The 144,179-nt window shown below is 44.4% G+C and overlaps 4 protein-coding genes and 1 pseudogene across 5 annotated transcripts in view; 1 reads left to right on the top strand and 4 right to left on the bottom strand.

Annotated features, from left to right (window-relative positions):
• The window catches only part of LOC139554787 (sodium-coupled neutral amino acid transporter 3-like), a 67,993-nt gene extending 67,235 nt beyond the window's left edge, over positions 1 to 758 (bottom strand). The window contains exon 1 of the mRNA XM_071367939.1: positions 482 to 758. The gene's annotated coding sequence lies outside the window, so the exon portion shown is untranslated. The remainder of the gene's footprint in view (positions 1 to 481) is intronic.
• A 29,855-nt stretch (positions 759 to 30,613) lies between these two features.
• Positions 30,614 to 44,245, bottom strand: LOC139554766 (RNA-binding protein 5-like). Of its 2 annotated transcripts, XM_071367899.1 has the most exons (25): positions 44,100 to 44,227; positions 43,819 to 43,843; positions 42,941 to 43,106; positions 40,640 to 40,798; positions 40,347 to 40,416; positions 39,854 to 39,927; positions 38,958 to 39,041; positions 38,570 to 38,630; positions 38,136 to 38,198; positions 37,844 to 38,004; positions 37,524 to 37,621; positions 37,335 to 37,422; positions 37,182 to 37,253; positions 37,019 to 37,082; positions 36,185 to 36,276; positions 35,961 to 36,069; positions 34,587 to 34,678; positions 34,272 to 34,454; positions 33,913 to 34,053; positions 33,710 to 33,787; positions 33,408 to 33,596; positions 33,192 to 33,266; positions 32,952 to 33,055; positions 32,087 to 32,216; positions 30,614 to 31,701 (listed from the first exon to the last, which is right to left on the bottom strand). In XM_071367899.1, the coding sequence occupies exons 2-25, from the start codon at positions 43,824 to 43,826 to the stop codon at positions 31,576 to 31,578; spliced, it is 2,487 nt and encodes an 828-aa protein (XP_071224000.1). In that variant the 5' UTR covers positions 43,827 to 43,843; positions 44,100 to 44,227; the 3' UTR covers positions 30,614 to 31,575. The 2 variants fall into 2 exon arrangements, with proteins under 2 accessions (XP_071224000.1, XP_071223992.1); XM_071367891.1 differs by lacking the exon at positions 43,819 to 43,843 and having other exon boundaries at positions 44,100 to 44,245.
• Positions 44,246 to 44,453: 208 nt separating this feature from the next.
• Positions 44,454 to 46,896, bottom strand: LOC139554782 (probable protein BRICK1). The gene is made up of 3 exons (XM_071367925.1): positions 46,598 to 46,896; positions 45,801 to 45,883; positions 44,454 to 45,686 (listed from the first exon to the last, which is right to left on the bottom strand). The coding sequence occupies exons 1-3, from the start codon at positions 46,854 to 46,856 to the stop codon at positions 45,660 to 45,662; spliced, it is 369 nt and encodes a 122-aa protein (XP_071224026.1). The 5' UTR covers positions 46,857 to 46,896; the 3' UTR covers positions 44,454 to 45,659.
• A 2,584-nt stretch (positions 46,897 to 49,480) lies between these two features.
• Positions 49,481 to 50,832, bottom strand: gpx1a (glutathione peroxidase 1a). Its single transcript, XM_071367912.1, has 2 exons — positions 50,536 to 50,832; positions 49,481 to 50,225 (listed from the first exon to the last, which is right to left on the bottom strand). The coding sequence occupies exons 1-2, from the start codon at positions 50,770 to 50,772 to the stop codon at positions 49,878 to 49,880; spliced, it is 585 nt and encodes a 194-aa protein (XP_071224013.1). The 5' UTR covers positions 50,773 to 50,832; the 3' UTR covers positions 49,481 to 49,877.
• Positions 50,833 to 54,408: 3,576 nt separating this feature from the next.
• Positions 54,409 to 137,454, top strand: LOC139554763 (guanine nucleotide-binding protein G(s) subunit alpha-like; annotated as a pseudogene).
• Positions 137,455 to 144,179: the final 6,725 nt, after the last annotated feature.

Here is a 144,179-nt window from a genome sequence, read left to right as displayed (position 1 = left end):
GGAGTGCACAAGATATTGTGAAGGTGGCAAAATCAAATGGAAATGTGGTTTTTATGTAGTCTTCAAGGCACCAAGGTCTGGACGAGTAAGACAACGAAACGAACTGACAGTTGTCTCCTTCTAAGAAGGCACATGTTGGTGACATTTGCGCGTCGCGCCATAAGCCTATTAAATATTTGTGAGAAAAAAAACTAAACTAAGGGATAAGAAATAAGGCATATTAAATCGTATATGGCATATGAAGGCATTGCTCATTCATGTGAATAAGGAATGGTTATTTTTCTTTTTCATTGTCTTCACCAACGTGTTGTCAGTACGCGTCAATTGGGTTTCATAAATGGAATAGATTCTCGAGCTTCAGTTTTGAATGAACTATGTATTCAAATGTGGAACAATCAATCAAAACATTCGACAATTCAGTGATCAATGAATCGTGTTTCTTTACACAGAGGCAAGCGTTGAAATACTGTTAAAATCTTACCAGTTGAGTCGAGTGCCACGCTGGGAATTAATTCCGTGTTTAATTATATATTTTACACCTCTTTACTCTCAACGCTATCCTCTTCTTTTCTTGACTCCTCGGTCTCTTCTCTTTTTTATCTCTAAGATAATCACGCGCACTCAATTATCTATTGTAGTTTGTAGTAAAACAAAAATGTTCATTGAGAGATGAACCGCATTTGTAAATGGACTATAGCTGAGCTGTCAGGCTTGTTTTAAGTTCCGCCTCCCCTGTCGGTGCCTGCTATCTATTCTATTCGTTCAAGGTTCCCACTCTCTGTGCGCGTGGTGAGGAAATAATCGGAAACGCACGGTGGGTTACTTTCATGTCCTTAGTTTTTACTGCCTGTAATGTACCGTAGCGAATTCGGTGGGTAGCCCAGATCCGGACTCGTCAAGCAAACACATTAACCGTTACGCCAAGATGTCCAAACCTTTTGATGAGATCACCAGGTGTTGGGTTAAGGTAGCTACAATACAAACCATACGATATGCATGCAGCAATGCCATGTAGGCTCATGTACACTCAGTTGAAACATTTTGGCAGGTGGCAGGCTATTGGAACACCTCTCAGAACCTTATCCTACATGTGTTAATCAAGCATCATGCCCTGTCTATTTACATCAGGGCCCCTCATGATGAGTTCAGATTGTTTTGTGACCCACACCACCATCAGAGTTGCCCATCACTGATTTACATCATGAAATGTTATAGAGCTGGGTGGAGAGCAATATCTAGCAAATTGACATTCTTACGCTTCATGCAAGGCACTTGTACTTGGACATGCACGCCTAGTCGCCTACTATATCCATATTTGCCAGAGTCCCATCAAAGAGCCTAATTGGTTACCGTACCATACAGTGCCATACTGAGATTTGTCACCAAGATCTCTGTTGTGAAGATGCCGTGTCTCTGGAATGGGAAGTGGAGGATCAGATACCTCATGGTGAGAAATGAGAGAAACACAAGGCTCGAGAGCCTTTAGACTGCCAGAGGGGGAGAGGTCAATGTGTGGGCGGACAGATGAATAGACCGACTGTGCGACACTTCACAAATTAATTGTTTTAATTTAATGGTTCTGCACCAGGCTTGGTTGAGTTATACTGCCACACATGCACTTGTAGTTTTTTTGGGGTTTCCACCCCTGAAGAAATCTGGTGTGTGTGTGTGTGTGTGTGTGTGTGTGTGTGTGTGTGTGTGTGTGTGTGTGTGTGTGTGTGTGTGTGTGTGTGTGTGTGTGTGTGTGTGTGTGTGTGTGTGTGTGTGTGTGTGTGTGTGTGTGTCCATGCCCGTGTTGAGAATGGCTGGTAGGGGGGTTACATAGACCCCAGAGCTGTCCAGACAAAGACTTATGACTTTGATGTGGTGTTGATGTGCTTTTAATGAGTGATTTTATAATTAGATAAAATAATCCCCGCTGGGTATTTGTTTCAGAACTCAGATAATTCGCTTGTGGTGTTTGAGCTCTATTTTACTGAGGGGGAAACTATTATGAGCAATGTAATAGCACTTCTAATTATTGAGAAATGAAAACAAGTGAACTTGTCAGTTTATTTCCTGGATACATTGTCTGCTTGAAATAAGTAAATAATTATCCAGTATGACCGTTTGATACATAAAGTACTGCTGGGTTTTTACCAAAACAGTGTCTTGCCCACTGAGTTTGGCCTCTTTCTCCATCCTTCAGTGGGATCCAGTTTTCCGTTCCCAGATCGTGGATCATTGGTGGTGCCATGAGGCAAAATATATCTTATCCAATACCCATTCATTGACTGACTTGTCTGAGAAACAGATAAATTGATACAGAAGTGTCAATGATAGGAATGGAAGAAGTTTCTGTGGTATTTCTTATTGGTTATTGACCAAACAACCAACCCTTTGACCTACATCTAAATCAAGCTAGTAGGAAGGTGTGGTGGGGAGGTGTGAAGGGGAGGTATGGTGAGGAGGTATGGTGAGGAGGTTGGAGGTCAAAGCTCCTGGGCCATCTATATGGACCACTTGGATCTTGTTCATTATTGAACAGGAAAAATGATTCTTCCTGTAATGTGACAGACTGGTTGTCCTCAACATGTCTCAGTAGTGCATGCAGGGCCAAAGTCGCCCCATGAAAGGGAATGCTTCTGTCTGGATCACTACGCACAGCTCACCACGCCACACAGCTCACTACGTGACACAGACACACAGCTCAAAACGCCACACAGACACACAACTCACTACGCCACACAGACACACAACTCACTACGCCACACAGCTCACACACCACACATACAGCTCACTACGCCACACAGCTCACCATGCCACACAGAAACACAGCTCTCTACGCCACAGACCACTACGCCACAGACCACTACGCCACACAGAAACACAGCTCTCTACGCCACAGACCAGTACACCACACAGAAACACAGCTCACTACGCCACACAGACCACTACACCACACAGAAACACAGCTCTCTACGCCACAGACCAGTACACCACACAGAAACACAGCTCACTACGCCACAGACCAGTACACCACACAGAAACACAGCTCACTACGCCACACAGACCACTACACCACACAGAAACACAGCTCTCTACGCCACACAGACCACTACGCCACACAGACCACTACACCACACAGAAACACAGCTCACTACGCCACACAGACCACTACGCCACACAGACACACAGCTCACTACGCCACACAGACCACTACACCACACAGACCAGTACACCACACACTCACAACTCACTATGCCACAGACAACTACGCCACACAGACACACAGCTCACAACGCCACACAGACACACAGCTCACTATGCCAGACATCTCACTATGCCACACAGACACAAAGCTCACTACGCCACACAGCTCAGTACGCCACACAGACAGACAGCTCACTATGCCACACATCTCACTACGCCACGCAGACACACAGCTCACTATGCCACACATACACACAGCACACTACGCCACACAGCTCACAACGCCATACAGACACACAGCTCACTACTCCACAGACCAATACGCCACAAGACACATAGCTCACTAAGCCACACAGACCACTACTCCACACAGACACACAGCTTACTATGCCACACAGACACACAACTCACTGTGCAATACAGAAACACAGCTTACAGCTCACTACACCACAAAGACACACAGCTAACAGCTCACTACGCCACACAGCTCACAACACCACAAAGACACCCAGCTCACTATGCCACACAGAAACACAGCTCACTACGCCACACAGACCACTACACCACACACTCACAACTCACTATGCCACAGACAACTACGCCACACAGACACACAGCTCACTATGACACACAGACCGCTGCACCACACAGACCAGTACACCACACAGACACACAGCTCACAACGCCACACAGACACACAGCTCACTATGCCAGACATCTCACTATGCCACACAGACACAAAGCTCACTACGCCACACAGCTCAGTACGCCACACAGACAGACAGCTCACTATGCCACACATCTCACTACGCCACGCAGACACACAGCTCACTATGCCACACATACACACAGCACACTACGCCACACAGCTCACAACGCCATACAGACACACAGCTCACTACTCCACAGACCAATACGCCACAAGACACATAGCTCACTAAGCCACACAGACCACTACTCCACACAGACACACAGCTTACTTTGCCACACAGACACACAACTCACTGTGCAATACAGAAACACAGCTTACAGCTCACTACACCACAAAGACACACAGCTAACAGCTCACTACGCCACACAGCTCACAACACCACAAAGACACCCAGCTCACTATGCCACACAGACACACAGCTCACTACGCCACACAGACACACAGCTCACTACGCCACACAGACACACAGCTCACTACTCCACACAGACACACAGCTCACTACACCACACAGACCACTACGCCATACAGACTCACAGCTCACTACACCACACAGCTCACTACGCCACACAGACACACAGCTCACTACGCCACACAGACACACAGCTCACTACGCCACACAGACACACAGCTCACTACACCACACAGACCACTACGCCACACAGACTCACAGCTCACTACGCCACACAGACACACAGCTCACTACGCCACACAGACACACAGCTCACTACGCCACACAGACTCACAGTTCACTACGCCACACAGACATACAGCTCATTACGCCACACAGACTCACAGCTCACTTTGCCACACAGACACACAGCTCACTCTGCCACACAGACAACTATGCCACACAGACACACAGCTCACTATGACACACAGACCGCTGCTCCACACAGACACACAGCTCATCAAGCCACACAGAGAACTACACCATAGAGACACACAGCTCACTATGCCACACAGACCAGTACGCCACACAGAGTCAGAAAATAGAATCCAGCTGGTCATGTCTGTTGAGACAAATATCATTTATTTCATATTTGATGAAAACAGGGAATGAAGATGATTTGTTCTTCAACAGTACTTTGAAATATGTAGACCTACTTCCTCTTCTCTCCTTGGCCTCACATCCTGGTCTCATAGACTAGACGTAACATAGTAAACATACATCTGGAACAATCAAAGTGGTATGATAAGTTGATATGGTTAAATATGACAGATGGTTACATAAGGCAAAAACAAAAGTAAGGTAGTTGGTCGGCCATATAACTTGAACGTCTAGCAACCCAAACGTTACAAGTTTGAATCTCATCACGGACAACTTTAGCATTTTAGCTAATTCTCAACTTTTCAACTACTTTTTGGCTACTTTACAACTGCTTAGTATGTTTGCTAACCCTTCCCCTGACTTTAACCTTTTTAGTCAACCCTTCCCCTAACCTTAACCCCTAACCCTAACCCCTAGCCTAGCTAACGTTAGCCAGCTAGCTAGAATTCGTAACATATATGTTTCGCAAATTCTTAACATATTGTAGCTTTTGCCAATTTGTAACATATTGTATGTTTTGCAAATAATACCAGTTGTAATTAGTAACATATCATACGAAATGATGGACATCCACAAATTAATACATACCATACGAAACGTAACATATCATACTAAACCTAAATCATACTAATCAGATGTATATGCAGAATAATACGAAATGCTCTGAGACCATGTTGCACCGGCTTCATGATTAGGTCATTTAGGGTGGCTCATGTTCACTACCTTTAATGACCTGCCCGCCCCGTTTGACGACCCCCTCTTTGTCAGTGAGGCTGGTCACCCCGGAGACAGACTTTTTATTATGTGAGGCCCTCGGGGCCCAGCCACCCAGGGGGCGGTACTAAAGGAGCTTTACAGGCAGCTGTGTCAATCCACAACAACAACAGCATCAACAGCCCACTGACATTCACAACCAGCTTAGAGTTATACCCCAGACCTTTCTGGGAAAATGATGAAAAACAAACAGTTTAATATCCAAGATTGTTTTCCCTGCAGTCAAGCCAACTGTGCTGCAGGAAAGGTGTGAGAATACTTGATATTAAAATATGAATTAATTACATATACTGGATAGCAGCAATACACTGACTGTGCACTGAAGGCCTACGCTATTGGTCTTACCTCCATGGTCAAGGGGTCAGTTCTGTGCCAGAAGTATATGTTCTATTACAGGATCTTTGAACTCATTCTAATTCCAAAGAGAATGACTCACAATTGAAGAACTGTTCTCTGTTCTGCTTACCTTGACTACTTTGCAGATTCTGTGTTGCTTATGGCGTTGCAATGCTCCGGATGATAGCATGCCATAGCTCTCTGTTGTTCATGACAGCTGGTTCTGTAGGTCCTCTGTTCTGAGACCAGTGTATAGGCAGATGTTGTCCATGTAGGTTTCAAGTGTTCTTCCAGGAGGTCTTGAATGCCCATGACAGGGACCCCACAGCATGAGACTGGTGGAAGCTATTTCAGGATCCCAGAAACAGTGATTCAACAGTAAAACATCAGCAATTCAAATCAAATCCAAATTTATTTGTCACATACACATGGTTAGCAGATGTTAATGCGAGTGTAGCGAATTGTCTAGTTCCGACAATGCAGTAATAACCAACAAGTAATCTAACCTAACAATTCCACAACTACAACCTTATACACACAAGTGTAAAGGGATAAAGAATATGTACATAAAGATATATGAATGAGTGATGGTACAGAACGGCATAGGCAAGATGCAGTAGATGGTATAGAGTACAGTATATATATATGAGATGAGTAATGTAGGGTATGTAAACATAAAGTGGCATAGTTTAAAGTGGCTAGTGATACATGTATTACATAAAGATGGCAAGATGCAGTAGATGATATAGAGTACAGTATATACATATACATATGAGATGAGTAATGTAGGGTATGTAAACATTATATTAAGTGGCATTGTTTAAAGTGGCTAGTGATATATTTTTACATAATTTCCATCAATTCCCATTATTAAAGTGGCTGGAGTTGATTAAGTCAATTAAGAGCACATTTAAGATTTTGTTTAAAATTATTAAAGATTAAATTGAATTTTAACTTTAAATTGAGTATTGAGTATTGGTAAGGAATATATATCACACTTCTGTGTTGTTGCATATTACACCAATGGTAAATAAATCTTCCTCTCTTTACACAGAGTGGAAGATAATGTAACGGAATCGATTCAACCTCCAAATAAGGTTCCTGTGAAGAGTCATTGCGTTTTTTCAGCCAATGTACATAGAGGTGGATTGTGAACGCAACTGTTCCGCAAGTCCATCTCCCTACGTCACCCTACATTGTGAAACTGTTCTTTCATCTCATAATGACTGGTTTAATTTGCTCACTACGTCATGTTTGTTCTGTACCTAGAAGGCTGAACTGAAGAATACTGTAGATGCATAACTAACTGGGTCAGCTAGGCACCATGGTTTCCCCAATGATGACCCCATGAACTTTTGGCCGCTGTCTCATCCTGACTATTGTAAACAATATGAATGTGTTGAAAATTACTCTGTTAAAGGAATGTGGCACCTGAATCTCATTATGACCCACAATGTCACACAGTGCAGGGCCCAGAAACGTGAGGCACTTCCTGTCGATACCAGCCAATCCCAGTCGTTCACAGGTTTCCAACCCAAGGCCACATCGCCCCCCCAGAGCTAAACAATCTTATCACGCTCAGCTCATGTGTTACTTTATTCACAAATCAGTCTACCGGTAGCCTATGTGGAATGTATTTCAGACAGGATTTTTGTAAATCTTTGTTGGATTTATGCTGTCTGTAAGTTCCCATCAAATAATGTAACCTATGTTGTAGCTAGTAGATACTGCCAGACAAGCAGTACAAAAGAACACTACTGCTTAGACTGCCTGTCTGCCCTACTGCTATTTGAAAGTATGTAATCTTCATATACACTGAGTGTACAAAACATTAGGATCACCTTCCTAAAATTGAGTTGCACCCCCGTTTGACCTCAGAACAGCCTCAATTCGTCAGGGCATGGACTCTACAAGGTGTCGAAAGCATTCCACAGGAATGCTGGCCCATGTTGCCTCCAATGCTTCCCAAAGTTGTATCAAGTTGGCTGGATGTCCTTTGGGTGGTGGATCATTCTTGATACAGACAGGAAACTGTTGAGTGTGAAATACCCAGCAGCGTTGCAGTTCTTGACACATTAGTACATTGTACATTTACGTCATTTAGCAGACGCTCTTATCCAGAGCGACTTACAAATTGGAAAGTTCATACATATTCATCCTGGTCCCCCCTTGGGGAATGAACCCACAACCCTGGCGTTGCAAGCGCCATGCTCTACCAACTGAGCCACACGGGACCACACTCAAGCCGGTGCACCTTTACCATACCCCGTTCAAAGGCACTCAAATCTTTTGTCTTTCCCATTCACCCTCTGAATGGCACACATACACAATCCATGTTTCAATTGCCTCAAGGCTTAACGATCCTTCTTTCACCTGTCTTCTACAGTACATCTAATCTACGTAATAGCCTTATTTTAAAATGCATGAAATATTTTTTTTTTACTCATCAATCTACACACAATACCCCATAATGACAAAGTCGAAAACAGGTTTTTAGAATTTTTGCAAATGTATTAAAATAAAAAAACAGAAATACCTCATTTACATAAATATTCAGGCCCTTTGCTATGAGACTCGAAATTGAGCTCAGGTGCATCCTGTTTCCATCAATCATCCTTGAGATGTTTCTACAATTTGATTGAAGTCCACCTGTGGTAAATTCAATTGATTGGACATGATTTGGAAAGGAACACACCCGTCTATATAAGGTCCGACAGTTGACAGTGCATGTCAAGGCAAAAACCAAGCCATGAGGTCGAAGGAATTCTCCATAGAGCTCCGAGACAGAACTGTGTTGAGACACAGATCTGGGGAAGGGTACCAAAAAATGTCTGCAGCATTGAGGTTCCCCAAGAACATAGTGGCTTCCATAATTTTTTAATTGAAGAGGTATGGAACCACCAAGACTGTTCCTAGAGCTGGCCGCCCGGCCAAACTGAGCCATTGGGGGAGAAGGGCCTTGGTCAGGGAGGTCACTCTGAGACAGCTCCAGAGTTCTTCTGTGGAGATGGAAGAACCTACCAGAAGGACAACCATCTCTGCAGCACTCCACCAATCATGTATTTATGTTAGAGTGGCCAGACAGAGCCACTCCTCAGTAAAAGGCACATGACAGTCCGCTTGGAGTTTGCCAAAAGGCACCTAAAGGACTCTCAGACCATTAGATACAAGATTCTCTGGTCTGATGAAACCAAGATTGAACTCTTTGTCCTCAACGCCAAGCGTCACGTCTGGCGGAAACCTGGCACCATCCCTACGGTGAAGCATGGTGGTGGCAGCATCATGTGGTGGGGATGTTTTTCAGTGGCAGGGACTGGGAGACTAGTCAGGATCAAGGGAAAGATGAACAGAGCAAAGTACAATGAGATCCTTGATGAAAATCTGCTCCAGAGCGCTCAGGACCTCAGACTGGGGTGAAGGTTCACCTTCCAACAGGACCTCGACCCTAAGCACACAGCCAAGACAACGCAGGAGTGGCTTCGGGACAAGTCGTAGAAGTCTCTGAATGTCATTGAGTGGCTCAGCCAGAGCCTGGACTTGAACCTGATCGAACATCTCTGGAGAGACCTGAAAACAGCTGTACAGCGATACTCCCCATCCAGAGCCCAAATCAAATCAAATGTTATTGGTCACATATACAGTGGGGAGAACAAGTATTTGATACACTGCCGATTTTGCAGGTTTTCCTACTTACAAAGCATGTAGAGGTCTGTCATTTTAATCATAGGTACACTTAAACTGTGAGAGACAGAATCTAAAACAAAAATCCAGAAAATCACATTGTATGATTTTTAAGTAATTAATTTGTCGGAGGCCGAGCAATTGCCGTACCAGGCAGTGATGCAACCAGTCAGGATGCTCTCGATGTTGCAGCTGTAGAACCTTTTGAGGATCTCAGGACTCATGCCAAATCTTTTTAGATTCCTGAGGGGTAATAGGCTTTGTTGTGCCCTCTTAACGACTGTCTTGGTGTGTTTGGACCATTCTAGTTTGTTGGTGATGTGGACACCAAGGAACTTGAAGCTCTCAACATGCTCCACTACAGCCCCGTCGATGAGAACTGGGGCGTGCTCGGTCCTCCTTTTCATGTAGTCCACAATCATCTCCTTAGTCTTGGTTACGTTGAGGGATAGGTTGTTATTCTGGTACTACCCGGACAGGTCTCTGTCCTCCTCCCTATAGGCTGTCTCGTCATTGTCGGTGATCAGGCCTACCACTGTTGTGTCGTCTGCAAACTTAGTGATGGTGTTGGAGTCGTGCCTGTGCTTCCACGACGGGGCTGGTTTTCTTTTTGTAATCCGTGATTGACTGTAGACCCTGCCACATATGCCTCGTGTTTTAGCCGTTGAATTGCGACTCTACTTTGTCTCTATACTGAGGCATTGCTTGTTTGATTGCCTTGCGGAGGGAATAGCTACACTGTTTGTATTCGGTCATGTTTCCAGTCGCATTGCCATGAGTCAGTGTATATGTCAATGTTGTTGTCTGAGGCTTCCCAGAACATATCCCAGTCCACGTGATCGAAGCAATCTAGAAGCGAGAAATCCAATTGGTCAGACCAGCGTTGGATAGACCTGAGCACCTGCATTTGCTGCTTTAGTTTCTGTCTATAGGCTGGGAGTAACAAAATGGAGTCATGGTCAGATTTGCCAAAGGGAGGGCGGGGGAGGGCTTTGTATGCATCGCGGAAGTTAGAGTAGCATTGGTCCAGAATGCTACCAGATCGTGTTGCGCATTCGATATGCTGATAGAATTTAGGAAGCCTTGTTTTCAGATTAGCTTTGTTAAAATCCCCAGCTACAATAAATTCAGTCTCAGGATATATGGTTTCCAGTTTACATAGAGTCCAGTGAAGTTCTTTCAGGGCCGTCAAGGTATCTGCTTGGGTGGGGGGGGGGGGGGGGGGGATATACACGGCTGTGACTATAATCAAAGAGAATTCTCTTGGTAGATAATGCATTTGATTGTAAGGAATTCTAGGTCAGGTGAACAAAAGGATTTGAGTTCCTGTATGTTGTTATGATTACACCATGAGTCGTTAATCATAACGCATACACCCAAACAGAGATGTTTGTTTCTGTCGGTGAGATGCATGAAGAAACCGGGTGGCTGTACCGACTCTGACAACATATCCCGAGTGAGCCATATTTCCGTGAAACAGAGAATGTTACAATATCTGATGTCTCTCTGGAAGGAAACTCGTGCCCTAATTTCGTCCACCTTGATGTCTAGAGATTGAACATTGGCGAGTAATATGCTCGGAAGCGGTGAATGGTGTGCTCGCCTTCTAAGTCTGACCAGTAGGCCGCTCCGCCCGCCTCTCCTGCGGTGACCACGTTGTTTTGGGTCGGCTTCTGGGATAAGATTCCCAGAGGCGCATGTCCAGGGTGGAGGTATGAACAAAGGATCTGCTTCGGGAAAGTCGTATTCCTGGTCGTAATGTTTGTAAATTGACAACGCTTTTATATCCAGTTGTTCTTCCTGGCTGTATGTAATAACACTTGAGATTTTCCTGGCTAACAATATAAGAAATAAACATTTAAAAAACTATTTACTGCATAGTCTCCTAAGTACCAGAAGCGAGGCAACCATCTCTGTCTGTGCCATTGTGTATTGAGAGGATCTGCAGAGAAGAATGGGAGACACTTCCCAAATACATGTGTGCCAAGCTTGTAGCATCATACCCAAGAATACTCAAGACTGTAATCGCTGCCAAAGGTGCTTAAACAAAGTACTGAGTAAAAGGTCTTGCAAAAATTTCTAAAAACCTGTTTTTGCTTTGTCATTATTGTGTGTAGATTGATGAGAGAAAAAAATATATGTTTTATCCATTTTAGAATAAGGTTGTAACATAACACAATTTGCATTTGGAATACTTTCCAAATGCACTGTATGCTTGATGTAATGTCCATAGAAATGCTGCCATATCGTAGCCTGAAAAGCTGAAAAAAGACCACCACTACTTATACGGTCTATCTGCCTGCTCCTTATGTTTTCTGAATCTAAATCTGATGTCATCTAAATTGGCTACAACATGTTGATCATGTCATTTATAGTACAGTTTGTACAACATGTTGATCATGTCATTTATAGTACAGTTTGTACAACATGTTGATCATGTCATTTATAGTACAGTTTGTACAACATGTTGATCATGTCATTTATAGTACAGTTTGTACAACATGTTGATCATGTCATTTATAGTACAGTTTGTACAACATGTTGAGCATGTCATTTATAGTACAGTTTGTACAACATGTTGAGCATGTCATTTATAGTACAGTTTGTACAACATGTTGAGCATGTCATTTATAGTACAGTTTGTACAACATGTTGAGCATGTCATTTATAGTACAGTTTGTACAACATGTTGAGCATGCTGTTTATAGTTACAGCAGACAAAGACGTTTGTACAACATGCCTGTCACCGTAAAGTAGAGGCGTCCAGAGAATCCTGTCACACAGCCACTCTGAAATAAGGTCAACATTGAGACACAGCTTCCAACAGTATTTTTTTAAGTGATTTAACAACCAACAATTGTTTGCCTTTCTTTAATTCCAATAACTAGTGACTAATCCACTGGGTCACTCTGGTTTACAGGGTACACTTTGTACCAAATAATCAAATAAACAATTTGTGTAGAAATTAAGTACAGGAAATAACTTGCGTAGTATTTATTAACTGTTTGGATCTTACTATGTTGATTTTGTCAGCAATGCAAATCGACTGATTGGGGTAATGATTTCAGCCAATATATTATAGCGGTTTATTACATATTCATAAACTATCTATAAACTTAGAAATAACATTTTTTAACTACTAATAAACCCCTTTATGAATGCTTTTTAAGTATACCTTAATTAATGTAAAGTGTTAGCTTGATTCAATTTGACAGTTGACTTCTTGACCTGCCGCCAGATTAAATGTCTGAGTCTCTGACTCCAATGTAAGTGTAACCATGCGGCATCCCCATGGTTATGTCTTAATTGAGACTTGACAAATCATCCTGCATGCTTTAATCGTAGTAATATGAGTAATGACTTATTTGCCGTCTCTCTGTGTACCCTTTGATCTCATGCTGCCAAACATACCCTCGTAAAACTGATTATCCTACCAATCCTTGACTTCGGCGATGTCATTTACAAAATAGCCTCCAACACTCTATTCCACAAACTGGATGTAGTCCATCACAGTGCCATCCGTTTTGTCACCAAAGCCCCATATACTACCCACTACTGCGACCTTTATGCTATCGTTGGCTGGTCCTCGCTACATATTTGTCGCCAAACCCACTGACTCCAGGCCATCTATAAGTCTTTGCTAGGTGAAGCTCTGCCTTATCTCAGCTCACTGGTCACCATAGTAGCACGCGCTCCAACAGGTATATTTCACTGGTCATCCCCAAAGCCAACACCTCCTTTGGCCGCCTTTCCTTCCAGTTTTCTGTTGCCAATGACTGGAACGAATTGCAAAAATCACTGAAGTTGGAGACTTATATCTCCCTCACAAACTTTAAGCATCAGCTGTCAGAGCAGCTTATCGATCGCTGCAGCTGTACACACCCCATCTGTAAATAGCCCATCCAACCAACCACCTACCTCATCCCATATTTGTTTTTGTTTTTTCTGCTCTTTTGCACACCAGTATTTCTACTTGCACATCCTCATCTGCACATCTATCACTCCAGTGTTAATTGCTAAATTGTAGTTACTTTGCCACTATGGCCTATTTATTGCCTTAACTCCTTACTTAATTTGCAAACACTGTATACAGATTTTTCGATTGTGTTATTGACTGTACGTTTGTTTATCCCATGTGTAACTCTGCGTTGTTGTTTTTGTCGCACTGCTTTGCTTTATCTTGGCCAGGTCGCAGTTGTAAATGAGAACTTGTTCTCAACTGGCCTACCTGGTTAAATAACGGTGAAATAAATAAAAATAAATAAAATAAAAACTGGTGATAGACAATGCTGCGAACATGAATGCTGCTTGGTCTAAAGTTGAGGAGTCCTACCCTCACATCACACCTATTGGCTGTGCTGCTCATGCATTTAATCTGTACCTCAAGGACATCATGGCACTGAAAAATATGGACACACTCTACAAGAGAGCCAAGGAAATGGTTAGGTATGTGAAGGGTCATCAAGTTATAGCAGCAATCTACCTCACCAAGCAAAGTGAGAAGACTAAGAGCACCATATTGAAGCTGCCCAGCAACACCTGTTGGGGTGGTGTTGTCATCATGTTTGACAGTCTCCTGGAGGGGAAGGAGTCTCTCCAAGAAATGGCCATATCACAGTCTGCCGATATGGACAGCCCCATCAAGAGGATCCTCCTGGATGATGTATTTTGGGAGAGAGTGGTAAGCAGCCTGGAACCTAAACCTATGCAAGGATTGTGGGAGACAATGCCATCCTGTCTGATGTTCAGACTCTGCTTGCAGATGTAAGAGAAGAAATCCGTACTGCCCTGCCCACTTCACTGTTGCTCCAAGCGGAGGAAACTGCAGTTCAGAAATACATCAAAAAGGGTGAAGACTTCTGCCTGAAGCCCATACACGCCGCAGCGTACATGTTGGACCCCAAGTATGCTGGCAAGAGCATCCTGTCTGGTGCAGAGATCAACAAGGCCTATGGTGTCATCACTACCATGTCTCGCCACCTTGGCCTGGATGAGGGCAAGGTTCCTGGCAGTCTGGTGAAGTACACTTCCAAGCAAGGGCTTTGGGATCGAGATGCAATATGGCAGTCGTGACAATATATCTCATCAGCCACCTGGTGGAAGGGACTTTGTGGATCTGAGGCTCTTTCCCCTGTTGCCTCCATCATCCTCCAAATCCCACCAACATCAGCCGCCTCAGAGCGCAACTGGTCCTTGTTTGGGAACACACACACCAAAGCACAAAACAGGCTGACCAATACAAGGGTTGAAAAATTGGTGGCCTGACAACGAACCATCCTCAACAAGGTTGGAAAGTGACAGTGAAGATGAGGCCTCAGAGTCTGATGTTCAAGAGGTGGTCATTGAGGAGGTCCAGGGAGAAGACATGGAAGCCTGAGAGGAAGACAACCAAAGCTTTAGTTTCTAGACTATCATTTTATAGATCTATGTTGAAAAGGTTTTTTGGAGATGCGATGGATCATTGGGGATCATTCAATATTCGCTTTTTTTTGTTGTTCAATGAAATCATCCCATGTGAAGAGTCAACTCATTTAATTAAAGTTCAATTCATAACTAAATCGTTTTTTTACATTTCTATTGGAAGGATTTAATCATTTGGTAAATATGCATATATTTCCATTAATTCACATATATTGCCATTAATTCCCATATATTCCCGTTAATTCCCACGGAAAGTGTCCACCTCTGAATATTCCCCAAAATGTGCAACCTTAGTTTTTACCATGTTTTGATGCTATAACCACAGTGTTAATTTACATTGTTAACAAACATTGGAGCAAAACAAGGTTATATTTTGAGTTCTGATAGGGTACGACAGTTGAACTAAGCTCAGGAGGCATAAGTTGTATCCTTCAAGAATCAATGGGTATGTATTACTCATTTATAAGTCCAAAGACGGACGTAGCATGTAATTTTTCTGTCCAACTGTCTGTTTTCTTCTAATACCTCTCTCCCCATCTAAAACACAAACACTGACCTTGATCTCAGAAACCCACAGAGCAATGATCTCTTTCAACGTTCGCTTCAAAGGATACAGAAGAGCAAAGTCAACAGAAGTTCTCAACTTCCAACTCAACTAACAAACAAGAGGCTCCCCAAACATGAACCGTGACTTGTCACATTATCGTGTGTCCCAGGGTTTGACCAAATAAAAAGTGTTTACAAAAGTTTCAAAAGTTCATTTATTTATTTATTAAGCAACAGTGGTGTCACAGAGTATGTTTAGAGTTTGGTTAAATGCTGTCAATTCAATTGGTTTGTGTACAAACTAATTGTTTGTTAGTCCGCTAATATGAACTCTTTCTTTTGATGCCTTTATTGAAGGGGTTGATTGTTGATTAGCTAACAATGGTATGGTCCAAGTGAGGACCATACTGAGAGGATATTTAAACCCTGTTATTCCTCTGGCAGGGAGACAGAGGACAGGTTCCTACATGCCTCGACTATAAGACCATGGTACTTGCCTACGGAGCAGCAAGAGGAACTGCCCCTCCCTAACTATGCTCAAACCCTACATCCGTGCACTCCGTTCTGCCATCTCTGGTCTTTTGGTCCTCCCACCCCTACTGGAGGGCAGCTCCCGCTCAGACCAGTCCAAGCTCTTCTCTGTTCTGGCACCCCAATGGTGGAAGTCCCCGCCCATCTTCCAAAACAAAAAAATCTGAAACCCTCCCTCTTCAAAGAGTTACTTAAATCATTCTACAGCCCAAAACCCCCACCCCCCCACCCCCCCACCCACCCACGTCAAACACAACGTGTCTGCACAGCAGACAGAGTAAACAGCCGAGTAGCCTACTGTCTCTGGTGCTTACACGGACAGCACTCTCCAAGGTGCTGATTAATTCAAAACATTTTAGACATCTCAGGGATTAGGAACCTCCCCAGGCGCCGAAGATGTCGATGTCGATTATGGCAGCCCCCTGCACCTCTCTGATTCAGAGGGGTTGGGTTAAATGAGGAAGACACATTTCAGTTGAATACATTCAGTAGGACAACTGACTAGGTATCAACCCCCTCCCCTTTCCCTAAATTACACAAGTCCGAATTTCTTATTGCCTAATTTTCTAGACATCAATGTACAGCAACATTTTTAAACGACACTGCAGAACACCTGCCATATGCATAATCACACATACTCAGCTGTGGGGCTTACAAGACCTGAATTTCATGTAATTTTCAAGACATCAACGTAGCAGTAGAACAAATATAACAATATCGGAATATAACTTAAAATAAAATAAATCAATGTAGGCTACAGCAAAACACAATAGAATATATAGGCCTCCTGCCTATATGATAATATGAAGCACATAATCAGATTACCTTCACAGTACTGAACAAGTTTGTAAAGAAAAAAAAATCCTACCTTAGTTTTCTTCAAGCCATGAGCGGGCATGTGGCTGTGACGTTTAGCCTCCTACCTCCCTTTGCAATCTGGCTGTAGTGTCTATTTTTTCAGTTAAGAGTATGCCTACAAGACGACCTAAATGCCTTTAATGCTCGCTTGGAGGCAAGCAACACTGAAGCATGCATGAGAGCACCAGCTGTTCTGGATGACAGTGTGATAAAGCTCTCGGTAGCCGATGTGAACAAAACCTTTAAACAGGTCAACATTCACAAAGCCGCTGGGCCAGACGGATTACCAGGGCGTGTACTCCAAGTATGTTCGAACCAACTGTCAAGTTTCTTCACTGACATTTTCAACCTCTCCCTGACCGAGTCTGTAATACCTACATGTTTCAAGCAGACCACCATAGTCCCTGTGCCCAAGAAAGCGAAGGTAACCTGCTTAAATGATTACCGCCCCGTGGCACTCACGTCAGTAGCCATGAAGTGCTTTGAAAGGCTTGTCATGGCACACATCAACAGCATCCTCCCGGACACTCTAGACCCACTCTAATTCGCATACCGCCCAACAGATCCACAGATGATGCAATCTCAATCGCACTCCACAATGCCCTTTCTCACCTGGACAAAAGGAAAACCTATGTGAGAATGCTGTTCATAGACTACAACTCAGCGTTCAACACCATAGTGCCCACGAAGCATATCACTAAGGACTCTGGGACTAAATACTTCCCTTTGCAACTGGATCCTGGACTTCCTGACAGGCCGCCCCCAGGTGGTATGAGTAGGCAACAACACGTCTGCCACACTAATCCTTAACAGTGGAGCCCCTCAGGGGTGTGTATTTAAGTCCCCTCCTGTATTCCCTGTTCACCCACGACTGAGTGGCCAAACACGACTCCAACATCATCATTAAGTTTGCTAACGACACAACAGTGGTAGGCCTGATCACCGACGGCCTATAGGGAGGAGCTCAGAGAACTGGCAGTGTGGTGTCAGGATAACAACCTCTCCCTCAATGTGAGCAAGGAGCTGATCGTGGACAACAGAAAAAGGCGGACAGAACAGGCCCCATTAACATCGATGGGGCTGAAGTGGAGCGGGTCAAAAGTTTAAAGTTCCTTGGTGTCCATATCACCAACGAACTATCATGATCCAAACATACCAAGACAGTCGTGAAGAGGGCACGACAAAACCTTTTCCCTCTCAGGAGACTGAAAAGATTCAAGAGACTCTAAAGGTTCTACAGCTGCACCATCGAGAGCATCCTGACCAGTTGCATTACCGCCTGGTATGGCAACTGCTCGCCATCTGACTGTAAGGTGCTACAGAGGGTAGTGCGTACGGCCCAGTACATCACTGGGGCCAAGCTTCCTATAAAATAGGTGGTGTCAGAGGAAAGCCCATAAAATTGTCAGAGACTCCAGTCACCCAAATTATAGACTGTTTTCTCTGCGACCGCACGGCAAGCGGTACCGGAGCGCCAAGTCTAGGACCAAAAGGCTCCTCAACAGCTTCTACCCCCAAGCCATTAGACTGCTGAACAATTAATAAAATCGTCACTGGACAATTTACACTGCCCCCTCCTTTTGTACACTGCTGCTACTCACTGTTTATTATCTATGCATAGTCACTTCACCCCACCTACATGTAAAAATGACCTCAACTAACCTGTACCCCTGCACACTGACTTGGTACTGGTGCCCCCTGTATATAGCACCATTATTGTTATTCTCTCTCTTGAACTGCACTGTTGGTTAAGGGCTTGTAAGTAAGCATTTCACGGTCAAATCTACACTTGTTGTATTCGGCGCATGTGACAAATACAGTTTGATTTGATCTATAACCTGGGTGTCCTCTTTAGCCTTGTCTACAAGGCTTGCTTCCACCAAATGCGTCTTGGTTAGGTCATGTTCAAAAACCTTTTTTCTGAGGGCTCTTTGTTATTGTTGTTTTTTTTACGTCAGATGCATAGGATGTTCATTTACTGTACAGTCGTGGCCAAAAGTTTTGAGAATGACACAAATCTTAATTTTCACAAAGTCTGCTGCCTCGGTGTCTTTAGATATTTTTGTCAGATGTTACTATGGAATACTGACGTATAATTACAAGCATTTCATAAGTGCCAAAGGCTTTTATTGACAATTACATGAAGTTGATGCAAAGAGTCAATATTTGTAGTGTTGACCTTTCTTTTTCAAGACCTCTGCATTCCGCCCAGGCATGCTGTCAATTAACTTCTGGGCCACATCCTGACTGATGGCAGCCCATTCTTGCATAATCAATGCTTGGAGTTTGTCAGAATGTGTGGGTTTTTGTTTGTCCACCCGCCTCTTGAGGATTGACCACAAGTTCTCAATGGGATTAAGGTCTGGAGAGTTTCCTGGCCATGGACCCAAAATATCGATGTTTTGTTCCCCGAGCCACTTAGTTATCACTTTTGCCTTATGGCAAGGTGCTCCATCATGCTGGAAAAGGCATTGTTCGTCACCAAACTGTTCCTGGATGGTTGGGAGAAGTTGCTCTCGGAGGATGACATTTTTTGTATTTCGCTATCCCCAAAATATTTTGGAATGACAACTATTTTGTGGGTTTTCTATGTATGGAGAACATCTAACTCACTGTACTTTTAGTAATATTTGGTTGTCCTTTCTCACTTAATTTGGAGAGATAAACTACTTTCTTACGTCTTGTACCTGGGTCACTGGCGTGAAATGCAACACCTTAGGTTAACTCACTTGCTGGGAATTGTAACATTGCTCATTCGTGTGGATCGATACACTGCCCCCTGCGAACGGGACAGTACGAACTTCGACCACTTCAGCCTCCTCACACATCCGGCCGTGCATTATGATGGCCTCACAGCTACCATACAACTTATGAAACCAATGTAGCAAACAGAGGAACAAAGACGCAAACCTGGGACGCTGGCGTGAACCTAGGCATCGCGGCGGTAGAGATAACATGGCTCATTAGCGAGGATCATTACAATATAAAGCACTGTAAATGAGAATATGCTCTCAATCAACTTGCTAAGTCACATGCTACACCTCACTGAACCCTTCTATGACACCCAGGATGTCTCATTCAACAGTGAATATGTTTATTATGTTTCCCAAGACACTGAGCTTAAGAGAGTTTTCACAGAACCCTCGTGACCTTGCTACACCACATCCATTGTTCAGAAAAAACCTGCCTGCGCCACAGCACACACACATGCTCTGCTGGAAACCTGGGTAAAGCTTAGACCTCTGGAAAGAATGAACCCACAGACTCAAGCCCATTGCAATATAATGGCGTAGATAGAGAGGGAGACACAATAATGTACTCTGTCTCATGAAGAATGAAGTGATGTAGTATCTGAATGCCCATGATAAATTCCATTGGTCTTTTCAGCAACAACACTGTAGAATAATAGTGGCTTTGGACAGTAAAGGCCTCAAGGTTATCAGATTTCTTAAAGATAAATCATGTGCAATCATGCAATGTGTCCATGTCATACAACAGGAAGAATGAAAAGGCACTTTTATAACTTCATGGGAGGCACGTGCACAGATAAGAGGTCAACCAGTGCCCTCACCTCTGCCCTTTGAACTTCTACTCTTAACACCCACCTATGAGGAAGTGCCCTCGCAGCTCGATGGATTTGTTTCCAATTCATTACTTTTTGGTTTTAATTTTATTATAAAAAAATGTCAATGTAACAAATTTTCATCAAACTTTCATTTCATAAGTGCACGTAAGTATATTGTATTGTACTGTACCACAACATTGTCTGTACTTGCATCAACATGTGTAAAAGACAGCTAGCTTTACTGTCCATTTCAAAATTGCATACACATGCCAAGTGAGTTAGAATGTCAACAGACTAGGTATTGTTTGAGACCATCGACATGTATTTTTAATAACTGTTTCTCAATTCCTACAATGTCGTCTCTGTGGATACCAGGTGCACACAACATCCTTTAATACCATGTGATACATCACATGCAGGCAGCATTGTAAGTAGGTGTGTTTTTCTTTTCCCAAAGGGAAACAGAGCTGGGATAATGAGAGCTAAACATGAGTTCATCAAGTCGTGTGTAGACAGGCTCCCCCAGTCAGCTGATATTTCCCTGAACACACTGAAGCCTGATTCACACTATAAGGCCTAACAGAGCCGAGCCGAGCTGGTGCTGGTCTGGCCTGGTTAAGCATCCCCCATAGATGCTGAAACAGTGCCGGAAAGGGCCATGTTAAAACAAAATATTAGAGCCAGGCAGCACAGTATGGTTTGGGTCAGCCCTATAGTGTGACTCAGGCAAGAGTGTAAAATCCCACTGCTGACACCCACCCCTACCTCACAACTACTGCCAACAGAGACTTGAGCATAGAAAAAGAATGAATAGAACATGTTTGGAAATTCTATCCCTGGCAGTTTGACTGGTAAACACATGGATACACTCACAATGGCTGCCTGGTATTCCAGCCTGTTCTCATAGACTAGACGTAACATAGTAAATGTACATCCGAGACACTCAAATTAGTATGATACACTATATATATAAAAGTATGTGGACACCCCTTCAAATTAATGGTTTCAGCTATTTCAGCCACACCCGTTGCCGACTGGTGTATAAAATCGAACACACAGCCATGAACTCTCCAGAGATGAACATGGCAGTAGAATGTCCATACTGAAGAGCTCAGTGACTTTCAATGTGGCACCAATGGTGGAGGAGGAATAATGGTCTGGGGCTGTTTTTCATGGTTCGGGCTAGACCCCTTAGTTCCAGTAAAGGGAAATCTTAACGTTATAGCATACAATGAAATTCTAGACGATTCTGTGCTTCCAATGTTGTGGCAACAGTTTGGGTATCGCCCTTTCCTGTTTCAGCATTACATCACCCCCGTGCACAAAGCGAGGTCCATACAGAAATGGTTTGTCAAGATCGGTGTGGAAGAACTTGACTGGCCTGCTCAGAGCCCTGACCTCAACCCCATCAAACACCTTTGGGATGAATTGGAACGCCGACTGCGAGTCGGTTCTAATCGCCCAACATCAGCGCTCGACCTCACTTATGCTCTTGTGGTTGAATGGAAGCAAGTCCCTGCATCAATGTTCCAACATCTAGTAGAAAGCCTTCTCAGAAGAGTGGAAGCTGTTATAGCAGCAAAGGGGACCAACTCCATATTAATGCCCATGATTTTGGAATGAGATGTTCAACGAGCAGGTGTCCACATACTTATCATGTAGTGTATGTTGTATTTGGTATGGTTACTTAAGACAGATGGTTACTTAAAGCAAAAACAAAAGTAGGGTGAATGTATAACCCGAACATCCAGCAACCCAAAGGTTGCGATTTCTAATCTCATCGCGGACAATTTTAGCATTTTAGCTAATTGCCAACTTTTTAACTACTTACTACTTTTTAGCTACTATGAAAATACTTGTTATGTTGTTAAGCATGTTAACTAACCCTTTCCCTAACCCTAACCTTAACCCTTTAAGCTAACCCTTCTCCTAACCCTAACTTTAACCCTTTTAACTAACCATTCCCCTAACCCTAACCTTAAACATTTAACCTAACTTCTAAACTAAACTAATCCTAACCTTAACCCTACCTCTTACCCTAACCCCTAGCCTAGCTAATGTTAGCCAGCTAGCTACAATTCTTAACATATCCTACGTTTGCAAATTTGTAACATATTGTACAAATTCGTAACATATACTACAAATTTCATACGAAATGGGTGATGGACATCCACTAATTAATACATACTATACAATTTTTTACATATCATACTAAAACGGAGCATCAACATTTACGTACATAATAATATGAAATGCTCTGAGACCAGGTTGGGTACTGGAATGCAATAATTTCCATGGTAATGTAGAAAATGTATTTAAATTATATTAACTGATGTTGCTCATGCAAGGAATGTATTTTTTGTAATGTCAGTTGAGTTAATTCAACAAATCACAGCACAGATTGCTGGGCACACTTGCTGTTTTTACTTCCTGCTTATTCTGGATGTCTTGTGTGGTATGCATGGGTGTCCGAGCTGTGTGCCAGTAGTTCAAACTGACAGCTCGGTGCATTCAACATGTCAATACCTCTCACAAATACAAGTAGTGATGAAGTCAATCTCTCCTCTAATTTGAGCCAGGAGAGATTAACAAGTCCACAGACGATGCAATCGCCATCACACTGCACACTGCCCTGTCCCATCTGGACAAGAGGAATACCTATGTAAGAATTCTATCCATTGACTACAGCTCAGCATTCAACACCATAATACCCTCCAAGCTCATCATCAAGCTGGAGGCCCTGGGCCTCAACCCTGCCCTGTGCAATTGGGTCCTGGACTTTGACGGGCCACCCCAGGTGGTGAAGGTAGGAAACAACATCTCCGCCCCGCTGATCCTCAACAATGGGGCCCCACAAAGGTGCGTGCTCAGCCCCCTCCTGTACTCCCTGTTCACCCACGACTGCGTGGCCATGCAAGCCTCCAACTCTATCATCAAGTTTGCAGATGACACAACAGTAGTAGGCTTGATTCCCAACAACAACGAGACAGCCTACAAGGAGGCGGTGAGTGCACTCGGTGTGTGGTGTCAGAAAAACAACCTCTCACTCAACGTCAACAAAACAAAGGAGATGATCGTGGACTTCAGGAAACAGCAGAGGGAGCACCCCCTATCCACATCGAAGGGACAGCAGTGGAGAAAGTGGAAAGTTTTAAGTTCCTCGGCATACACATCACAGACAACCTGAAATGGTCCACCCACATAGACAGTGTGCTGAAGAAGGTACAATAGCGCCTCTTCAACCTCAGGAGGCTGAAGAAATTTGGCTTTTCACCCAAAACCCTGACAAACTTTTACAGATGCACAATCGAGAGCATCCTGTCGGGCTGTATCACAGCCTGGTAGGGCAACTGCAGCGCCCTCAACCGCAAGGCTCTCCAGAGGGTGGTACGGTCTGCACAACGCATCACCAGGGGCAAACTACCTGCCCTCCACGACACCTATAGCACCCGATGTCACAGGAAGGCCAAAAAGATAATCAAGGACAACAACCACCCGAGCCACTGCCTTTTCACACCTCTACCATCCAGAAGGCGAGGTCAGTACAGGTGCATCAAAGCTGGGACCGAGAGACTGAACAGCTTCTATCTCAAGGCCATCAGACTGCTAAACAGCAATCACTAACTCAGAGAGGCTGCTGCCTACATAGAGACCCAATCACTGTCCACTTTAATAAATGGATAACTAGTCACTTTAAACAATGCCACTTTAATAATGTTTACATATCTTACATTACACATATCATATGTATATACTGTATTTTATACCATCTCTTGCACCTTGCCTATGCTGCTTGGCCATAGCTCATTCATATATTGATATGTACATATTCGCATTCACCCCTTTAGATTTGTGTGTATTCGGTAATTTGGGGGAATTGTTAGATTACTTGTTAGATATTACTGCACTGCCGGAACTAGAAGCACAAGCATTTCGCTACACTCGCATTAACATCTGCTAACCATGTGTATGTGACCAATACAATTTGATTTGACATGCATATTATTAATGCTAGCTCTCTGCGTACATCCAAGGGCTAGCCGTGCTGTCCTGTTCTGAGCCAATTGCACCTGAACACACGACTGAACAGTAGTCCAGGTCTGTAGAAGTTACGCATGTTTGTCTTCTCTATTATTGACTGACATAGCCAAGAGAAGACCTTCAGTGAACACCTTGAGTGTTCACTCTCTATCTCTGTGTGTGTGTGTGTGTGTGTGTGGCATGACAACACAAACACAATCTGGATAACCTGTGAAAAGACAGTGTCCAGGGTTTTAAGGATATTGTGGACAGATTGAAATGTAACAGAAGGTTGAAACCCACAAATTACTAACATTTCATAAAAACATCTCTCTCACACACACACACACACATACACACATTTGGTAAAAACATTCCTCAGGAGACATAAAAACATCCCAGAAAGGGTGCCCATTGTAAACTTAACCAGGAAGTGAGTTACTGTGAATTGTCATAAAATAACATATTACTTAATGTCATATCAAATGTATTCTTTAAGTTCTGATTTGTGGAGAAAATAAAAGATTTAGGGCCCTGGTTCAAATGGACCAGCACAATGGCATAATGCAGTGCATGATAATCCATCATCCTAGCCTAGACTCTTCCGAGAACAGAGGGGCTCACTTTTGCAGCCATACCTCAGGTGATCCCTGCAAGGTTTGGTAGCCTTTGGTAAGTGTCCACAAAGGTGCCCAGGAATCAACCGTCCAAATCTTTCTGGTGATGGTGCCGAATAAATGATTTTCAGACTTGTTAATAACCAAATACTTGTTTGAAACACTGCTTGGTTTGACTGTTGCGGCAGTACAGCCTGTGTTGTGGGGGGCATTCTCCATTGAGAATGACCTCTTGGAGAAGAGATCCTTCCTCAGATCATTGACACCATCTCGGTGTATTGTCTTCCCATAGGGAACACAGGTGTCTCTCTTATGCAATGTGAAAGTGGACGATTCCAGAAATGGTTCAGCTGACATGGAAACAAAGGCATCAGTCACCTCTGGAAATGACTTTGAAAAATACTAAAAGTACAAGTACTTGGAAAAGCTACTCAATTACAGTAATGACAGTTGTAATTAGTGTTTTTACTTCTACTTTAATAAAATGTAATTAAAGTAACAGTGCATCTCTTTGACTAGGATATTTGAGTACTATTTCCATCCCTGGTGAGTGAAAGAGGGAGTTTGTGAGTGAGGGAGTGAATGAGTGACAGAAAGAGGGAGTGAGTGATTGAGGGAAAGAGTGTGAAAAGGTCAGTGAGTGAATGGACAAGTAACACGTAACTGAGGGGTGAATGAGAGATTGAAAGTGGGAACATTTGTTTTATTAGTTAATGCTGCACCACTTGGGAGCGCATACCAAAAGCAACCCACATCTTTAAGGTTGGATAATCCTTGATAAAAAGGGAAGAACAGCCCAGCAAGGAGGACATTGTCAGTATCCACTGTTTAAATTATATTTGTCTTTGTACCCTTTTGAAGGGCATCTTTAAGATAAAGTCATACTCTTTTGTCTGCCTCTTCGTGGTTACATTCTGGTGTTGATGTCAGAGAGACCCATTTGACACCACAGAATCATCAGTTGTAACATAGATCTCTTTTCCATCTTCAGATTCATTGGCACACACCTTCTGTGTCAACATTTTGAAAAGCTGTTCGTTAAAAGGATTTCTAAGAAAGTCACAGAACTTACATGGAAGCTTGGTTGTCTCCCCAACTTTCTTTCTGACGCCTTTTCCTCAATCCTCTTTAGTTGAGGCTTTTAGACTATCTTCTTTGTATCTGTCCCACTCAATATTGATGTTATTGTAACTGGTGCTCTAACCCAGGCTGGAAGAGACTACAGCCATATTTGCCAAATGTGGAAACTTTGTGGGTATGCATCAAAAGAAGAAGGCACAGGTGGGTAGGAATCAGGGATCAGGCCTAGCAGATAGGATCTGGGGGCAAGTTAAGCATTCTGTTATTTGAAAGGGCTGGATGACATTCGTATTCCCGGGAGAGAAAAACTCATGCAGATTTCCATCTCGGAACTTGATCGCTTTTTAATGCTGATTGTTACTTTCTTCTCTTTTGTGACTGGCTTTGCCTTAGCATTGTTAAACAGTGGTACATTATTCCTCTTAATGCTCTGTTGGAAGGATGTACTGTTTGTGTTCCTATCCACAATGATTTCCTTCAAATATTTCAGATATTGAAAAGTGCATAGTTTCTCAATGGTGCGAACAGTTCTAATGACAGATTTGCTTGCACAATTGTGTTTGTATCCAAAACCAGAAGCTCTGGACATTAAGCTTGGAATGGACTCCCCATGCTTGAAATTGTGTTGCAACTGGCCACCTGTTTTTCTGTCTACTGGTGTGATGAACTTTGCTCGTGTTGAAGATTGTGTTAAAGGGGTCTCTACATTCAAAAGCTGGGATTCAAAATCAACCGGTAGACTAGCCTGCTCAGGTCCTGCTACCATCCATCTCCAGAAGGCAGTGGGGTTCTCTGTTAGACCAATGGCTTCCCCTGCACCTTTTACCCGCTCATTGTTTTGTTCATGGGCTTGGTCATGCAGCACGCATGAGATCTTGTGTTTTTGGCAGGATCCAGAAGTAAGACAATTCGATGTATCAAAAGAAGTGCATGTGCATCTTTCAGGAGTTTTGACAATGAAGCATAGTACCTTGAGGCCAGTACCTGGTTTTAGTCAAGTGTGCTGACTTCAAGAATGAGTCTTCTTTTCCTGAAGGCAGCTGTCAAACCTGAGCCATCCAAAAGTTATCCTATTGTGTGACATAGGGCCATCTATGTGCAGTCCACCAAACAAAAACTTACTGTAACAAACTTAACAAAAACTGTGGTTAGCTTTTCTTGACACGGCTATGGTTCCAGTTTGATAAGTTGTAGCGTAATCTAAAAGCCTGTTTGAATATGACAAACTGGAGATGGTCGTTCTGAGTAAATGACCCATTTCAGACTCCTAGGGTGTGTTGGCAATTTTTGAACTTGATAACAAAAGTCTATAAACTGTTAAACACCATGTTAAGGTGATTCATGTAATAGTTCATTGAAATTCTAGTGATTTACAGGTTGATTTCTGGTGTTTCCAGGCCATTTCTGGCACTTTAGGCAGGGTGCTGATTAAATATAATGGCATATTGTTTAAGACTGGTCCACTACTCACAAATACACAATATTTGTTGAATAAATGGCAACAAAAATGTAACAGCAATATCACCTTTTCAAAATCTGATTCAGTATTGGTGGCCATATTGGATAAAAAAAATATATTTAAAAACAGTGGTGCCATGACCCAATTTTTGGGCACCAATAAATAAATAAATAAATACATCCCAAATTTGACGCTTTAATCCACCGCTTAATGGTTTTGTCACTTTTTGAAGCTAAGGCCCGGACTACATGCCCTGAGAAACATTAACTACTGGTAGTGAACAATGAATAATACAATAGACAGGTCATTTTAATAGTATTAGTTTGAGGAAGCCAAGGCTTCTTGCAAATACATGTAATTTTGCTGAAAATGACATAACGAGACATCCAGATACTATAGACACTTAGAAATGGCTAAACTTTAAGAAAATAGATCATGACAAGGAGGCACTTGCTTGACTTCACAGTCCCCAGGATTCTGGAACTACCCAGAAAGTCAGTCAAGTCAGGCTGTGAGTATCCAGTCAGTCCCAGGCTGCGATCCTCATACCGAGGCAGTAACTGTCTGATAGCTGCATGTGGTCAAGGACAGAGGGGATCGTGTTTCATAATCCCCTCCGGTTTCACCAGACAGGTCCAAAGACAGAGGCGGCAGGATCCCTGGGCCCTGCTGCTCCATACCACCAGACCCCTCTACAGAGGGCTACCTGCTGCCCCCTGGGCCCTGGAGCCAGCATGGCCCTCCGCAAACACACATTCCACAGGGTGTGGAACAGGGGCAGGCAGATCCAGTGCAAATCCCAGGGTACACCTCGCTGTAGATATGTTAGTGCAGCCGGCCAGCCAATAGAGCAGCACACGTAGAGGTGACCAGTCAACAGCATGTAGGGGAGGTGGAGGATGGGTGTGGAGGACAGAACCAGGTCTAGCAGGATTTGGAGGAAGTTGACCACGTAGAGGTTGATGCTGAAGGCAGAGAGGGGGTGGCGGGACATGGGGTAGTTTCCAGTACAGTACAGGAAGGAGACGGTGAGGTGGCCGTGGGCGATGTAGAGGAACCACTGCAGCCACAGAGAGAGGCCCAGGGAGGCAGGAACGTATCAGGAGAGATAAAATCTTCCTCTACTCTGCAGGATCTATGCGAGTTTAGCTACATTATATTACATGGTTAAGGAGACAAATACAGTCCATGTTTATAGACTCAAATTGCATGAGATTTATTTTCTGATATATAAAGTAGCTCTAGACTAGTTATTGATGGGTTATTATTTTAGTTCCAAAGCAATTACACACAAATCATTCACAAACATGAACCTGATCCCTAGAGACACTGTATTCACATTACATACTGAACAGGCATCTCTACCAGCAGAGACATCTCTCTGCTCTGGCCGACAGCCTCTTGGTGATCATGAAGGCAGCAGCCAGGTTCTAGAGGGCACACAGGTAGTACAGGGGTCAGTTCTTTCCGGGATCCTTGGGACATCCCTACCCTAAATCCTAACCCCTATCATTATCCTAACCTTAACCCTTACCAAACACTAAACATTTTAAAATGTCAACTTCAGTGGGCTAGGGACATCCCCTGAATAGCAAGGACTGTAGTACAGGCCCATGAGACAGTAGGTGAGGCAGCTGAGGAATAGGAGGGTATACTAAGGGGACATTGAATAGCAGGGCTGTGTACACACACCAGGCCAGTGTATAGACCAGCATGTAGAAGAACTGGCAGAGCAGCCAAGCCCAGGGAGGAATGTTCCACTGGGGAGATAGGATAGAGGGAGCATAGGATAGAGGGAGCGTAGCCTAGTGGTTAAGAGCAGTAACCAAAAGGTTGCTGGTTTGAATGAGGCAAAATATCTGTTGTTGTGCCCTTGAACTAGGGTCTTAACCCCGATGTCGCTCTGGATTAGAGTGCCTGCTAAATCAGGGTTTCCCAAACTCAGTCCTGGGCTGCTTAAGAGCCCCATGGAGAAGAACGCCATTACCTGGTAGTGTCACCAGGGAGGAGCAACGCCATTACCTGGTAGTGAGTCACCAGGGAGGAGCGGAACGCCATTACCTGGTAGTGAGTCACCAGGGAGGAGCGGAACGCCATTACCTGGTAGTGAGTCACCAGGGAGGAGCGGAACGCCATTACCTGGTAGTGAGTCACCAGGGAGGAGCGGAACGCCATTACCTGGTAGTGAGTCACCAGGGAGGAGCGGAACGCCATTACCTGGTAGTGAGTCACCAGGGAGGAGCGGAACGCCATTACCTGGTAGTGAGTCACCAGGGAGGAGCGGAACGCCATTACCTGGTAGTGAGTCACCAGATAGGTCCTTGTGGAAAATTGGTAGTAGGTAGTTCAGTATTCTCTAGCTTCAGTTTGTTAGAATGGCCACGCCTGTGGTAAGAGGGAAGGAAGGGGGGGGGGGGGCGTGGACTGCATCTGCAGAACATTTATTTTAGTTTTAAATCAAATGTAGTGGCCCTGCTTCAGGAGAAATGTGACCCTAGAGCCCACACTATAACTGTATTCCGGATTTCCTCAATGTTATGTCTCTGTATTGACCGGTTGAGCAGCCAAGTTTGGTATGTGACTCTAGATTGCATTTTATCCTAGTCAATTAACCTTGCATTGAACTCAAATGTTAAGGATTCAAAGTTGAACATCTTGTGTCAATGTATATTTTAGTAATTTAGCACTTATCCAGAGTGACTTAGTCAATGCACTATACTGCACAATACCTGGGGAGCTACGCTCATCACTTACAACCAATGTTCCACACGAATTGAGTGATCAATCTTATTTAATATTTTCTGTACAAAATGAAAATGCATATCATACAGACTGTACAATCATTTAAATACTATTGCCACAAAAAAAGGAGAAAAACATGTCTATATCTTCATTCTTACAGAAGGAAATAATGTACTGTGCGTATATACACAAATTATAAGTTACATAATTCATAGTTTTACACTATCTCCAATAAAGACCAGTCCTTTCTTGATGCCTCTCTTCCCTGCTTGACTAATGAGTACAGTAAACATAATTCTCCCTCCAATCCCCTTATCGAGCGTGTCATCTTCTCCATGCCACCATTACAATCCCTTCAGCTCATCTCAAGGTGTTTTTTAATGGATGACTGTAGGGAAGGATGTTAGGATACCCATGGATGATGGTGATGGCCCCACACAGAAAGGAAGGGAACATAGGACCAGGGCCCAGATTCACAAAATCTTCTTATGAAGAAATGTCTTCTTACCTGCCATTTTTTCCTTAACTATAGACTGAAGTTAAGCAAAGTTGCTATTCCTCAAAAAAGATTCTTGGAACATTTCTTATGCTTCTCCTTACACAAAAAGTTAAGAAATTAGATTCTTGAAAATAAAGTTCATGGAAATGTTGTTAATTCCAACCTCGTCTTAAACTCAGGGCAGTGAGAGAAAAAGCAATTGAAAACAATTGAACATGTTTAATTCACACAACCTTCATCTGAAAGTATCAGTATTGATTATTTAAACCCAAGAACATGTTTTAGAATAGTAATCTCAGTATGAAATACGGTAACATGATTGGCATTGCTAGTTAAAACGGTTGCTTAGCAACAAACACCGAATTGCACTTACGAACATCTTTTTTTATTTTCTTAAGAAGCTTCTTAAGTTTTTACATAAGAAATGTTTTGTGAATCTGGGCCCAGGTCCAGAAGGATGTGTCCATTCTTAGGAGGCAGGTGGATTGGGCAAATCACTCCATTTCAGTGAAGCGGGCAAACATGGCTTTGCGCACAGCGTCTTTGTATGTGTCAGAGGCAGACAGGCCGTAGCTGCTGCCTTTGGTTCCAAGACCAGCTCCCTTTGCCCTCAGCTGAGCCTGTAGAGAGATAACAGCAGGCCTGTGATCAGTAAAGCAATATGACACTGGAATCATTGGCATATTAAAAAACAGAAAAAAATCTCTATCCATCTCAATATACATATTTTCCAATATGTTGCTTAGGTGTTTAAACACATTCAGACAGTAGGGTAATTAGGTGGAGAGAAAGACAGTGGGAAGGCTGTGCCCAGGGATTGAACCCTGGTCTCCGGTGGAAAGATGTATATGTGACGTGCCGGGGAATGTTACCTCTACCACGGCTCTGCATTTATACAGCAAACTTAACAGACTTGTTGTATATGAAAGACACCTTAACAGTTTCCTTATGTTTAGCTGTTGGGTTGAAGCAGCACTATTACTGGTTTAACTGGACGAGATTCACCTCAATAGGTGCAGTGATGCCCTGCTGGTTACGGCCCAGACCTCTGCCCTCCTGCCATCCCATGGCCTGCAGCATCTTGTTCCCTATGTTGTCACTGTTCAGACCGTCCTTGGTGGGTTGTTCATAGTTACTGCAGAGGGGGAAATGACACGACCATCATTATTACCCAACCTCATGTCACAGAGCATCAATGTAGGTTCTTGAGTCAACGTATGCCTGGTTCACACTGCAGACCTTAATGCTCAAAACAGTTTTGTTTTTCAAATCTGTTTTGGAATACTGACTGTCCAAACAGCAAGTTACAAGCGACCAAATCAGGTGTGTTTGTTAAGCCAGCAGTAATTTGCTGATATGGCTATGCTAGTTGTCATAGTAACATTGGGTGTGTGTGCAGTGGTGTAGGCTGACTGGTGGTGCTCGTGCTTCCTATCAGTCAGAAGTTATGTAGCACGTTAAGGTGACAATGCCTGCCATAGAAGTTTACCAGTTGCTTTGAATGTTCAAAATCATAGTGGAAGAACACTTAACGCCTCAAAGGATAAGATTAACCAACTTTCAAAATGAGTCCTTTTTGGCTAGCCACAGCAGTCAACTAGCTAGCTAGCGGTTTAGCACATTCACATGGTTCTTGTCAGAGTAGCTAGCAAGCAAACATATTCAAAATAACTGTTTAGAAACCACTTGAGTGCAAATAGATCAGATCTGACCGTTGGGCAAGGAATCAGATTTGTATCTGATTTCAAACCACCTACGAAGGTGGTTTGAAATGTGTCTTGGAATATCAGAATATGGATTTGAGTCACTTCAAACTGCCAGTGTGAACAAGGCTTAAGAAGTATGTGCACGGCTTAACACTAGCACTAACATGACTGGTGCTGGCTGTGCGGTGAATTTCTTCTTCTTGGGTGCTGGGGGTTCAGGGATGCCGTATTTCTCTCTCCTCTCCGCAGCCCGGTCCCTGTACTTCATCTGTTCACAGACCGAGAGCAAGAAAGAGACACAGAGTGAGAATGAATGTAGAAACAAACCCGATAACAGGGTTTCTATTAACTGAACCCCAACTAAAACAGTTAAAGCAGCATCGTCTCCATGTCTGAGCCGTTACCTCGGTCTCTCTCCTCTCCTGCTCCTCCAGCTCAGCCTCACTCAGCTTAGATCTGCGGTGGACCTCCAGGTTTTGCTGGGATAAGAAGACAAATAAGTCAAAGACCTTTACACTTCATTCATACATTTCAAGCTCTTCCTTTCCCATATTAGCTTTTCATAACAGTTGAGAAAGTGGACTATTGTGGAGTTCTACCTTCGAGTCAGTGCTAAGTACCTTATGGAGGTCTGAGAGCTGTTGGTGGCGCACCAGGCCGTCCTTATTGGGGAACTGTCTCCTACACAGCAGGCACGCCATCTTCTTCCAGTCTGTCAGCTGGTCCTGCTCACCACCACCGTGCTCCAGCTCTGCTGCACCCCCTTCCTCTGGGTCACTGTCTCCACTGTAGGCTGCCACCAGGCCAACCTGGAGAAGGACAACCAGATGGTTGTATATTAACTAGGTAGCTACCATACCAGACTGGAAAATGTACTCTAAAATTGCAGCTCATACATTGGAGTGTAGTAACAATATGTTACCTTGGCTGAGTTGGTTGGGACCTGCTCCTCAGGGCGCTGCACTGCTTCTAACATCAGCATTTCCAAGCTTCCAGCCTGCTGTAAAGTCACACCACAACACTACTCAGTCCACCTCGTCAATCTGCCATCAAGTCAATGTTAAGATTCCCTGGATGGGTTTTCTAAAGGATTCAAACTATCATGGATAGACTTAAAATGGCTACCTTCTTCTCGAAGAGTGTGAAGCCTGCGTCAGCAGCCGCGGCCTCTTTCCTCTCCTCCTGGCTGACGGGCTGGAAGCTGCTCTTAAAGTTCTCCTTCTGCTTGTTCAGACTCTTCGCCCAGCGCTCCATGTCCTTAGCGATCTGAAAGGCCAACCAGAACAACTCAGTCAGACACACCAACCACGGTATTCAGCAGTATCATTGTGTATCACTGTAATCCATGTGTATTTAATGTGTGTTAAGTCTTGTGTGCTCCTCTGCTGCAGAACCAATTGCCCCCTCAGACAAATACAGTTGAACAAACTACACACAATTATCACAAGTCTAAAGTTATGCTGCCTTGATATCCCTCTGCCTACCTGCTGAGCCGTCTTGCTCTTGGGCTTTTCTTGTTTCCTCTCCTTTGATTCCTTAGCCTCGTTGCTAGCTGCTGCTGATGCATTCGCACTCTGCTCAGTTTGGTCGGCGGCTGAGGCAGGGACGTACGTCTGTTTCTCACTGTCCCAGTAGAGGTACTGCTGCGTCTGGGAGTTGTAGTAGTACTGAAGGAAAGGAGAAACTACAACTATCAAAACACATACATCCACAGACCCAAGTGTTCGCACAACTCAGACGGCATTGTGGAAGAACGCAGAACAGCAAGAGAAAACACAGACTGGTGTGTGGGTACTAACGTGGGTATTTGGGTCGTAGTAGAGGCCGGTTTGAGGGTCGAAGTAGAAGCCAGAGGATTCGTCATACTGGTAGGTAGAGGTATCAGGTACAGCTGAGGATGAAGACAGAGTATGGAATATTAAGAGTCAAACACTTGGCTTGAACAGAGTAGATCATTTTAAATCTGAAAGCATTCCACAAGTTCTATTGTTTCCATTCTGCACTGGAACCTGCAGTGTCAGTCAGACAGGTAGGTGAGTGAGGCTCTTACCAGTGTCAGTCAGACAGGTAGGTGAGAGGCTCTTACCAGTGTCAGTCAGACAGGTAGGTGAGAGAGGCTCTTACCAGTGTCAGTCAGACAGGTAGGTGAGAGAGGCTCTTACCAGTGTCAGTCAGACAGGTAGGTGAGAGAGGCTCTTACCAGTGTCAGTCAGACAGGGAACATGCAGTGTCAGTCAGACAGGTAGGTGAGAGAGGTTCTTACCAGTGTCAGTCAGACAGGTAGGTGAGAGAGGCTCTTACCAGTGTCAGTCAGACAGGTAGGTGAGAGAAGCTCTTACCAGTGTCAGTCAGACAGGTAGGTGAGTGAGGCTCTTACCAGTGTCAGTCAGACAGGTAGGTGAGAGAGGCTCTTACCAGTGTCAGTCAGACAGGTAGGTGAGAGAGGCTCTTACCAGTGTCAGTCAGACAGGTAGGCGAGAGGCTCTTACCAGTGTCAGTCAGACAGGTAGGCGAGTGAGGCTCTTACCAGTGTCAGTCAGACAGGTAGGCGAGTGAGGCTCTTACCAGTGTCAGTCAGACAGGTAGGCGAGTGAGGCTCTTACCAGTGTCAGTCAGACAGGTAGGTGAGAGAGGCTCTTACCAGTGTCAGTCAGACAGGTAGGTGAGAGAGGCTCTTACCAGTGTCAGTCAGACAGGTAGGTGAGAGAGGCTCTTACCAGTGTCAGTCAGACAGGTAGGTGAGAGAGGCTCTTACCAGTGTCAGTCAGACAGGTAGGTGAGTGAGGCTCTTACCAGTGTCAGTCAGACAGGTAGGTGAGAGAGGCTCTTACCAGTGTCAGTCAGACAGGTAGGTGAGAGAGGCTCTTACCAGTGTCAGTCAGACAGGTAGGTGAGTGAGGCTCTTACCAGTGTCAGTCAGACAGGTAGGTGAGAGAGGCTCTTACCAGTGTCAGTCAGACAGGTAGGCAAGTGAGGCTCTTACCAGTGTCAGTCAGACAGGTAGGGGAGAGAGGCTCTTACCAGTGTCAGTCAGACAGGTAGGTGAGTGAGGCTCTAACCTGTGTCAGTCAGACAGGTAGGTGAGTGAGGCTCTTACCAGTGTCAGTCAGACAGGTAGGTGAGTGAGGCTCTAACCTGTGTCAGTCAGACAGGTAGGTGAGTGAGGCTCTAACCTGTGTCAGTGGCCAGTCCAGAGAGTGTCGCTGTGGCTGTGGAAGCCGGCGCTGTCATGGTCGCAGCTGCCGAGTGAATTCCGGTCTGTTTTGCTTCCAGTTGCAACGCCTGCAAAGACACAATTGGTAATTGTGGGAATCTTTACAGCGAGCACATTGTGAGTAGTGCAGTAAATAAGGCTGTGTGTCGTGACAGGGTCATAGGTTAAATACATAGGACTTACTTGTGCGGCAGTGTGACTGATGAGGTTGGATTGGTAGACCTGTGCACCCTGTGAGATCACCACTCCTGTAGCTGCTGGGACACCTGGAGCCGCTGTCAATACAAGACTCCCAGGCTTTATAACATGCTATTACCAACACCTCTTTTGGAAACAGATAGCAGTTGGACCTTCTCAAATCAGAAGGCTATGAACTCCTTTACCATCCCATATTAAAATTAGACACCACATTTTTTGTTTCATTTAAAACTCACTCTGGCATGTCTAGAACTCTCAAAACATACACATATTTAGATAATACCAAAGCATTTGCTACAATTACTTAACCTTTTAACTTTATTTTTCTATTTTTCCAGAAATTCAGCGTTTGCTTGACGTTATTAAGGATCCCAGTCCAAGTTATATCTTTTGCCGCTTTCTCCTCTACACCAATGTTTACTCCCAACACCTTCATAAAATCCTTTGCTACCTTAAATGGAATCTCACACTTATTTGCATTGATATCCCCAACAAACATTATTTCAGTCTTCTCCATATTTACTTAAGCACCTGATGCCTTACCATACAAGTCAATGATTTTCATAATGCTTCCTACATCCTTCACAGTACAAGTAGTGTCAACAGCGTACTGATGTAGAACACTGACACCACCACCTGGGATTCCAACACCCCTTACCGTCTTTATCACTAATTGTTAAAGCAGCTAAGGGTTCTGTAGAAACACTGTACAACAGAGCTGACAAAAGGACAGCCCTGCCTTACTGACCTCTCTACAGGGAAAGTATCTGTTAAAGGCATCGACACGGAATGAATTGCAGACTGTATGTTTCCTCTTACCTCCCAGTATTCCGTTCCCCTGGGAAGGGTCTCCTGCTGCCTGCTGGTAGTAGGCTTGGTAGTCCTAGCAACACAGAAAGGAAGTCAGTCAGTCACATTGGAGCATCTGCAATACACCCCAGGGATTTCCAGACTGGGGTAACCTCCCCACCGATCATCATACCTGTGTGTAGGGAGCGTAGCCCTCCTCTAGGTAGCTGTACTCTGACAGATGTCCTTCAGCACACTGTTGAGGCTAGGAAGGAATACACTGCATCTTAGTATGTCTGTGGCTAAACAAAAGACCACAGCTGAATGTGAGCGGTGTGTGGGTTACCTGGCTGGAGGACCACTGGGCAGCAGCGATGGCTGTGCTGGCCACAGAGAAGGCACTGATCCGGTTACCGTCTGGGAGCAAGAGATCCCTGAAGAGAGGAGAGTCAAGATTAGAGAGACGCTGCCATCACTACACCCTCTGAGGACATATTTTACTGAAAACCACTGACATCTGTGACAGGACACTCACTTCCTGGCACTCTTGGCATAGTCCACACCAATGGTCTTTCCATCCAGCTTGAGAGGAGGCTGTAGTCCTTGCAGGATGGTTAGGAGCTGAGATGCCTCCTGTGACGCAGAAAAAAACAAAGCACTTAAGACTATTTTACACAGAAACATTTATACAGATTTCACTAAATCAAGCCAAAGATGAGAAGCACCAGTTGAGCAATATGGCCATTCATAATCATAAGGGACATTAATCAAGTTAGAGGATGTTCTGTAGAGAACATCAAATCAAAGACCATATCATGTGTATATGTGCAGACGTCTGCTTAAAGGATGGCGTACCAGAGGGGAGGAGAGCTGTACAAAGGTGAAGCCTCTGTTCTGTCCCGTCTGTTTGTCCTTAATGAGACGGATGTTGCTGGGTGACAGGTTGGCGTAGGGGGCCAGGGCTGTCAGGATGGCCTCCACCGTGGTCAAAGGGGCTATGTTCCTCAGGATGATTGCTGGAGAGGACATGAACACATACAGTCTAAAGTCTATCACTGGCACTTCTCAAACCCCCCTCCCCCATGACATCTGACAGGACATTATGGGTGTGTGTCTGTGGGCTGCCCATTTGTGGAGAGGTACTCACTGTCGCCGTAGTAGTCTCCACTCTGCTGGGTCTCTGTGACTCCAGTGGTGTTGGTCTCACCCTCTGTTGAGGCAGACAGAATGAGAGCAGGGCATTAGCGTCACCTCACCCTCAGTACCCATGACAGAGTCCAGGACATGAGTTAGAAAAAAAAAGAAAATCCGCTCCACAGGGATTTGACATCCTCGCTATTCCGCCAGTCAATTCTCACGTACGTTTTCAGCTAAATCTGATTTGTTCACAATACTAAGGAATATGATTGGTCAGTGTTTATGGGGCCATGATGACAGTCGTGTTAATAGGGTTGGCATTTCTAAAGTATAGATATATCAGTATTCTGTACTGGTCCTGTGCGCAGCCCCTCTTGCCTGAACATTGTCTCAGGCCATCCAGATGGGTGCAGGCAGTGGCTTCCTGGTTCAGGAACTACTTACCAGCTTTAGCTGCTCCACACCTGAAGCACTTCAGCCTCCTCCGGAAATTGTACAGGCCGCACTGCAAGCAACCGGTCACATCATTTTTATTGATAATACAGCTACTTATGTCCAGGACACTGCTGCCTCAGATGAATAGCAAACTAACAGCGGTGCAGCATACGGTACTTACCTGAGCCAAATGCTCACCCTGGCAACTAATGAAATCAGGGATCCCTATACCTAACGACGTGCTCAAACTCATTTGGCAGGAGCTCATTCTGGACTATAAGGTAACTAACAATTGAGGGCCTAACGTTGTCACTACAGCATTTCAGATACGAGTGGAAGGTAAATATAGTGTGGGCAGCAGGGTTGGACATGGAGTCAAGCCACAGAAGAAACTTACAGTGTTGCAGAGCCAGTCTTCAAACTTGTGTCGCGGGATGCTGTAGTGCATGGCCACACTCTTGCCTTGGATGACCAGGAGTTTCTGCAAGAGGAGGTTCAAAATGTTGGTCATTTCAAGCTTCCTGGCAGGCACAGGTCTCACTCTAGCTGCAACCAAAGAACAAGCAGTGCTGGCAGAGAGGGAAGGGGACCCCCGGTTGGAGTTTGTGTCAAAGACAGACGGAAAGATGTGTATGTGAGCTTGTGTACAGAGGGTTCTTAAGGTGTTTGGGACCCGAGTGTCCAGACTGAGCCGGAGCAGTGTGTATAATGTAAACATGAGATACTTTTATCAGCTTTCCTAGAACCAAGGATAGGCTTCCCACAACAGACATTGAATGAAAATGAATTTGCTAAGAAGCACAGCATAAATCAAAGAAATCAAAAGGGTGAAATTTGGAGAGGCCACTGGGCTATAAGGAGTAAAAATTCACCATTTGTCCCCCGATGGCCTAAGGCCAATTTCTTTTAAATCAGGAAACTCTTACCAGCCAGATTGCAAGGTACTACAATCTCAAAGCTGGTTTGAAAATCAAGTGTTTTAAGTTAAGTTTCCGATAAATTACATGGCTCAATTGTCTTAACTTAGTCTTACGTCTTACACCATGAAAATATTGGGGGGGGGGGGGGGGCTGAGATGGAGTTAGGATCAGTGAAAGGCTAAATAAACCTCTAAAACCATGCAGTCTTTCTGGATACCATATTCAGATTCCAATATTGTATTCTCCAACTAAAAATCAACATTTCCTTCAAAACCTCAGTTCTTATTCATATCACTTTGATTGCCATTTGGTTGTCTTTTTTCAGAGCCCCAAGGTAAAAAAAAAAAACTAGACTTGGCGATTGTGAAGCAACCTGATTGGTCTCCATCCATCGGGTAGCATCTTGCAAGTGATAAAACTCCACGAAGACGAAACCTCGGCTTATACCTAGAGACAGCATTCAAATATAGACGGGAGGAGTGTTAGTCAGAGTCCATGGGCACAACATTCAAACTCTGTCACAAACTGCTTCAGGGGCCAGTACGGCAAACAGTGGGCCCTTCCTTTTGGGTTTTGCCATAGCAAGAAATGCTGCAGGATGACACTGGCCCATACATACTCAGTGTGCCTCTATGATCAGTTTGTTTCTCTCATTTAAAACAGCTTGGCTGGCTGATGGCCTTTCTTACCTTTTCGCTCCACATCTTAAGAGAAAATAAAATATTGTTTCTTTGTTTGACATTAATTCTTAACAATTTCCGATTTTTTATGTTGCTATGGCAAAACTGAAGTCAACTGAAGCAGATTGGCCCTGTAGTCAAATATAGTGTGGGGGAGGGGGGCTGCGTGGTACACCTGGATCTCACCTGTCCTCTTTTTCATCAGGCGGACATCTATTGGCTGGGGTCCCTCCAGCTGGTCCAGGGCAGCTCGGATCTGGACGGCAAGAGAAGGACAGACATTAAATCCATAGCCTTAAGTTCTGGAACACGTTTCACTTGACATTATACATAGTTACTAATGTCTCCTTTAGTTTCACTGTATAGCCTACTCTTCACAGAGTAGGCTATACAGTAGTGCCCACACCCTTCTTCGCAGAGAAAATGGCACCCAACCAAACCACAGGTGGTGGGTCTAAAGCAGAGAAAGAGGAACTTACGTCTCCCTCTGTAATGTGAAGAGACAGGCCCCGGAGCATGATTGTCTTACTCTCCTTCTCTTCCCCTGGCTCCTCCCTGTATTCCTGCTCAGGGTAGTCTCCATCAGAGTGGTAACAGTCTTCAGATCTATCACTGTTCCGTCGCTTCCTGTCTCTCTGCTGGAGTGGATAAAACAGTGTGCATCAGCATGGACCAATGCTAACTTTTGTTCTAACTATCCCAAATAGCCAAAAACCTACTGTCCAGAACAGAATTTCTACTGGCTAGGACATTGTGTAGTTCTTAAATTCATTGGGTTCATGCAGGGCCTATAGGTTGTAATGGGCTACATCTGGTTATTATAATATATATATATTAAAGGGGCAGTGCAGTCAAAAATGTGATTTCTGTGTATTATATATATATATATATATATATATATTCAAATTGTATGTCACATGCCCCAAATACAACAAGAGGAATAAAATAAAATATACAAGAATGGAGCTATATACAGGGAGAACCAGATCAATGTGCAGGTGTATGAGGTATTTGAGGGAGATATGTAAATGAAAGCAGGGTAAAGTGACTAGGCATCAGGATAGATGATAATAAAGGTATTTGAGGTAGATATGTACATAAAGGCAGGGTAAAGTGACTAGGCATCAGGATAGATGATAATAAAGGTATTTGAGGTAGATATGTACATGAAGGCAGGGTAAAGTGACTAGGCATCAGGATAGATAATAAGGCAACACTAGATGTTTGAACATTGCTGTGAGGACTTGCTTCCATTCAGCCACAAGAGCATTAGTGAGGTCGGGCACTGATGTTGGGCTATTAGGGCTGGCTCGGGGTCGCCTTCCAATTCATCCCAAAGGTATTCGATGGGGTTGAGGTGAGGCCTTTGTGCAGGCCAGTCAAGTTCTTCCACACCGATCTCGACAAACCATTTCTGTATGGACCTTGCTTAGTGCGAGGGGGAATTGTCATGAAACAGGAAAAGGCCTTCCCTAAAACTGTTGCCACAAAGTTGGAAGCACAGAATTGTCTAGAATGTCATTGTATGCTGCAGCATTAAGATTCCCCTTCACTGGAACTAAGGGGCCTTGCCCAAACCATGAAAAACATGGTTTGGCGTTGTTGCTCCTAGACATTTCCACTTCACAATAACAGCACTTACAGTTGCCCGGGGCAGCTCTAACAGGGCAGAAATTTGACGAACTGACTTGTTCGAAAGGTTGCATCCTATGATGGTGGCACGTAGAAAGTCAATGCGCTCTTCATTAAGGCCATTCTACTGCCAATGTTTGTCTATGGAGTTTGCATGGCTGTGTGCTCGATTTTATATACCCGCCATTAACGGGTGTGGCTGAAATAGTCGAATTCACTCATTTGAAGGGGTGTCCACATACTTTTGTATATATAGTAGTGTAGTTTTCCTTCACATAAAAAACATTAAAGCAAAACATACACAGAAAATGGCTTCAGATTTCCTCAGATGACAACTTTAACTAGCAGTCACAAGTAAATGAGCTAACAATGAAAAAGCAAGGTACATTTATAATGTTTTTCCTAGAAAAAACACAGCCAGCTATATTTCCCCATGTTTAGCTTGAAGTTAATCTTGCATTTTACTGAGAAAAAAAAAAAATTGGCAACACATCAAATCAGACCGCTGTCTGCTGATAAATTCACCAATGGTCATTCTTCATCCGAGTGGAGAAGTGCAACTGAAGCACAACATTTGTATGATGCAGATCATACAGTAGGCTAGCCAAGACTAGTTGTTTTTTTTGTAGCTTCTTTTTGCAGACTACCAACAGTAGCCAGCATTTTGTTAGTATGTTCACTATTGAAGGTTTACTTTTGTAAATCACGTTCCCCTAAAATAAATAAGCTCAGCGAGTAGATTGATGGGCGCTTCTTTTTCCTCTGGACAGCTCACGTGTGATGTGTGAAGGCATCAACTCATGTACTGCTCGGAAAGTTGTGACTCGCTGGAGCATGGTGGTGTTAGAATGAACGACCAATCAAATTGTTCAAATTGCATGAATTTTCCACTTGTAGTCTTTAATGCCTTTCAATGGTAGAACGCGACACTAAAGGTAAATGTTGAACCAGAAGGCAAAAATGTGCTGAAAAGTTACTGGCCCGGTCAGGACAGACGAGATTCACTGGCCCGGCATGTTTTTACTGGCCCCGGGCCAGCGTCAATACCGGACCCTGATCAGGGGACTCTACTAGTAGTCAATGAGATTGGTTTTGGATGCACTCCCATTACAAGTCATGTCACTGGGTGTCTGACTCAGAACACATACCTCTGGACTGCCTCTGCTCCCTCGGCGTTCTCCTCCATTGTAGCGTTCGCTGTGTCTCTCTTCGCCCCATCGGCGCATGTCCTGCTCTCCCCTCTCACGCCACTCTGACTCACCCCGGCCCAGATCGTTGCCGCCGTATCTGCCACTACGCTCTGTGCGACTCAACCTGTGCAGTCAGGCATACACACAGTCAAAAGCAGATTGAAATTTGACACACTCAAGGAATAAAGAATGGGTTCCAATGCAATTGTTTATTGGTCAAGATAACTTCCAAGTACTTTTATTTACAGTTAGCAATGTAATCCTCCCAATTCTGATGTATTCTTCAAGCTGAAATTGTTGTGTGTGGATTTAGTCAAGAGGGTTATCCAACAAACCACTGCATTCCAGTATGGTCTCAGACTAAATATGAAATGCTGAGAACGGGTTGTGCGTTCTCATACTGTGAATGTCACTGATGATGCGCTGCCTAACGCCCTAGCCAGTTTAGTAGGAGGGAGAGTTGCTTACTTGTTCGTGTTAGCAAAGCATGGAATAGTAAACAATACATAAGCTAAAATCAGCAAGCTAAATTACTTTGACCGAAATATTATTGCAAGTGTAGTTGTAAGTTTGCTAACTTAGTAGGTTCGATCCCGGGCTGTATCACAACCGACGGTGATCGGGAGTCCCATAGGGCGGGGCACAACTGGCCCAGCTTTTCCGGGTTAGGGGAGGGTTTTTCCGGGGTAGGCCGTCATTGTAAAATAAGAATTGGTTTTTAACTGACTCGCCTAGTTAAATAAAAGGTCAAACAAAAAAGTAGCTTGTTAACGTTAGCCGACTTGCTAGCGAGACACTACAGTACCTACAATATTTTTATGCTGATTGAAACTCACCGTCCCATTTCAATGGTTGTCACGACTATCAAAGGGTGGAGATGTGTGGAATTGGGGGACAAGAAAAAAATGGTATTATTATTCCAGCATGTAAATAAAACCTAGTTAGCTAGATAGTTGGCTTGTCTGCTGAAAGCAGAGGCAAGATGGAGACACAATGACGTACGCTTCAAGCTAACGTTAGCTGATTGATACTCTTGCCTTGAGCTAGCTGGTACCTAGGTTAAGAACACAAATAATAAAGCATAGGAGTATAACTATACAGAAGCATTGTAACTCACCAGTTTAAACAAGCTTTAAAATAGTATACAGATGTTTGAAAACAATTAAAGCACTTGCACATTTCAAAGGGAAAAATGGTTGTTTGACTCGTCAACACTTTCTCCATCCCAAGATGCTTAGGGCGGGAACGTGGAAAACGACGATGCATGTTGGGTAACGAAGTTTTTTCAAGGGAGAGCGGTGCCTTCGTACGAGGCTAGGCGTAGCCTGTCCTGCCTGGTTTTCACAGGCCTGAAACATTTCACACAGGTCTATAACATTTAATGAAATGCAACATCGGGAGCTTGAGCGTGAGAATTAATAATCTTTACTACACAAACTTTTTGTCAGGAGAAAATGACACATAGCTGCACTTTCAATGTTAGTTTCTTTATTTTTTTGCCATAAAACAATTGTTACTATGTACTGTACAAACATGACCATGAGATAGTAATAGAAGATTAATAAATACACACAAACAGCAACAGTGTCAACTTGGCACTTGGGGACATAAGACTCTCAAAATCTTGTTTTTGTCATTCATGATTTACAGCAGGTAAATCAACTGTACAAATGTTTCAAACACAGGTGGATGTATGCTTAGACATTCACTTGGCAAGATAAACAAAGCAAGAATGCAGTTGTACAGTGATTTCTTGAGTAATAAGCTTGTCCTTCTCCACTCTACGATTGAGTGCACATAATACACTAAATGCTTGAACCATCAAAAATGGATGAAATAGCCTTCTCATGAATTTAGTATGGAGTTTAAAACTGTTAACACACAAAATAGTCAGGTATATGTTCAGAATCAAACAAAAAAGGTCCAAAACAAATTTAGCCAAATGTAGCCTCTTCGTATAATCAATGAGTGAAATACTTACACACTTGTCACTAATATGTAGGCTCAACATTCCCAAACAGTCCCATTACAAGTCAGAATGTTGAACAAACTTCATTTCAGCTTACTTTACCTGTTGCCCGCCAATTTTGTCCCTATGTCAGAGGTAATCTGATACAAAATATCCACAGGTAAGTGTTATCAACCCAACCTCCAGTACGCTAGTCTGTATATCGTTTGTATTTTATTTTCAATACTGATGTAATTTGCACTTGACAAACACTTACACAATATGGCTGAGCCTAACCGAACGGCAAACACTTCCAGCTGATTGCGAGGAAATAATCTTCGGTCAACTATATTCGGCTATTGTCTACATATTGTGCATCACGTGCAATAGATTGAAAATACAAGCGTCAGAACCTACTGGCGCCACAAAAAGTCAGGTAAACAACCCTTTCCTGTGGATACCCTATCTCCACCTACTGCCAAAAGGACCACCTGCATGTACAACTGGTAGAGTAAGTGTAAATATCATTTTAGTAAACATTCTGCTTTGTAGAGACTATTGCATATTTTTAACAGCAACTTCTTTCAGACTGATATCCATGGAGTAACCATGGTAAAAGTCTGATGCTTAGGCAAAGCCAAATGTAAACTATACAGTAAGTACGTATAAAATAATTAACAGAAAATTAGGAAAAGTGGTATATTCATGTTTCAGCAGTCATCCGGAGGTCTAGGTCAGGGTTTCACCTTTAGTAACCTTGGGAGTGAGAAACAGATACATAATGAATTTCAGATGTTCCAACTGAGATTTTTTTCTGTACCAGTATTTTATAACTTCATACCATCATGTGCATATTTCAAAACCACTTACCCTTGCCTCGATGTATTCAATCCTCCGCTCCAAGGCAGTTAGCTTCTCATTAAGAGTGGCTAACCGGGACCGACAGGACATATCTGGAAAATAAATTCACATGAAAATTCACTTGATGTTTTATTCTTATTCATTTCACATCCTTTCCGTGTCCTTTCCATGTCCTTTCCAGCAACTGTGCTGGATGCGTAGCCATGCCAGCTGAGTACAGTTTGGCTTGGCCCTATTATTATTAAGCTATTAGGGTCAAGTTCAAGTTCATTTTAGGTAGATCACTACAGTAAATATAACCTCGAGGTCATAGCACAATCCACACGACACTCAATTCAAACATATGGATTGTGTGATGCCAGACAATAGTACAAAAAAAACATGTATAACAATATAGCATTAACCCAGATCTCTGTATGCAATGTGTAACCAACTCCTCAGACACTACTTGGCATTCCAAATTAGAGTTGGCTAAAGAAGGCATGTAGATTATATCTGGGACCAGGACATTCATAATACCACTGGCAATTGTGCAACAACCACTGCTACCTAAAGCTAGTGTCGTATGCGGGCTAGATAAGCAACTATCAATGGACTGCACTGGGGCTATGCTCTCTCAGGTCATGACAAGCTCACAAGACAGTAACAACATTACACGCTGGCCAGCTATCAAATACTGTTACCAGTACGTAGTCCAAGCTAGCTAGCAATTATTCGTTAACTAGGAGTGGTCGATTGCTTAGCTAGCTAGCTAACGAGCGAGCCACTGGACGAAAGCAGGAAGGAATGCCTTGGGTAAAGCTTACCAAATGAATTTAGGAAATCTGCAATCTTCTTGATGCTACTCGTGATCACTTCTATATACTCGCGATTTGCCCAATCCTGATGGATTTCTCTTTGAACTGGGTCATCCTGGCCGGACATCTTTACGAGTTTGTTAAACTCAATACTTCCGCTGTCTGGTAGGGTGCGCCAAATGCTGTCAGCAAGGGGGGTTGTGTGGGTTGATCGCATGGTCAGAGCTATCCGGGATACTTGGGACGTCCATACTCTAACCGTAACCATAACCCTTACCTAATCCTTACCTTAACCATTTTAAATGTCAACTTCAGAAACCTTGTCAGCAACATAAACTCACACGAAAGAGCTTACATGTTCATAATCAGCTAGCTCACGAGCCACATTCAACACGTCCAACTAGCTACTTAGTCACGAGACACTGATGGCGGTTGCAGATTCCAAGTCAAGATCTTCAGAAGTTTACCTTGTTTAGCAAGTTAGCTAGCTAACATTAACAATCAGTCAGAGTTATCTAACAAGCAAGCAAAATCAGCGAAAATGGTGAGGCCAACAAGCACTAACCCGCACCACACACAATAGCTAATGTTAACGAACTTGTTATTTCAGATCGCTTGACACGATATATATAGGCTAGCTTGCTAACACCCGATCGCTGTCCCATGGTGCTGAAATACAAAGGTAGCTAGTTTAGCTATGTTTTTTTGTTGCTATTAGCTTGAAGCTTTAGGCATAACAACAATGACAATTTCTATACTTCCATAATCAATAAAAAATAGCTAAGAAACTTGCCTTATCAAATGTCAATGGGGTCAGGGTCAATATGCCCAGAAACATGGGTCATCCACTCAGGGCTGTTTCAAGCATTTTGGGGGGGCCCCCACCTCATAGGCAAAACATTTAAGTGGCAGTGGAGAGAGAAATCTGCAGCTTTAAAGCTATTTTCCTGAAATTCTACACATTTTCACCTTTGGTTGAGAGAAAAATGCAGTTTTAAAGCTATTTTCCTGCAATTCTACACATTTTAAATTGGGATGGAGAAAACATTTAGCAGTTTTAAAGCTAATTTCCTGATATTCTACACATTCTACTACAGATATCTGAGTGAGAGTGACTAACTAAATCAATGGGGGCCCCCTGGAGGTCAGGGCCCCTAGGCACGTGCCTTGAGTGCCTGGTCAGTAATTCGGCCATAATTACTACAAGGTTTAGATAGCTGGTTCGACTAACTCACCTAGCAAACTATAAAATGTTAGTTGACATGGGCTAATTGCAATCCAGACTGTATCACAACCGGCCGTGATTGGGAGTCCCATAGGGCGGCGCACATTTGGCCCAGCGTCGTCCTGGTTTGGCCGGTGTAGGCCGACATTGCAAATAAGAATTTGTCCTTAACTGACTTGCCTAGTTAAATAAAGGTTAAATAAATAAAAAATATATAATAATTGACTCTGTCAGTGACTGACTTTAAAATAGGACAACTGCTGATGCACTTCCAGCGGACGCTATGGGATAACAGCCACTATTGTACCATAACCATTTAATTTGTACAGCATTAGTCTCTCCAACAAGCCTGAAACAGTGTAAACAAGGACAAGGGCTAACTGATGCCTTGGACCGTGCAATGGAGGATATTACAGCACTAGAGATCTCTACACCTTCTTCTCTTGATAAGTCCAGCGAGGACTCACTCAGTCACTCACAAACAAAACTCCAATTTGAGGAACCACTTGTCAGGTATAGAGATTATGGATACATAAAAAGCAAACAGACTTAATTACAATAGGCTATACTATAGCAATGTTATTTTGAGTTAATTTGTAATTTTGTAATTCAAAAGGCAAGAGAAGTCAAGGCATAAAAGGGAGGGCTTTGCACTGTCAAGCAAATCCGAAGCTCCATTCCCTAAAGATCTACTTGAAGTTTTAGGTTAGTATTAAAACACTAATTATTAAAGACTAGTATTAAAACACTAAGTATTAAAGATTAGTATTAAAACACAATTTGTGATGTTCACACGCTGGTGGTTATTTTTCATTTTGCCACATTTCAATGTTCAACAAAATGAATGTTTAAGATCAGCCCTTGTACTAGTTTAAAGACACAAAGCTATCACATAAAGGAGATGGCAAACACCAACCACTCAAAGCTTGCATTGTGTCCCCTGCAAAGGGACTTCAGATATCCAGACTCTGGAGGATCTAGTGGCTAAACTGGAGTTTGAGAATGAGCTGCACCGTGTGTGTGGGAATCAGGACGTAGACAAGGAGTTTCTATCACCAGAGGAACACAGTTCAGACAGCTTAGTAGAGGACAGAAGCAGCAGCAATGGAGATGTGTCCAGTTCAGAGGAGGACCACTGCATGTTAGAGATTGTGTTGCAGATGGAAAGGGAGTATGATCTTTCTGTTTATTACAATGACTTCTGTACTCAATGACAAGGCCCTCATTCAGCCAGTTATCTGTACACAGAGCATCGTGACATAGGAGTTGTTATCAACAGAAACCTAAGGAAAGATTTTCAAGACAAACCTGTCTGAAATTAGGATTAAATCTGGGCTCACTTTACAGTACATAAAACAATCTGAGAAGTGAATTATTCAGCAGCAAACTTGCAGTTTTTTATGTATCCATCTCTACTTTATTTTGTAGAGACATCTAGGCTGTCATATTTCATTGGTTCAAGTTACTGTAGTTTCTGTTTTTTTATACACCATAAATTCAGTTTATAGTATTTATAACCAATATTAAAACTATTTGATTGTAACAATCTATAGAACATTGCTCTGTTGTAAAACCGTAACTTTGATTGTATGTTAATATCAACCATCAACCTGTTATTACTCCTCAAATGTAGAATTACATTTGAGAAATGAAAACCAATAAAAACATGTTTTTATTACATTTATTTTTCCACTGACTGGTCTTTGCCATACATGAGTAATACACTACTGTTAGATTCAGGACTTTACATCTTTATCAGAAACTCCCCTCACAAAAAAGGTTTTAAGGAATGTCTTCATTCAGTAAAGAGTAAAAAAAAAACAAGAGTATCTTGCACAGGAGAGCAAAGCCAATTGAAACAAATGCAGCAGGTGTATTCCTACAGAGGCAGATGCTATTAGCAAAGGCCGTTGGTACTGGTGAAGGGATATTGTGATTGTGATGAAGAAAATGTGTGACTGCTGATTAACAGGAGGGTGAAGACATTCTGTGTTGTCCCTGTGGCCCCTCTACATCCTTATCACCACCACCACTGTACCCCTGTGAGAGCTCTGCCTGGGCGTTTTATTTCACATTGAGTAGCTCCTTAATATCTGCCTCAATGTCACTGGTCAGGAACCTTCTGCTGTAGCGCTTGTAAGGATCTCCATCAGGACTGACCAGGAACTTTTCAAAGTTCCAGGAGATGTCATTCCTGCAGACAGGGCTCCACATGATGAACTTGGGGTCGCTCATGAGGGCCATGGAGTCATCGGAGGGGAATGGCAATTTATCCTTGAGATACACAAACAAGGGGTGGGCATCCTTCCCATTCACATCCATCTTCTCAAAAAGTGGAAATTTGGGCTCAAAGCCATTTCCTGGACGGATATACTTCAGGGACCTCAGGATCTCATCATTCTTACAATTCTCCTGTTTATACAGAATCAGAATCAATAATCAATAAATCTGTTTCAGAAATTATTTGAATTGAAGCATGTTAACAACATGGGGGAAAAAACTAAGAATGTCTCAATGATGAGTCCCAAAAGTATTACACAGACATAGAGTTTAACAATTGTTGTTAATACCAATCTACAATGTTGCAACAACTGCGCCAAACTACATTTGGGCTCGCAGTCTGAGAGTTGACCACTACTTGACCACCACATTTCAAAGATAAGACTGAATAATCTGCAATATTGAAATTGAAATTCATATAGAGAAATAAGTGAATGCCTACCTGATGGCCAAACTGGTTGCAGGGCACCCCAAGAACCACGAGCCCCTTTTCGGAATACTGCGAATGGAGCTCGTTCATCTGAGTGTAGTCCCTGGTTGTTGTTCCTCAGAGTGACGCCACATTTTCAATAAGCACAACTTTATCCTTTAGGGAGGAGAAATGTAGCAAATCTCCAGACAGCAATTTAGCTGAAAGGTCGTAAAACTTCTTTATTTTCCCAGCCATTTCATGAAGCATCGACGTCTAACTTTCGGATGCCTTCCGTTCTCTTAGCTTTTGTACAGCTACTGTAAAGGGGAGGTGCGACTTTTCAAAGTTTGAGGAAGTCGCAGTTTCGAGAACCACAGATGGTGAAAAATGTGGGAGAAATTAGTTTTAAATAAAGTTAAAGTATTTTTGTGGTACTAATTATATGGAATTATCCATCTAACGAATGTCCTTAATTTGAGTATATATTAAGGTTGGAGTAAATACAAAACATTATGAAGCTGTCTCTGGCTGTACCAAGCTACAGTTAGAATTTGCTGCCATCTATTGGCAATTTTAGAGAGGTTCCTCTGCCACCTGGCGCGGGATGAATTCTAGTCAATCACAAACATCCCTAATCCGATATGGTCCAATCTGAAAAATCTATAACACATACACAGTAGTGCCTTTTGGACCTCTTAATTTTAAGGGGGAAAATAAAATAATATCTATATTCCTTCAGAAAAAAGGTCTTAACAGGGTGGAACCTAACAAGGTGGACATTTGGAGATTAAATTAGCCATAGCTCCGTGAGTGACCAAGATTGAGCTAGAATAATGGTAAACACTTGAACAGGATTTTAACTTCTCTATCAAACATAGTTTAACATTTCGATTTTTTTTGTATATATCATTTTGCCTAACAAGGTGTAAATGTATGAGTGGGAAATACAGACTAACAACATGAAACATGGTAAAATAGATAAAACTGAGTGTTTATATTTATTTACCTTTGCACCGTTGTTTTCCCACCAAATAAATTATGACACTTCCTGAATGTGGTGTCATTGTAGGAAAGGGTTGTTTTCTTAAATGGAAAATTTACAACAAACTAACAGGGTGGAAAGTGATATCACGGACACACAGTAAATCTTAAATAAAATAATAATAAATACAATAATCATGTAAAAAAGTTATGAGAGAGAATTTAACTAGGACTATAAAAAAAATGAAGAATTATTTTAAATATTGTATTATTTTATGGCTTATATTTCTCGTAGAAGTTGATGAATAACCTCCGGGGACATGGCAAAAACTCCTACGTCCACTGAAAAAAACTTTTGAAAATGCATAAAATTCGCTTTTAATATCCATATTTGTGAGTTTTTAAGGTAAAGGACACCTGACCTTATATTTAAAGCTTTTTGAAATCCGCATGTCCGACTACTATACACTAAATAAGAAGTGATATTTCCTGGGAACAGGAAAGGCACCGCATGATAGCAACCCAACAGTTAACAGTAGTGTTAATATAATCCATCTTCATCTAAATATTGAGCGATACACCGTTTTTTCCCCTTTTCAAAGTAAGAATATGGGGATGAGTGTAACGTTCCTGACCTGTTTTATGTTGTTTTTGTATGTGTATATGGTCAGGGCGTGAGTTTTGGGTGGGCAGTCTATGTTTTCTGTTTCTATGTTGGTTTTGGTTGCCTGGTATGGCTCTTAATTAGAGGCAGGTGTTTTGCGTTTTCCTCTAATTAAGAGTCATATTTAGGTAGGGTGTTCTCACTGTTTGTTTGTGGGTGATTGTCTCCTGTGTCGTCGATGTATGTACCATACGGGACTGTTTGGTTGGTTGTTCGTTCGTTTTGATGTAGTCTGTTCCTGTCCGTGAGTTTTACGTTTTAGTTATGTAAGTTCATGTTCAGGTTTTCGTCTACGTCGTTTTCTTGTTTTGTAATTTTGTAAGTGTTTTGTTTTCGTGTGCCGTCGTGTCAAATAAAGAGATGGCATATTTCCCTAATGCTGCGTATTGGTCCACTGATCCTTCTCTCCTCTCCTCATCTGAGGAAGAGGAGGACAACAGCCCTTACAATGAGGTAGGTAGATTGGGTGGGTGGGCTATTTACAGATGGACTATGTACAGCTGCAGCGATCGGTTAGCTGCTCAGATAGCTGATGTTTAAAGTTAGTGAGGGAAATATAAGTCTCCATCTTCAGCGATTTTTGCAATTCGTTCCAGTCACTGGCAGCAGAGAACTGGAAGGAAAGGCGGTGTTGGCTTTGGGGATTTAATTATTTTTTATTTTATTTCACCAGGTAGCTAGTTGAGAACAAGTTCTCATTTACAAATGCGACCTGGCCAAGATAAAGCAAAGCAGGAATAAACAACAGTCAATAACAGTCAATAACAATAGAAAAAAAAAGAAAATGGCGTAAGGCAATAAATAGGCCATAGTAGCAAAGTATGACCAGTGAGATATACAGTGCTGTTATCGTGACCAATAGACTTTTAAAATGTATTTTACCCCTTTTTTCGTGGTATCCAATTGGTAGTCAGTCAGTCTTGTCTCATCACTGTAACTCCCGTACAGACTCGGGAGAGGCAAAGGTCGAGAGCCATGCGTCCTCCGAAATACAACCCAGCCTAGCCGCACTGCTTCTTGACACAACGCACATCCAACCCAGAAGCCAGCCGCACCAATGTGTCGGAGGAAACACTGTACCTGGCGACCTGGTCAGCGTGCACTGCGCCGGGCCCGCCACAGGAGTCGCTAGTGCGCGATGAGACAAGGATATCCCTGCCGGCCAAACCCTCCCTAACCCGGACGACGCTAGGCCAATTGTGAGACGCTCCATGGACCTCCCGGTCACGGCCGGCTGCAACAGAGCCTGGGCTCGAGCACCGCTAGCACTGCGATACAGTGCCTTAGACCACTGCACCACCCGGGAGACCCTACCTAGCATAGACTTATAGATGACCTGGAGCCAGTGGGTCTGGCGACGAATATGTAGCGTACAGGTCGCAGTGGTGGGTGGTATAAGGGGCTTTGGTAACAAAACGGATGGCACTGTGATAGACTACATCCAGTTTGCTGAGTAGAGTGTTGGAAGCTATTTTGTAGATGACATCGCCGAAGTCGACGATCGGTAGGATAGTCAGTTTTACTAGGGTAAGTTTGGTGGCTTGAGTGAAGGAGGCTTTGTTGCAAAATAGAAAGCCGATTCTAGATTTGATTTTGGATTGGAGATGTTTAATATGAGTCTGGAAGGAGAGTTTAGTCTAGCCAGACACCTATGTATTTGTAGTTGTCCACATATTCTAGGTCAGAACCGTCCAGGGTAGTGATGCTAGTATTTGGTTTTACTAGCGTTTAAGAGTAGTTGGAGGCCACGGAAGGAGTGTTGGAAGGCATTGAAGCTCATTTGGAGGTTAGTTAACACAGTGTCCAAAGAAGGGCCAGATGTATACAGAATGGTGCCGTCTGTGTAGAGGTGGATCAGAGAATCACCAGCAGCAAGAGCGACATCATTGATATATACAGAGAAAAGAGTCGGCCTGAGAATTGAACCCTGTGGTACCCCCATAGAGACTGCCAGAGGTCCGGACAACAGGCCATCCGATTTGACACACTGAACTCTGTCTGCAAAGTAGTTGGTGAACAAGGAGATGCAATCATTTGAGAAACCAAGGCTATTGAGTCTGCCGATAAGAATACGGTGATTGACAGAAAGTACTCTGGCACTGAAAAGAGCCTTGAAGCTATAACCCGACCTACAGTATGTATATTATGTGAGAGTGATTGATTTGAGAATGAATCAGGTGTGCTAAGGCAGACTATGAATGACGCAAATCATGTGACTCAAAAGCGTGGCTTTTCCTCTGCCTTCCCCTGTTGCTCCTAAAAATGGTAACAGGAAAGAGGAAGGATGAGGAAGCACTTCGATATCAAAATATGGCAAACCAACAAGCTATCTACTTAAATATATCACACTAGAAGCACTGAAACTGTGAGTCATTCAGTTTCATATTCGTCAGATACTGTGAGTGGCTTTTACGTTTTCAGAAAAAACATTGAAGTGCGAGAAGGGGACACCTTGGTCCTTGCACGGACCCCATGTCCGCTAACGGGATGTGAAAATAAACATCGGGACTGTTATAATGGTGCTTCCACGCTCAGTCAGTGTTAGCTAATTTAATTATAACCTGGCGGCTCGTTATGGGGATGTGTCATAGTTTTAGATCTAGGATTATAGGACCGCACTCATCAATAACCTACAGCGGGCGAACGGGTGCTAATGCTGGGCTAGATGGCGAGCCCGGGCAGCAGGATAATTGTTCCGATCTGGAGCTTCGGGATCAACGCAGAGTGGAGGAGAAAGCACGGATCAAAGCTGAGATAAAGAGAAGTCGGAACATAGACAAGAGTTTGAAAGCAGAGAAGAGGGAGTACAAACAAACCCACAGGCTTCTGCTATTGGGTAAGTTAATTGAACTGTTAAACGACCTAATTTAAAGCGTTGTGCTCTGCACTGTATATTTGGCCATATGTCCATAAGGATCTCAGCTTTGTGATCATTTGCTAACTGGACAAGTAACCTAACCGATCTGCTATGACTGTTTATAAGCTAGTTCTGTTTTTTATTCAGCAGAATATTCACACTGAAATTGGATATAGTTACCCTATATAGGCTAGGCCCTGCACTTGATAAATCACTAATGTCATTTTACCAATATATCAAGAGTCAAGACATATACGTTGTAGTTCCCTCTGATATCGAGCTGGCTATCTACACTGATATCTCCGCTGCCTTCTCTACACCACTGTGGGTTATGCTTATTCATGTCCAAACAACACGTTCTTTTTGAGGGACTGTTTGTTGTAAGTGTAAATATGCAACAGCAGTACATACAGCCCTATTCATCGCTTGTTATTACAAACACAAGACTTATTGTAGCCTACAGTTTATTTAGTGAGTGAATTAAGAAACGACATGCTATCATAGCTTTCAGAGGCTAATGCTGCCTTGAGGGTATATGAGAACAGGCAGATTCTCACATGCTTGCTTTTTGAGAAAAGAGACCAAAAACAAGATTAATTTGAAAGCAGACTGTATAAGCTAAATGTGGCATTATATGTATCTTATGCACACACACACACACACACACACACACACACACACACACACACGCACATATATATGCACAAAATTATCCATAAGGACAAGTAATAACTGCTTATGCCAGTTCTTGTGGAAGGCGTTGTTTTGATTTGCTCAAGTGAAGGAGAACAGGTTTCGGTAAAGAAAAATGTAATTAAAAGTGTTAGCAAATTAAGGCCTTGATACAGCCTAGTTATAGACTGTATCACAAGGAGACCCTTAGCTCCTTTGCCTTTTATAGAAGCTGCACCTTTTTTCTACGTTACACAAGGAAAGGAGGGCAGTCTGCAGACACAAGTGGAATAACTGTGTGGGCTCTGTGACCAAAATACACCAGTCATGCGGGTCTGTAGGTTTAAGAACATACTGGACACGAGCAGAATGAGAACCTACTTATGCTTGTGAACAATGCTCTTGTAATCTAGCCAGGTGTGAGTTAGTTAGGTATTATCTTAATCCTTGCTTCTCTTGGTTGTTCTGCTGATAATCTCCACCCTGTTAGCTAAGGCTATCTTCTGTGTCCTTAAGGGGCCCTCTTACTGGAGTTTGAAATGTTGTTTTTACAAAAACAGAACAAAGTAGACGTATGATTGTGCTAAAATGCTAATTTGTAGAAAGCAAAAAAGGAGATACCTTGTTTAATTTTATTACATCTTTATTCTTAGCCAGATTAATTATTTTGAAACTCAAATCCGGTGGCGACATGTCATTCAGGGCAGGTAGGGCAGAGCCCCACCTGTTTTGAGCCCCACCTGTTTAGCTAAAAAGAATATATATATATACAGTGAGGGAAAAAAGTATTTGATCCCCTGCTGATTTTGTACGTTTGCCCACTGACAAAGAAATGATCCGTCTATAATTTTAATGGTAGGTTTATTTGAACAGTGAGAGACAGAATAACAACAAAAGAATCCAGAACAACCCATGTCAAAAAAGTTATACATTGATTTGCATTTTAATGAGGGAAATAAGTATTTGACCCCCTCTCATTCAGAAAGATTTCTGGCACCCAGGTGTCTTTTATACAGGTAACGAGCTGAGATTAGGATCACACTCTTAAAGGGAGTGCTCCTAATCTCAGTTTGTTACCTGTATAAAAGACACCTGTCCACAGAAGCAATCAATCAATCAGATTCCAAACTCTCCACCATGGCCAAGACCAAAGAGCTCTCCACGGATGTCAGGGACAAGATTGTAGACCTACATAAGGCTGGATTGGGCTACAAGACCATCGCAAAGCAGTTTGGTGAGAAGGTGACAACAGTTGGTGCGATTATTCGCAAATGGAAGAAACACAAAAGAACTGTCAATCTCCCTCGGCCTGGGGCTCCATGCAAGATCTCACCTCGTGGAGTTGCAATGATCATGAGAACGGTGAGGAATCAGCCCAGAACTACACGGGAGGATCTTGTCAATGATCTCAAGGCAGCTGGGACCATAGTCACCAAGAAAACAATTGGTAACACACTACGCCGTGAAGGACTGAAATCCTGCAGCGCCCGCAAGGTCCCCCTGCTCAAGAAAGCACATATACATGCCCGTCTGAAGTTTGCCAATGAACATCTGAATGATTCAGAGGACAACTGGGTGAAAATGTTGTGGTCAGATGAGACCAAAATGGAGCTCTTTGGCATCAACTCAACTCGCCGTGTTTGGAGGAGGAGGAATGCTGCCTATGACCTCAATAATACCATCCCCACTGTCAAACATGGAGGTGGAAACATTATGCTTTGGGGGTGTTTTTCTGCTAAGGGGACAGGACAACTTCACCGCATCAAAGGGACGATGGACGGGGCCATGTACCGTCAAATCTTGGGTGAGAACCTCCTTCCCTCAGCCAGGGCATTGAAAATGGGTCGTGGATGGGTATTCCAGCATGACAATGACCCAAAACACACGGCCAAGGCAACAAAGGAGTGGCTCAAGAAGAAGCACATTAAGGTCCTGGAGTGGCCTAGCCAGTCTCCAGACCTTAATCCCATAGAAAATCTGTGGAGGGAGCTGAAGGTTCGAGTTGCCAAACGTCAGCCTCGAAACCTTAATGACTTGGAGAAGATCTGCAAAGAGGAGTGAGACAAAATCCCTCCTGAGATGTGTGCAAACCTGGTGGCCAACTACAAGAAATGTCTGACCTCTGTGATTGCCAACAAGGGTTTTGCCACCAAGTACTAAGTCATGTTTTGCAGAGGGGTCAAATACTTATTTCCCTCATTAAAATGCAAATCAATTTATAACTTTTTTGACATGTGTTTTTCTGGATTTTTTTGTTGTTATTCTGTCTCTCACTGTTCAAATAAACCTACCATTAAAATTATAGACGGATAATTTCTTTGTCAGTGGGCAAACGTACAAAATCAGCAGGGGATCAAATACTTTTTTCCCTCACTGTATATATTGTAACGATTGTTCTCCTCCTCGTCTGAGGAGGAGCAGGGATCGGACCAAAACGCAGCTTTTGTGGAATACATAATGAGATTTTATTGAAACAAGACTAACACGAAGCACACTTGATAAATTACAAAATAACAAACGACGTAGACCGACCTGAACATGAGAACTTACATATAACGAAGAACGCACGAACAGGAACAGACTAGACAAACGAAACAGTCCCGTGTGGTACAAACACTGACACGGAAGACAATCACCCACCAACAAACGGTGTGAACAGCCTACCTTAATATGGTTCTCAATCAGAGGAAACGTAGAACACCGGCCCCTGATTGAGAACCATATCAGGCTAATTAACAATGAACCTAAACATAGAAACACATAACATAGAATGCCCACCCAGCTCACGTCCTGACCATACTAAACAAAGACAAAATAAAGGAAATAAGGTCAGGAACGTGACAGTACCTCCCCCTCAAGGTGCGGACTCTGGCCGCAAAACCTGAACCTATAGGGGAGGGACTGGGTGGGCATCTGTCCACGGTGGCGGCTCTGGCTCAGGACGTTGTCCCCACCCCACCATAGTCAATCCCCGCTTCCGTAGCCTCCTCCCAATGGCCACCCTCCAAATTAACCCACCTGGATTAAGGGACAGCACCGGACTAAGGGGCAACACCGGGATGAGTGGTAGCACCGGACCGAGGGGCAGCACCGGACTGAGGGGCAGCTCTGGACTGAGGAGCAGCTCCGGACTGAGGGGCAGCTCCGGACTGAGGGGCAGCTCCGGACTGAGGGGCAGCACCAGACTGAAGAGCAGCTCCGGACTGAGGGGCAGCTCCGGACTGTCTAACGACTCTGGCTGGTCATGGCTGGCTGACGGCTCTGGCTGGTCATGGCTGGCTGACGGCTCTGGCTGGTCATGGCTGGCTGACGGCTCTGGCTGCTCCTGTCTGGCGGAAGGCTCTGGCTGCTCCTGTCTGGCGGAAGGCTCTGGCTGCTCCTGTCTGGCGGAAGGCTCTGGCTGCTCCTGTCTGGCGGAAGGCTCTGGCTGCTCCTGTCTGGCGGAAGGCTCTGGCTGCTCCTGTCTGGCGGAAGGCTCTGGCTGCTCCTGTCTGGCGGAAGGCTCTGGCTGCTCCTGTCTGGCGGAAGGCTCTAGCGGCTCCTGTCTGGCGGAAGGCTCTAGCGGCTCCTGTCTGGCGGAAGGCTCTAGCGGCTCCTGTCTGGCGGACGGCTCTAGCGGCTCCTGTCTGGCGGACGGCTCTAGCGGCTCCTGTCTGGCGGACGGCTCTAGCGGCTCAGGACAGACGGGCGGCTTTGAAGGCTCAGGACAGACGGGCGGCTTTGAAGGCTCAGGACAGACGGGCGGCTTTGAAGGCTCAGGACAGACGGGCAGCGCAGGCGGCGCTTGGCAGACGGACAGCTCAGACGGCGTTGGGCAGACGGGCAGTTCAGGCGCCGCTGGGTAGACGGCAGACTCTGGCCGGCTGAGGCGCACTGTAGGCCTGGTGCGTGGTGCCGGAACTGGAGGTACCGGGCTAAGGACACGCACCTTAAGGCTAGTGCGGGGAGCAGCAACAGGACGCACAGGACTCTGGAGACGCACAGGAGGCTTGGTGCGTGGTGCCGGAACTGGTGGTACCGGGCTGGAGACACGCACCATAGGGCTAGTGCGTGGAGGAGGAACCGGGCTCTGGAGACGCACAGAAGGCTTGGTGCGTGGTGCCGGAACTGGTGGTACCGGGCTGGAGACACGCACCATAGGGCTAGTGCGTGGAGGAGGAACAGGGCTCTGGAGACGCACAGGAAGCCTGGTGCGTGGTGTAGGCACTGGTGGTACTGGGCTGGGGCGGGGAAGTGGCGCCGGATATACCGGACCGTGCAGGCGTACTGGCTCCCTTGAGCACCGAGCCTGCCCAACCTTACCTGGTTGTATGCTCCCCGTAGCCCGACCAGTGCGGGGAGGTGGAATAACCCGCACTGGGCTGTGTTGGCGAACCGGGGACACCATGCGTAAGGCTGGTGCCATGTATGCCGGCCCGAGGAGACGCACTGGAGACCAGACGCGTTGAGCCGGCTTCATGGCACCTGGCTCAATGCCCAATCTAGCCCTACCAGTGCGGGGAGGTGGAATAACCCGCACCGGGCTATGCACACGTACAGGAGACACCGTGAGCTTTACCGCATAACACGGTGTCTGCCCGTACTCTCGCTCTCCACGGTAAGATCGGGAAGTGGGCGCAGGTCTCCTACCTGACTTCGCCACACTACCCTTTATCCCCCACCCAAGACATTTTTGGGCTTGACTTACAGGCTGTCGTGCTGCCTCCATTCGCCGGTATCCCTCCTCACACTGCGCCAGAGAATCCCAGGCGGGCTCCGGCCTTCTCCCTGGGTCGATCGCCCACCTGTCGATCTCCTCCCACGTAGTGTAGTCCAGATTTTGCTCCTGCTTCCGTGCTGCCTCCTCATACCGCCGCCTCTCGGCTTTAGCTGCCTCCAGCTCTTCACGAGGGCGGCGATATTCTCCAGGTTGTGCCCATGGTCCTTTACCGTCCGGTATTTCCTCCCATGTCCAGAAATCCTGCGATCGCTGCTGCTGCTTTTTCCCACGCTGCTTGATCCTTGGTTGGTGGGTGATTCTGTAACGATTGTTCTCCTCCTCGTCTGAGGAGGAGCAGGGATCGGACCAAAACGCAGCTTTTGTGGATTACATAATGAGATTTTATTGAAACAAGACGAACACGAAACACACTTGATAAATTACAAAATAACAAACGACGTAGACCGACCTGAACATGAGAACTTACATATAACGAAGAACGCACAAACAGGAACAGACTAGACAAACGAAACAGTCCCGTGTGGTACAAACACTGACACGGAAGACAATCACCCACCAACAAACGGTGTGAACAGCCTACCTTAATATGGTTCTCAATCAGAGGAAACGTAAAACACCTGCCCCTGATTGAGAACCATATCAGGCTAATTAACAATGAACCTAAACATAGAAACACATAACATAGAATGCCCACCCAGCTCACGTCCTGACCATACTAAACAAAGACAAAATAAAGGAAATAAGGTCAGGAACGTGACATATTGTCACGTTCCTGACCTATTTTATGTTATTTTTGTATATGTTTAGTTGGTCAGGGCGTGAGTTGGGGTGGGCATTGTATGTTTTGTGTTTAGATCACTGTTAATCAGCCTTATATGGTTCTCAATCAGAGACAGGTGGTTTACGTTTTCCTCTGATTGGGAACCATATATAGGCTGGCTGTTCACACTGTTTGTTTGTGGGTGATTGTCTCCTGTGTTTGTGTCTGTGCACCACACGGGATTGTTTCGGCGTGTTATTTCGTTTATGTAGTCTGTTTCCTGCTCGTGAGTTCTTCGTGTCTTTTATGTAAGTTCCATGTTTCAGGTTTCGTCTACGTTGTCCGTTTGTTATTTTGTATTTCAAGTATAGTTCGTTTTTGTTCTTGTTTAAATAAATCATTATGTCATCACACCTCGCTGCGCATTGGTCTACCGATCCTTCTCTCCTCTCCTCGTCCGAGGAAGAGGAGGACGACTCCCGTTACACATATATATAATTATGTATTTATTTTTGCCTGTTTTGCATGTTATTTTGGCATTAATACATGTCCCATATCAGTTTGCAAACAATGTAAAATAATAAATAATTGAGTTTATAAAGCCACATACAAACATGGTCTCTTTTTTGCTTTGAGTAAGGCAGCTCCAAAATGCAGGTGTTTCAGCCTAGCGCAGTGCTTTCTGTGGTGGTGCACTCAAAAAAGAAAAGCTTCCAGGAGTGTCCTTTAGGGGTTCTTCAAATTGAAACTGTGGGGGAACCCCTATAAGTTCTTCAAATAACCTTTTTAAAAGAGTTCTTCAAAGAACCCCTTTTAATGGGTCCTCAAATAACCTTTTGGGGTTAATTTTTGAACTACCCCCCCCTCTCCCCTATTATTACTAATAATAATATGCATAACAATAACGACAATAACACAATATTTTAGTTGTCAGTGTTTATTATGATTTTAGTGGAAAAGCAGAATGAAAAAAGCCAAATATGATGTTAATGTGTTGATGTTCTCCGTATCCATAGACAGAAAAATGTTGCAGTGCATGGTGATCGAACAGGTTTCCTGTTATATTCATCAGAGGTGTAGGGAGGGTAAAGTCTGTGAATCCAAAAAATAGTACTTATACAGATGATTAACAAAACATGCACACAACAGTATTCATACCTTGGTTTTTGTGGTAAATATTAATGAAAAAAACTGTTTTGATAAGGGTTTTCATACATATAGTTTGTCCATAATGTAGAGGACTATGGGACTTTCATTGAAGAGGTAAGTGGAGGAGAATGGTACATGTGATCTGTATAACATACCACAACTGACATACCTTTGTATGCCTCCTCGTCTGTATACCTGCAGACACAGACACAAAAGTGAGCAGTTCAGTCATCTGCACCCAATACAGCTAGCCTTCAACATATTCTCATAGCCTACATATTCTTACCTCTTTGTTGATTGATATCAATTGAATTGTGTCCATTTTCTGTTTTAGAAAGATTTGCACAAATATGAACAGATAGATGATATCATCATCAACCCATATCAATTTAGATCATACAAGGGACAAACCTTACCTTAAATTGAGGAGATCTTTACATTTTCAGTTAAGTGCTATCCTCTCAAATTCAAATGTTTCAGTTGGGCAGTTAGGTTTCTGCAAGAACCCCCACTAACTAAGGAGGTTCCTCGATGAACCCCACCTCCTATGGGGTTCTTGGAAGAACCTTTTGGGGGCCATTTTCAGTGCCAAGAACCTTAAGGTTCTTCAAAGAACTTTGAGGATCTTAGAAGAACCCTTGTTGAACCCCTAATTTTTAGAGTGCTCGGGGGCTCCCGAGTGGCACAGTGATCTAAGGCACTGCATCTCAGTGCTAGAGGTGTCACTACAGATCCTGGTTCAATTCCAGGCTGTATCACATCCAGCTGTGATTGGGAGTCCCATAGGTGGCACACAATTGTCCCAGTGTCATCCGGGTTAGGCCGTCATTGTAAATAAGAATTTGTTATTAACTGACTTGCCTAGTTAAATACATTTTGAAAAATACAGAGGGTAGGGTTGGTAATGTTCTCTAGTTGCGTCGTAATTGGCTAAGTGTTCTGTCACTCATGGGGACACTACGTCACTGCAGAATCTACAGGGAGAGCTTTAAAGTTCAAGCCCCTTGGGTGCTGCCATAGATTTACATTAGAAGTGCCCATGCAAGAAGGCTCAAGGTCATTTGCCACAGATCAAATGACATCAAATCACGTTATATCTACCGTAGCTTTGATTGGACTGATCATGTCACCATCATACTTTCAAAATCTTAGCTAGCAAGCTAGACAAGCAGTTGTCATCATGAATCATGTCGACAATAACTGGCAAATCCTTGTCATGTGAAGAGAAATTATAGATAAAACGTAGCGGTGCTCATCGGCCATTGGACATAAACATTACACAACGAGTTGAAAATTGCAAATTCAACAATGAGGGGTTTGGAAGGAATCAGAGAGGGGGGGGGGGGTCCAAGTCTGGGTTTAAGGGTCTCTTTTCAAAGCTTAAAAAGATAAACATTCACATGCAACACAATGGGCCAGAAAAGGTTGAATGTTGAATACAATGGCCACGCTGTCAATCCAGCATGACTTCTGCCGCTTTCAAAATAACTGGAAACTCGGAACTGGGAAATCTCAGACTTCAGTGATTTCAAGACAACTGGGAACCCTGGGGGGGAGAAATGAGCGCCGACTGGGAAAATACGTTTTGAACGGTCATCCAACACTGAATTCCAAGTCGGGAACTCTGGCCTCTTTCTAGAGTTCCGACCTTAAGATCCCTGACCTCATGATTCAAACTTGTTTTTTTCCGATATCCCAGTTGTCTTGAAAGCACCATAAATCCAGAGAATGGTGACAAAATTTGCCCACAAGAAGGACCGCCGCGCCACCTTCCTGTTCAAGTGAGCACAGCACAAGGTGAGTCCAAAAATGTATTGTATTCTGCCGCATAAACTATGTAATATGCAAGGGAGATACGTATACTGTAGCTAAGAAAGTAATACTAAGTGTATGCCTAGTTAAATAAAGGTTAAATAACAAAATGAATGTAAACTGTTAGTAGCCCATGTGCCTCACCCTAATAATTTGGTCCCGTTCCCCCTCATAACTTAACCTACTGTTCTGACTTGGTGGTACACATGTAGGCTATAGCCTGTTTTAGAGAATTGTTATCATCGAGTATTGTAAGAGATTTCATTGTCTGCTTATGTGCCCCCTTTATTTATCCTACTGTTCTGACTTGGTGTACAGGGAGAATACTGTAAGAACGGCCAATGTTCTGAATTCTGTCGCTGTACATTTCAAAAGTACTGAACAAATAGTTATATTCACTAAGTCCGTCTTAGCTCGCTTATTAATGTCTCAATCAAAATTACGGATTGCCTCTTATCTGCTCATCGTTCCCTTATGCCATAGTTTGTACATCTCAATTGTCAGTAGAAACCACATTTGTTTAAGCAAGTCCGCCATATCAGCTATGTTTTAAAAAAAGGCAGTAAATGAGGCTGAATGAACTGTTTTGTTGCCAGACAAGGCTCCACTGATAGCCAGGTGTAGCAGTGGTAAGGATTCACTCCATGGTGCTGAAAAGAAAGTTCTGCTGTTAGGACAGCTTTATGTAGGCCCTAACAGTTTGTTGGCACCGTTTGTTACTGTTATAGTGCAATTAATGTATTGTTTAGTGTTTTGCTGTCTTGTGTAGTGGCTTTGCTGGCATGCATATAATTGTTTTTGTTGAGTTTGCCCCATCAAGATTTACATGCTAAAATCGCCACTGCTCAAATCCTAGAATCCAGTGTGATTGCTGAGAAGCATCAGTTATGAGACAACTGCCCCGTACTGGCAAGAGTTGGGCATTGCATTTGAATGTAGAATACTGAATCTTTTTTGCTCATCGATAAAAGTAAAATATATATATTGCCATACAGTCTTTAACTACTTTTCACCTCAGTTGGGAATTTTCACTATCACTTAATCATATGTAACTATTCTATTAGTTTTGCTGCGAAATAATTGGGCACAGGTTGAAGGGCTTAGACATTTTCTCATTTGTACATACACAATACAGAGAATTGCCCTGTATTATGAGGGAAACGTCCATTAAAGGAACAGGGGGGTCAATGAATTCCACACAGCAATGCTCTATAGTAAAACATTTGAACCACACCTTAGCCACGGGAAGCTGCATTTTGTGAACTCCTTGCTCTCTTTCAGTGGTCATATTTCATGCATGAAGTGGCCTAAAACCTATGCAGTTACATGTGTAATTACAGTGTAGGTACACATTGTAACAGTTTACAATGTAAGTATATGGGTTTTATGCTTCTTAATGCGAAGTTGAATCAAATAATCACATTTTCACATTTAACCTTGTATGTATAGTACACATATCCAACCTTTTGGGGGATGAAAATGTATCTGCTATTTGCACAATTCTGTTGGAAATGTTGAAGGGGTTTCCACCTGAAATGTAAGCATCTTTCAGAGCCTCATCATGATGTACAGGTACCTGCCAAAATAATGGAAAAGCTTAAGTAAATGAGGGATACAAATTCTATTGAAAACACGGGCTTCCATACTGGTGTGGTTCCTGAGTTAATTAAGCAGTTAAAATCCCATGCTTAGGGCCATGTTTAAAATGCTGGGCTGGCCATTATTTTGGCTACCATGGCTATGCCACCATAAGATGACAATGCCCCCATACACAAGGCACTAGTGGTCACTGAATGGTTTGATGGGCATGAAAACAATGTAAACCATATGACATGGTCAGTCACCAAGGTCTCGACCCAATTGAACACTTTTGGGAGATTCTGGAGAGGCGCATGAGACAGCGTTGTTCCACCACCATCAACAAAACACCAAATTATGTAATTTTTCATGGAAATATGGTGTCACATGCCTCCAATAAAGTTCCAGAAACTCGTAGAATCTATGCCAATGTGCATTGAAGTTATTCTGGCTTGTGGTGGCCCAAAGCCATATTAAGACGCTTTATGTTGGTGTTTCCTTTATTTTGGCAGTTACCTGTAGATTTTGAAGGTTGACGTCTTTTAGGCCTTTGGAGATGAACTACTCACACCATGCTGCAATAGTGATGATGATGGGATGGTTAAAGAAAATATACCGGCCTGTATGATGGTTAAAGAAAATATACCGGCCTGTATGATGGTTAAAGGAAATATACCGGCCTGTATGATGGTTAAAGAAAATATACCGGCCTGTATGATGGTTAAAGGAAATATACCGGCCTGTATGATGGTTAAAGAAAATATACCGGCCTGTATGATGGTTAAAGGAAATATACCGGCCTGTATGATGGTTAAAGGAAATATACCGGCCTGTATGATGGTTAAAGAAAATATACCGGCCTGTATGATGGTTAAAGGAAATATACCGGCCTGTATGATGGTTAAAGAAAATATACCGGCCTGTATGATGGTTAAAGGAAATATACCGGCCTGTATGATGGTTAAAGAAAATATACCGGCCTGTATGATGGTTAAAGAAAATATACCGGCCTGTATGATGGTTAAAGAAAATATACCGGCCTGTATGATGGTTAAAGAAAATATACCGGCCTGTATGATGGTTAAAGAAAATATACCGGCCTGTATGATGGTTAAAGAAAATATACCGGCCTGTATGATGGTTAAAGGAAATTTACCGGCCTGTATGATGGTTAAAGAAAATATACCGGCCTGTATGATGGTTAAAGAAAATATACCGGCCTGTATGATGGTTAAAGGAAATATACCGGCCTGTATGATGGTTAAAGGAAATATACCGACCTGTATGATGGTTAAAGAAAATATACCGGCCTGTATGATGGTTAAAGAAAATATAGCGGCCTGTATGATGGTTAAAGGAAATATACCGGCCTGTATGATGCTTAAAAAAAAATATACCGGCCTGTATGATGCTTAAAGAAAATATACGGGCCTGTATGATGGTTAAAGAAAATATACGGGCCTGTATGATGGTTAAAGAAAATATACCGGCCTGTATGATGGTTAAAGAAAATATACCGGCATGTATGATGGTTAAAGAAAATATACCGGCCTGTATGATGGTTAAAGAAAATATACCGGCCTGTATGATGGTTAAAGGAAATTTACCGGCCTGTATGATGGTTAAAGAAAATATACCGGCCTGTATGATGGTTAAAGGAAATTTACCGGCCTGTATGATGGTTAATGAAAATATACCGGCCTGTATGATGGTTAATGAAAATATACCGGCATGTATGATGGTTAAAGGAAATATACCGGCCTGTATGATTGTTAAAGGAAATATACCAGCCTGTATGATGGTTAAAGGAAATTTACCAGCCTGTATGATGGTTAAAGGAAATATACCGGCCTACATTTTTTTATTTACACAAAACAGTGGGATACTCATCTGACCATATGAGCTGAAGGACTTCCTAGTTTACAAAATAAGTTCAAAAACACTAACGGAAGAATTTGAGCTCTGATATTAGTCTGTCATTGTTATTGACAACACACATGACCATAGGTTACACAAATTATAATTGGGCAACTATCAAATAACCATAGACATAGTCATTTTTTAGAGAACTTACATAGATTGTATATTGCTGTGATTCAGAAACAGACCCCTGGTGTCTTCACGCCACATACTCATACAGTCTGTGCTGTGGTCAGATACATGTTGTTAAATGGAGTGGGAAATCTGATCACAATGTGGGCACATTTATTTTCAAGCACGCTAATAGAGGCTGGTATTTTTTAAGGCTGGGCTGATATGTCCCATATTTGGAAATTGCAAGACCCAGTAAAGCAGTAAATTTAGTAAGCCTATAACTGGCAAGAAGTGCAATGTGTTTTTATTATTCATATCTACAAATTAATCCATAAACAAATGTATATTAATATACTTGCATTCTTTATAAAGGGGTGGTTTATAATTAGGTTATTATTAATTTAAAGATGGTTTAAAATAAATGAATACAAATGGTTAAAATGGTGTACTTATTTGGTGCTTGCAAAATAGTAAGAAGTTTCAACCAGTTTTAAACTACCCCTTTACAAATCCTTTTATGTTTTTTATTTTATTTCCACTAAAACATTCAGCGGTTTAGAGAGGGAATAAAGAAGTCAAGAGTGAATAGAGATCCGGCAAGTATTAATACATTCTGTGTATCCATGTTATAATGGTTACGATGCATCTGTTGTGCTACAGTAGTCCACTTGCCCTGTATGCACGATCAGTTCTTCAAAGAGGGCGCCTTTTCTCTTCGGAATAGCAACTTCATGACGTTTTGGGCAATCATGTGATTACACTCTGGTCTTTCCCAGGGTTCAGTGAGAGCTGTTTGCCCCACCCCATCTCTTTAACGCTTTCTATATCAATGTACAATTCTCAGAGAAAAGGAAAAAATGCACATAAATACTTCAAAGAAACGAATCTATTCACATTTATGCAAGAGCAGATCTGGCCTTTACATGAAAAAATAACTGTCATCGTTGGATTAATTGTTATATCGGCCTACCGCGGTATGTTCATATATCGATATGCACATATATCCAGGCTTAGGCTACCATACGAATTCAAAAGGAATACAAAGCTTAGACTGACAGCGGGCTCTACCCGCGAGAAAAACAAGAAAATAACGAATGATTTTCATAAATATACCTGAATCGGGGAAATTGCATTGCATACAACAAAACCTACTGAAGGCAATGTTCGCCTAGAAAAGCTTACCGATGTGAGGAGAAATACAAATTACAGCGGTAAAGAAAAAGACCGAGAGAAGGGCCTTTTTGATCTGGACAAACCCCAAAAGCAACCAACATCTGTGACGAGGAGGGGAATTAAATTAATATCATTGACTAAAACAGGATATATTTGACAAAGTTACAACAAAAACGTTTTGTCTTGGATTTAAAATACATTCGGATGAAGAAGGAAACCCTGCATAATTATCCACATGCAGTCATTTTAGTGGAAATATTAATATTTTTTTATCTACCCTCTGTATCTGCTTTGCCTGTCACGCTGGGGCTGAGGACGGATTGAACAAGAAAAAGGGAAATACGCAAATGTTTTGAATGGCAGTAGTCAGAATTCTACGAGTGAAACCAATGATGGATTCTAGATGAGACCTTTGCTAGAATTCAGTGTGGATTTCAGCTCTACGGCAACACGTCTTGGGAATCCCAACTCGAGATCATTTATGTACATTGTAACGCTGAAGGATAATATTCAACACTGACATGAATCTTGATGACTATATTGCGGATTTACAGTGAACACATAATAGGAATCAACTGTCTGAGAGGGCGGCCTGAGTGTCGTGATTAGTACCACCACTCTGTTCTCACTGAATGGTCTATTATAGCCGATAGATATTTAACACTAATAACTGAGATAAAGGCTACGGCTTGGGTTGGTCTTGATCTTCCGCAGGTTTCAGTGGTTTTAGTCTGCAACTGGCAATACAAATGTCACCCATCTTGAGCAAGGTGTCTTTCTCTTGGCCCAATCTAGGAATCTAGAAATTATTTATTATATTAATCCCCCCTCCCCCGAACCTTTTTATTGGGTTTTTGGGAAGATGGGTTGTCTGGGCAATAGTAAATCCGAAGACCAACGTAATGAGGAGAAGACACAGAGGGAAGCTAACAAAAAGATAGAGAAACAGCTTCAAAAAGACAAACAGATATACCGAGCTACTCACCGGCTTCTGCTGTTAGGTAGGTTTCTGACATTGGTTAAGTATTTCATGCCATGTTTAATGTGGGTATCCCAGCCATATACCTATTGTGGCATTTGAGGATGACAAGGGTCTGACATGGTAAATGACCGTATTGTATGTAGGCCCATGTTCTTCCTAGGCAGTCCATTAAACCAAGACTCTTCTATTTGTTTTATTGCAATGGGTTTTACGTGTGGTTTTGCTGTCATTTTCGATAGGAGTTTGTTCTTGTAAAAGGCTTACACTGACAACACGTGTGTCATTGCACACCTGTCATTTCAAGCAGCTGTTCATGAAAAGCCACCAAAAGGATTTGCACCCTTATTTTGCAACATTGTTTCTTTTTCCAGAGCAACATTGTTGCATATGATGCCACCTGACTAGTGGAATTATTGCTTGTGGTGTAAGCCTAGCAATGTGAATATTACTGTGAATATTACTGTGACATTGTGAACACGATGATAATGGCCCTTTTACTGTTTGAAAAGACTCCCTGGAATTTCAACCTGTTTTGGTGGGATTGAGCTTTGGGGTAAATAAGAAAGATAAAAAACAGAGTTCCAAACCTCTCTGCCAATAACAGCTCATTTTCTGTTTTCCCCTCCCTAAGACCACTCCCAAACAGTCCTAGCAAAATTGCTTGAGAAATTGCTCTTTGCTAAGAAGCTATTTTTGTTTATTTTTGACCATTTTAATTGAAAACAATCACAGTAAAGTAGTTAATTGTTACACAGAATTATTTGATATTGAGATAAAAACATCTGTATAGTTAGCACGTTTTCTGCAATTCTACACATTTTGCCATGGGACAGAGACATTTCCTGCAATTCTACAAAATGTTTCTTCATATGATATCTGACTGAGAGTGACTAACAAAATCAATGGTGGCTCCGGAGGTCAGGACCTCTGGGCACATGCCATACGTCCCCGGCCAGTATTCGGCCATGATTACAACAAGTTTGGATAGCTGGCTAGACCAACCACTGATCTTTTCCTTTAACTGGCTTGATTTGGTAGGCTCATCTTTGGAGCAATTTAATCGCCATTGGCATACAAACAGCATGAAATCACGTTCTAAGTTTTTGACCTTACAGTATTAGGCCTAATAACAATAGTGACAATGACTAGGGTCCCTATTAACTTATCCAAAAACAACATTCTTCATTCACTAAAATAATTCACATTCTTTGGACACAATAATTCAACAAAACCATGTTCACCATACAAAACACAAATAAATGTAAGAGCTGCATATTTATTCCAATTCATTTTTTTTTTGCTGCACAGTAAGAATGTGTTTGACCGGATCCCGGAAACCTGGTTACCATTTTGGATTTTATAGGGGCCTAGGTATTTATGACAAGACTACCTAGTCAACTCGCTACATTATTGGTGTGTTTTTCCCTTGGAGAGAAGTAAAAAAATAAAATTAAAATTAAAAAAAGATGCTCAGGCCCAAGTTAGGATGTGGTCTGTTTGCTTTTCATTTTCATTTAGCAAGTAGCATGTTGTTAGCACGAAGGAGCAACGTTTGTTCTCTCCGTTCCTCAATGTGTGGGGAATGACTGTTCCGAATATCCCAGAATGTTCCCAGCATTCCATGTCCCGTGGTTAGTGGACAGTCATCACTAGAGGTTAGGATTTCTTCCTGACCATGTTATCTAACCAGGAAACACTCTGGGACCTAGTTGTAGTAGGTTATAACTTGGTTGAACACTGAAGTAATGTGTGATTTGCATGCCTAGAATTTAGCACAAGGGAATGTATATCGCCCTAAAGAAAGGTCTTTAGATTTATCTTCCTGTTCTCTCTGTTTGTAGGTGCTGGTGAATCTGGGAAGAGCACGATAGTCAAACAGATGCGAATATTGCATGTGAATGGCTTCAATGCAGAGTAAGTATTATTTCCCGTCATTTCATAAATCTTTGCAGAACCGTGTCAAGCACTGATTATTTTGTGCCACTGAAGGCTTGGGCCGGGACCATACCAGTATAGCAATATTCTTTTCATGGAAAAAATGAAAAACCGAAGCAGGTCAAAGTCTTTGGTCCTTTTAAATAAATGTGACTCTGGATGACAAAATAATTAATGTTTGTTTCCAACATTAGGGCTGTTTTCTTAAAGAAGTTCAATCCGCTTCGTGTTTTGTTTACTTGCACGAGACTAATGAGTATCGCGATGCTGGTATCGTCGCAGCCTTTACTGAAGCCCATAGGGTTCTTACTCCTTTTATATTACACAGACTTTAAACTGGTAACCGAGGTCCTAGGATTCTCTGAGGCTGATTATTTGTTTCGATTTTACATCTTTATAATCTGGGTGGTTCAAGCCCTGACTGCTGATTGGCTGACAGCCGTGGTATATCAGACCGTATACCGCGGGTATGACGAAACATTTATTTTTACTGCTCTAATTACGTTGGTAACCAGTTTATAATAAGGCACCTTGGGGGTTTGTGATAAACTCAGCAAAAAAAGAAAGGTCCTCTCACTGTCAACTGCGTTTATTTTCAGCAAACTTAACATGTGTAAATATTTGTATGAACATAACCAGATTCAACAACTGAGACATAAACTGAATAAGTTCCACAGACATGTGACTAACAGAAATTGAATAGTGTCCCTGAACAAGGTGGGAGTCAAACTCAAAAGTAACAGTCAGTATATGTTGTGGCCACCAGCTGCATTTAATACTGCAGTGCATCTCCTCCTCATGGACTGCACCAGATTTGCCAGTTCTTGCTGTGAGATGTTACCCCACTCTCCCACCAAGGCACCTGCAAGTTCCCGGACATTTCTGGGGGGAATGGCCCTAGCCCTCACCCTCCGATACAACAGGTCCCAGACGTGCTCAATGGGATTGAATTCCAGGCTCTTTGCTGGCCATGGCAGAACACTGACATTCCTGTCTTGCAGGAAATCACACACAGAACTAGCAGTATGGCTTGTGGCATTGTCATGCTGGAGGGTCATATCAGGATGAACCTGCAGGAAGAGTACCACATGAGGAGGGAGGATGTCTTCCCTGTAACGCACAGCGTTGAGATTGCCTGCAATGACAACAAGCTCAGCCCGATGATGCTGTGACACACCGCCTCAGACCATGACGGATCCTCCACCTCCAAATCGATCCCGCTCCAGAGTACAGGCCTCGGTGTAACGCTCATTCCTTCATCGATAAACATGAGCCCGACCATCACCCCTGGTGAGACAAAACCACGACTCGTCAAGAGAAGAGCACTTTTTGCCAGTCCTGTCTGGTCCAGCGACGGTGGGTTTGTGCCCATAGGCAACGTTGTTGCCGGTGATGTCTGGTGAGGACCTGTCTTACAACAGACCTACAAGCCCTCAGTCCAGCCTCTCTCAGCCTATTGCGGACAGTCTGAGCACTGATGGAGGGATTGTGCGTTCCTGGTGTAACTCGGGCAGTTGTTGTTGCCATCCTGTAACTGTGTGATGTTCGGATGTAGCGATCCTGTGCAGGTGTTGTTACACGTGGTCTGCCACTGCGAGGACGATCAGCTGTCCATTCTGTCTCCCTGTAGTGCTGTCTTAGGCGTCTCACAGTACGGGCATTGCAATTTATTGCCCTGGCCACATCTGCAGTCCTCATGCCTCCTTGCAGCATGCCTAAGGCACGTTCACGCAGATGAGCAGGTACCCTGGGCATCTTTCTTTTGGTGTTTTTCAGAGTCAGTAAAAAAGCCTCTTTAGTGTCCTAAGTTTTCATACCTGTGACCTTAATTGCCTACCGTCTGTAAGCTGTTAGTGTCTTAACGACCTTTCCACAGGTGCATGTTCATTAATTGTTTATGGTTCATTGAACAAGCTTTGGAAACAGTGTTTAAACCCTTTACAATGAAGATCTGTGAAATGATTTAGATTTTTATGAATTATCTTTACAAGACAGGGTTCTGAAAAAGGGCCATTTCTTTTTTTTGCTGAGTTTATATTGCCAGTATACCACAGCTAAGGGCTGTGTCCAGGCAGTCCGCCATGCGTCGTGCCTAAGAACAGCCCTTCGCCGTGGTATATTGGCCACATACCACACCCCCTCGTGGCTTATTAAATAAATAGATACCGTAGTATATGGCTTGAATGGCAATCTCACACTGGCATTCACCCCAATCAGGTTGAATAGACAAGAGGGTTCACACTTCCTTTTAACCTGGGGGTGGCATTTTCATTTTCATTCCGGGTCCACCACGTTCAGGACCACAGTCAAAATGTACAAATGCCTTTTCATAAATATTGAGGTTCAGCTTGTTTAGGGGTGAGAGCGTACCTGCCATGGTCCCGTGTGGTTCAGTTGGTAGAGCATGACACTTGCAACGCCAGGGTTGTGGCTTCAATTCCCACAGGGGACCAGTATGTAAATGTATGCACTCTCTACTGTAAATCACTTTGAATAAGAGTGTCTGCTAAATGACTCAAATGTAAATGTAGCAGCAGATACAGGTTGTTACCTTGACAACAGAATTACACATACTGATATCATCAGTGAGATCTCCTGAAGTAAGAGGCATTGTAAGTGTTGTTGTCAAATGATATGCATACTCTAGCATACAAAATAAATAAAAAAGTGACAAGGTAGCAGGGAACAGTAAATTCACTGTGAGGGTATGTGCGAGTGTGATGGCGAACTTTGGCTAATGCATATTCACCTGTTTCTTGCAATGTAGCTACATTTACAATGATCTTGGGTGTGCAATTCCACCCCACCCCAGAGAGTATATGAACGTTTGTCGCCAGAGACGTGGTGTTTGTTATGACTATAGGTGAAACTGCTTGAGTTAATTGATAATATTTACAAAGTGTATTGCTCTATAAATTGCCTATTTTAAGTGCTTGGTTAGATGGCACCAATTATTCAACAGATCCTTGAAATAGTTTTTGAATCGTTTGAAATCACATGCATAGCCTACTGCGTTCAGGCTAGTGGGTCTTCTTGTAACCCTGCTCATCGAGAGAAAATGCTGACGTTTTTGGTTTCACGAACTTCTTTTCATAGCCAGTATAGTATGGCATATAGTATGGCAACAGCAATACTGTAGGACCTCTCATTAAAAACAGTCATTTGCCTTAAGCTTTTGTTTCCCAACAATATGACTTCACTCAGGTTCCATTTCCGTGGGTTTCAGGTTACATACAGTGGCTGTATTGTTCATTTTACTGGTCATGATTCTGACCACTTCTGACCACTTGTTGGACGTACAAGAACGACTGTTCCTACATGACATACGCAACATATAATACCTCATAGAAATAGTGCAATTTAAAAACATAGTAGGTCAAAATTACATACACACACACACACACACACACACTTGCTGTAACGGTTGTTCTCCTCCTCGTCTGAGGAGGAGCATGGATCGGACCAAAACGCAGCGTGTGTGGAATACATGATGAATTTATTTAAACAAGACTAACACGAAGCACACTTGAGAAATTACAAAACAATAAACGACATAGACCGACCTGAACATGAGAACTTACAGACCACGAAGAACGCACGAACAGGAACAGACTAGACAAACGAAACAGTCCCGTGTGGTACATACACTGACACGGAAGACAATCACCCACCAACAAACGGTGTGAACAGCCTACCTTAATATGGTTCTCAATCAGAGGAAACGTCAAACACCTGCCCCTGATTGAGAACCATATAAGGCTAAATAACAATGAACCTAAACATAGAAACAAATAACATAGAATGCCCACCCAGCTCACGTCCTGACCAACTAAACAAAGCTAAACAAAGGAAAATAAGGTCAGGAACGTGACACTTGCACACACATCAGCCAGTCAGTCAGTCCATAGCAGGGACCGTATACAGATTGTATTGATGGTCAATTCAGGACAGATGTTGTCCGGGTTTGTGTTCCACAGCTAGACACCCTGGTGTAGCCTATTGATAAATATATGGAAGGAGGGGATCTCTATCGTTCTTGCTTCAGTTCCGTGTTGTTGCCTCAGCCTGCCCCTCAGGCTAGAATGTTGTACCTACCTACTGGAAGTGGGACAGGCAGTGCCAGTCAGTACAAGGTGCTGGAGAGTGGGATGAGGAGGACAGAAGGCGATGGGAGGTGGGGAGTGACAGAATGATAGGGAGAGAGGATGATAAGGGAGAGGAGTGGAATGGCAGAGGTGAGAAGAGATTGGTATGGCAGTTTATTTTAAACGGGGTGTTTTCGGGGTCTTGGTGTGAGGAATGTAGTGGAGCCTCCTCTCAGTTGTACAGTGCACTGCTTTTACTCTGTCACTGAAACTCCTACATTCTGTCAGCCCAGCTACACATACTGATGAAATGCATGAAGAACGCACTATTCATCTATCTATCCAAATTAAATTGTCTCTCTATCATCCATCAATGCATGAGCCCCATAGAAAAATCATTGGCAACCTTTTTTTATGGATGCAAAATCTGTGTGGTCGGGCCTTTGTTTAGGGTTTGCAGACTTCGTCAATGAGTAAAGATTGCCAATCTGCCATTCTTCTTTTCCATGTCAAGCATTGCTACACCTTTATGGTGATTTTGATGACATGAAGGTGCTATGCTGTTATACACTGACTTCCTCATTATGGTGATTCTAAATATCTATTTTCATGCTTCACAGGGAGAAAAAACAGAAAATTCAAGACATTAAAAACAACATAAAAGAAGCTGTAGAGGTCAGTGCTGTTTACTGCTGATTTCTCCCTCTTGGTTACATTGTTTACATGAGTCATCAGTACTAGTATCCCAATAGAGGAAATCTTTAATACATTTCAAGATTTACAAAAACATACATTTTTTTTCTGTAGATTTTGTAAATCAAGCTTTTTCTATTTTTCCTCCATTCCAGACTATAGTGACAGCCATGAGTACACTGACACCCCCAGTCCGGTTAGCCAACCCAGCACACCAGTTCCGAATCGAATACATCCTAAACCTAGTAAATCAGAAGGATTTTGAATTTACATCGGTAAGTATTTTTCTAATTAATAACTACTTATTCTCCCTGTCATGTTGGCATGTTTCCGGGTTGTTCTCTGATGGTACACGTTTAGCTCAGTGGGCTAACACAGACTAGTTCAAACCCTAATTGGATACTGCAGTCTCATTCTGGGTTCTTGCCCCAAAGAAACATTTTCACCTCAAACTGTTGAAACTATGAACATTAGTCAAACTGGCTGCTAACGTGATATAGGTCTATGTGTTTGAATTTAAGGCAGGATGGAATAGATCCAGTCAGTGAATGGAGGAATAGGACCAGTCAGAGAATGGAGGAATAGACCCAGTCAGAGAATGGAGGAATAGACCCAGTCAGAGAATGGAGGAATAGACCCAGTCAGAGAATGGAGGAATAGACCCAGTCAGAGAATGGAGGAATAGACCCAGTCAGAGAATGGAGGAATAGACCCAGTCAGAGAATGGAGGAATAGACCCAGTCAGAGAATGGAGGAATAGACCCAGTCAGAGAATGGAGGAATAGACCCAGTCAGAGAATGGAGGAATAGACCCAGTCAGAGAATGGAGGAATAGACCCAGTCAGAGAATGGAGGCATAGACCCAGTCAGAGAATGGAGGAATAGACCCAGTCAGAGAATGGAGGAATAGACCCAGTCAGAGAATGGAGGAATAGACCCAGTCAGAGAATGGAGGAATAGACCCAGTCAGAGAATGGAGGAATAGGACCAGTCAGAGAATGGAGGAATAGACCCAGTCAGAGAATGGAGGAATAGACCCAGTCAGAGAATGGAGGAATAGACCCAGTCAGAGAATGGAGGCATAGACCCAGTCAGAGAATGGAGGAATAGACCCAGTCAGAGAATGGAGGAATAGACCCAGTCAGAGAATGGAGGAATAGACCCAGTCAGAGAATGGAGGAATAGGACCAGTCAGAGAATGGAGGAATAGACCCAGTCAGAGAATGGAGGAATAGACCCAGTCAGAGAATGGAGGAATAGACCCAGTCAGTGAATGGAGGAATAGGACCAGTCAGAGAATGGAGGAATAGGACCAGTCAGTGAATGGAGGAATAGGACAATAAGTTCCTAGAGGAACATCACATCAGCCATGAAAGCTAATACAGAATGGTGTCTGTCTGTTTTGTGGTTCAGTAATTAGCAGGTTTGCTCTCCTTGGGATGCTCACAATTGAATGAGGCTCTCACCTGAGAGATGCATGGCCTGTGCCTGTTAACACTGATTGTGTTTAATAACACTAAATGGGTCTGATGGGAGTTCCCCTCTGAACCACCAGGACCCTCAGGGATTCCTTCCAAACTGCCTGTTCCCAGGATAGGCAGACAGACAGACAGACAGGCAGGCAAACAGGCAGGATAAGCAGGCAGGCAGGATAAGCAGTTTTCCTATTCTGAATCAGAAGTTGCAACTTTAGGTGAGAGTTTGCCCCCCAATCCCCCCTTCTGTAAAACTTGTAAATATTGACTTTAAATTGTGACTTCCTGTATTATACTGATGCTAAAATGTTTATTCTACTGAGCCACTGTTCATATTCTTATCTTGTATTATTTCTTATTGTTGTTGCATTGTCGAAGGAACCTGCAAGTAAGCATTTCATTGGACGGTGTATACCATGTGTATCCCATACATACGACTAAAACGTGAAACTTGGTGAGAATTTGCCCTGATGCTTTCTATAGATTTGAAGATATTTTATATGGTCTGTTGCTGTGCCAAAGGAATCTATGCCAATCTACACTAAATAAAGTGCATTCGGAAAGTATTCAGACCCCTTGACTTTTTCCACATTCTGTTGTGTTACAGCCTTATTCTGAAATGGATTTAAAAAATAATAATTCTCCATCAATCTACACACAATACATAATGACAAACCAGAAATATTACTTTTACATAAGTATTCAGACCTGTTACTCAGTGCTTTGTTGAAGCACCTTTGGCAGTGATTACAGCCTCGAGTCTTCTTGGGTATGGCACGACAAGCTTGTCACTCCAGTATTTGGGGAGTTTCTCCCATTCTTCTCTGAAGATCCTCTGAAGCTCTGTCAGATTGGATGGGGAGAGTCGCTGCACAGCTATTTTCAGGTCTCTCCAGAGATGTTTGATCGAGTTCAAGTCCGGGCTCTGGCAGGGCCACTCGAGGACATTCAGAGACTTGTCCTGAAGACACTCCTGCGTCGTCTTGGCTGTGTGCTTAGGGTCGTTGTCCTGTTGTTAGGTGAACCTTCACCCCAGTCTGAGGTCCTGAGCGCTCTGGAGAAGGTTTTCATCAAGGATCTCTCTGTACTTTGCTCCATTCATCTTTCACTCGATCCTGTCTAGTCTCCAAGTCCCTGCCGCTGAAAAACATCTCCACAGCATGATGCTACCACCACCATGCTTCACTTTAGGGATGGTGCCAGGTTTCCTCCAGATGTGATGGCAGGTAGCCTAGTGGTTAGAGCGTTGGGCCAGTAACCGAAAGGTTGCTGGATTGAATCCCCAAGCTGTTGTTCTGCCCCTGAACAAAGCAGTTAACTCAGTTCCCCGGTAGGCCGTCATTGTAAATAAGAATTTGTTCTTGCCTAGTTAAATAAAGGTTACACGTGACGCTTGGCATTCAGGCCAAAGAGTTCAATCTTGGTTTCATCAGACCAGAGAATTTTGTTTCTCATGGTCAGAGTCCTTTAGGTGCCTTTTGGCAAACTCCAAGTGGGCTGTCATGTGCATTTTACTGAAGAGTGGCTTCTGTCTGGCCACTCTACCATAGTCCTGATTGATGGAGTGCTGCAGAGATGGTTGTCCTTCTGGAAGGTTCTCCCATCTCCAAAGAGCAACTCTGAGACAATTCCTTCAGCCTCATGGCTTGGTTTTTGCTCTGACATTTACTGCTAACTCTGGGACCTTATAGAGGCAGGTGTGTGCCTTTCCAAATCATTTCCAATCAATTGAATTGACCATATGTGGACTCCAATCAAGTTGTAGAAACATATCAAAGGTGATCAATGGAAACAGGATACACCTGAGCTCAATTTCGAGTCTCATATCTAAGGGTCTGAATACTTATGTAAATAAGGTATTTCTGTTTTTTATTTTGAATACATTTGCAAACATTTCAAAAACCTGTCTTTGTCATTATGGGGTATTGTGTGTAGATTGATGAGGATTTATTATTTATTTAATCCATTTTAGAATAAGGCTGTAATGTAAAAAAAAAAATGAAAAAAGTCAAGGGGTCTGAATACTTTCTGAATGCACTGTATATGGTGGATTGGAATGTCTGTGGCTTCTGACTACTCTTCTGAAGCATCTAACTCATTATATTAATGTGGGTTTGTGTGTGTTTGGCCAGAGAAGACTATCTGATTGGCTGCTGCCGCCTCCTCCTCCCTCTCACCCTCCCCCCTATCTCCTTGCCCTAGGCTAGGGCCTACCAGGAACCAGTCTGACTGGTTGACTCTGTCTGCCGCTTCGCTCCGCTCTGCTTAGGGTTCTGAAAGGGAACAGGGACACGGCCTGGGACAGGAAACCTGAGCTTAGCCAATGCCTTGAATATACTGACTACATGTGTCTTCCTTTTCTTTAATATAATATAATTTCATGAAATCACAAGTCCAATACAGCAAATGAAAGATAAACATCTTGTGAAACCAGCCAACATGTCCGATTTTTAAAATGTTTTACAGCGAAAACACAACATATATTTATGTTAGCTCACCACAATATCCAAAAACACACCGCCATTTTTTCACAGAAAAGATAGCTTTCACAAAACCCACAAATAGAGATAAAATTAATCACTAACCTTTGAACAACTTCATCAGATGACAGTCATATGACATCATGTTATACAATACATTTATGTTTTGTTCGATTATGTGCATATTTATAGCCACAAATCGTGGTTTTACATTGGCGCCATGTTCAGAAATGGCTCCAAAATAGCGAAAGTAATTACAGATAGCAATGTGAAATACAGAAATACTCATCATAAACTTTGATGAAAGATACATGTTTAACATATAATTAAAGATACACTGGTTCTTAATGCAACCGCTGTGTTAGATTTAAAAAATAACTTAGTAAAAAGCACAGCATGCAATAATCTGAGACAGCGCTCAACCATTCTCCGCCATGTTGGAGTCAACAGAAGTACAAAATTACATCATAAATATTCCCTTACCTTTGATGATCTTTCATCAGAATGCAGTGCCAGGAATCCTAGTTCCACAATAAATCGTTTTTTGGTTTTATAATGTCCATTACTTCTGTCGAATTAGCAACTTTGGCTAGCATGTGTAGTTCACGTGTCCATCGAACTTTACGCTAATGAACAAAAACGTCAAAAAGTGATATTACAAATCGAATAAACTGGTCAAACTCAGTTGAGAATCAATCTTCAGGATGTTTTTCTCATATATATCCAATAACATCCCAAACGGAGCATTTCTTCATGTCTATCTAACGCGCATTGCAGACAAGGACATCACATGCGTAGTGTGCGTGGCCAAGAACTGGCAATATGCCTGACCAGTCACTCCATTGGCTCTTATCCGGTCCCACATGAAGCTATATGCTTCATTCCACGTTCTACTGCCTGTTGACATCTAGTGGAAGGCGTATGAAGTGCATACAGATCCATAAATATAAGGCAATTGAATAGGCGATGCCTTTCACAGCGACCCATTTCAGAATTTTCACTTCCTGTTTGGAAGTTTGCCTGCCATATGAGTTCTGTTTTACTCACAGATATAATTCAAACAGTTTTAGAAACTTCAGAGTGTTTTCTATCCAATAGTAATAATAATATGCATATCATATGATCTAGGACAGAGTACGAGGCCGTTTAATTTGGGCACAAATTCATCCAAAAGTAAAAATGTTGCCCCCTATCCCTAAGAAGTTTTAAAGAGTTTGGTTTCTTCTACTGTACGTACTGGCCTTTTCTCTCAGTGAACTTCTGTCCATGTCTCAGGGAACTTCTGTCCATGTCTCAGTGAACTTCTGTCCATGTCTCAGTGAACTTCTGTCCACGTCTCAGTGAACTTCTGTCCACGTCTCAGTGAACTTCTGTCCACGTCTCAGTGAACTTCTGTCCACGTCTCAGTGAACTTCCTCAACCCATATGTTCGTTGTCCTGATCTGTCTCCTCCTCTTCTGTCCTTCTCTAAATATAACACCAGTTTGAACCAGGACAGGCGTCTTGCTATCTTTCTGTCCTCAGCTATGTACGCTGATGGGATACCTCAAGAATAGGGACAGGAGTTTTAGCCTACCTGGTTATAATATTTTGGGGGGTTATTATATTTGTCCTATTACACACAAGGGTATAATAGAAATGTGTTTCTTGCCTATCCCATCTCCCCCTGAGACACCCTGAGGGAGCAGGACCACAGCCATTGTACAGCGCCCCTGGGAGCAATTAAGGTTAAGTGCCTTGCTCAAGGTCACAGCGACATATTTTTCACCTTGTCGGCTCCGGTATTCGATCCAGCGACCTTTCGGTTACTGGCCCCATGCTCTAACCTTAAGGCTACCTGCCACATGGTTAGGAGAAACACTTGACCCTACTAATTAGTCACTAGCGTTAAAATGCTCGTTGATTGATTTACAGCATGAGTGAATGTCAGGATTGCAGCGTGGTCAGAGTGAGACTGACATTTCATTTATGGCAATTTAGCTAGTTTGCTTGCACTTGCTAGCTAATTTGTGCTATTTAGCTAGCTTGTTGTTGCTAGATAATTTGTCCTGGGATATAAACATTGAGTTGTTATTTTACCTGAAATGCACAAGGTCCTCTACTCCGACAATTTATCCACACATAAAACAGTCAACTGAATCATTTCTAGTCATCTCTCCTCCTTCCAGGCTTTTTCATCTTTGAATTTATATGGGGATTGGCATCTAAACTTTCATAATATTACTACACCGACCGGCAACACAGTTCATCTTTCAATCACCCACGTGGGTATAACCAATAAGGAGGCGACGCGAGTGGTGTGGTCAGCCTATTAGCCTCTATGCTAGCCCAGGGATTGCCAACCCTCCTGGGCAGCTCCTGCAGGATTTTGTTTCAGTCTAACTTTAAACACATATGATCATATTAATTATCTCCTCCTCAGGATTAGCTGGTGTAGTTTGCTATAATATGACTAGGCCAAATGACTGGGTAGGTTAGATAGGATAGATTTAAACAACCATTGCTTCTTCATCTTACCTTCTGATAGGCTAAAGACATGTAGAACAGGTAGTGTATTTCAGACTTGATTTTCCCTTACAAAAATGTATCAACCCCTACAAAAATATCCATTAATTATAGACGGGTTGGCTGACAACTTCGCGATAACCACTCTGTTTTTCCCTATAGCTGTGCACGCGTCGTAGTTGCTAGTGGTAGCCCAGCAGTTAAGAGTGCTGGGCCAGTAACATAAAGGTTGCTGGTTCAGAGCCGGCAAGGTGGAATAATCTGCCGTTCTGCCCTTGAACAAGGCAGTTAATCCCTAACAACAACTTCTCCCAGGGCACCGATGCCTTGGACATTGATTAAGGCTGCCCCCCCGCACCTCTGATTCAGAGGGCTTGAGTTAAATGCGGAAGACACATTTCGGTTGAATGCTTTCCGTGATGTGCAACTGACTAGGTATCCCTTTCCCTAAACATCCAACCCGTCTATAATCCACATAATTCACATTTCCTGTTGCTGCAGGATTATTTTCCTGCTGTAGGAAACTGGCTAGAATTAAGATCCTACATACTGTATGTAGGTGAACTATCGCTCAATTATCCAATAATTTGAGATGTACAGGTGTGCCGCGGGGGTAGGGCCTAGGGCTACATTTTCTATTGCCTGAATAAAATTAACACCTGAAATGTAAACAATGTTGAAGGACTTTTCTAATCTGAGTTGGGTCCAAGTTGGCAACCGGTTCAACTGTCTACCCATGTACTGACCTGATCCAGTTCTCTGTGTTGTGTTGTTCTGCAGGAGTTCTATGAGCATGCTAAGACCCTATGGCAAGACGAGGGGGTGAAGGCCTGCTTCGAGAGATCCAATGAGTACCAGCTGATCGACTGTGCACAGTAGTAAGTACCCACCCACTCTTTGCCCCTTTATGAAACACACACACGCAGACTCAAACTTCAGGACAGGTTAAGTATACAGTGTGGCTGTTGATTTACTCTACAGTATGGCTGTTGATTTACTCTACAGTATGGCTGTTGATTTACTCTACTGCATGGCTGTTGATTTACTCTACAGTATGGCTGTTGATTTACTCTACAGTATGGCTGTTGATTTACTCTACAGTATGGCTGTTGTTTCAATCTACTGTATGGCTGTTGTTTCACTATACAGTATGGCTGTTGATTCACTCTACTGTATGGCTGTTGTTTCACTCTACAGTATGGCTGTTGATTTACTCTACAGTATGGCTGTTGATTTACTCTACTGTATGGCTGTTGTTTCACTATACAGTATGGCTGTTGATTCACTCTACTGTATGGTTGTTGTTTCACTCTACAGTATGGCTGTTGATTTACTCTACAGTATGGCTGTTGATTTACTCTACAGTATGGCTGTTTCAATCTACTGTATGGCTGTTGTTTCACTCTACAGTATGGCTGTTGATTCATTCTACAGTATGGCTGTTGTTTCACTCTACAGTATGGCTGTTGTTTCACTCTACTGTATGGCTGTTGTTTCAATCTACAGTATGGCTGTTGTTTCACTCTACAGTATGGCTGTTGTTTCACTCTACAGTATGGCTGTTGTTTCACTCTACTGTATGGCTGTTGATTCAATCTACAGTATGGCTGTTGTTTCACTATACAGTATGGCTGTTGATTCACTCTACAGTATGGCTGTTGATTTACTCTACTGTATGGCTGTTGTTTCAATCTACAGTATGGCTGTTGTTTCACTATACAGTATGGCTGTTGATTCACTCTACTGTATGGCTGTTGTTTCACTCTACAGTATGGCTGTTGATTTACTCTACAGTATGGCTGTTGATTTACTCTACAGTATGGCTGTTGTTTCAATCTACTGTATGGCTGTTGTTTCACTCTACAGTATGGCTGTTGATTCACTCTACTGTATGGCTGTTGTTTCACTCTACAGTATGGCTGTTGATTTACTCTACAGTATGGCTGTTGATTTACTCTACAGTATGGCTGTTGTCTCACTCTACAGCATGGCTGTTGATTCAATCTACAGTATGGCTGTTGTTTCACTATACAGTATGGCTGTTGATTCACTCTACTGTATGGCTGTTGATTTACTCTACAGTATGGCTGTTGATTTACTCTACAGTATGGCTGTTGTTTCAATCTACTGTATGGCTGTTGTTTCACTCTACAGTATGGCTGTTGATTCACTCTACAGTATGGCTGTTGTTTCACTCTACAGTATGGCTGTTGTTTCACTCTACTGTATGGCTGTTGTTTCAATCTACAGTATGGCTGTTGTTTCACTCTACAGCATGGCTGTTGATTCAATCTACAGTATGGCTGTTGTTTTTCTCTACGGTATGGCTGTTGTTTCTCTCTACAGAATGGCTGTTGTTTCACTCTACAGTATGGCTGTTGTTTCACTCTACAGTATGGCTGTTGTTTCACTCTACAGTATGGCTGTTGTTTCACTCTACTGTATGGCTGTTGTTTCAATCTACAGTATGGCTGTTGTTTCACTCTACAGTATGGCTGTTGTTTCACTCTACAGTATGGCTGTTGATTCACTCTACTGTATGGCTGTTGATTCACTCTACAGTATGGCTGTTGTTTCACTCTACAGTATGGCTGTTGATTCACTCTACAGTATGGCTGTTGATTCACTCTACAGTATGGCTGTTGTTTCACTCTACAGTATGGCTGTTGATTCACTCTACAGTATGGCTGTTGATTCACTCTACAGTATGGCTGTTGATTCACTCTACTGTATGGCTGTTGATTCACTCTACTGTATGGCTGTTGTTTCACTCTACAGTATGGCTGTTGTTTCACTCTACAGTATGGCTGTTGATTCAATCTACAGTATGGCTGTTGTTTCTCTCTATGGTATGGCTGTTGTTTCTCTCTACAGTATGGCTGTTTCACTCTACAGTATGGCTGTTGATTCACTCTACAGTATGGCTGTTGATTCACTCTACAGTATGGCTGTTGATTTACTCTACTGTATGGCTGTTGTTTCAATCTACAGTATGGCTGTTGATTCACTCTACAGTATGGCTGTTGATTCACTCTACAGTATGGCTGTTGATTCACTCTACAGTATGGCTGTTGATTCACTCTACAGTATGGCTGTTGATTCACTCTACTGTATGGCTGTTGATTCACTCTACAGTATGGCTGTTGATTCACTCTACAGTATGGCTGTTGATTCACTCTACAGTATGGCTGTTGATTTACTCTACAGTATGGCTGTTGATTCACTCTACTGTATGGCTGTTGATTCACTCTACTGTATGGCTGTTGATTCACTCTACAGTATGGCTGTTGATTCACTCTACAGTATGGCTGTTGATTCACTCTACAGTATGGCTGTTGTTTCACTCTACTGTATGGCTGTTGTTTCACTATACAGTATGGCTGTTGATTCACTCTACTGTATGGCTGTTGTTTCACTCTACAGTATGGCTGTTGATTTACTCTACTGTATGGCTGTTGTTTCACTATACAGTATGGCTGTTGATTTACTCTACAGTATGGCTGTTGATTTACTCTACAGTATGGCTGTTGTTTCAATCTACTGTATGGCTGTTGTTTCACTATACAGTATGGCTGTTGATTCACTCTACTGTATGGCTGTTGTTTCACTCTACAGTATGGCTGTTGATTTACTCTACAGTATGGCTGTTGATTTACTCTACAGTATGGCTGTTGTTTCAATCTACTGTATGGCTGTTGTTTCACTCTACAGTATGGCTGTTGATTCACTCTACAGTATGGCTGTTGTTTCACTCTACAGTATGGCTGTTGTTTCACTCTACTGTATGGCTGTTGTTTCAATCTACAGTATGGCTGTTGTTTCACTCTACAGTATGGCTGTTGTTTCACTCTACAGTATGGCTGTTGTTTCACTCTACTGTATGGCTGTTGATTCAATCTACAGTATGGCTGTTGATTCAATCTACAGTATGGCTGTTGATTCACTCTACAGTATGGCTGTTGATTTACTCTACTGTATGGCTGTTGTTTCAATCTACAGTATGGCTGTTGTTTCAATCTACAGTATGGCTGTTGTTTCACTCTACTGTATGGCTGTTGATTCACTCTACTGTATGGCTGTTGTTTCACTCTACAGTATGGCTGTTGATTTACTCTACAGTATGGCTGTTGTTTCAATCTACTGTATGGCTGTTGTTTCACTCTACAGTATGGCTGTTGATTCACTCTACTGTATGGCTGTTGTTTCACTCTACAGTATGGCTGTTGATTTACTCTACAGTATGGCTGTTGATTTACTCTACAGTATGGCTGTTGTTTCAATCTACTGTATGGCTGTTGTTTCACTCTACAGTATGGCTGTTGATTCACTCTACAGTATGGCTGTTGTTTCACTCTACAGTATGGCTGTTGTTTCACTCTACTGTATGGCTGTTGTTTCAATCTACAGTATGGCTGTTGTCTCACTCTACAGCATGGCTGTTGATTCAATCTACAGTATGGCTGTTGTTTCACTATACAGTATGGCTGTTGATTCACTCTACAGTATGGCTGTTGATTTACTCTACTGCATGGCTGTTGTTTCAATCTACAGTATGGCTGTTGTTTCACTATACAGTATGGCTGTTGATTCACTCTACTGTATGGCTGTTGTTTCACTCTACAGTATGGCTGTTGATTCACTCTACAGTATGGCTGTTGTTTCACTCTACAGTATGGCTGTTGTTTCAATCTACTGTATGGCTGTTTCAATCTACTGTATGGCTGTTGTTTCAATCTACAGTATGGCTGTTGTTTCACTCTACAGCATGGCTGTTGATTCAATCTACAGTATGGCTGTTGTTTTTCTCTACGGTATGGCTGTTGTTTCTCTCTACAGTATGGCTGTTGTTTCACTCTACAGTATGGCTGTTGTTTCACTCTACAGTATGGCTGTTGTTTCACTCTACTGTATGGCTGTTGTTTCAATCTACAGTATGGCTGTTGTTTCACTCTACAGTATGGCTGTTGATTCAATCTACAGTATGGCTGTTGTTTCTCTCTACGGTATGGCTGTTGTTTCTCTCTACGGTATGGCTGTTGTTTTTCTCTACGGTATGGCTGTTGTTTCTCTCTACGGTATGGCTGTTGTTTCACTCTACAATATGGCTGTTGTTTCACTCTACAGTATGGCTGTTGTTTCACTCTACTGTATGGCTGTTGTTTCAATCTACAGTATGGCTGTTGTTTCACTCTACAGTATGGCTGTTGATTCAATCTACAGTATGGCTGTTGTTTCTCTCTATGGTATGGCTGTTGTTTCTCTCTACAGTATGGCTGTTGTTTCACTCTACAGTATGGCTGTTGATTCACTCTACTGTATGGCTGTTGATTCACTCTACAGTATGGCTGTTGTTTCACTCTACTGTATGGCTGTTGTTTCAATCTACAGTATGGCTGTTGTTTCACTCTACAGTATGGCTGTTGTTTCACTCTACAGTATGGCTGTTGTTTCACTCTACTGTATGGCTGTTGATTCAATCTACAGTATGGCTGTTGATTCAATCTACAGTATGGCTGTTGATTCACTCTACAGTATGGCTGTTGATTTACTCTACTGTATGGCTGTTGTTTCAATCTACAGTATGGCTGTTGTTTCAATCTACAGTATGGCTGTTGTTTCACTCTACTGTATGGCTGTTGATTCACTCTACTGTATGGCTGTTGTTTCACTCTACAGTATGGCTGTTGATTTACTCTACAGTATGGCTGTTGTTTCAATCTACTGTATGGCTGTTGTTTCACTCTACAGTATGGCTGTTGATTCACTCTACTGTATGGCTGTTGTTTCACTCTACAGTATGGCTGTTGATTTACTCTACAGTATGGCTGTTGATTTACTCTACAGTATGGCTGTTGTTTCAATCTACTGTATGGCTGTTGTTTCACTCTACAGTATGGCTGTTGATTCACTCTACAGTATGGCTGTTGTTTCACTCTACAGTATGGCTGTTGTTTCACTCTACTGTATGGCTGTTGTTTCAATCTACAGTATGGCTGTTGTCTCACTCTACAGCATGGCTGTTGATTCAATCTACAGTATGGCTGTTGTTTCACTATACAGTATGGCTGTTGATTCACTCTACAGTATGGCTGTTGATTTACTCTACTGCATGGCTGTTGTTTCAATCTACAGTATGGCTGTTGTTTCACTATACAGTATGGCTGTTGATTCACTCTACTGTATGGCTGTTGTTTCACTCTACAGTATGGCTGTTGATTCACTCTACAGTATGGCTGTTGTTTCACTCTACAGTATGGCTGTTGTTTCAATCTACTGTATGGCTGTTTCAATCTACTGTATGGCTGTTGTTTCAATCTACAGTATGGCTGTTGTTTCACTCTACAGCATGGCTGTTGATTCAATCTACAGTATGGCTGTTGTTTTTCTCTACGGTATGGCTGTTGTTTCTCTCTACAGTATGGCTGTTGTTTCACTCTACAGTATGGCTGTTGTTTCACTCTACAGTATGGCTGTTGTTTCACTCTACTGTATGGCTGTTGTTTCAATCTACAGTATGGCTGTTGTTTCACTCTACAGTATGGCTGTTGATTCAATCTACAGTATGGCTGTTGTTTCTCTCTACGGTATGGCTGTTGTTTCTCTCTACGGTATGGCTGTTGTTTTTCTCTACGGTATGGCTGTTGTTTCTCTCTACGGTATGGCTGTTGTTTCACTCTACAGTATGGCTGTTGTTTCACTCTACAGTATGGCTGTTGTTTCACTCTACTGTATGGCTGTTGTTTCAATCTACAGTATGGCTGTTGTTTCACTCTACAGTATGGCTGTTGATTCAATCTACAGTATGGCTGTTGTTTCTCTCTATGGTATGGCTGTTGTTTCTCTCTACAGTATGGCTGTTGTTTCACTCTACAGTATGGCTGTTGATTCACTCTACTGTATGGCTGTTGATTCACTCTACAGTATGGCTGTTGTTTCACTCTACAGTATGGCTGTTGATTCAATCTACAGTATGGCTGTTGTTTCACTCTACAGTATGGCTGTTGTTTCACTCTACTGTATGGCTGTTGTTTCAATCTACAGTATGGCTGTTGTCTCACTCTACAGCATGGCTGTTGATTCAATCTACAGTATGGCTGTTGTTTCACTATACAGTATGGCTGTTGATTCACTCTACAGTATGGCTGTTGTTTCACTCTACAGTATGGCTGTTTCACTCTACTGTATGGCTGTTGTTTCAATCTACAGTATGGCTGTTGTTTCACTCTACAGCATGGCTGTTGATTCAATCTACAGTATGGCTGTTGTTTTTCTCTACGGTATGGCTGTTGTTTCTCTCTACGGTATGGCTGTTGTTTCTCTCTACAGTATGGCTGTTGTTTCACTCTACAGTATGGCTGTTGATTCACTCTACTGTATGGCTGTTGATTCACTCTACAGTATGGCTGTTGTTTCACTCTACAGTATGGCTGTTGATTCAATCTACAGTATGGCTGTTGTTTCACTCTACTGCATGGCTGTTGATTCACTCTACAGTATGGCTGTTGTTTCACTCTACAGTATGGCTGTTGATTCACTCTACTGTATGGCTGTTGATTCACTCTACAGTATGGCTGTTGTTTCACTCTACAGTATGGCTGTTGATTCACTCTACAGTATGGCTGTTGATTCACTCTACAGTATGGCTGTTGATTCACTCTACAGTATGGCTGTTGATTCACTCTACTGCATGGCTGTTGATTCACTCTACTGCATGGCTGTTGATTCACTCTACTGCATGGCTGTTGATTCACTCTACTGCATGGCTGTTGATTCACTCTACTGTATGGCTGTTGATTCACTCTACTGTATGGCTGTTGTTTCACTCTACAGTATGGCTGTTGATTCAATCTACAGTATGGCTGTTGTTTCTCTCTATGGTATGGCTGTTGTTTCTCTCTACAGTATGGCTGTTGTTTCTCTCTACAGTATGGCTGTTGTTTCACTCTACAGTATGGCTGTTGATTCACTCTACTGTATGGCTGTTGATTCACTCAACAGTATGGCTGTTGTTTCACTCTACAGTATGGCTGTTGATTCAATCTACAGTATGGCTGTTGATTCACTCTACAGTATGGCTGTTGTTTCACTCTACAGAATGGCTGTTGATTCAATCTACAGTATGGCTGTTGTTTCACTCTACTGCATGGCTGTTGATTCACTCTACAGTATGGCTGTTGATTTACTCTACAGTATGGCTGTTGATTCACTCTACAGTATGGCTGTTGTTTCACTCTACAGTATGGCTGTTGATTCACTCTACTGTATGGCTGTTGATTCACTCTACTGTATGGCTGTTGATTCACTCTACGGTATGGCTGTTGATTCACTCTACGGTATGGCTGTTGATTCACTCTACGGTATGGCTGTTGATTCACTCTACAGTATGGCTGTTGATTCACTCTACAGTATGGCTGTTGATTCACTCTACAGTATGGCTGTTGATTCACTCTACAGTATGGCTGTTGATTCACTCTACAGTATGGCTGTTGATTCACTCTACAGTATGGCTGTTGTTTCACTCTACAGTATGGCTGTTGATTCACTCTACTGTATGGCTGTTGATTCACTCTACGGTATGGCTGTTGATTCACTCTACGGTATGGCTGTTGATTCACTCTACGGTATGGCTGTTGATTCACTCTACGGTATGGCTGTTGATTCACTCTACGGTATGGCTGTTGATTCACTCTACAGTATGGCTGTTGATTTACTCTACTGTATGGCTGTTGTTTCAATCTACAGTATGGCTGTTGATTCACTCTACAGTATGGCTGTTGATTCACTCTACAGTATGGCTGTTGATTCACTCTACAGTATGGCTGTTGATTCACTCTACAGTATGGCTGTTGATTCACTCTACTGTATGGCTGTTGATTCACTCTACTGTATGGCTGTTGATTCACTCTACAGTATGGCTGTTGATTCACTCTACAGTATGGCTGTTGATTCACTCTACAGTATGGCTGTTGATTCACTCTACAGTATGGCTGTTGATTCACTCTACAGTATGGCTGTTGATTCACTCTACTGTATGGCTGTTGATTCACTCTACTGTATGGCTGTTGATTCACTCTACAGTATGGCTGTTGATTCACTCTACAGTATGGCTGTTGTTTCACTCTACTGTATGGCTGTTGTTTCACTCTACAGTATGGCTGTTGATTCACTCTACTGTATGGCTGTTGATTCACTCTACTGTATGGCTGTTGATTCACTCTACAGTATGGCTGTTGATTCACTCTACTGTATGGCTGTTGATTCACTCTACAGTATGGCTGTTGATTCACTCTACAGTATGGCTGTTGTTTCAATCTACTGTATGGCTGTTGTTTCACTCCACAGTATGGCTGTTGTTGAGATTGTGTTTTACAATAGCTTGATTTTTTATTTGTATGTGCTGGAGATCTGTGCATATTCCAATATATTTTCATTGTGGCTGTGTTGGGAGGGAGAGTGTTGGTTGTGTTGGGAGGGAGGGAGAGTGTTGGTTGTGTTGGGAGGGAGGGAGAGGGTTGGCTGTGTTGGGAGGGAGAGGGTTGGCTGTGTTGGGAGGGAGAGGGTTGGCTGTGTTGGGAGGGAGAGAGTTAGCTGTGTTGGGAGGGAGAGTTTTACAGTAGAGCTTACCTTTCCCTCATTGGCTCATAGCTTTTCATTTCTGGAATTGCTTCTTTTCTGTTTTTTTGTCTCTGTCAGACCTGACTATGTAATAAGTCTGGTCACATGAATCCAGAGTCGTTGGAAGGTGGATGCTCTTGGTGGGGGGGGCATTAAAGCTTTGCAGCAAGATGATCATGAAATCTCTCCCTTGTTTTGAAATGTGATTCTGGTTTGTTATTCTTAGCCCGGGGATGCGACCCGCTCCTGGACCGTCAAAGACAGACAGAAAGGCAGGAAGACGACAGACGGAGAGGCAGGCAGGTAGACGACAGTTAGGTGCAGGCTAAAGGGGAGAGACATATAGATGGAGGTCTTTCCTGCATTGCGGGGTATGTATATCAGCCCTCCTCCAGTCTCCCACACCCAGCAGCCCAGCCTGTGTTGTGGATCAGATGATGGGCTGGGTAGCCAGACCGGAAGTGCTCCCCTCCCCCCGCTGTGTACTTACGTAAACGGAGAAGCAGAGAAGGGGAGAGGGAGAGCTATTTTTAACTCAGGCTCGCTGCAGAAGGAGAAAGTGTGTGTGTGTGTGTGTGTGTGTGTGTGTGTGTGTGTGTGTGTGTGTGTGTGTGTGTGTGTGTGTGTGTGTGTGTGTGTGTGTGTGTGTGTGTGTGTGTGTGTGTGTGTGTGTGTGTGTGTGTGTGTGTGTGTGTGTGTGTGTGTGTGTGTGTGTGTGTGTGTGTGTGTGTGTTGGGGAAAGAGAGACAACTTTAGCATCAATGATGAAGGTGTCGGCATGGAATGAAAATCTGTCTGGGTTAGTGAGGGAAAGTAAAGACCCTCCCTTGGTAGTGTTCCCCCGTCTCTGTGTCAGTGATAAGGACTTGGTAGTGTTCCCCCGTCTCTGTGTCAGTGAGAAGGACTTGGTAGTGTTCCCCCGTCTCTGTGGCAGTGATAAGGACTTGGTAGTATCCCCCCTCTCTGTGTCAGTGAGAAGGACTTGGTAGTATCCCCCGTCTCTGTGTCAGTGATAAGGACTTGGTAGTATCCCCCCTCTCTGTGTCAGTGAGAAGGACTTGGTAGTATCCCCCCTCTCTGTGTCAGTGATAAGGACTTGGTAGTGTTCCCCCGTCTCTGTGTCAGTAATAAGGACTTGGTAGTGTTCCCCCTCTCTGTGTCAGTGAGAAGGACTTGGTAGTATCCCCCCTCTCTGTGTCAGTGATAAGGACTTGGTAGTGTTCCCCCGTCTCTGTGTCAGTGATAAGGACTTGGTAGTGTCCCCCGTCTCTGTGTCAGTGATAAGGAATTGGTAGTGTTCCCCCGTCTCTGTGTCAGTGATAAGGACTTGGTAGTGTTCCCCCGTCTCTGTGTCAGTGATAAGGACTTGGTAGTGTTCCCCCGTCTCTGTGTCAGTGATAAGGACTTGGTAGTGTTCCCCCGTCTCTGTGTCAGTGATAAGGACTTGGTAGTGTTCCCCCGTCTCTGTGTCAGTGATAAGGACTTGGTAGTGTTCCCCCGTCTCTGTGTCAGTGATAAGGACTTGATAGTGTTCCCCCTCTCTGTGTCAGTAATAAGGACTTGGTAGTGTTCCCCCGTCTCTGTGTCAGTGATAAGGACTTGGTAGTGTTCCCCCGTCTCTGTGTCAGTGATAAGGACTTGGTAGTATCCCCCCTCTCTGTGTCAGTGATAAGGACTTGGTAGTGTCCCCCGTCTCTGTGTCAGTGATAAGGACTTGGTAGTGTTCCCCCGTCTCTGTGTCAGTGATAAGGACTTGGTAGAGTTCCCCCGTCTCTGTGTCACTGATAAGGACTTGGTAGTGTTCCCCCGTCTCTGTGTCAGTGATAAGGACTTGGTAGTGTTCCCCCGTCTCTGTGTCAGTGATAAGGACTTGGTAGAGTTCCCCCGTCTCTGTGTCACTGATAAGGACTTGGTAGTGTTCCCCCGTCTCTGTGTCAGTGATAAGGACTTGGTAGTGTTCCCCCGTCTCTGTGTCAGTGATAAGGACTTGGTAGTGTTCCCCCGTCTCTGTGTCAGTGATAAGGACTTGGTAGTGTTCCCCCGTCTCTGTGTCAGTGATAAGGACTTGGTAGTATCCCCCCTCTCTGTGTCAGTGATAAGGACTTGGTAGTGTTCCCCCGTCTCTGTGTCAGTGATAACGACTGGGTAATTGTCCCCTGTCTCTGTGGCAGTGATAAGGACTTGATAGTGTTCCCCCTCTCTGTGTCAGTGAGAAGGACTTGGTAGTGTTCCCCCTCTCTGTGTCAGTGATAAGGAGTTGGTGGTATCCCCCTCTATGTGGCAGTGATAAGGACTTGGTAGTGTTTCCCCCTCTCTGTGGCAGAGATAAGGACTTGGTGGTATCCCCCTCTGTGGCAGTGATAAGGCCTTGGTAGTGTTCCCCCTCTCTGTGTCATTGATAAGGACTTGGTAGTGTTTCCCCCTCTCTGTGGCAGAGATAAGGACTTGGTAGTGTTCCCCCCTCTCTGTGGTGGCGATAAGGACTTGGTAGTGTTCCCCCTCTCTGTGGTGGTGACAAGGACTTGGTAGTGTTCCCCCTCTCTGTGTCAGTGAGAAGGACTTGGTAGTGTTCCCCCGTCTCTGTGTCAGTGATAAGAACTTGGTGGTATCCCCCTCTATGTGGCAGTGATAAGGACTTGGTAGTGTTCCCCCTCTCTGTGGTGGTGATAAGGACTTGGTAGTGTTCCCCCGTCTCTGTGGTGGTGATAAGGACTTGGTGGTATCCCCCTCTCTGTGGCAGAGATAAGGACTTGGTAGTGTTTCCCCCTCTCTGTGGTGGTGATAAGGACTTGGTAGTGTCCCCCGTCTCTGTGTCAGTGATAAGGACTTGGTAGTGTTCCCCCGTCTCTGTGTCAGTGATAAGGACTTGGTAGTGTTCCCCCGTCTCTGTGTCAGTGATAAGGACTTGGTAGTGTTCCCCCGTCTCTGTGTCAGTGATAAGGACTTGGTAGTGTTCCCCCGTCTCTGTGTCAGTGATAAGGACTTGGTAGTGTTCCCCCGTCTCTGTGTCAGTGATAAGGACTTGGTAGTATCCCCCCTTTCTGTGTCAGTGATAAGGACTTGATAGTGTTCCCCCTCTCTGTGTCAGTGATAAGGACTTGGTAGTGTTCCCCCGTCTCTGTGTCAGTGATAAGGACTTGGTAGTGTTCCCCCGTCTCTGTGTCAGTGATAAGGACTTGGTAGTATCCCCCCTCTCTGTGTCAGTGATAAGGACTTGGTAGTGTTCCCCCGTCTCTGTGTCAGTGATAAGGACTTGGTAGTGTTCCCCCGTCTCTGTGTCAGTGATAAGGACTTGGTAGTGTTCCCCCGTCTCTGTGTCAGTGATAAGGACTTGGTAGTATCCCCCCTCTCTGTGGCAGTGATAACGACTGGGTAATTGTCCCCTGTCTCTGTGGCAGTGATAAGGACTTGATAGTGTTCCCCCTCTCTGTGTCAGTGAGAAGGACTTGGTAGTGTTCCCCCTCTATGTGGCAGTGATAAGGACTTGGTAGTGTTCCCCCCTCTCTGTGGTGGTGATAAGGACTTGGTAGTGTTCCCCCGTCTCTGTGGTGGTGATAAGGACTTGGTGGTATCCCCCTCTCTGTGGCAGAGATAAGGACTTGGTAGTGTTTCCCCCTCTCTGTGGTGGTGATAAGGACTTGGTAGTGTCCCCCGTCTCTGTGTCAGTGATAAGGACTTGGTAGTGTTCCCCCGTCTCTGTGTCAGTGATAAGGACTTGGTAGTGTTCCCCCGTCTCTGTGTCAGTGATAAGGACTTGGTAGTGTTCCCCCGTCTCTGTGTCAGTGATAAGGACTTGGTAGTGTTCCCCCGTCTCTGTGTCAGTGATAAGGATTTGGTAGTATCCCCCCTTTCTGTGTCAGTGATAAGGACTTGATAGTGTTCCCCCTCTCTGTGTCAGTGATAAGGACTTGGTAGTGTTCCCCCGTCTCTGTGTCAGTGATAAGGACTTGGTAGTGTTCCCCCGTCTCTGTGTCAGTGATAAGGACTTGGTAGTATCCCCCCTCTCTGTGTCAGTGATAAGGACTTGGTAGTGTTCCCCCGTCTCTGTGTCAGTGATAAGGACTTGGTAGTATCCCCCCTCTCTGTGGCAGTGATAACGACTGGGTAATTGTCCCCCGTCTCTGTGGCAGTGATAAGGACTTGATAGTGTTCCCCCTCTCTGTGTCAGTGAGAAGGACTTGGTAGTGTTCCCCCTCTCTGTGTCAGTGATAAGGAGTTGGTGGTATCCCCCTCTATGTGGCAGTGATAAGGACTTGGTAGTGTTTCCCCCTCTCTGTGGCAGAGATAAGGACTTGGTGGTATCCCCCTCTATGTGGCAGTGATAAGGCCTTGGTAGTGTTCCCCCTCTCTGTGTCAGTGATAAGGACTTGGTAGTGTTTCCCCCTCTCTGTGGCAGAGATAAGGACTTGGTAGTGTTCCCCCCTCTCTGTGGTGGCGATAAGGACTTGGTAGTGTTCCCCCTCTCTGTGGTGGTGACAAGGACTTGGTAGTGTTCCCCCTCTCTGTGTCAGTGAGAAGGACTTGGTAGTGTTCCCCCGTCTCTGTGTCAGTGATAAGAACTTGGTGGTATCCCCCTCTATGTGTCAGTGATAAGGACTTGGTAGTGTTCCCCCGTCTCTGTGTCAGTGATAAGGACTTGGTAGTATCCCCCCTCTCTGTGGCAGTGATAACGACTGGGTAATTGTCCCCTGTCTCTGTGGCAGTGATAAGGACTTGATAGTGTTCCCCCTCTCTGTGTCAGTGAGAAGGACTTGGTAGTGTTCCCCCGTCTCTGTGGTGGTGATAAGGACTTGGTGGTATCCCCCTCTCTGTGGCAGAGATAAGGACTTGGTAGTGTTTCCCCCTCTCTGTGGTGGTGATAAGGACTTGGTAGTGTCCCCCGTCTCTGTGTCAGTGATAAGGACTTGGTAGTGTTCCCCCGTCTCTGTGTCAGTGATAAGGACTTGGTAGTGTTCCCCCGTCTCTGTGTCAGTGATAAGGACTTGGTAGTGTTCCCCCGTCTCTGTGTCAGTGATAAGGACTTGGTAGTGTTCCCCCGTCTCTGTGTCAGTGATAAGGACTTGGTAGTGTTCCCCCGTCTCTGTGTCAGTGATAAGGACTTGGTAGTATCCCCCCTTTCTGTGTCAGTGATAAGGACTTGATAGTGTTCCCCCTCTCTGTGTCAGTGATAAGGACTTGGTAGTGTTCCCCCGTCTCTGTGTCAGTGATAAGGACTTGGTAGTGTTCCCCCGTCTCTGTGTCAGTGATAAGGACTTGGTAGTATCCCCCCTCTCTGTGTCAGTGATAAGGACTTGGTAGTGTTCCCCCGTCTCTGTGTCAGTGATAAGGACTTGGTAGTATCCCCCCTCTCTGTGGCAGTGATAACGACTGGGTAATTGTCCCCCGTCTCTGTGGCAGTGATAAGGACTTGATAGTGTTCCCCCTCTCTGTGTCAGTGAGAAGGACTTGGTAGTGTTCCCCCTCTCTGTGTCAGTGATAAGGAGTTGGTGGTATCCCCCTCTATGTGGCAGTGATAAGGACTTGGTAGTGTTTCCCCCTCTCTGTGGCAGAGATAAGGACTTGGTGGTATCCCCCTCTATGTGGCAGTGATAAGGCCTTGGTAGTGTTCCCCCCTCTCTGTGGCAGAGATAAGGACTTGGTAGTGTTCCCCCCTCTCTGTGGTGGCGATAAGGACTTGGTAGTGTTCCCCCTCTCTGTGGTGGTGACAAGGACTTGGTAGTGTTCCCCCTCTCTGTGTCAGTGAGAAGGACTTGGTAGTGTTCCCCCGTCTCTGTGTCAGTGATAAGAACTTGGTGGTATCCCCCTCTATGTGGCAGTGATAAGGACTTGGTAGTGTTCCCCCTCTCTGTGGTGGTGATAAGGACTTGGTAGTGTTCCCCTGTCTCTGTGGTGGTGATAAGGACTTGGTGGTATCCCCCTCTCTGTGGCAGAGATAAGGACTTGGTAGTGTTTCCCCCTCTCTGTGGTGGTGATAAGGACTTGGTAGTGTTCCCCCCTCTCTGTGGTGGTGATAAGGACTTGGTAGTGTTTCCCCCTCTCTGTGGTGGTGATAAGGACTTGGTAGTGTTCCCCCCTCTCTGTGGCAGAGATAAGGACTTGGTAGTGTTCCCCCCTCTCTGTGTCAGGGATAAGGACTTGGTGGTATCCCCCTCTATGTGGCAGTGATAAGGACTTGGTAGTGTTCCCCCCTCTCTGTGGTGGCGATAAGGACTTGGTAGTGTTCCCCCCTCTCTGTGATGGTGATAAGGACTTGGTGGTATCCCCCTCTATGTGGCGGTGATAAGGACTTGGTAGTGTTTCCCCCTCTCTGTGGTGGTGATAAGGACTTGGTAGTGTTCTCCCCTCTCTGTGGTGGTGATAAGGACTTGGTAGTGTTCCCCCCTCTTTGTGGTGGTGATAAGGACTTGGTAGTGTTCCCCCGTCTCTGTGTCAGTGATAAGGACTTGGTAGTGTTCCCCCGTCTCTGTGTCAGTGATAAGGACTTGGTAGTATCCCCCCTTTCTGTGTCAGTGATAAGGACTTGATAGTGTTCCCCCTCTCTGTGTCAGTGATAAGGACTTGGTAGTGTTCCCCCGTCTCTGTGTCAGTGATAAGGACTTGGTAGTGTTCCCCCGTCTCTGTGTCAGTGATAAGGACTTGGTAGTATCCCCCCTCTCTGTGTCAGTGATAAGGACTTGGTAGTGTTCCCCCGTCTCTGTGTCAGTGATAAGGACTTGGTAGTATCCCCCCTCTCTGTGGCAGTGATAACGACTGGGTAATTGTCCCCCGTCTCTGTGGCAGTGATAAGGACTTGATAGTGTTCCCCCTCTCTGTGTCAGTGAGAAGGACTTGGTAGTGTTCCCCCTCTCTGTGTCAGTGATAAGGAGTTGGTGGTATCCCCCTCTATGTGGCAGTGATAAGGACTTGGTAGTGTTTCCCCCTCTCTGTGGCAGAGATAAGGACTTGGTGGTATCCCCCTCTATGTGGCAGTGATAAGGCCTTGGTAGTGTTCCCCCTCTCTGTGTCAGTGATAAGGACTTGGTAGTGTTTCCCCCTCTCTGTGGCAGAGATAAGGACTTGGTAGTGTTCCCCCCTCTCTGTGGTGGCGATAAGGACTTGGTAGTGTTCCCCCTCTCTGTGGTGGTGACAAGGACTTGGTAGTGTTCCCCCTCTCTGTGTCAGTGAGAAGGACTTGGTAGTGTTCCCCCGTCTCTGTGTCAGTGATAAGAACTTGGTGGTATCCCCCTCTATGTGTCAGTGATAAGGACTTGGTAGTGTTCCCCCGTCTCTGTGTCAGTGATAAGGACTTGGTAGTGTTCCCCCGTCTCTGTGTCAGTGATAAGGACTTGGTAGTATCCCCCCTCTCTGTGGCAGTGATAACGACTGGGTAATTGTCCCCTGTCTCTGTGGCAGTGATAAGGACTTGATAGTGTTCCCCCTCTCTGTGTCAGTGAGAAGGACTTGGTAGTGTTCCCCCTCTCTGTGGCAGTGATAAGGACTTGGTAGTGTTCCCCCCTCTCTGTGGTGGTGATAAGGACTTGGTAGTGTTCCCCCGTCTCTGTGGTGGTGATAAGGACTTGGTGGTATCCCCCTCTCTGTGGCAGAGATAAGGACTTGGTAGTGTTTCCCCCTCTCTGTGGTGGTGATAAGGACTTGGTAGTGTCCCCCGTCTCTGTGTCAGTGATAAGGACTTGGTAGTGTTCCCCCGTCTCTGTGTCAGTGATAAGGACTTGGTAGTGTTCCCCCGTCTCTGTGTCAGTGATAAGGACTTGGTAGTGTTCCCCCGTCTCTGTGTCAGTGATAAGGACTTGGTAGTGTTCCCCCGTCTCTGTGTCAGTGATAAGGACTTGGTAGTGTTCCCCCGTCTCTGTGTCAGTGATAAGGACTTGGTAGTATCCCCCCTTTCTGTGTCAGTGATAAGGACTTGATAGTGTTCCCCCTCTCTGTGTCAGTGATAAGGACTTGGTAGTGTTCCCCCGTCTCTGTGTCAGTGATAAGGACTTGGTAGTGTTCCCCCGTCTCTGTGTCAGTGATAAGGACTTGGTAGTATCCCCCCTCTCTGTGTCAGTGATAAGGACTTGGTAGTGTTCCCCCGTCTCTGTGTCAGTGATAAGGACTTGGTAGTATCCCCCCTCTCTGTGGCAGTGATAACGACTGGGTAATTGTCCCCCGTCTCTGTGGCAGTGATAAGGACTTGATAGTGTTCCCCCTCTCTGTGTCAGTGAGAAGGACTTGGTAGTGTTCCCCCTCTCTGTGTCAGTGATAAGGAGTTGGTGGTATCCCCCTCTATGTGGCAGTGATAAGGACTTGGTAGTGTTTCCCCCTCTCTGTGGCAGAGATAAGGACTTGGTGGTATCCCCCTCTATGTGGCAGTGATAAGGCCTTGGTAGTGTTCCCCCTCTCTGTGTCAGTGATAAGGACTTGGTAGTGTTTCCCCCTCTCTGTGGCAGAGATAAGGACTTGGTAGTGTTCCCCCCTCTCTGTGGTGGCGATAAGGACTTGGTAGTGTTCCCCCTCTCTGTGGTGGTGACAAGGACTTGGTAGTGTTCCCCCTCTCTGTGTCAGTGAGAAGGACTTGGTAGTGTTCCCCCTCTCTGTGGTGGTGATAAGGACTTGGTAGTGTTCCCCCGTCTCTGTGGTGGTGATAAGGACTTGGTGGTATCCCCCTCTCTGTGGCAGAGATAAGGACTTGGTAGTGTTTCCCCCTCTCTGTGGTGGTGATAAGGACTTGGTAGTGTCCCCCGTCTCTGTGTCAGTGATAAGGACTTGGTAGTGTTCCCCCGTCTCTGTGTCAGTGATAAGGACTTGGTAGTGTTCCCCCGTCTCTGTGTCAGTGATAAGGACTTGGTAGTGTTCCCCCGTCTCTGTGTCAGTGATAAGGACTTGGTAGTGTTCCCCCGTCTCTGTGTCAGTGATAAGGACTTGGTAGTGTTCCCCCGTCTCTGTGTCAGTGATAAGGACTTGGTAGTATCCCCCCTTTCTGTGTCAGTGATAAGGACTTGATAGTGTTCCCCCTCTCTGTGTCAGTGATAAGGACTTGGTAGTGTTCCCCCGTCTCTGTGTCAGTGATAAGGACTTGGTAGTGTTCCCCCGTCTCTGTGTCAGTGATAAGGACTTGGTAGTATCCCCCCTCTCTGTGTCAGTGATAAGGACTTGGTAGTGTTCCCCCGTCTCTGTGTCAGTGATAAGGACTTGGTAGTATCCCCCCTCTCTGTGGCAGTGATAACGACTGGGTAATTGTCCCCCGTCTCTGTGGCAGTGATAAGGACTTGATAGTGTTCCCCCTCTCTGTGTCAGTGAGAAGGAGTTGGTGGTATCCCCCTCTATGTGGCAGTGATAAGGACTTGGTAGTGTTTCCCCCTCTCTGTGTCAGAGATAAGGACTTGGTGGTATCCCCCTCTATGTGGCAGTGATAAGGCCTTGGTAGTGTTCCCCCCTCTCTGTGGCAGAGATAAGGACTTGGTAGTGTTCCCCCCTCTCTGTGGTGGCGATAAGGACTTGGTAGTGTTCCCCCTCTCTGTGGTGGTGACAAGGACTTGGTAGTGTTCCCCCTCTCTGTGTCAGTGAGAAGGACTTGGTAGTGTTCCCCCGTCTCTGTGTCAGTGATAAGAACTTGGTGGTATCCCCCTCTATGTGGCAGTGATAAGGACTTGGTAGTGTTCCCCCTCTCTGTGGTGGTGATAAGGACTTGGTAGTGTTCCCCCGTCTCTGTGGTGGTGATAAGGACTTGGTGGTATCCCCCTCTCTGTGGCAGAGATAAGGACTTGGTAGTGTTTCCCCCTCTCTGTGGTGGTGATAAGGACTTGGTAGTGTTCCCCCCTCTCTGTGGTGGTGATAAGGACTTGGTAGTGTTTCCCCCTCTCTGTGGTGGTGATAAGGACTTGGTAGTGTTCCCCCCTCTCTGTGGCAGAGATAAGGACTTGGTAGTGTTCCCCCCTCTCTGTGTCAGGGATAAGGACTTGGTGGTATCCCCCTCTCTGTGGTGGTGATAAGGACTTGGTAGTGTTTCCCCCTCTCTGTGGTGGTGATAAGGACTTGGTAGTGTTCCCCCCTCTCTGTGGTGGCGATAAGGACTTGGTAGTGTTCCCCCCTCTCTGTGATGGTGATAAGGACTTGGTGGTATCCCCCTCTATGTGGCAGTGATAAGGACTTGGTAGTGTTTCCCCCTCTCTGTGGTGGTGATAAGGACTTGGTAGTGTTCTCCCCTCTCTGTGGTGGTGATAAGGACTTGGTAGTGTTCCCCCCTCTTTGTGGTGGTGATAAGGACTTGGTAGTGTTCCCCCGTCTCTGTGTCAGTGATAAGGACTTGGTAGTGTTCCCCCGTCTCTGTGTCAGTGATAAGGACTTGGTAGTATCCCCCCTTTCTGTGTCAGTGATAAGGACTTGATAGTGTTCCCCCTCTCTGTGTCAGTGATAAGGACTTGGTAGTGTTCCCCCGTCTCTGTGTCAGTGATAAGGACTTGGTAGTGTTCCCCCGTCTCTGTGTCAGTGATAAGGACTTGGTAGTATCCCCCCTCTCTGTGTCAGTGATAAGGACTTGGTAGTGTTCCCCCGTCTCTGTGTCAGTGATAAGGACTTGGTAGTATCCCCCCTCTCTGTGGCAGTGATAACGACTGGGTAGTATCCCCCCTCTCTGTGGCAGTGATAACGACTGGGTAATTGTCCCCCGTCTCTGTGGCAGTGATAAGGACTTGATAGTGTTCCCCCTCTCTGTGTCAGTGAGAAGGACTTGGTAGTGTTCCCCCTCTCTGTGTCAGTGATAAGGAGTTGGTGGTATCCCCCTCTATGTGGCAGTGATAAGGACTTGGTAGTGTTTCCCCCTCTCTGTGGCAGAGATAAGGACTTGGTGGTATCCCCCTCTATGTGGCAGTGATAAGGCCTTGGTAGTGTTCCCCCTCTCTGTGTCAGTGATAAGGACTTGGTAGTGTTTCCCCCTCTCTGTGGCAGAGATAAGGACTTGGTAGTGTTCCCCCCTCTCTGTGGTGGCGATAAGGACTTGGTAGTGTTCCCCCTCTCTGTGGTGGTGACAAGGACTTGGTAGTGTTCCCCCTCTCTGTGTCAGTGATAAGGACTTGGTAGTGTTCCCCCGTCTCTGTGTCAGTGATAAGAACTTGGTGGTATCCCCCTCTATGTGTCAGTGATAAGGACTTGGTAGTGTTCCCCCGTCTCTGTGTCAGTGATAAGGACTTGGTAGTGTTCCCCCGTCTCTGTGTCAGTGATAAGGACTTGGTAGTATCCCCCCTCTCTGTGGCAGTGATAACGACTGGGTAATTGTCCCCTGTCTCTGTGGCAGTGATAAGGACTTGATAGTGTTCCCCCTCTCTGTGTCAGTGAGAAGGACTTGGTAGTGTTCCCCCTCTATGTGGCAGTGATAAGGACTTGGTAGTGTTCCCCCCTCTCTGTGGTGGTGATAAGGACTTGGTAGTGTTCCCCCGTCTCTGTGGTGGTGATAAGGACTTGGTGGTATCCCCCTCTCTGTGGCAGAGATAAGGACTTGGTAGTGTTTCCCCCTCTCTGTGGTGGTGATAAGGACTTGGTAGTGTCCCCCGTCTCTGTGTCAGTGATAAGGACTTGGTAGTGTTCCCCCGTCTCTGTGTCAGTGATAAGGACTTGGTAGTGTTCCCCCGTCTCTGTGTCAGTGATAAGGACTTGGTAGTGTTCCCCCGTCTCTGTGTCAGTGATAAGGACTTGGTAGTGTTCCCCCGTCTCTGTGTCAGTGATAAGGACTTGGTAGTGTTCCCCCGTCTCTGTGTCAGTGATAAGGACTTGGTAGTATCCCCCCTTTCTGTGTCAGTGATAAGGACTTGATAGTGTTCCCCCTCTCTGTGTCAGTGATAAGGACTTGGTAGTGTTCCCCCGTCTCTGTGTCAGTGATAAGGACTTGGTAGTGTTCCCCCGTCTCTGTGTCAGTGATAAGGACTTGGTAGTATCCCCCCTCTCTGTGTCAGTGATAAGGACTTGGTAGTGTTCCCCCGTCTCTGTGTCAGTGATAAGGACTTGGTAGTATCCCCCCTCTCTGTGGCAGTGATAACGACTGGGTAATTGTCCCCCGTCTCTGTGGCAGTGATAAGGACTTGATAGTGTTCCCCCTCTCTGTGTCAGTGAGAAGGACTTGGTAGTGTTCCCCCTCTCTGTGTCAGTGATAAGGAGTTGGTGGTATCCCCCTCTATGTGGCAGTGATAAGGACTTGGTAGTGTTTCCCCCTCTCTGTGGCAGAGATAAGGACTTGGTGGTATCCCCCTCTATGTGGCAGTGATAAGGCCTTGGTAGTGTTCCCCCTCTCTGTGTCAGTGATAAGGACTTGGTAGTGTTTCCCCCTCTCTGTGGCAGAGATAAGGACTTGGTAGTGTTCCCCCCTCTCTGTGGTGGCGATAAGGACTTGGTAGTGTTCCCCCTCTCTGTGGTGGTGACAAGGACTTGGTAGTGTTCCCCCTCTCTGTGTCAGTGAGAAGGACTTGGTAGTGTTCCCCCGTCTCTGTGTCAGTGATAAGAACTTGGTGGTATCCCCCTCTATGTGGCAGTGATAAGGACTTGGTAGTGTTCCCCCTCTCTGTGGTGGTGATAAGGACTTGGTAGTGTTCCCCCGTCTCTGTGGTGGTGATAAGGACTTGGTGGTATCCCCCTCTCTGTGGCAGAGATAAGGACTTGGTAGTGTTTCCCCCTCTCTGTGGTGGTGATAAGGACTTGGTAGTGTTCCCCCCTCTCTGTGGTGGTGATAAGGACTTGGTAGTGTTTCCCCCTCTCTGTGGTGGTGATAAGGACTTGGTAGTGTTCCCCCCTCTCTGTGGCAGAGATAAGGACTTGGTAGTGTTCCCCCCTCTCTGTGTCAGGGATAAGGACTTGGTGGTATCCCCCTCTATGTGGCAGTGATAAGGACTTGGTAGTGTTCCCCCCTCTCTGTGGTGGCGATAAGGACTTGGTAGTGTTCCCCCCTCTCTGTGATGGTGATAAGGACTTGGTGGTATCCCCCTCTATGTGGCAGTGATAAGGACTTGGTAGTGTTTCCCCCTCTCTGTGGTGGTGATAAGGACTTGGTAGTGTTCTCCCCTCTCTGTGGTGGTGATAAGGACTTGGTAGTGTTCCCCCCTCTTTGTGGTGGTGATAAGGACTTGGTAGTGTTCCCCCGTCTCTGTGTCAGTGATAAGGACTTGGTAGTGTTTCCCCCTCTCTGTGGCAGAGATAAGGACTTGGTAGTGTTCCCCCCTATCTGTGGCAGTGATAAGGACCTGGTAGTGTTCCCCCTCTCTGTCTCAGTGATAAGGACCTGGTAGTGTTCCCCCCTCTCTGTGTCAGTGATAAGGACATGGTAGTCTTCCCCCCTCTCTGTGTCAGTGATAAGGACCTGGTAGTGTTCCCCCCTCTCTGTGTCAGTGATAAGGACATGGTAGTATTCCCCCCTCTCTGTGTCAGTGATAAGGACCTGGTAGTGTTCCCCCCTCTCTGTCTCAGTGATAAGGACATGGTAGTATTCCCCCCTCCCTGTGTCAGTGATAAGGACCTGGTAGTGTTCCCCCCTCTCTGTATCAGTGATAAGGACCTGGTAGTGTTCCCCCCTCTCTGTCTCAGTGATAAGGACTTGGTAGTGTTTCCCCCTTTCTGTGGCAGAGATAAGGACTTGGTAGTTTTCCCCCCTCTCTGTGGCGGTGATAAGGACTTGGTAGTGTTCCCCCCTCTCTGTGGCAGACATAAGGACTTGGTAGTGTTCCCCCTCTCTGTGGCAACGTTAAGGACTTGGTAGTGTTCCCCCCTCTCTTTGGCAGCGATAAGGACTTGGTAGTATTCCCCCCTCTCTGTGTCAGCGATAAGCACTTGGTAGAATCCCCCCCTCTCTGTCTCTGTGATAAGGACTTGGTAGTATTCCCTTGTGTCTGTGTCAGTGATAAGGACTGGGTAGTATATTCCCCCTCTCTGTGGTGGTGATAAGGACTTGGTAGTGTTCCAACGTCTCTCTGGCAGTGATAAGGACTTGGTAGTGTTCTCCCGTCTCTGTGTCAGTAATAAGGACCTGGTAGTGTTCCCCCCTCTCTGTGGCAGAGATAAGGACTTTGTAGTGTTCCCCCCTATCTGTGGCAGTGATAAGGACCTGGTAGTGTTCCCCCCTCTCTGTCTCAGTGATAAGGACCTGGTAGTGTTCCCCCCCCTCTGTGTCAGTGATAAGGACATGGTAGTGTTCCCCCCTCTCTGTGTCAGTGATAAGGACCTGGTAGTGTTCCCCCCTCTCTGTCTCAGTGATAAGGACATGGTATTATTCCCCCCTCCCTGTGTCAGTGATAAGGACCTGGTAGTGTTCCCCCCTCTCTGTATCAGTGATAAGGGCCTGGTAGTGTTCCCCCCTCTCTGTCTCAGTGATAAGGACTTGGTAGTGTTTCCCCCTCTCTGTGGCAGAGATAAGGACTTGGTAGTTTCTCCCCCTCTCTGTGGCGGTGATAAGGACTTGGTAGTGTTCCCCCCTCTCTGTGGCAGACATAAGGACTTGGTAGTGTTCCCCCTCTCTGTGGCAACTTTAAGGACTTGGTAGTGTTCCCCCCTCTCTGTGGCAGAGATAAGGACTTGGTAGTGTTCCCCCCTCTCTGTGGTGGCGATAAGGACTTGGTAGTGTTCCCCCTCTCTGTGGTGGTGACAAGGACTTGGTAGTGTTCCCCCTCTCTGTGTCAGTGAGAAGGACTTGGTAGTGTTCCCCCGTCTCTGTGTCAGTGATAAGAACTTGGTGGTATCCCCCTCTATGTGGCAGTGATAAGGACTTGGTAGTGTTCCCCCTCTCTGTGGTGGTGATAAGGACTTGGTAGTGTTCCCCCGTCTCTGTGGTGGTGATAAGGACTTGGTGGTATCCCCCTCTCTGTGGCAGAGATAAGGACTTGGTAGTGTTTCCCCCTCTCTGTGGTGGTGATAAGGACTTGGTAGTGTTCCCCCCTCTCTGTGGTGGTGATAAGGACTTTGGTAGTGTTTCCCCCTCTCTGTGGTGGTGATAAGGACTTGGTAGTGTTCCCCCCTCTCTGTGGCAGAGATAAGGACTTGGTAGTGTTCCCCCCTCTCTGTGTCAGGGATAAGGACTTGGTGGTATCCCCCTCTATGTGGCAGTGATAAGGACTTGGTAGTGTTCCCCCCTCTCTGTGGTGGTGATAAGGACTTGGTAGTGTTCCCCCGTCTCTGTGGTGGTGATAAGGACTTGGTGGTATCCCCCTCTCTGTGGCAGAGATAAGGACTTGGTAGTGTTTCCCCCTCTCTGTGGTGGTGATAAGGACTTGGTAGTGTCCCCCGTCTCTGTGTCAGTGATAAGGACTTGGTAGTGTTCCCCCGTCTCTGTGTCAGTGATAAGGACTTGGTAGTGTTCCCCCGTCTCTGTGTCAGTGATAAGGACTTGGTAGTGTTCCCCCGTCTCTGTGTCAGTGATAAGGACTTGGTAGTGTTCCCCCGTCTCTGTGTCAGTGATAAGGACTTGGTAGTATCCCCCCTCTCTGTGTCAGTGATAAGGACTTGGTAGTGTTCCCCCGTCTCTGTGTCAGTGATAAGGACTTGGTAGTGTTCCCCCGTCTCTGTGTCAGTGATAAGGACTTGGTAGTGTTCCCCCGTCTCTGTGTCAGTGATAAGGACTTGGTAGTATCCCCCCTCTCTGTGGCAGTGATAACGACTGGGTAATTGTCCCCTGTCTCTGTGGCAGTGATAAGGACTTGATAGTGTTCCCCCTCTCTGTGTCAGTGAGAAGGACTTGGTAGTGTTCCCCCTCTCTGTGTCAGTGATAAGGAGTTGGTGGTATCCCCCTCTATGTGGCAGTGATAAGGACTTGGTAGTGTTTCCCCCTCTCTGTGGCAGAGATAAGGACTTGGTGGTATCCCCCTCTAAGTGGCAGTGATAAGGCCTTGGTAGTGTTCCCCCTCTCTGTGTCAGTGATAAGGACTTGGTAGTGTTTCCCCCTCTCTGTGGCAGAGATAAGGACTTGGTAGTGTTCCCCCCTCTCTGTGGTGGCGATAAGGACTTGGTAGTGTTCCCCCTCTCTGTGGTGGTGACAAGGACTTGGTAGTGTTCCCCCTCTCTGTGTCAGTGAGAAGGACTTGGTAGTGTTCCCCCGTCTCTGTGTCAGTGATAAGAACTTGGTGGTATCCCCCTCTATGTGGCAGTGATAAGGACTTGGTAGTGTTCCCCCTCTCTGTGGTGGTGATAAGGACTTGGTAGTGTTCCCCCGTCTCTGTGGTGGTGATAAGGACTTGGTGGTATCCCCCTCTCTGTGGCAGAGATAAGGACTTGGTAGTGTTTCCCCCTCTCTGTGGTGGTGATAAGGACTTGGTAGTGTTCCCCCCTCTCTGTGGTGGTGATAAGGACTTGGTAGTGTTTCCCCCTCTCTGTGGTGGTGATAAGGACTTGGTAGTGTTCCCCCCTCTCTGTGGCAGAGATAAGGACTTGGTAGTGTTCCCCCCTCTCTGTGTCAGGGATAAGGACTTGGTGGTATCCCCCTCTATGTGGCAGTGATAAGGACTTGGTAGTGTTCCCCCCTCTCTGTGGTGGCGATAAGGACTTGGTAGTGTTCCCCCCTCTCTGTGATGGTGATAAGGACTTGGTGGTATCCCCCTCTATGTGGCAGTGATAAGGACTTGGTAGTGTTTCCCCCTCTCTGTGGTGGTGATAAGGACTTGGTAGTGTTCCCCCCTCTCTGTGGTGGTGATAAGGACTTGGTAGTGTTCCCCCCTCTTTGTGGTGGTGATAAGGACTTGGTAGTGTTCCCCCGTCTCTGTGTCAGTGATAAGGACTTGGTAGTGTTTCCCCCTCTCTGTGGCAGAGATAAGGACTTGGTAGTGTTCCCCCCTATCTGTGGCAGTGATAAGGACCTGGTAGTGTTCCCCCTCTCTGTCTCAGTGATAAGGACCTGGTAGTGTTCCCCCCTCTCTGTGTCAGTGATAAGGACATGGTAGTCTTCCCCCCTCTCTGTGTCAGTGATAAGGACCTGGTAGTGTTCCCCCCTCTCTGTGTCAGTGATAAGGACATGGTAGTATTCCCCCCTCTCTGTGTCAGTGATAAGGACCTGGTAGTGTTCCCCCCTCTCTGTCTCAGTGATAAGGACATGGTAGTATTCCCCCCTCCCTGTGTCAGTGATAAGGACCTGGTAGTGTTCCCCCCTCTCTGTCTCAGTGATAAGGACATGGTAGTATTCCCCCCTCCCTGTGTCAGTGATAAGGACCTGGTAGTGTTCCCCCCTCTCTGTATCAGTGATAAGGACCTGGTAGTGTTCCCCCCTCTCTGTCTCAGTGATAAGGACTTGGTAGTGTTTCCCCCTTTCTGTGGCAGAGATAAGGACTTGGTAGTGTTCCCCCCTCTCTGTGGCAGACATAAGGACTTGGTAGTGTTCCCCCTCTCTGTGGCAACGTTAAGGACTTGGTAGTGTTCCCCCCTCTCTTTGGCAGCGATAAGGACTTGGTAGTATTCCCCCCTCTCTGTGTCAGCGATAAGCACTTGGTAGAATCCCCCCCTCTCTGTCTCTGTGATAAGGACTTGGTAGTATTCCCTTGTGTCTGTGTCAGTGATAAGGACTGGGTAGTATATTCCCCCTCTCTGTGGTGGTGATAAGGACTTGGTAGTGTTCCAACGTCTCTCTGGCAGTGATAAGGACTTGGTAGTGTTCTCCCGTCTCTGTGTCAGTAATAAGGACCTGGTAGTGTTCCCCCCTCTCTGTGGCAGAGATCAGGACTTTGTAGTGTTCCCCCCTATCTGTGGCAGTGATAAGGACCTGGTAGTGTTCCCCCCTCTCTGTCTCAGTGATAAGGACCTGGTAGTGTTCCCCCCTCTCTGTGTCAGTGATAAGGACATGGTAGTATTCCCCCCTCTCTGTGTCAGTGATAAGGACCCTGGTAGTGTTCCCCCCTCTCTGTCTCAGTGATAAGGACATGGTAGTATCCCCCCTTTCTGTGTCAGTGATAAGGACTTGATAGTGTTCCCCCTCTCTGTGTCAGTGATAAGGACTTGGTAGTGTTCCCCCCTCTCTGTGGTGGTGATAAGGACTTGGTAGTGTTCCCCCGTCTCTGTGGTGGTGATAAGGACTTGGTGGTATCCCCCTCTCTGTGGCAGAGATAAGGACTTGGTAGTGTTTCCCCCCTCTCTGTGGTGGTGATAAGGACTTGGTAGTGTCCCCCGTCTCTGTGTCAGTGATAAGGACTTGGTAGTGTTCCCCCGTCTCTGTGTCAGTGATAAGGACTTGGTAGTGTTCCCCCCTCTCTGTGTCAGTGATAAGGACTTGGTAGTGTTCCCCCGTCTCTGTGTCAGTGATAAGGACTTGGTAGTGTTCCCCCGTCTCTGTGTCAGTGATAAGGACTTGGTAGTGTTCCCCCTTCTCTGTGTCAGTGATAAGGACTTGGTAGTATCCCCCCTTTCTGTGTCAGTGATAAGGACTTGATAGTGTTCCCCCTCTCTGTGTCAGTGATAAGGACTTGGTAGTGTTCCCCCGTCTCTGTGTCAGTGATAAGGACTTGGTAGTGTTCCCCCGTCTCTGTGTCAGTGATAAGGACTTGGTAGTGTTCCCCCCTCTCTGTGGCAGACATAAGGACTTGGTAGTGTTCCCCCTCTCTGTGGCAACGTTAAGGACTTGGTAGTGTTCCCCCCTCTCTTTGGCAGCGATAAGGACTTGGTAGTATTCCCCCCTCTCTGTGTCAGCGATAAGCACTTGGTAGAATCCCCCCCTCTCTGTCTCTGTGATAAGGACTTGGTAGTATTCCCTTGTGTCTGTGTCAGTGATAAGGACTGGGTAGTATATTCCCCCTCTCTGTGGTGGTGATAAGGACTTGGTAGTGTTCCAACGTCTCTCTGGCAGTGATAAGGACTTGGTAGTGTTCTCCCGTCTCTGTGTCAGTAATAAGGACCTGGTAGTGTTCCCCCCTCTCTGTGGCAGAGATCAGGACTTTGTAGTGTTCCCCCCTATCTGTGGCAGTGATAAGGACCTGGTAGTGTTCCCCCCTCTCTGTCTCAGTGATAAGGACCTGGTAGTGTTCCCCCCTCTCTGTGTCAGTGATAAGGACATGGTAGTATTCCCCCCTCTCTGTGTCAGTGATAAGGACCCTGGTAGTGTTCCCCCCTCTCTGTCTCAGTGATAAGGACATGGTAGTATCCCCCCTTTCTGTGTCAGTGATAAGGACTTGATAGTGTTCCCCCTCTCTGTGTCAGTGATAAGGACTTGGTAGTGTTCCCCCCTCTCTGTGGTGGTGATAAGGACTTGGTAGTGTTCCCCCGTCTCTGTGGTGGTGATAAGGACTTGGTGGTATCCCCCTCTCTGTGGCAGAGATAAGGACTTGGTAGTGTTTCCCCCCTCTCTGTGGTGGTGATAAGGACTTGGTAGTGTCCCCCGTCTCTGTGTCAGTGATAAGGACTTGGTAGTGTTCCCCCGTCTCTGTGTCAGTGATAAGGACTTGGTAGTGTTCCCCCGTCTCTGTGTCAGTGATAAGGACTTGGTAGTGTTCCCCCGTCTCTGTGTCAGTGATAAGGACTTGGTAGTGTTCCCCCGTCTCTGTGTCAGTGATAAGGACTTGGTAGTGTTCCCCCTTCTCTGTGTCAGTGATAAGGACTTGGTAGTATCCCCCCTTTCTGTGTCAGTGATAAGGACTTGATAGTGTTCCCCCTCTCTGTGTCAGTGATAAGGACTTGGTAGTGTTCCCCCGTCTCTGTGTCAGTGATAAGGACTTGGTAGTGTTCCCCCGTCTCTGTGTCAGTGATAAGGACTTGGTAGTATCCCCCCTCTCTGTGTCAGTGATAAGGACTTGGTAGTGTTCCCCCGTCTCTGTGTCAGTGATAAGGACTTGGTAGTGTTCCCCCGTCTCTGTGTCAGTGATAAGGACTTGGTAGTGTTCCCCCGTCTCTGTGTCAGTGATAAGGACTTGGTAGTATCCCCCCTCTCTGTGGCAGTGATAACGACTGGGTAATTGTCCCCTCTCTCTGTGGCAGTGATAAGGACTTGATAGTGTTCCCCCTCTCTGTGTCAGTGAGAAGGACTTGGTAGTGTTCCCCCTCTCTGTGTCAGTGATAAGGAGTTGGTGGTATCCCCCTCTATGTGGCAGTGATAAGGACTTGGTAGTGTTTCCCCCTCTCTGTGGCAGAGATAAGGACTTGGTGGTATCCCCCTCTAAGTGGCAGTGATAAGGCCTTGGTAGTGTTCCCCCTCTCTGTGTCAGTGATAAGGACTTGGTAGTGTTTCCCCTCTCTGTGGTGGTGACAAGGACTTGGTAGTGTTCCCCCTCTCTGTGTCAGTGAGAAGGACTTGGTAGTGTTCCCCCGTCTCTGTGTCAGTGATAAGAACTTGGTGGTATCCCCCTCTATGTGGCAGTGATAAGGACTTGGTAGTGTTCCCCCTCTCTGTGGTGGTGATAAGGACTTGGTAGTGTTCCCCCGTCTCTGTGGTGGTGATAAGGACTTGGTGGTATCCCCCTCTCTGTGGCAGAGATAAGGACTTGGTAGTGTTTCCCCCTCTCTGTGGTGGTGATAAGGACTTGGTAGTGTTCCCCCCTCTCTGTGGTGGTGATAAGGACTTGGTAGTGTTTCCCCCTCTCTGTGGTGGTGATAAGGACTTGGTAGTGTTCCCCCCTCTCTGTGGCAGAGATAAGGACTTGGTAGTGTTCCCCCCTCTCTGTGTCAGGGATAAGGACTTGGTGGTATCCCCCTCTATGTGGCAGTGATAAGGACTTGGTAGTGTTCCCCCCTCTCTGTGGTGGCGATAAGGACTTGGTAGTGTTCCCCCCTCTCTGTGATGGTGATAAGGACTTGGTGGTATCCCCCTCTATGTGGCAGTGATAAGGACTTGGTAGTGTTTCCCCCTCTCTGTGGTGGTGATAAGGACTTGGTAGTGTTCCCCCCTCTCTGTGGTGGTGATAAGGACTTGGTAGTGTTCCCCCCTCTTTGTGGTGGTGATAAGGACTTGGTAGTGTTCCCCCGTCTCTGTGTCAGTGATAAGGACTTGGTAGTGTTTCCCCCTCTCTGTGGCAGAGATAAGGACTTGGTAGTGTTCCCCCCTATCTGTGGCAGTGATAAGGACCTGGTAGTGTTCCCCCTCTCTGTCTCAGTGATAAGGACCTGGTAGTGTTCCCCCCTCTCTGTGTCAGTGATAAGGACATGGTAGTCTTCCCCCCTCTCTGTGTCAGTGATAAGGACCTGGTAGTGTTCCCCCCTCTCTGTGTCAGTGATAAGGACATGGTAGTATTCCCCCCTCTCTGTGTCAGTGATAAGGACCTGGTAGTGTTCCCCCCTCTCTGTCTCAGTGATAAGGACATGGTAGTATTCCCCCCTCCCTGTGTCAGTGATAAGGACCTGGTAGTGTTCCCCCCTCTCTGTATCAGTGATAAGGACCTGGTAGTGTTCCCCCCTCTCTGTCTCAGTGATAAGGACTTGGTAGTGTTTCCCCCTTTCTGTGGCAGAGATAAGGACTTGGTAGTTTTCCCCCCTCTCTGTGGCGGTGATAAGGACTTGGTAGTGTTCCCCCCTCTCTGTGGCAGACATAAGGACTTGGTAGTGTTCCCCCTCTCTGTGGCAACGTTAAGGACTTGGTAGTGTTCCCCCCTCTCTTTGGCAGCGATAAGGACTTGGTAGTATTCCCCCCTCTCTGTGTCAGCGATAAGCACTTGGTAGAATCCCCCCCTCTCTGTCTCTGTGATAAGGACTTGGTAGTATTCCCTTGTGTCTGTGTCAGTGATAAGGACTGGGTAGTATATTCCCCCTCTCTGTGGGGGTGATAAGGACTTGGTAGTGTTCCAACGTCTCTCTGGCAGTGATAAGGACTTGGTAGTGTTCTCCCGTCTCTGTGTCAGTAATAAGGACCTGGTAGTGTTCCCCCCTCTCTGTGGCAGAGATCAGGACTTTGTAGTGTTCCCCCCTATCTGTGGCAGTGATAAGGACCTGGTAGTGTTCCCCCCTCTCTGTCTCAGTGATAAGGACCTGGTAGTGTTCCCCCCTCTCTGTGTCAGTGATAAGGACATGGTAGTATTCCCCCCTCTCTGTGTCAGTGATAAGGACCCTGGTAGTGTTCCCCCCTCTCTGTCTCAGTGATAAGGACATGGTATTATTCCCCCCTCCCTGTGTCAGTGATAAGGACCTGGTAGTGTTCCCCCCTCTCTGTATCAGTGATAAGGGCCTGGTAGTGTTCCCCCCTCTCTGTCTCAGTGATAAGGACTTGGTAGTGTTTCCCCCTCTCTGTGGCAGAGATAAGGACTTGGTAGTTTCTCCCCCTCTCTGTGGCGGTGATAAGGACTTGGTAGTGTTCCCCCCTCTCTGTGGCAGACATAAGGACTTGGTAGTGTTCCCCCTCTCTGTGGCAACTTTAAGGACTTGGTAGTGTTCCCCCCTCTCTTTGGCAGCGATAAGGACTTGGTATTATTCCCCCCTCTCTGTGTCAGCGATAAGGACTTGGTAGAATCCCCCCCTCTCTGTCTCTGTGATAAGGACTTGGTAGTATTCCCTTGTGTCTGTGTCAGTGATAAGGACTGGGTAGTATATTCCCCCTCTCTGTTGTGGTGATAAGGACTTGGTAGTGTTCCAACGTCTCTCTGGCAGTGATAAGGACTTGGTAGTGTTCTCCCGTCTCTGTGTCAGTAATAAGGACTTGGTAGTGTTCCCTTCTCTCTGACTTGTGATAAGGTCTGTGATAAGGCTGTTCTAAGGACTGTGATAAAGCTGTGATAAGGCTGTTCTAAGGACTGGGTTAAGGCTCTTCTAAGAACTGTGATGAGGCTGTTCTAGGGACTGTTCTAAGGACTGTGGTAAGGCTGTTCTAAGGACTGTGATAAGGCTGTGATAAGGACTGTGATAAATGTGTTATTAGAACTGTGATAAGGACTTTTGGAGGAGGTTGAATTGAGTCTCAGTCAGATGGAGGCAGGCGCATGGAATCACTTCTGCTCTGTTGTCATCAGATTCTTAGGTTTTGATGTTTTCATGGCACTTCCTGTCACATTTGGTTGTCTGTGTTGTTTTTAATTAAGGATGTTTTGTATCTTAATAATTTTAGCAATGCAACAGGGTGACATGTTGACTGTCCGAAAGGTGCTGAAATAGACTGTAGGCAATCACTTCATATACAACGTCCATGTGATTGCATGGCTTGTGTAACGCTCGTCGTCGTAAGGAAGAGTGGACCAAAGCGCAGCGTGGAAAGTGTTCATGATCTTTATTTGTCAAGAATCACTCAAACAAAATAACGAATACAAAAACGAAAGCGAACAGTTCCGTCAGGCACAGATACTAAACGGAAAACACTCCACAAAACCCAAACGGAAAATGACAACTATTATTTGATCCCCAATCAGAGACAACGATAGACAGCTGCCTCTGATTGGGAACCACACTAGGCAAAAACAACAAAGAAATAGAAAACATAGATTCTCCCACCCGAGTCACACCCTGACTGTCTATCGTTGTCTCTGATTGGGGATCATATATAAGTTGTCATTTTCCGTTTGGGTTTTGTGGGGTGTTGTTTTCTGTTTAGGTTGTTTCCCTGACAGAACTGTGCGCTTTCGTTTTTTCTCCTTTTGTCATTTTGTTTGCGTGTTTTTGTGAACATTAAATCATGAACACTTTCCACGCTGCGCTTTGGTCTCATTCCGACGACGAACGTTACAGAACACCCCACCAAAGAAGGACCAAGCAGCTTGGACAGGAGGAGAAGGGATCCTGGGCACGGGAGAGAAGGGTGTTTAGGACATCGTGGACATGGGAGGAGATCATGGCAGGTGACAAAATCCTGCCATGGAAACAGGCGGAGGCAGATAGAGAGGAGCGGAGAGATCAGGAGTTACGGCAGAGACGGGAGCACGAGAGGCAACCCCCCCAAATTTTTTGGGGGGGAACATGGGTTGGCGAGCGGAGTTGGTCACGGTTCCAGTGCCATGTTTTCCGGTTTTACGCACCGTGCCTTCAGTGCAAAGTCACAGCAAGGTGCCTGCAGTACATGCTCTCCGTACCTGCCGCATAAAGAGGGGTATCCAGCCAGGTAGGGTGGTGCCGGCTCAGCGCTCCTGGTCTCCAGTGCGTCTCCTCGGCCCGGGTTATCCTGCGCCAGCTCTACGCACGGTATCCCCAGTTCGCCAGGAGAACCCATTGCGGCCTGTTCCAGCTTCCCGCACGTGCCGGGCTAAAGTGGGCATGCAGCAAAAAGGAGAGGTGCACGTGTTAAGCACCAGATCTACAGTGCTCCCCCACAGCCCGGTTCGACCTGTGCCTGCGCTCGGGAGGTGCCGGGCTAAAGTGGGCATTCAGCCTGGAGGAGTGGTGCCAAGGCTACGCACCAGATCTCCAGTGCTCCCCCACAGCCCGGTTCATCCTGTGCCTCTAAGGACCAGGCCTCCTGTGTGTCTCCCCAGCCTGGTGGGCCCTGTGGCAGCCCCACGCACCAGGCTGTCTATACGTCTCCTCCCATCAGCGAGGGTTCCCAGTCCGGAGCCTCCAGCGACGTTCTCCAGTCCGGAGCCCCCAGCGACGGTCTCCAGTACGGAGCCCCCAGCGACAGTCTCCAGTCCGGAGCCCGCAGCGACGGTCTCCAGTCCGGAGCCCCCAGCGACAGTCTCCAGTCCGGAGCCCCCAGCGACGGTCTCCAGTCCGGAGCCCGCAGCGACGGTCTCCAGTCCGGAGCCCGCAGCGACGGTCTCCAGTCCGGAGCCCGCAGCGACGGTCTCCAGTCCGGAGCCCGCAGCGACGGTCTCCAGTCCGGAGCCCGCAGCGAGGGTGCCCAGTCCGGAGCCCGCAGCGAGGGTCCCCAGTTAAGAGCTTGCAGCGACGATCTACGGTCCGGAGGTCCCGGCGACGATCCCTGCACCGAAGTGGGGGGAGCCTAAAGCGGAGCGGGGTCTGCGTCCCGCACCAGAGCCCCCACCGAGAGTAGATGCCCACCGTTCAGGTTTGCGGCCGGAGTCCGCACCTTTGGGGGGGGGGGGGGTACTGTCACGCCCTGACCTTAGAGATCCTTATTTATCCTCTATGTTTGGTTAGGTCAGGGTGTGACTCGGGTGGTAAAATCTATGTTTTCTATTTCTTTGTTGTTTTGCCGAGTGTGGTTCCCAATCAGAGGCAGCTGTCTATCGTTGTCTGGGGATTGGGGATCATATATAAGTTGTCATTTTCCGTTTGGGATTTGTGGGGTGTTGTTTTCTGTTTAGGTTGTTTCCCTGACAGAACTGTGCGCTTCTGTTTTTTCTCCTTTTGTCATTTTGTTTGAGTGTTTTTGTGAACATGAAATAATGAACACTTTCCACGCCTCGTTTTGGTCTCATTCCGACGACGAACGTTACAGCTCGTGACAGTTAAGAACAAATTCTTATTTACAATGACGGCCTAACCAAGGTAAAAATCTGTCGTTCTGCCCTGAACAAGGCAGTTAACCCACTGTTCCCAGGTATGCCGTCATTGTAAATAAGAATTTGTTCTTAACTTCTTGTCACTACAGGGGGTGCTGTTTCAACTTGGACATTTATCGTTCCCAAATTAAACTGCCTCGTACTCAATTCTTGCTCGTACAATATGCATATTATTATTACTATTGGATAGAAAACAATCTCTAGTTTCTAAAACCGTTTGAATTATGTCTGTGGGTGAAACAGAACTCATTCTGCAGCGAAATTCATGACAGGAACTGCGAAGGTCTAAAAACGAGGCTCTGTTCTCAGATCAGTTTAAAGCTCTGTATGTATCCTATGGGTCGACATGAACTGCACCCGCCTTCCCCTGGATGTCAGTAACCAATGAGAATTGGAATGGAGTTTCTACGCAGATCTCAGACCTTATAAAGCCCCAAGGAATGGAGGGAGCTCTCTTTTCGACGTTCGTCATGACGCAAAGCAAGACCTCAGGATGGCATTTTGAAACGCTCAGTTATCGGCCTTAGATATATCCGTCTGTAATTTAATTCGATATAGGTGTTAGAAACATCATAACGAAGTTATTTTAAACCGAGTTATATCAGTTTATGCGAGTATATTGCGATTTTTGGAATTTCCTTAGTATTGCGTTTTGAAGAATTGGGCATGTCTGCGCCACATAGCTAACGTTAGCTGCTATTTCCAAAATTGAAGAGGACGTTTTACAACCGAGCAACGATTCTTTTGGACAAAGGACAACTTGCCCAAGATTCTGATGGAAGCTCGTCCAAAAGTAAGAGCTATTTATGATTTAATTCGTATTTATGTGGAAAAATGTAAAAGGATTTGTCCGCCATTAATTTCGCCACTGGTCTGGCTGTAACGCACACTGTATGTCTAGTAACGTTAATTTTCAAAATCTAACACAGCGGTTGCATTAATAACTAATGCATCTTTCATTTGCTGTCCAACCTGTATTTTTTAGTCAAGTTTACGATTATTTATCGATTAGATTAGGTGCCTCTCCAAGATGGCGCCGGCCAGAATGCCTGAAATGTTGCTACTGATCACATTGTATAACCACGATTTGTGCTGCTAAATATGCACATTTTCGAACAAAACCTATATGCATTGTGTAATATGATGTTACAGGACTGTCATCTGATGAAGTTTATCAAGGTTAGTCAAATTATATATCTTTTGCTGGATTGTTACGATCGCTAACATTTGCTGCTGGTAAATGCGGTTGTGTTTCTGGCTATTGTGGTAAGCTAATATAATGCTATATTGTGTTTTCGCTGTAAAACACTTAAAAAATCTGACATTGGCTGGATTCACAAGATGTTGGGCTTTCATTTGCTGTACGCTGTGTATTTTTCAGAAATGATTTATGATGAGTAATTAGGTATTTGACGTTGGTCTCTGTAATTATTCTGGCTGCATCAACGCTATTTCAGATTGCAGCTGCAATGTAGAACTGTGATTTATACCTGAAATATGCACATTTTTCTAACAAAACATATGCTATACAATAAATATGTTATCAGACTGTCATCTGAAGTTATTTCTTGGTTAGTGACTATTTATATCTTTATTTGGTCGAAATTGTGATAGCTACCTATGTATGAAAAAAATGGTGGAGAAAAAAAAGTTGTGTCTTTTGCTATCGTGGTTAGCTAATAGATTTATATATTGTGTCTTCCCTGTAAAACATTTAAAAAATCAGAAATGATGGCTGGATTCACAAGATCTGTATCTTTCATCTGGTGTCTTGGACTTGTGATTTAATGATATTTAGATGCTAGTATTTACTTGTGGCGCTATGCTAGGCTATGCTAGTCAGCTTTTTTTACTGATGGGGGTGCTCCCGGATCCGGGATGCGTAGCAAGTAGAAGTTAACCGACTTGCCTAGTTCAATAAAGATTAACTAAAAAAAAATGTTTAACCCGGCCAAACCCTAACAATGCTGGGCCAATTGTGCGCCACTCTATGGGACTCCCAATCACGGCCAGTTGTGATACAGCCCGGGATCGAACCAGGGTCTGTTGTGATGCTTCTAGCACTGAGATGCAGTGCCTTAGACCGCTCTGCCACTCGGGAGCACCATGTATCTGTCTCATTTCATTCTATACCACATAGATTACCACCCTCTCATGGGCATCACATATTAGGCCTAGAAGTTATGAAATGGCTGTTGTTGAAAGTATTGCTTATTGTGTTGTCAAAATGTCTTTCTCTGGCTGAGCGCTACATTTTCATTCCTTAACAACTGTGATAAAACATGTTACGTTACATATTCTTGAGAGCAAACTTTTACCGGCTCCCGTTATGAATTGGGGGTCAATTTGGGGAGTGCCTTGAAAAGTTCCAACAGTAACATACAGTATAGACGATATGGTAGTATAGATACTAAACCAAACAGATACCCAAAACAAAATGTCAAGTAGTTTTGATCTGAGACCTACTGAGAGCACGGTTAACCTGCATAAATCTCAGTCCTACATGAATGTCACAGAAATAAATCTCAAAATAAAAAGCTCTTTCCCTGTGTATTAGGAGTATTACGGTCTTGTCTGACAATAGCACTGCTCATTGCTCTGTCAAAATCATGGGTGGGGAGGGGTGTAAAAAACACTCCAGGCCACTCTTGAATGTCGAAACCAGATAGTTAAATAAATTAAAAATGTCAAATAACTGCCCTTTTTCTGGCCCGCAAATTGCTTTTGACGAACAAATCGGCCCTCCGCTGGTTTTTAAAAAGCCCAATGTGTCCCTCAAGTCAAAATTGTGTTTGCTTTGGACTGATTCTGTATTCCATACCAAACTTGATAAACTAGGCCTCATTTTGCATTTGTATCTCAGTTTCCCTGATAAGATTTGTACCTAAACGCACTACATAATTCAGTGAACAGGACTGGGAAGTGAAGTTGCGATGCCGCAGAGAGAGGTTGTTGAGCTGTTCCTCTCAGGCTGATGTGGACAGCTTTAGGAATGCTGAGGAAATAGGGCTGTGTGGAGTAGCCTAGGCCAGGGGTTCTCAAACTTTTTGGGGCCAGGAACCTGTCACGAGAATTATGTGATAGCAAATTCTTCTTTAGTGAGATAAAATAGTATACAATGAGTTTTAATCTGACTTCGGCAGTGCATGAACAAAGTCTCGGGCCCTGGGAAGGAACATTTTAAAGGCCCACCTCCTGGCATCGGAGAGAAATGTGTGCAGTTTTCAAGCTAATTTCCTGCTATTCAAAAAAAGTATAGTCCTTGGGCAAAGATTTTTGTTGTTGTTGCAGCTTTAAAGCTCATGTCCTGTAATTCTACACATTTTGCAGGTGTAGCGTGGTTCGTTCTGCGTTGTGTGTTTTCAATTAGGACGCTGCCACAACTGACGGTCTGCTCGTTGAACTCTTTTTATTTGCCCTGCACACGAAGAGACAACACACACGTTACCCTTGGTGCAGTCACAGCTCTCCGGCACCTTGCTAGCCGAGGGTCAGGCAAAAGAGAACGATAAAGGGGTATGGGAATACAGATAACCCGCGATGGGCCAAACCAAAATATACAAAACTTTTACAATCACATGTATGTACAATATTGGTATGAAAAAGTGTTTGTACACCAAATAAAAACATTAGCTATGCAGCTGTAATTAAATAAAAAAATACACTGAATTATTATTATTATTATCAAATTATTAACATCCCCTCTTGACCTGGCCTATTTGAATTGGTCCTTGTGTGCAATTTGGTGCGTAATCTAGGGGAACAACATCACACTGCTACATTCACCCCCACTGTTTTACACTAGATTATAGGCCCAAAACAAAACACATTACCTCGAAGGTAACAAAGCAAAGAAAGAAAAAAATAATCACACCCACAGGGCGACAGAGTAACCCAGTGTAGTCCCTTAATTCTAGACCCACAAATGGTCGATCAGCTGAAAAGCTATCCCGCGAAGGATTAGGAAAAATAAGGGGTAGCTAATCCCTTATTCAACCGTATACGAAAAATGCCATATACATTTTATGCCGATGGACTACACACAAAGCTACATGAATTGTCAAATATATTAGACAAACCCACAAATCATTCTAAGACATGCTTAGATTCCTACATATATATATATATATATATAAAAAAGAAAAGGTAGGCAATATCCTACCGTCACTGAGAAACCAAGAACTGTTTCATTTCCTGTGTAGACATAGTTTGGATTAGCCTATCCACTGGCTTAATAAGTCTACCTAGTCTAGTCCGAACACCCTCACCCACAAACCTAGCAGGAATGTCACAGGCAGCACTAACCCTGCTCAGAGGTCTAACCTCAGGATGGGGAGTACTACAGATCCGCATCTCCGGAGCCAGTAGTCTCGTGAACAGTCTCGTGAACAGAAACCCAGTAGTCTCGTGAACAGTGCAGTTATAGGAGAATGTCAATGTGTTCAACATCTGAGGCCATTTAGCCTTAGACCTAGCTGGTAGAGCTCTAATCATCCCACCCAGTGTGCGATTCAGACGTTCTGCTTGACCGTTACCCATGGGATGATAAGGTGTGGTGTGGGACTTTTCAACACCAGATAACTGAAGTAATTCTGCAATAAGTAAACTCTCAAAGTTAGCACCCCTGTCAGAATGGATGCAATCAGCGAACCCATAAATGCAGAAGAAATTATTCCAGAGAACACGTGCAACAGTCTTAGCAGACTGGTTTGGACATGGATACGCACAGGCCAGCTTAGTAAAGTGATCAGTCACTACTAACACATCAATAAACTTGTTGTTTGAATCTTCGGCAGTCCAGAAATCAATACACACAAGTTCTAAAGGTGCCGTTGTCACAATGGAGACAAGTGGAGCTCTTGCTTCAGGCTCAGGTGCTTTACTCAACACACATCTCTTACAGTGGGCCACGTATTCCTTGACATCCTTCTCCATAGATTCCCAGTAAAACCGCTGTCTCGTGAGCCACAATGTGCGCTGCTGACCCTGATGACCAGCATCATCATGAACTCCCTTCAACACAAGGCCTCTCAAAGACACAGGTACGACATACTGAAATATTTTCTTCTTACTCACTGGGTGTTTTGAGACACGATACAGAATCCCTAACCGCGTGGTGAGTTTCCCCCACTGTCTTAGAGTATAAACTGTTTCTTTAGCTTCAAAGACTCGCTCTCTCCTAGATGGGCGCCGGCCTCTATCTACAAAGAACATGACTCTGCTGATGATAGGATCCAGTGACTGGTTATCATACAGCTCCTTGTGTGTAAGGACAGGTAAAGGGCTCTGACCCATGGACATCAACTTCTCAAGGTGCTGCACATGTGAAACGGCCCTCACTGTGGCACCATCATCCCATCGGCGATGGGCCTGGAGGACAGCAGACACCTCTTCACAGGAAACCAACCCACTGACATCGTCTCCAGCTCTACTCAACTCACTCCCAGGAGCCATAGACGTTCCACAGCCAGCCTCGGGCTGCTCACAGGAGAGACGGAACATGTCTTGTACATCATCCAGTCGAAGACCTCTGGCTTCCTCCAGCAGGACATCATATGGAATTCTTGTCAGTCGGTGCAGAACTTTGGAGCGGACAAATGGCTCTCTGCTCAAAGCATCAGCAACGACATTCTTGGGCCCTGGTATGTACTGGATATCAAAATCAAAAGGTGCCAGCTTTGCAACCCATCTCTGCTCACATGCATCAAGTCTCGGCTTTGTAAGAATATATTTGAGTGGATTGTTGTCGGTCCACACCGTAAACTTATGCCCTCGCAGCCAATGGCTGAACTTATCATGAATGGCCCATTTCATGGCTAGAAATTCCAGCCGGTGAGCAGGATACTTGGATTGTGCATGATTAAGAGATTTACTAGCAAAAGCTATTGGCCTGGCTATGGCCTTCCCATCTTGCACTTGGGATAGTACAGCTCCCAAACCACTAGTAGATGCATCAACAGAAAGCAAAAATGGCTGAGAAAAATCTGGATGAGCCAGCAGTGCCTGGTCAACTAGTGCTGCTTTCAAAGCTTCAAAAGCGAGTTGACATTCGGCAGTCCAGTCTGCAGCAGTGAGCCTGCGAGAGGGACCAGGCCTCTTTCTGCCCTTGCCTCTCCTAGGCTTCTTCTGACCTGTAGTCAGCTGAAACAATGGCCTAGCAACCATGGAACAATTCTCAATGTAGTGTTGATAGTATACTACCATACCAAGGAAAGAACGGATTTTGCTAGGAGACGGAGTGACACCATCAGCTTCCATCATCTCACTCTCAGTCACATTCAAAATGGTTTGAACCTTAGCAGGATCAGTGGCTACGCCCTCCTGAGAAATGATGTGGCCCAAAAACTTAACAGACCTCCTCAAAAACTTGCACTTAGACGGAGACAGTTTAAGATTGTGGTCCTGCAACCGCTGGAAAACCATCTCAAGTCTCTGCAGACTCTCTTCCTCCGTCTTAGCAAAAACCATCAGATCATCCAAATAGCAAAGGAGACTTAGAAAGTTCTGGTCCCCAAAGATGGTCAGCATCATTCTCATAAAAGTAGCTGGGCTGTTGCAAAGGCCCTGAGGCAAACGATTGTACTCGTGCAGACCTAAAGGAGAGGAAAAGGCAGTGTATTTCTTATCCTCTTCATGCAGTGGCACATTGTAGTACCCAGATGTCAAGTCCATTGTGCTGAAGAAGGCATTACCTCCCAGCGCCGCCAGTACATCAGCCTGATGAGGCAGTGGATGAGCATCCTTCACTGTGCGGGCGTTTAACAACCTAAAGTCAGTACATAGACGCAAGTCCCCATTCTTTTTCCATACCAGCAGCAATGGTGACGCATACTCGCTGCTGGATTTTCTGACGATTTCCTTTTCCTCCATATCATCCAGTGTTTCCCTGAGTTTTTGGTAATCAGCTGGAGGAAGCCTACGATAAGGTAATCGAAATGGGCGGTCATCAGTCAGCCGTATGCGATGGCAGAACTCTTTTGCCTCTCCACAATCCAGGCTATGTCTAGAGAACACCGTGTCATACTTCTCAATTAAACCGACAAGTTTGTCTTTCCAGAACTGTGAAACTGGACACTCCTCAACAGACAGGCCTTGAAGTCCAAGATTGCTCAGTGTACTGTTGTCATTAACTACACTGCCACCAACTGAACTCTTAGCTGTAAGACTGCCATGTGAGCTGTCACATTGTACTTTTGCCACGTTCTGGTAAGCAGCTTGCTGCTTGACATCATCAAAATCCTCCAATGCAATACAAGGGTACACATCTGCCACTTTAGCATTTCGTCTCAGGGTAACTGGCGAAGTTGTTGGATTCACAATCTTCACAGGGAGCCATCCATCCCCCCACAGAGGCGTAACTACTCTCCCTACTAGTATGTGTCGATTCACACAACGAGACGTGCTGGGCTCGACAACAACAGTACTGCCCACAGAGAGTTTTGTCTTTGGGGGTAAGCGGCCCCACACCAGATGCTCACTCATGGGTTGGAGCGTTACTGCCCTCTTCAACTTAATGGTGCCCACTTTATCTGGGATGGAGTCTCCTCTCCATCTCTCCAGATTTGATAGGAGACGCAGGAACTGGCTATCCTCACACTGGCCAGAGGGACCTGGCGTACCCACCACCCGCCAGTAGCTGTCATTTGATTTGAACTGTCTAATCAGAGACTTCAACACGTTAGTGCCAACAATGAGTTCATCAACCTGCCCATCTACAATCAGCACTGGGACTACATAACTGAAGCCATAAAGCTGTAGTTTCAAGTCACACATGCCCACTGGGCTAGTTTGCGTCCCACCACAACCCACCAGTATGATGTCTGAAGGAGCTAGAAAGTTCCCCTCTACCACTCCTGCCTCCCTCAACCGAGGTACAATATCTGCGCGCAGAGTAGTAGCCATGGACCCACTATCTAACATCCCCTTCAGCTCAACTTTATCCTGTACTAGCACGGTGGTGTAAAACAAACTGTCATTCTGAGAAATTCTCATTGTGTTCTGAAAAATTACTGTGTTGTTCTTGGGTACTGACTCACAAAAATAAGAATAAACAGATTGGATATCATCATCAGTGGAGGAAAAATTAGACTGCCTCACATTGCCCTCCTCAGAATGGAGACTTTCTAGTTTTCCTGAGACCTGCCAGTCTGTCCACATACAGGGCTCTTTCGCTTCCCAGTCTCACTACAGTCAAAGCTCATGTGGCCAGGAGAGAAGCACTTGAAACACAGCTGGTGCATCTGACAGTGAGCTTTGGTCCAGTGATTAGTGCTTCCACAGACAGCGCACTCACACTCACGTTTGGGGAACTGTTTACGGGGCCCTCTGTTCACAGACTGAGTATTGCTGACAAGAGCCTTCTCTAGCATACTCAAAACTTTCTCTAATGTCCCACCCTCAGATACAGATTGGGCCTGTTCTGGTTCACGGCCACATCGAGAAAAAGATGACACATTAGGTCTGCTCTCAGGATCCACTTCCTCCTGGGGGGAGTCGAAGACAGCAGCCACCTGCTGTGAAAGTTGTGTTCTACATGCTTTACGCTCCCTTAACAGTTCATCCAAACGATCCTGTACCTCACTGGCTGTCCAGTCACGAAGGGGTTTGCATTTGAACACTTGGGCCAACTCTTTATCAGGACAGTTGCGTACAAACATGACTGCCAACTCTGAGCACTGATTGGGCAAGGTTCTACCCTCACTTACAAGGTACTGTTCAGCTGCCTCTGCAGCTTTGTTAAGCCTAATCCAGAAATCTAGTGGACCCTCATTAGCATATGGTCTCATTGAATAGAAATCAGCTAATGGCATACCTGAGTAGACAGTATCCCCAAAGTGTTGCTTGAGAACACTGAACACTGCCTTAACATCTGTGACAACAGGGTTGTTACGCATCCAGACTTTGGTCACATCCCGTGCCCTCTCCATGAGCCTAGACATCACCTCCCCAACATTCTCAGACCCAGTGTAACCCCTCTTCTCTAGGTAGACTCCCATTAGCTCCTCCCACTCCAGGACAGAGTACTTATCTGAGCCATCACCCCTGAAGAAAGGTGGAGCACTAACCTCTGACTTCACAACCAGATTCAGCTTGGACGCATCAATAAAAGTTGACCCACATTGTTCAGGCAGGGGAAACTGCTGGGATTGGTCAGGGGAATGGGCAGGAGAAAGACTTGAAGCCCCAGGCTGCAGTAAACTCGCTCTGATAGATTCTCCTATCTCTGAACCAATCTGCTTAATAAGGTCACTAAGCTGACTCGGTGTCCCATTATTACTGAGGACTGGGGACAATGGTACATCAAGAGACAGAGGTGGGAGACCCTGGTCAGGTGTAGTAAACAGCCTACCCCTTTCAGTGCTTGTAAACTCAGGACTAGTAGCCACTCTACTCCCAGGAGCTGACTGTACCAATGGTGTAAATGCATGGACACCCCTCCCTCTACCCACACTAACCACACCAAAATCCCCAGCATAACTCATCTTATGGACTTGAGAGTCTTCCATGGCTCAATAGAGAACTAAACTACAATGTAATTTACTGCATACAAATACAAAAAAAATGCAATAAACAAATTCCCTCAAAACATGCAAATAAACACCAATACAATTATCTAGTGAATATGCTACATTCACCTTCACTATTTACAGTATACATTCACTTATAGCAAACCATCAACAAGTGCGCATGCGCGGGTCGCGCATCTCCTCCACATGCACAGCTCCGGTGGTCAGCTTGAGCTAACCAGTCGGCAGGTCGCGGCACCAGTTTGTAGCGTGGTTCGTTCTGCGTTGTGTGTTTTCAATTAGGACGCTGCCACAACTGACGGTCTGCTCGTTGAACTCTTTTTATTTGCCCTGCACACGAAGAGACAACACACACGTTACCCTTGGTGCAGTCACAGCTCTCCGGCACCTTGCTAGCCGAGGGTCAGGCAAAAGAGAACGATAAAGGGGTATGGGAATACAGATAACCCGCGATGGGCCAAACCAAAATATACAAAACTTTTACAATCACATGTATGTACAATATTGGTATGAAAAAGTGTTTGTACACCAAATAAAAACATTAGCTATGCAGCTGTAATTAAATAAAAAAATACACTGAATTATTATTATTATTATCAAATTATTAACATCCCCTCTTGACCTGGCCTATTTGAATTGGTCCTTGTGTGCAATTTGGTGCGTAATCTAGGGGAACAACATCACACTGCTACACAGGTTTAAAGCTTAAATTACAGTGCATTTATGTAAAAATAAAAACAAAAATGTTTTAGGGCAATACAATAAGTAGTAAGTTCTAAAATGTATAATTGGTAGAGTACTGTGGATACCAATATCCCTGTGAGCCTTCCAGACCCATTTTGCCAAGGGTTAAGAACATACATTTTAGATAATACAATAATATTACATTGTACTATATTACACCCTCTAAACTTATTCCCCGGATCCCTTGGCCAACATTCATTAAATCTGTTGTTGTTAGTAATGTTTTATGAAACGTAAACAATATGACTAAATATTTTTAGATCTGGCCGTTGACCTGCTGCAGTACCTCCGTGACCCCAGTTTGAGAACCCCTGGCCTAGCCGACTAGCCACTGACATATGTATCAACGGAGCTATAGACCATTCAGTCTGGCCTGTCAGTTCTACTTTCTCTCAAAGCCACACTATCTTCACTTTTCTGCTATACATTGTTCACTTGGTAAACTCTTCTCTCCCATTCTCTCTCTTTCTCTCTCCCCATCCGGTTTGTAGAAGTGTCTCTGCAGGAAATGGCTGGGACTGAGTCATCACATGAGGGAGAGAAGGAAGGAGAGAGGGAGGGAGGCAAAGAGAGAGAGAGAGGGAGGGTGAGAGGTTTCACTGGAAACAGGGTTGGGGGAGAGCGTAAGAGGGCTTTTCAAACTGAAAGGTCTGAGTTTGTGTGTGTGTATTTTCGTGTAGTCGCACACACTGCACGCATATAAAATCCTCCCTATTTATCTAGCTGACTGCATTTCCAGCGTGAGAATAGGTAAACAGTTGTTGGTTCCAGGTGCATGGCCATAACATTGTAGCGCGTCTCGCAACTTTCCTGGGGTGTATTCATTAGTCGGATTCCATTGCGAAACATTTTCTGTTACGAAACGTTTTGTAACGAAAACGAGACTAATGGATACACTCCAGGAAAATTGTGAGACACACTACAGTGTTACGACCGTGCAGCTGGACAAATTCAGGTAGGTCCCTCCCGGTTTTGTCCCGCTTGCTCTGTTTGCTTCAGTTTGGTTCGTAGAGTAAACCGTAAACGTGTCCGTTGCAAAACAGATTCCGACTAATGAATACACCCCTGGTCTGCGTACGTAGTTACATTGTTGCGATCCCAGACGGTTGTTATTTCTAGAATGCTCTCCTGTTTAGAGCCTGTTACCCCTTTCCCTCTCTACTTCCAGCATTCTGTGCTCAACAGCCCTTTTGGGCGGGGGGGCTCTCACCCTCCCTTTGCTGGTCTCTCTCCACGTTTCCCTCCCCCCTATTTTCTTCTCTCCCTGCCTCTTTCTTTCTCTCTCTCTCACTCTCTCTCTTTCTTTTCTGTGTCTGTCTCTCCCTCTCTCTGGCCCCACTCCAGTCACTAAAGATTTGGAGCTGATAGTCTATTTATAGCGCCTGTGGTTCTGTCACCATAACAACCAAGCTGGAGGCCAGGGCGCCAGGGAGCTATTTTTGGCGCAGCTCTGTAATGTATTCTCTCTCTTTTCTCTCTTTCTCCCTCTCTTCTGTGTCAGAGCGACTTCTGGGTGTGTGTGTCTTTAAATACGGAGGGATGTTAGGGACAGTGAAATAGTGGGTTGTTTGCAATAATATATTTAATGTAGTTATAATAATGATGATGCAATGTAAGGGTTTTAATTATCATACTATTTACAATCTGTAATCAACATGTTTGTAAAGATTAGGATCAGGTCATTCATATTCAAGGAATATGTATTAAGCCACATTTCAAATGTATTACAAAACTGATAGACTTGTAGACTTGCATGGTTAATCTCTCTATCAATGTATCCATGTATGTTCCAGGCCCACTCTCTGTTCCTGATCTAGCATCTTGACATGGTCACATGTCTCTTTCTGCGCATGTGCTCAGCTAGCAAACACGGCCATGACACTGCTCACTAGCATGGTGTGGAATATTATAATCTATTGGAAAGGCTGGAGTTGTCTTTTCTCTAACAGTGTGTGGTGGATCAGTTATAGGCTGCGGGACGGCTGAGAAACAAGTCCAGATGTGCAGCGGATGACATTATGAGATGTAGGGAAACATTTAGAAATACTCCTTGCACGTCTTTCATCTGAAGTAGAACAACTATTAGGAATCTTAACCAACAATAAGCAAACCCATGTTATACTAAACCCATTTTGTACAAACCAGAATGTGTTTAACGTTTTGTTGAAAATAGAAAATTGTGAGAGGACAATGCCTCAAAATTCTGACCGTTTTTAAATTATGTATTTTACGGGGTTTTAGTTCAATGAGGTGAACTTGACCCATTAACAATTTGACTGTACAATGTTATCGGTTGGCATCAGTAGATCCCATACATTTTCTTTGGTGGAAAATATAAACAAATAATCATTGTTATACCCGTCTCTCCCGGGTGTCGCAGCCGGCCGCAACCGGGAGATCCGTGGGGCGACGCACAATTGGCATAGCGTCGTCCGGGTTAGGGAGGGTTTGGCCGGTAGGGAGGGTTTGGCCGGTGGGGATATCCTTGTCTCAGTATGTAAAAATGTAATAAAATGTATGCACTCTACTGTAAGTCGCTCTGGATAAGAGCGTCTGCTCTTGGCCGGTAGGGATATCCTTGTCTCAGTATGTAAAAAATGTAATAAAATGTATGCACTCTACTGTAAGTCGCTCTGGATAAGAGCGTCTGCTAAATGACGTAAATGTAAATATAATTCACGTGATTCAGTGTATGTGTGTTTGTGTGTGTGTTGTCTTTAAGATTTTTGGAGCAATGCCCCAGAGCTATTAAGTTATGCCACATTGTAGCCTGCTTTGTAGAACATGTCTCTGTTATTAAACTTAGGCTATTGTTACTTAAAGTTAAAGATAAAGTTAGAGATACTGAAATTGTAAGTCGCTCTGGATAAGAGCGTCTGCTAAATGACTTAAATGTAAATGTAAATGTAAATTACTGGAAATCTCAAAGGCTGGGGTGGTAAGTTAAATTTCCATTTACCAGTGCTGGACAAATGGACACAAACACTATATCCCAGAAATACTTTTGAGATCACCAAACTAGTTAAAGAAAATATAAAAACAAACGTCAGTCTGCCACCAATAAAAGCACACCAGGTTAGTGTTTCTACATCATTATTCAGTCTGACTACTGGGGGATGGTTATTATAGGACTAGCTCTATTAATAGGGAGAAATTCTAAAATTGAGATGTGTTTTTGGACTGGATCCTATGGGCACATCAGAGCAGTTGTGGTATGAGAACAGCCTCGCCACTCAGCCCCAAGAGGGAGATGGTAGCTAGCTGGCTCTGCGTGCGGGCGCACGAGTGCGTTTGTGAGCATGAAGCATGTCTGTCTATGTGAATCTCTGTCTGTCTGTCTGTCTGTCTGTCTGACATCCCCCTCCTCTCTCTGTGTGTGACCTGCAGGCCTCTGGTCACATTTCACACCAGTGTGTCACATTCCTAGTTATCTCAGAGGGTTATATACCTCTTCCCTGAGAGGCAGCCAGGCAGCACACTGATTGTCCATGTTGGGGTTCTGGACATGAGGCGGGTTACCAGGCCTCCCATTCCTACAGCTATTCTCCAATCAAATCAAAGTTTATTGGTCTCCATGGGGATCTTCAGTAATGCCCTGAATCACTGCACTTCACTGTGGAATTGAGCTGTTTTACCTTCGTTTCAGACAGCAGTCATTGTATTTGACTGTTGGAACGACACAACACAATACCTCTCTGATATTGAAATGTGTAGCCTATGACCATGGTGTGAGGTTGGGCTTGTCACACCATTCTGCCCAGTAGACTGGACCAATGACGGCAGTCCACACTTAGGGTCCAGGTTCACATGTAGAAAAAGAGGGAGGGGTGGATCCGATCCGTCTGCTGGCTGGCCACAACAAGTCACATCAGTCTAAAGGCACAACAGTCAGTTAGCTGTAGACCATAAGCTCTCTAAATTCAGCTTCAACATATTTAATGGTTCAACTATATGCATATAACATTTACAGAGCCCCCCCACCCCTCACTATTACTACTACAGCAGCAGCTCCAGTGACTACAGTGTCTGACAGAGCAAACGGCTGGTGACTCACACTGCAAACCTCTGGTCTCGCTGTGGAGAATAAATACACCCCTCCGCTGGTCGGTTGTGGAAGTGTTATCATCTTTTTGCTTTACTGGTTGGTGACTGTAGTCTCCCTGCCCGCGTCTCAATCTGCCTGGTATGGAATTTGCCAGAGGCGGAATGACCGCTAGTGCCATCTTGAGAATGTTTACGGTCTGGTTAGTTTGACAGGAAATGTATGGTGAAACATGTAGTTGGCTGAATTCGCAGACAGATAACATAAATCTAATGTCACAAATGCAGCACCCAGTGAGGTTTTGATTTTTGACAATAGTTCTGGTTTGAGAATGTTTCAGAGTTGGTAGGCTGATGTTTGGTAATTCTGGGTACTGTGTGGGTTTCAGTCATCTGTCTCTCAGGAATGAAGGATATTGTTATATTTCTTGGAGTATTGTCCATTTGGGTATAGTACTAATTATGTATTTCTGTCAGTTGTATGCACAATATACTCTATAAATATCATATTGTGTCCTTTAATATCTGTCAATAAATGTGTAATCCTCTTTTACAGCTTTCTAGAAAAGATTGAAATTGTGAAGCAGAGTGACTACTCTCCTACTGATCAGGACCTGTTGAGATGCAGAGTACTGACTTCAGGGATTTTTGAGACAAGATTCCAAGTAGACAAAGTCAATTTTCAGTGAGTTTGAAATGGCAGCCATTTTTCTTCAAGATGAATACCCTAGTTAACTGTTGATCCCTCTGTGTTTCTACTACTTGTTATCAGTGGATATATTGGGCAGTAAGTAACTCTCATTGTCTTTTCTCCTCTCCCAGTATGTTTGATGTTGGAGGTCAGAGGGATGAACGCCGAAAGTGGATTCAGTGTTTTAATGGTAAGGCCTCTGCACCATCTAATACTGTTGTATTTCTACCTCCAATTAGTGTATAAGCAAATGGCATGTGATGCATCCACCTTCACATCCATGTCCTGTATCATGTCTAACCCAGTGGTGGTTGTCTGTCTGTCTGTCTGTCTGTCTGTCTGTCTGTCTGTCTGTCTGTCTGTCTGTCTGTCTGTCCAGATGTGACAGCCATTATCTTTGTGGTAGCCAGTAGCAGCTACAACATGGTGATCCGGGAAGACAATCAGACCAACCGGCTGCAGGAGGCCCTCAACCTCTTCAAGAACATCTGGAACAACAGGCAAGATCTCCCTGGCCTCTACCACTTTCAGTTCTCTCCCCCTTACAAAGCCACTCCTGTCCTTGACATAATGTTGTTTTGTGTGATTCCCAACCACAGCAGTTGCCGATATGGATTGTTGACCTTTTATGCTAATTTAAAATGTAATTGATTTGAATACATCCACTTCAACTCCCTTTGTTATTGTTTCTCTCCTCAGGTGGCTACGGACCATTTCTGTCATTCTCTTCCTGAACAAACAGGATCTGCTAGCAGAGAAGGTGCTTGCAGGGAAATCTAAAATTGAAGAGTATTTCCCAGAGTTTGGGCGCTACACTACGCCAGATGATGGTAAGGGAAACAGTAATACTCCTGAGCAACTCTCTACTGGAACTATTCAAGACTGTCAATGTTTCAAGTTTATCTGGAAATGTAACAATTGTAATAATATAACTTTGAACACTTCGGAACACTTTGCGAACTTTTCTCTGGTGAAGAATGAATCTTGTTAACATGGATTATTTTACTGATGGAAATGAAAATGTCTGGTATACAGTGATTAAACAGATGCTGGTATATAACTGATGTCCACTGAGTTTGATGTCTCTGTCCTTCCGAACCAGCAACACCAGAGCCAGGGGAGGATCCTCGTGTCACAAGGGCAAAGTACTTCATACGTGATGAGTTTCTGGTACATTCATTAATGTCTAGTCACTTTTTTGTTGACCTTTTTGTGTAATAAACCAAGCATATTGTGAGACTGTAGTAGTACCAAATGTGTATAGAAGTCTCAGGCCAATATGCACACAGCCATATGTGATAATGAAACCCTTCTCTTCTGTGTGACCTTTTCAGAGGATCAGCACAGCCAGTGGAGACGGAAGGCACTATTGTTATCCCCATTTCACCTGCGCAGTGGACACTGAAAACATCCGGCGCGTCTTCAACGACTGTCGAGACATCATTCAGAGGATGCACCTACGACAATACGAGCTCTTGTGATGTGAGTGGGAGCAGAGACTCCCAGTGTTCTGCCTATCCTTGATCAGTTAGTCCCCTCGTCACTCAACCAGCCCTCCCCTTCCATCCTGAAAAACAAACACCTTCTCCTGGGGACACTGTGTTTTAAAGTAAGAAAGTGACAGTGCAGCCACAGACTCCTAAACACAGTACTGTACCTGTAACAAGCCAACAGACTCCTAAACACAGTACTGTACCTGTAACAAGCTAGGACTGCTGAACACGCCACTGCACTTTGAAACTGTGCTCAGGTCTGCAATGTGCAATTCCTCTCTCATTTTCAGTGTCTCACATTCATTCTTTTACTTGGAAATATTCCTCACACACACACACACACACACACACACACACACACACACACACACACACACACACACACACACACACACAGTCTTGAGTTACTCTGGCAAGAGATGTCCTCGAGAGATGCAGTATGTACAGTACACTGAAGAAGGCTCTGGGAAGGAAAAATGGAGGAATGTAACCAATAAAGAAGCAGGTTGTGAGCACGTTCTGCCTGGGGATGGATGGATGCATGTAGAACTGAGTGTGACTCGGACACAAGACTGTCACATGACTTGCTTTTCTGGAATCAATGAGGAGAAAAATCTAAACATATAATACATGAATTCATGCATACAGTGAACATCATGCAGTGCAAAACATCCAAGCTATATATATGTGTGTGTGTGTGTGTGTGTGTGTGTGTGTGTGTGTGTGTATATATATGTAAATATGATATATTCCTGTAATAACACAAGTCAACTTTTAAGTTTTTTAGTTCCCCATGTTGTGTGTTGGTGTACACTGTGTGTGCGATCTGCCTTTGTGCACCATTTAACCCTGTTTCTCCTGTTTCCTACCTCCCAAATCACCCCGTCTATTCTTCTTCTCCCTCCCTTCCCGCTGCTACCAGACTCCAGCTCACAAAACATGGAACTATTTTCAACACCTGGGGATTATAGACCGGCTTTATTTAACAAGGAAAGAATAACCACAACACACGGAAATAAAAAGTTGAGGGAGCAAAGGACAGACATGGCACTCACACACACACACACACACACACACACACACCTGTGTCCTGCCCTCATCACTTACCCCTACACATCCCTGTGTTATTCCCTGCCACCTCTCCTCTCCTGTCTCCCAGCCTCCGAGCATTCAGTATGTCTGTCTGTCTTTATTTTACTGCTGGACTATTATTCTTGTACAGACTGTAAAATGTATTATTTTGTACAACTTTATGGAAAAAAAATACTTGTAGAAGATCCCTGTGCCTTGATCACGACTGTACTTGTAAAATGAGCTAAGATGTAATGTATGTTTCACTGCGCTGTACAGCTAGGCAGGCCTCAGCCGCCCCCCGTGCTGGTGCACCCTGGGTAGGGGTGGGTTGAGGGGACGAGGCTGCCATCTGTTGCTTAGTTACCATTTTCCCACATTTGTTTGTCCGTTGATTCATTTGTTTTGCTTTACTTTCCTATGATTTTATATATAATAGAATTTTAGAAGAAAAATAAGCAGACATCCCATCCTAATGTTTTGTAGTAAAATATATTAAACCCTAACACAATTTAATATATATAAAATATATTTCAGATTGTATATTTTATATGTATGTTATTATCTATAGTATCTCCATTGTGAGCTCTCCCCAGATTTTCTTCGTTTTTTTGTCACCAACATCGGCCTACATTTAATCTGGGTGTAATGGGAGGAGCTTATACTAATTTTGTATTTCTTTTTTTAAGCTTTAACTCTTTTAAAGGAGAGGATAATATCAAAATGCAAAACATTGCTTGTTTCTACATAAACCAAATTATTTTTGCTTAAGAAAATAAGAAAAAATGTATTAGTGTTTGGTTCATTTTTAATTCTGCCTTGCAGAGGCTGAGTACCATTTATTTTTCGAAGCTACCATTTTCTGTCATGTCCATATTCACCAGACTGAGCCTCTTCTATTTCTGCAGGCTTGCCCTACTACCAGGTGACAACCAAGATGACCCTCTCTGTACTACAGAAAATGACAGTACACATTCAGCCATATGGCTATGCTCCGCCATGGCTCTGTGTTTTACAAATGCATAGTAGTATTTATGTATTTATTTGTCAACTTTTGCCAGATTTGAACATGAGAGTACACTAAGCCTCACTCTTGAGGCATAGCCCTTGCCTTTTTCAAATGGTGGTACTGTGACAGTGGTGGGAAACCAGATTTCAGCTATTTCGTCATTTAGTATATTTATGTTGATGTCTCCTGTGTTTTCCTAGCCCAACTCGCTGCAGCAATAAGTGAGTGTAAGTTTAGCACCAAAAAACACCTGGCTTTTACATTTTTTACATTGAGTGTTTTCAATGTATGTTGCTTTTCCATGTGTCTAACACTTCCTGTACATTTTGTACAAAGACTTAAATTACGGCTGTAAAAGCAGAGTGTTACACTGTTTGAGTAAAGCACACACACACACACACACACACACACACACACACACACACACACACACACACACACACACACACACACACACACACACACACGGGGGGGGTGGGAGGCTTTGTTCGGGTACAACAACTGGATAGATCATGAGTTCAAGTTTCAACATTTATTCGCCACGTGCACAGGAAACACGTGCACAGGAAACAACAGGTGTACAGTGACATTCTTGCCTTGAGAGCTCTTTCCTACAATGCAGTGATAATCATAGAAAAAAATGAATAAAACATGAAAGTAAGAATAAAAACCACACAAGAACTACGATGAGAGTTAAAGAACACGAGAATGCAAGTACAGTGCATTCGGAAAGTATTCAGACCCCTTGACTTTTTCCACATTTTGTTACGTTACACCCTTGTTCTAAAATGGATTAAATAAAACATTTTCCTCATCGATCTACGCACAATAACCCATAATGACGAAGTGAAAACAGTTTTTTTAGACATTGTTGCAAATGTATTACAAATAAAAAAACAGATACCTTATTGACACAAGTATTCAGACCCTTTGCTATGAGACTCGAAATTTAGCTCAGGTGCATCCTGTTTCCATTGATCATCCTTGTGCTGTATCTACAACTTTATTGGAGTCCACCTGTGGTAAATTCAATTGATTGGACATGATTTAGAAAGGCACACACCTGCCTCTATAAGGTCCCACAGTTGACAGTGCACGTCAGAGCAAAAACCAAGCCATGAGGTCAAAGGAATTGTCCGTAGAGCTCCGAGACAAGATTGTGTCGAAGCACAGATCTGGGGAAGGGTACCAAAACATTTCTGCAGCATTGAAGGTCCCCAAGAACACAGTGTCCTCCATCATTCTTAAATGGAAGAAGTTTGGAACCACCAAGACTCTTCCTAGAGTGGCCACTCGGCCAAACTGAGCAAACGGGGGAGAAGGGTCTTGGTCAGGGAGGTGAGCTCTGATAGAGTCCCAGAGTTCCTCTGTGGAGATGGGAGAACCTTCCAGAAGGACAACCATCTCTGCAGCACTCCAGCAATCAGGCCTATATGGTAATGGCCAGACGGAAGCCACTCCTCAGTAAAAGGCACATGACAGCCCGCTTGGAGTTTGCCAGAAGGCTCCTAAAGGACTCTCAGACCATGAGAAACAAGATTCTCTGGTCTGATGAAACTCTTTAGCCTGAATTCCAAGCGTCACATCTGGAGGAAACCTGACACCATCCATAAGGTGAAGCATGGTGGTGGCAGCATCATGCTGTGGGGATGTTTTTCAGAGGCAGGGACTGGGAGACTAGTCAGGATTGAGGAAAAGATTAATGGAGCAAAGTACAGAGATGCTTGATGAAAACCTGCTCTAGAGCGCTCAGGACCTCAGACTGGGGCGAAGGTTGACCTTCCAAAAGGACAACGACCACAAGTACACTGCCAAGACAATGTAGGAGTGGCTTCGGAACAAGTCTCTGAATGTCCTTGAGTGGCCCAGCCAGAACCTGATCGAACATCTCTGGAAAGACCTGAAAATAGCTGTGCTGTGACACTCCCCATCCAACCTGACAGAGCTTGAGAGGATCTGCAGAGAAGAATGGGAGAAACTCCCCAAATACAGGTGTGCCAAGCTTGTAGCGTCATTCCCAAGAAGACTCGAGGCTGTAATCGCTGCCAAAGGTGCTTCAACAAAGTACTGACTAAAGGGTCTGAATACTTATGTAAATGTGGTATTTCAGTGTTTTGTTTTTAATACATTTGCAAAAAATTCAAAAAACCTGTTTTTGCTTTGTCATTAAATCAAATCAAATCTAATTTTATTGGTCACATACACATGGTTAGCAGATGTTAATGCGAGTGTAGCGAAATGCTTGTGCTTCTAGTTCCGACAATGCACTAATAACCAACGAGTAATCTAGCCTAACAATTTCACAACAACTACCTTATACACACAAGTGTAAAGGAATTAAGAATATGTACATAAAAATATATGAATGAGTGATGGTACAGAACGGCATAGGCAAGATGCAGTAGATGGTATCGAGTACAGTATATACATATGTGATGAGTAATGTAGGGTATGTAAACATATAAAAGTGGCATTGTTTAAAGTGGCTAGTGATACATGTATTACATAAAGATGGCAAGATGCAGTAGATGGTATAGAGTACAGTATATACATATGAGATGAGTAATGTAGGGTATGTAAACATTATATTAAGTGGCATTGTTTAAAGTGGCTAGTGATACATGTATTACATAAAGATGGCAAGATGCAGTAGATGGTATAGAGTACAGTATATACATATGAGATGAGTAATGTAGGGTATGTAAACATTATATGAAGTGGCATTGTTTAAAGTGGCTAGTGAGGTATGTGGGGTATTGTGTGTAGATTGATTAGGGGAAAAAACTATTTAAACAATTTGAGAATAAGGCTGTAACGTAACAAAATGTGGAAAAGGTTAAGAGTTCTGAATACTTTCAGAATGCACTGTACAGGTCAGTGCCAGTACCTTACTGGAGTGGATGAGGTGGGTTTATATGTAAAAAAAAAAGGTGACCGGTAGTGGATGAACAGTGGGCTCCAAAAGTATTGTGACACTTCTGTTTTTGTTTTGGCTCTTTTGAAATGATACGAACAATGACTATGGTTAAAGTGCAGACTGTCAGCTTTCATTTGAGGGTATTTTCACCCTCATTGGGTCAACCGTTTAGAATCTAAAGCACTTTTTGTACATAGTCTAACCCCCCCCCCCCCCCTGATTTTAGGGGACCAAAAGTATTGAGACAAATTCACATAGATGTGTAGTAAAAAGTGTAATATTTGGTCCCATACTCATAGCACACAATGACTACACCAAGCTTGTGACTCTACAAATGTGTTGGATGCATTTGCTGTTTGTTTTTGTTGAGTTTCAGAAATGAGTGGTAAATAATGTATTGTGTCATTTTGGAGTCACTTTTATTGTAAATAAGAATAGAATATGTTTCTAAACACTATTACATTAATGTGGATGCTACTATGATTACTGATAATTCTGAATTAATCGTGAATAATGATGGGTGAGAAAGTTACGGACGCACAAATATCATACCCCCAAGACACACTAACCTCTCACCATTACAATAACAGGAGAGGGTAGCATTTTGGAGGGGGGTATATGATACACTAGATTATACACTAGATACAAAAGTATGTGGACACCTGCTCGTCGACCATCTCATTCTAAAATCATGGGCATTAATATGGAGTTGGTCCCCCTTTGCTGCTATAACAGTCTCCATTCTTATGGGAAGGCTTTCCAGTAGATGTTGGAACATTGCTGCAGGGACTTGCTTCCATTCAGCCACGAGCATTAGTGAGGTCGGGCACTGATGTTGGGCGATTAGGCCTGGCTCGCAGTCGGGAATCCAATTAATTCCAAAGGTGTTCAATGGGGTTGAGGTCAGGGCTCTGTGCAGGCCAGTGAAGTTCTTCAACACCGATCTCGACAAACCATTTCTGTATGGACCTCGCTTTTTGCACGGGGACATTGTCATGCTGAAACAGGAAAGGACCTTGCCCAAACTGTTGCCACAAAGTTGGAAGTACAGAATCGTCTAGAATGTCATTGTATGCTGTAGTATTAAGATGTCCCTTCATTGGAACTAAGGGGCCTAGCCTGAACGATGAAAAACAGCCCCAGACCATTATTGCTCCACCAAACTTTACAGTTGGCACTATGCATTCGTGCAGGTAGCGTTCTCCTGGCAGGAGCGTAAAGCTCATGCCAAACTCAGATTTTTGTTTGTTGGACTGCCAGATGGTGAAGTGTGATTCATCACTCCAGAGAACGTGTTAGCGGCGAGCTTTATGCCACTCCAGCCGATGCTTGGCATTGTGCAAGATGATCTTAGGCTTGTGTGTGGCTGCTCGGCCATGGAAACCCATTTCATGAAGCTCCCGACAAACAGTTATTGTGCTAACGTTGCTTCCAGAGTAAGTTTGGAACTGTGAGTGTTGCATTCAACGACAGACATTTTTACGCTCTTCAGCGCTGCTCTCCCATTCTGTGAGCTTGTGTGGCCTACCACTTCGCGGTGGAGCCATTGTTGCTCCGAGACGTTTCCACTTCACAATAAGAGCATTTACAGTTGACCATGACAGTTCTAGCAGGGAAGAAATTTGACAAACTGACTTGTTGTTAAGGTGAAATCTTAGCACGGTACCAAGTTGAAAGTCACTGAGCTCTTCATTACGGGACATTCTACTGCCAATGTTATCTATGGAGATTGCATGGCTGTGAGCTCGATTTTATACACCTATCAGCAACAGGTGGCTGAAATAGCCGAAGCCACAAATTTGAAGGAGTGTCCACATACTTGTATTCCACATAGTGCATTTATGCCACTAACTTGCTCACTCGTCATTATTCATGATTCATTCAGCATTATCCGTAATCATGGTATCATCCACATTAATGTATCAGTGTTTAGAAACATATTATATTCTTATTAACAATAAAAGTGACTCTAAAATGACACAATACATTATTTACCATTCATTTCTATTGGGCACAGCAAATGTATCAAACATTTCTAGTCACAAGCTTGATGTAGTCATTGCGTACTACGGGACCAAATACCTAACTTTTTACAACTTCAATACAAATATAAGTGAATTTGTCCAAATACTTTTGGTCCCCTAAAATGGGGGGACTATAAACTAAAAGTGTTGTAATTTGTAAACGGTTTACTCGATATGGAGGAAACACCCTCATATTAAAGCAGACAGACAATCTTTTATGCTCCCACTGGAAACGATATGCTCTGTCTCTGGTCTATCTTGAGTTAGTTATAAAAAATATTTGGTACAGTATGAAGATAGGCTAAAACTGATTCTCGAATAGAAATCCCCGATCACACTTGTAGGCGATGTTGGCTAGCAAAGCTCATGCGTAGAAACACGTCAAAAGGTCTCTCGCGCCGAACTGCGCATGTGCATGCCTTCAAATCGAAGGCAGTCTTTCGACAGCTGTATTTTACGAAAATGAAAACGTGTCAGTTTGTCATTTTCACGAGGTTGGAGTAATATGTTCAACTACTTAAGACATTGGCTCGAATCTAGGTTGTGCCTTTAGATTTCGCGAAAATTAACAACCAAGGAAGAATTGTTCACTTCTGTCATTGACTTCTCACACTCCAAACCCCAGTGTGGTCTGTTTAGTAAGCTTTCCCGGAAGTCTCGCAATGTTGCGCCTCTGGGTTTAGAAATTCTGTGACTGCGGTATAATAAGAACCAGTGGTGGAAAAAGTACCCAATTGTCATACTTCAGTAAAAGTAAAGATACCGTAATAGGAAATGAATAAAGTAAAAGTGAAAGTCACCCAGTAAAATACTACTTGAGTAAAAGTCGAAAAGTATTTGGTTTTAAATATACTTAAGTATCAAAAGTAAATGTAATTGCTAAAATATATTTAAGTATCAAAAGTGAAAGTATAAATAATTTCACATTTCTTATATTAAGCAAACCAGACAGCACCATTTGCTTGTTTTTTAAAATGTATTTACGGATAGCCAGGGGCACACTCCAACACTTAGAAATAATTTACAAACGAAGCATGTGTGTTTACTGAGTCCGCCAGATCAGAGGCAATACTTATGACCATGTTCTCTTGATAAGTGCGTGAATTTGACAATTTTCCTGTCCTGCCAATCATTCAAAATGTAATGAGTACTTTTGGGTGTCAGGGATGTATGGAGTAAAAAGTACATTAGTTTATTTAGGAATGTAGTGAAGTAAAAGTTGTCAAAAATATAAATAGTAAAGTAAAGTACAGATACCCCCCAAAACTACTTAAGTAGTACTTTAAAGTATTTTTTACTTAAGTACTTTACACCACTGATAAGAATTGTCCATGCATTGCCGCGCTTCACGGATGTTTCACCCTCCCAGGCGACTGTAGCGTGCTGCCCAGAATTAGCGTCACGGCAGCAGCATTAGCGTTTCTCCAGCAACATAAAAAATTCCGGGTTTCCCTTCAAAATAAAAATCTGCGATGAAATGCTATGTGTACGATACGAAATCAATCATTTTTTTGCAGCTTTGCATAGTGTATAATGGAACAATTATGTTACAAAATCTAAACTAAAGATAATTACTACTTTATATATAATCTATAGGTTTCACATGACTGGGCAGGGGCGCAGCCATGGGTGGGCCTGGGAGGGCATAGGCCCACCCAATTGGCAGCCAGACCCAGCCAATCAGAATATGTTTTCCCCCACAAAAGTGCTTTATTACAGACAGAAATACTCCTCAGTTTCATCAGCTGTCCGGGTGGCTGGTCTCCGAAGATCTCGCAGGTGAAGAAGGCGGATGTGGAGGTCCTGGGCTGACGTGGTTACACGTGGTCTGCGGTTGTGAGGCCAGTTGGACGTACTGCCAAATTCTCTAAAATGACGTTGGAGGCAGTTTATGGTAGAGAAATTAACATTAAATTAGTCAGTACGCTAATTGCATGCTCCTTCAAAACTTGAGATGTCTGTGGCATTGTGTTGTGTGACAAAACTGCACATTTTAGAGTGACCTTTGATTGTCCCCAGCACAAGGTGCACATGTTTAATGATCATACTGTTTAATCAGCTTCTTGAAATGCCACACCTGTCAGGTGGATGGATCATCTTGGCAAAGGAGAAATGCTCACTAACAGGGATGTAAGAACATTTCTGCACAACATTTTTGTGCATATGGAACATTTCTGGGATCTTTTATTTCAACTCATGAAACATGGAACCAACACTTTACATGATGCGTTTATATTTTTGTTCAGTATATATAGACAGTATATGAATAGAAAAGGTGTGTACAGCAGTAGTTATATAGGATGAGCCATGACTAGAATACAGTATGTAAACATTATGAAAGTGACCAGTGTTCAATGACTCTATGAACATAGAACAAAGCAGTATCCCAATGCAATTGATTCCTTGTGCCAATGTAAAAGAAGGGTAGGGAGTAGTACTCAGTAGGGTCTGTAGAATATTTATAAAGTGTCATTTCATGAGGCTCTGAATAATACTGAGTGTTGCTGGCCTTTTACTGTGGTCAAACAGCTTAAAATGGGGTGCCTGGGCACTATACGGTACAAATATAGCACTGTACAGGAAAAACGATTCTTTGTGCCAATGTAAAAGTGGGGCGGGGAAGACCTCAGTAGGGTCTGTAGAATCGCAGTGGAGAGGGTCAAACGCTTCAAGTTCCTCTGTGTGCACATCACTGATG

Source organism: Salvelinus alpinus, chromosome 2 (assembly GCF_045679555.1).
Source record: "Salvelinus alpinus chromosome 2, SLU_Salpinus.1, whole genome shotgun sequence".
Classification (NCBI taxonomy): Eukaryota; Metazoa; Chordata; class Actinopteri; order Salmoniformes; family Salmonidae; genus Salvelinus; species Salvelinus alpinus.
Note: the sequence above shows the minus strand (reverse complement) of the source record. Positions and strands in the feature narration are given on the sequence as shown.

What these genes read in the sequence shown, in the direction of transcription:
- LOC139554766 (XM_071367891.1), bottom strand. Translation starts at nt 44,206, where the DNA reads ATGGAGAAAGTGTTGACGAGTCAAACAACCATTTTTCCCTTTGAAATG. An exon ending in TATGCCAAGAGTGCCAGGAA is followed by an intron (nt 37,423 to 37,523) that starts GTGAGTGTCCTG and finishes TCCTCTCTTCAG; the next exon opens with GGATCTCTTGCTCCCAGACG. An exon ending in GGGGAACGGAATACTGGGAG is followed by an intron (nt 36,277 to 37,018) that starts GTAAGAGGAAAC and finishes TTGTATTGACAG; the next exon opens with CGGCTCCAGGTGTCCCAGCA.
- LOC139554782 (XM_071367925.1), bottom strand. Translation starts at nt 46,856, where the DNA reads ATGGTTACGGTTAGAGTATGGACGTCCCAAGTATCCCGGATAGCTCTG. An exon ending in AGATTTCCTAAATTCATTTG is followed by an intron (nt 45,884 to 46,597) that starts GTAAGCTTTACC and finishes TTTATTTTCCAG; the next exon opens with ATATGTCCTGTCGGTCCCGG. An exon ending in TTGAATACATCGAGGCAAGG is followed by an intron (nt 45,687 to 45,800) that starts GTAAGTGGTTTT and finishes CTCACTCCCAAG; the next exon opens with GTTACTAAAGGTGAAACCCT.